We start from the raw sequence: 136440 nt of genomic DNA, 5'->3' as shown, positions 1-136440 counted from the left end.
CGGGTCTTCTTAGCACACATGGTAGCTCCACCACTGCTTACCCTTGCTGGTTGTCTTCCTACTGATCACTCCAGATTCTCCACATGTCTGAATTGCACTACTGGTGTTGCACATGCAATTTAACTCTATTTAAAAGCAATGATAACTAATATCCAGACTATAGAGAATTGTTAAAACTCAACAATGAAAGACAATTCAAAAATGAGCAAAGGACTTGGCACACATTTCTACAAAGAAGATATACAAATTACCAATAAGTACATGAAAAGATGCTCAATATCACTAATCATCAGGGAAATTCAAATCAAAATTACAATGATGGAAGCAACCTAGATGTCCATCAACAGTTGAATGGATAAGAAAGCTGTGGTACATATACATAATGGAATACTACCCAACTATTAAAAAGAACACATTTGAATCAGTTCTAATGAGGTGGATGAAACTGGAGCCTATTATGCAGAGTGAAGTAAGCCAGAAAGAAAAGCACCAATACAGTATAGTAATGCATGTATATAGAATTTAGAAAGATGGTAATGATGACCCTATATACAAGACAGCAAAAGAGACACAGATATAAAGAACAGACTTTTGGACTCTGTGGGAGAAGGCAAGGGTGGGATGATTTAAGAGAATAGCATTGAAACATGTATATTACCATATGTGAAATAGATCACCAGTCCAAGTTCGATGCATGAAACAGGGCACGCAAAGCCGGTGCACTGGGACAATCCTGATGGATGGGATGGGGAGGGAGGTGAGAGGGATTTTCAGGATAGGGGACATGTGTACACCCGTGGCTGATTCATGTCAATGTATGGCAAAAACCACCACAATATTGTAAAGTAATTAGCCTCCAATTAAAATAATTAATTTTTTAAAAAACTACAATAAGATACCACTTCACACTCATTAGGATGACTACTATTTAAAAGTCCCAGAAAACAAGTATTGACAAGGATATCGAAAATTAGAAATCTTGTGCACTGTTGGTGAGAATGTAAAATGGGATGTAAAATGGGACAGATATCAAAGCGATATCTGTATGTCCATGTTTATTTATAGCAGTATTGCTCATAAAAGCTAAAACATAGAAGTAACACAAGTGTCCAATGATAAGTGAATTAATAAGCAAAATATGCTAAATACATATAATAAATACCACTTAACCTTAAAAAAGAAGGTACATGGGTGAAACTTAAGGACATTATGAAAGTAAAATAAGCCAATCAGAAAAAACAAAGACTGTATCATCTCATTTATATGAGAGCAGTCAAAATTATAGGGACAGAAAGGAGCATGGTGGTTGCCAGGAGCTGGAGAGAAGAGAGGAATTGGAGTTACTATTCAGTGGACATAGAGTTTCAGTTTTATAAGATGAAGAGTTCTAGAGATGGATGGTGGTCATGGTAGCACAACATTATGAATGTATTAAAACCACAGAACTATATACTCAAAACTTGTTAAGACAGTAAATTCTATGTTAAGTGTATTTTGACACAATATAAAAATTGGGGGGGAAAAAAGGATAGTGGTACTCTAATCTACAACTCTCTATAAAGGCTAAAGCATAACTGACAATTCCAAGTGTTGGCAAGAATGTGGAGTAATTAGAACTCTCATACATTGATGATGAGAGTGCAAATTGGTACAACCACTTTAGAAGAGTATTTGGCAACATACATTAAAACTAAGTATATGCCTAGCCCATGATCCAGCAATTACACTCTTACGAAAATATCAAAGCGATATGAGTGTACATTTTCACAAAAGACATCAGCAAGAATGTTCAACTTTCCTCAAAATAGCCAAATGTTAGAAACAACCCAAATGCCATCACAGTAGGATGGATAAATGAAATGTGGTATATTCATACAATGGAATACTATACAGTGATTTTTTAAATAAAAAACTATTATTATTAGTTGTAACATGAGTGAATCTTATAAGTATTACATTAGGCAAAAAAAGCCATTATACTACTGTATAATTCCATTTATATTAGATATGAGACAGATAAAATTAATACATTGGTAGAAGTCAGAATAGTGAGAGGAGGGTACTGACTGGAAAAGCACAGGAGAGAAGCTTTTGGGGTGCTGAGACAGTATTAGATCTTGATCTAGGTGGCAACTATACAAATATGTGATGAATCTTAGAAGCATTATGGAAAAAAGTCAGACAGATAAGTCTACATAGGCTATGATTTCACTTATACATTTTGGAAAGGGCGAAACTACAGGGATACAAACAGATCAGTGGTTTCCAGGAACTTAAGGTGGAAGGAGGTGACTGACTTGCAAAGGGACACAAAGGAACTTTGGGGGTTGATGGAAATAGCCTATATCTTAACAATGGTGGTGCTACATGACAGAATAAAGCTATCAAATTTCACCAAACTATATATTTTAAAGAGGTTGAATCTTCTTATAGCTGCTGAAATAACTTTCTAGGCCCAAGATGGAGCCACTCCTGCCTGGAATGCTGTGTCAGCAAACCAGAACTTAGATAACTTTTGTGTCCCTGTGACTGCTCCACTTGACCAGAAGCTTAGTGCACCGGGTCAGCCAACTCCCAAGGGCCAAGCCAACTCTTGGCCTTCTCATCCCAGACAAGGTTGACTATGTGGCCCCAGGCAATCATATATTTTCTATTTGTCTCTTCTTTGTTCTTAGTTCTTTACCCTGTTAAAGCATCCACTTTGCAGTTCTCCAAAAGGAGAATATTCACTTCTTGAACTGTTAAATAAGTTTATTTGTATAACTTGAGTTGTCTTTTTAAATTATTTTCTAACATAACTAAATTATAACTCAATACCTACTTTAAAAATATTGAACAATCTGTACACTTCAGATTAGTGCAACTTATACACTTACTATACTAAGTATATTTTATATTTCAATAAAAAATAGAAAAACTTAAAAATTCTAAGTAGAGGTTAAGTGGGTCCTAAGACCTGTGTTCTAGTCCAAACTCTGATACCAGTTTGCTGTGTCAAATACTCAAGTTGTTGCAACTGAGTAGAAACAGTATTATGTCTGAAATGAGCCCTGAGATTCACACAGGCTCACATCACCCCAGAGAGGAGAAGCGATCTGTGGTGTGCCACACAGCTACTCAGTGTGGAGCCAGAAACTAAAAACTAAGACATCTGACTCTCAAGTTCAATTCCAGTTAAAAGGATATTTTAAAAAGAAAAGAAAGAAAAGTCAAACTGATCATCTGGCACTGCATAAGCTGCACATTTTCAACCAATTGTACAGCACTGTGTCTCTGTTGGTACATATTTGCGCTCCACTTCCAAAGATACTAAGAGAAGGAATCAGAAGTTTGCAAAGTGCCTTGAGCTATTTAAGCAGCTCTACCTGAATAATCTGAGGTATCAGAGATCCTTTGATAACAGCAATTTACCATAAAATGTAGAGGATGGCAGTCCCCATTTAGGGAGCTCCAACTCAAAATCCAGTCTTGGCATATCCCCTACGTGTCCAGGGCCATCTCCAAAACTGTTCAGTCAGTCACGCAAAGTACACAAACTGCTCTACTCCTCAGAGAGTTATTTTAGGGTATAATCTAGGTTGTATGACCCTTAATCAACTCCTATGAAAATGTAATTCCTCTGCAACAAAGTCAGCTTGTTTACATACACACATACATACACATACAGATCTTAACAAATCTTACAAAGCAGCGTTCACATACCCCATAGTGTCCAACACTGTCCTAACAAAAGCACAAACCTGAATGGCCATGCCATGCTCCTCTCTAAAACGGAGACATTAAGGAAGTGCTCAATCAGTGACCCCTAGATCCCCTTTCTGTGCTCTGCTTCTACCTAGATGACCCTTTGACCTCCCACCCTTTCCTGCCACCTCTAAGGCCAGAGCACCAACTTCTAACTTCTACTCCACGCCCCCACCTTGCTCACCCCCCAATCCCTCTCAAAACAGAAAAGGCTCTAGTATCAGTTATTTACACTTTTTGACTGATTGGTTACACTTTAGCTTCAATAAGCTTTGGTGGGTATGTTAATTCAAGCAGCATTTACACTTAAACCATTTTACATTCCATTGTATAATGAAGTATGAAAGTATTTTGAACTTCTATTTAACTTCAGTAAGCAAGTAAGAAAATATTTTGGAAACATGGAAGAACTTGAGATCATACTCTGTGGACTCAGCCTTGGTAAGCCATGAGCCACATTAGAATAGCTGAGAGGCTATAGAAAGAACCCAAAGAATTTTTCCCTCACCCACTCACTCATTCACCCATTCATGCATTCAGCAAACATTTATCAAGTGTCTACCATGTACCAGGGATTGTACAAGGCACAGAGAATGATTAATAAGATGTGGTCTTTATCTTGGAGTAATTTACAAAGAAGAGTAACAGACTGGTTAAAATAATTTAATGCCCCAAAGTAGGAACTGCTCTAACAAATAAAATGCTGAAGGAGGATGATTCACTCTTCCTGGGGCAGGTTTCACAGAAGACAGACCCATGAGCTCAGCTGGAAGGAGTTTGACAGATCACAACACAGAAAGGGGGCAAAATGGGTTCCCTGAATCTTTTAGCCAAATATATTGGGGAGATGGGAGGGGAATGGTAACCTTTTTTGTGCAAGGAGCATTGAAGGCAGGAAGGGTCTCCTGCAGCCACAAACAAAGAGGACTTGGGCTGTGGCAGCAGCTGGGCCCCTTCCTTTCATCTCTAGTCACCTGACCAGGCCAGTTGATGATAAGCCAAGATGCCCTGAGTCACTCAAAGAGAAGGACACGTGCAAGGACTGTCATGCAGTTCCACACTCAAGCCACACTTATAAAAATGTGATTTCTCTATCAGGACACATCACTGAAACATAAATTTTATCCACATTCTTTAAAATAATTACTATTTGGGGGCTTCCCTGTTGGCTCAGTGGTAAAGAATGCACCTGCCAACGCAGGAGACGCGGGTTTGATCCTTGGTCCAGGAAGATCCCACATGAAACTAACAGAGCAACTAAGCCTACACACCACAACTATTGAGCCTGTGCTCCAGAGCCTGGAAGCCCCAACTACGGAGCCCACGGGCCTACAGCGCATGCTCCCCAACAACAGAAGCCACTGCAGTGAGAAGCCTGCAGACTACAACTGGAGAGCAGCCACCACTAATGAAGACCCAAACAGTCAAAAATAAATAAAATTATTTTTAAAAATAGTTACTATTTTGTTTTGCTCTATTTTGGTCCTTAGAAATTCAAAGCTTTTGTTAGAGTCAAATCTAAGTCAACAAAGAAAAATTGGTAATCAAGTAATGCCCTTGCTTCAGACTAGTTCCTTTCTGATTAGGGAGTGTTAGTCATTCAGTTGTGTTTGACCTTTTGTGACCTCATGGACTGTAGCCCACCAGGCTCCTCCGTCCATGGAATTCTCCAGGCAAGAATACCAGAATAGGTTGCCATTCCCTTTTCCAGGGGATCTTCCCAATCCAGGTCTCCTACATTGCAGGAGGATTATTTTACTGTCTGAGCCACCAGGGAAGCTCCCTTCTGGTCCCTAACTATAGCAGCTAAAAGTTTATTTCTGGGCGCTTACTGAAGACAGAGAATTCATCCCCCAATTCAAACAAAGCCAGGTACACACCCACAAGACCCAAAGCTGCCCATGCTCTCTTTGCTCAATTTCTTGGCTTGAACAAATTTCTTAGACCTTTAAACTCTCTTGTTCCAAAATTTGCAGGTGAATAGGTTGTGTCACGAAACATATTTGATGTTATCTTAGTCTGTATCTAATATTTTTGTATCACAAATATTTTTCTAGAGTTCTAAAACAGCCCTCAAACCCTTATGTTATTCCAACTCTGATAATGTAAGAATGAATATTCATTCTTTCAACATTTAGCCAACAGTGATGCAAATGATTACTTATCCCCCAAAGACCCATTCACTTTTTCTTCCATTTTAGATGGCTATGGGCACCACCCAAAGACAGCATTTTCCAGTATACTTTGCAGCTAGGTGTGGCCATGTGACTAAGTTCATCACAATAAAATGTGCCACTTACAAGTCACTTACTTTGTAGGAAATTGCTTGTCTTTCACTTTCCCTCTATTACTCTTCCTAAAAACTGAAATGTGAAGGTAACACAGCTTCAACTATGCAGGAAAGACCTAAGGAATGTAGGAACAGCACAGTGGAGGAAACCCAGCTTGTGAATGGCTTCATGAAACTAAAGCACATCAGCAGTCTGAGCTCTTATATTTTTCTGAAAATTTACATGCAAGAGAATTAAATTTAGCCACATTTAAGCCACTGTATTTTTAGATTTCTTTTTAACAGCAATTTAGCTCGACCATAGTTAATATAAACATTCATTCAATGTCCATTGAGTATTTCCTATATGACAAGAACAGTATGCTGAGGAAACATAAAGTAATGAATGGACAGAAAAGCTCTCTGGGCATAGGTCACCATGGTCTAGAAGAAGAGACATATATATGTGTGTGTGTGTGTGTGTGTGTGTGTGTGTGTGTGTGTGTGTGTGTGTGTGTGTATCCATGGGGTTGCAAAGAGATATGACTGAGACTAACACTAACTAAATATATATATTTAGTTATATATATAAATATATTTTTATTTTATTTAGATGGGCTTCCCTGGTGGCTCAGACAGTAAAGAATCTGCCTGCAATGCAGAAGACTGGGTTCAATCCCTGGATCAGGAAGATCCTCTGGAGAAGGGAATGGCAACCCATTCCAGTGGGCAGAGGAGCCTGGCAGGCTACAGTCCATTGGATCGCAAAGAGTCAGACACAACTGAGTGCCTAACACTTTCACTTTCATATTTATTAAACATATTTTTATTTATATATCTATGTTTAATATATATTTTTAGCTAAGGCCTCAAGATCTTAGGAAAAAATGGGACAACCTTGATTCCAGGTTGCAAGTCCCTGAGACAAGAAAGAGATTGGCTCTTTGTACAGAATTCAAGGCAAGTGAACAATGTGAGTAGTGTGGCATTAGAAGGAAAGGTTTTCCTAAAGAGATACCCACATATATGTATTGCTGCATAGATATATTAAATTATCTTGCTTTTAGAGTTGTTCCTAACTCTATGTTCTTTTTTTAAAGCAGGTTTTTTTTTAAACTTCCTCTGCTGCTGCTGCTGCTAAGTCGCTTCAGTCGTGTCCGACTCTGTGCGACCCCAGAGACGGCAGCCCACCTGTCCCTGTGATTCTCCAGGCAAGAACACTGGAGTGGGTTGCCATTTCCTTCTCCAATGCATGAAAGTGAAAAGTGAAAGTGAAGTTGCGCAGTCGTGTCCGACTCTTAGCGACCCCATGGACTGCAGCCTACCAGGCTCCTCCGTCCATGGGATTTTCCAGGCAGGAGTACTGGAGTGGGGTGCCATTGCCTTCTAGTCACTCACATATTCCAGCACTGGATCACCTTGAAACCATAAGAATCCTATTTTACTTGGTAGCATCCCTAGATTCTATCTATAGAATTTTCCCCAAATTAAATCCTCTTTTTCCTAAGCACACAACTTCACAAGGATCTGTTCCATCTATCTCATCCTTCATTTTCATCCTTTCTAATTCACAAAACCCTAAAAGCCCCAAGTTTATAAAATTCTGACCCTCTTCTCTTTCCATTCCCTTGGTTGTCACAGTCAAATAGGGGGCATGAAGCTTATGTTGACATTTCCCCTACGTCTTGTCTTCTCCGGCAAAGGTCATCATAAAACCTTAGCATTTGACTCAAATGACATGTTGATCACAGTCCCAACCAGAATTAAAGGCTTACTCTCAAGTTACACATTTTGGGGAGAAAAGAATGTCACCTGCAATTACTCTATAAGACTTTTACAATAAAATCCTTAAAGTTTAAATGTATAACTAAATTCTAATAAAAATATTAATTTAAAATGTTATACAACATAAATCAAGTTATATACTTCATTATGATCTGTAAACTCCTTGAAAGGAGATGGCATCTTCTCTCTAAAATTTTGCATCATCTCTGAATAAACATTTTAATTAATGAAGGAGCAGAGTCATAAGACAGGATTCAATAGAAGGTAGCAAGAAAGAAACCAGATGACAAGAGAGCAGAAATTCCATGTGGGAGGAGGGATGGAGGTCAGGGAGAGGTGAAGCCAGAGGAATTCCTGGAGCCAGGAAAGCAAAACTAGAGGTATTCTCAAGGGCACCTGCAACCAATAGGTTCTGAATCCCTCACCTCCCACAGTTATAGATGCTCAGTTAGAGACTGCAAGGGGTGCCTTTGTGTCATTCTCAAATAGAAAGAAAAAATTAGAGGATGAGAAAGAGGAAACGTAAGGAAAAGAACAATGGGATGAGTCAAGCAAGTCAGGAGAAAGAGTATATACAATGTTACTAAGAATGAATCCTCAGGAATAAGACTGCAAAGTTGAAAAATAAATGTTATTCGATTTTCTATCTGGGTGACCCCTCCTCTCAGTTTTTCCTTCTTTAAAACAGAATGGGGTATAGCTATGTTGTGGAGAGGAGTTTAGGGAGACAATCCAAGTAAAGTGCTTAGCCTAGTGCCTAGCAAAACATGAGCCATCAATACGTCTCAGCTACTCTCCTACATATAGGCTCAGCCTCAGAATAACTCCTCCAGGTGATAAGATAGGAAAGCTGTAAAATAAAATAGAAAATAAGTTCTGTTCTAAAACTCAGTTAGGTAAATTTCTGTTTTCTTGGTGGACAAACAAAGGGCCAACTTTGGCTCTTTTCATGTACTTGTTCAGATTTCACAAGGTGAAAAGGGTGTGTTAAAAGAGTCCAAAGCTGGGGAAGGAGAGAAAACGGGATTAAAAGAAGTTGCCATCTGGCCATCTTACATAGATACTCTCTAAACCATATAGTCCAACTTCCCTTCCACAATCCCAGGCCATAGGTCACAATCTCTAAAAAAATTCAAAGCACCATTATTTGCTATGTCACATGGCACAATATCAGCATTCTTCTTTATAAGCAACAGAAACTAACTATTGGTTATTTAATTGGAAAAGGGACACATGGATAGCTCAGAAAATTGCTAGGAAGACTGGAAATCAAACTTGAAAAATGGAATATTTGGCAGCCAGAGCCAGAGCTAAACATCCACATAGCCAGTCTGGTGAGACAACCACCCTCACCACAAACCCTGATGCCACCAAGCCACTAGGCCTGACTGCTGCTGGATACAATCTCCCCTACCTTCACCATGGCTATGTTGGAAATAGGAGAGGAAATGGAGAAAGTAAGGATATGGCCTTTTCTGGCTCATAGTGAAAAATTCCCTAAACATAAAAGGTTCACATGCTGGCCAATCCTACTTTAAAAAAAAGGGAGGAGGGGGAGGAAGGAAAAGGAAGAAAAATATCTTATATAATAAGTAATGATACTTTCATTGTTTTACCTAAACATCAAATAAAAATTATATCACGTAAACACAGATGTTTATGATATAACATAAGAGAGGAAAAGTGGGCTTCCCTGATAGCTCAGTTGGTAAAGAATCCACCTGCAATGCAGGAGACCTGGGTTTGATCCCTGGGTTGGGAAGATCCCCTGGAGAAGGGAATACTCACTCCAATATTCTGGCCTGGAGAATCCCATGGGGTTGCAAAGAGTCGGACATGACTGAGTGACTTTCACTTCACTTCACTTCAAGAGGGGGAAAAGAATTCAAAATTGTGATACACAAAAATTGTCTTTAAGTAAAGTATGTGGTATGTTCAGTCGCTCAGTCGTGTCCAACTCTTTGCGGCCCTTTGGACCATCAGGCTCCGCTGTCCATGGGGATTCTCCAGGCAAGAATACTGGAGTGGGTTGCCATGCCCTCCTCCAGGGTATCTTCCCAACCCAGGGATCAAACCCAGGTCTCCTGCATTACAGGTGGATCCTTTACTGTCTGAGCCACCAGGGTAGCCCAAGTAAAGTATCAGATCAGATCAGATCAGTTGCTCAGTCATGTCCGACTCTTTGCGACCCCATGAATCCCAGCACGCTAGGCCTCTCTGTCTATCACCAACTCCCGGAGTTCACTCAGACTCATGTCCATCGAGTCAGTGATGCCATCCAGCCATCTCATCCTCTGTTGTCCCCTTCTCCTCCTACCCCCAATCCGTCCCAGCATCAGAGTCTTTTCCAATGAGTCAACTCTTCGCATGAAGTGGCCAAAGTACTGGAGTTTCAGCTTTAGCATCATTCCTTCCAAAGAAATCCCAGGACTGATCTCCTTTAGAATGGACTGGTTGGATCTCCTTGCAGTCCAAGGGACTCTCAAGAGTCTTCTCCAACACCACAGTTCAAAAGCATCAATTCTTTGGTGCTCAGCCTTCTTCACAGTCCAACTCTCACATCCATACATGACCACAGGAAAAACCATAGCCTTGACTAGATGAACCTTTGTTGGCAAAGTAATGTCTCTGCTTTTGAATATGCTATCTAGGTTGGTCATAACTTTCCTTCCAAGCAGTAAGCATCTTTTAATTTCATGGCTGAAGTCACCATCTGCAATGATTTTGGAGCCCAGAAAAATAAAGTCTGACACTGTTTCCACTGTTTCCCCATCTATTTCCCATGAAGTGGTGGGACTGGATGCCATGATCTTCATTTTCTGAATGTTGAGCTTTAAGCCAACTTTTTCACTCTCCACTTTCACCTTCATCAAGAGGCTTTTTAGTTCCTCTTCACTTTCTTCCATAAGGGTGGTGTCATCTGCATATCTGAGGTTATTGATATTTCTCCCAGCAATCTTGATTCCAGCTTGTGTTTCTTCCAGTCCAGCGTTTCTCATGATGTACTCTGCATATAAGTTACCTAAATCAAATCCCTTATGATTATACAGTGGAAGTGAGAAATAGATTTAAGAGCCTAGATCTGATAGACAGAGTGCCTGATGAGCTATGGAATGAGGTTCGTGACATTGTACAGGAGACAGGGATCAAGACCATCCCCATGGAAAAGAAATGCAAAGCAAAAATGGCTGTCTGGGGAGGCCTTACAAATAGCTGTGAAAAGAAGAGAAGTGAAAAGCAAAGGAGAAAAGGAAAGATATAAACATCTGAATGCAGAGTTCCACAGAATAGCAAGAAGAGATAATAAGAAAGCCTTCTTCAGCGATCAATGCAAAGAAATAGAGGAAAACAACAGAATGGGAAAGACTAGAGATCTCTTCAAGAAAATTAGAGATACCAAGGGAACATTTCATGCAAAGTTGGGCTCAATAAAGGACAGAAATGGTATGGACCTAACAGAAGCTGAAGATATTAAGAAGAGATGGCAAGAATACACAGAAGAACTGTACAAAAAAGATCTTCACGCCCAAGATAATCACGATGGTGTGATCACTCACCTAGAGCCAGACATCCTGGAATGTGAAGTCAAGTGGGCCTTAGAAAGCAGCACTATGAACAAAGCTAGTGGAGGTGATAGAATTCCAGTTGAGCTATTCCAGGTCCTGAAAGATGATGCTGTGAAAGTGCTGCACTCAATATGCCAGCAAATTTGGAAAACTAAGCAGTGGCCACAGGACTGGAAAAGGTCAGTTTTCATTCCAATCCCAAAGAAAGGCAATGCCAAAGAATGCTCAAACTACCGCACAATTGCACTCATCTCACACGCTAGTAAAGTAATGCTCAAATTCTCCAAGCCAGGCTTCACCAATACGTGAACCGTGAACTTCCTGATGGTCAAGCTGGTTTTAGAAAAGGCAAAGGAACCAGAGATCAAATTGCCAACATCCGCTGGATCATAGACGAAGCAAGAGAGTTCCAGAAAAACATCTAGTTCTGCTTTATTGACTATGCCAAAGCCTTTGACTGTGTGAATCACAATAAACTGTGGAAAATTCTGAAAGAGATGGGAATACCAGACCACCTGATCTGCCTCTTGAGAAATTTGTATGCAGGTCAGGAAGCAACAGTTAGAACTGGACGTGGGACAACAGACTGGTTCCAAATAGGAAAGGGAGTACGTCAAGGCTGTATATTGTCACCGTGTTTATTTAACTTATATGCAGAGTACATCATGAGAAATGCTGGACTGGAAGAAACACAAGTAAAGTATGGATGAGGTCAAACACTGAACTATAGGAAAAAGCTGTATTTGGAGGAATGTGATGGTAACTGGGTTATTTTCTTTATTAACAATTGTATCTGTATGCTATTATAGAACCATGCTATTTCTTTACTAGGCTATGAGTATTACAAGCAAATCATTGTCTTTCTGAGAGCTTTAATTCTATCAGGAATAAAACCCCAAATAGAAAATTAACTTTTCTCTATGCATGTGCATAATTCTATATATTTTAACAGAACTAAGATCATTCATAGTGTACCTGCAGGCTTATAACAATCTGACACTAGGCTTCTAAAATATAAACATCTTAAATCTGAAATTAATTTCAGTTCAGTTCAGTTCAGTCACTCGGTCGTGTCCGACTCTTTGCAACCCCATGAATCATACGCCAGGCCTCCCTGTCCATCACCAACTCCCGGAGTTCACTCAGACTCATGTCCATCGAGTCAGTGATGCCATCCAGCCATCTCATCCTCTATTGTCCCCTTCTCCTCCTGCCCCCAATCCGTCCCAGCATCAGAGTCTTTTCCAATGAGTCAACTCTTCGCATGAAGTGGCCAAAGTACTGGAGTTTCAGCTTTAGCATCATTCCTTCCAAAGAAATCCCAGGACTGATCTCCTTTAGAATGGACTGGTTGGATCTCCTTGCAGTCCAAGGGACTCTCAAGAGTCTTCTCCAACACCACAATTCAAAAGCATCAATTCTTTGGCCCTCAGCTTTCTTCACAGTCCAACTCTCACATCCATACATGACCACAGGAAAAACCATAGCCTTGACTAGACGGACCTTTGTTGGCAAAGTAATGTCTCTGCTTTTGAATATGCTATCTAGGTTGGTCATAACTTTTCTTACAAGGAGTAAGTGTCTTTTAATTTCACGGCTACAGTCACCATCTGTAGTGATCTTGGAGCCCCCCAAAATAAAGTCTGACACTGTTTCCACTGTTTCCCCATCTATTTGCCATGAAGTGATGGGACCGGATGCCATGATCTTCATTTTCTGAATGTTGAGCTTTAAGCCAACTTTTTCACTCTCACTTTCACTTTCATCAAGGGGCTTTTTAGTTCGTCTTCACTTTCTGCCATAAGGGTGGTGTCATCTGCATATCTGAGGTTATTGATATTTCTCCTGGCAATCTTGATTACAGCTTGTGCTTCCTCCAGGCCAGCATTCCTCATGATGTACTCTGCATATAAGTTAAATAAGCAGGGTGACAATATACAGCCTTGACGTACTCCTTTTCCTATTTGGAACCAGTCTGTTGTTCCATGTCCAGTTCTAACTGTTGCTTCCTGACCTGCATATAGGTTTCTCAAGAGGCAGGTCAGGTGGTCTGGTATTCCCATCTCTTTCAGAATTTTCCGGTTTATTGTGATCCACACAGTCAAAGGCTTTGGCATAGTCAATAAAGCAGAACTAGATGTTTTTCTGGAACTCTCTTGCTTTTTCCATGATCCAGCAGATGTTGGCAATTTGATCTCTGGTTCCTCTGCCTTTTCTAAAACTAGCTTGAACATCTGGAGGTTCACGGTTCATGTATTGCTGAAGCCTGCCTTGGAGAATTTTGAGCATTACTTTACAAGCGTGTGAGATGAGTGCAACTGTGCGGTAGTTTGAGCATTCTTTGGCATTGCCTTTCTTTGGGATTGGAATGAAAACTGACCTTTTCCAGTCCTGTGGCCACTGCTTAGTTTTCCAAATTTGCTGGCATATTGAGTGCAGCACTTTCACAGCATCATCTTTCAGGACCTGGAATAGCTCAACTGGAATTCTATCACCTCCACTAGCTTTGTTCATAGTGCTGCTTTCTAAGGCCCACTTGACTTCACATTCCAGGATGTCTGGCTCTAGGTGAGTGATCACACCATCGTGATTATCTTGGGCGTGAAGATCTTTTTTGTACAGTTCTTCTGTGTATTCCTGCCACCTCTTCTTAATGTCTTCTGCTTCTGTTAAGTCCATACCATTTCTATCCTTTATCAAGCCCATCTTTGCATGAAATGTTCCCTTGGTATCTCTAATTTTCTTGAAGAGATCTCTAGTCTTTCCCATTCTGTTGTTTTCCTCTATTTCTTTGCACTGATCGCTGAGGAAGTCAAAGTGAAGTCGCTCAGTCGTGTCCGACTCTTTGCAACCCATAGACTGTAGCCCACCAAACTCCTCCGTCCATGGGATTCATCAGGCAAGAATACTGGAGTGGGTTGCCATTTCCTTCTCCAGGGGATCTTCCCGACCCAGGGATCAAACCCAGGTCTCCCACATTGCAGGCAGATGCTTTAACCTCTGTGCCACCATTACATTATTACTGCCATGTGTGAGAGTAATATGAGGCTTCAACACAGGAGAATTAAAACCATGGGCTGTAAATTTCAACTTTACCCACCACTCAGTACGTAATGGTGAGAAATGTAGAGAACTTCTCTAAGCTTCAGTTTCTTGATCTGTGTGTGTGTTAGTCACTCAGTCCCACTCTTTGCAATGCCATGACTGTAGCCTGACAGGCTCCTCTGTCCATGGAATTCTCCAGGCAAGAATATGGGAGTGGGTTGCCATTGCCTTCTCCAGCAGATCTTCCCAACCCAGGGATTGAACCCTGGTCTCCTGCATTGTAGACAAATTCTTTACCATCTGAGCAACCAGGAAAGCCTGTTCTCTATCTGTAAATGGGGATAATAAAACTGATATCATGATGGCCAATAAAGACATGAAAAGATGCTCAACAAAGAGAAAGATGATAATCATAGAAAAATGATTATCTACAAAGAAGTATCTTTGTAGAAAAACTACAAAGAAGTATCTCCTCACACCAGTCAGTAGGTATATATATACCTACAAACAATAAATGCTGAAGAGGACGTGTACAAAAGGTAACCCTCTTGCACTAATGGTGGGAATGTAAATTGATAACAGCCACTATGGAGTACAGTATGGTGATTCCTTTAAAAACTAGCAATAAAACTACCACATGACCCAGCAATCCCACTACTGGGCATATACCCTGAAAAAAGCATAATTGAAAAAGGAACATATACCCCAATGTTTATAGCAGCACTATTTACAATAGCTAAGACATGGAAGCAACCTAGATATTCATCAACAGATAAATGTATAAAGAAGATATGGTACATATATACAGTAGAATATTACTCAGCTATAAAAAAGAACAAAAATTTGTCAGTCCTAGTGAGGTAGAGCCTGTTATACAGAGTGAAGTCAGAAAGGGAAAAACAAATACAGTATATTAATGCATATATATAGAATCTAGAAAAGCTTGTATTGATGTATGTATTGATGAACATATTTACAGGGAAGGAATGGAGATGCAGGTACAGACAATGGATTTGTGGACACAAAGAGGGAAGGAAAGAGTGGGGTGAATGAAGAAAGTAGCACTGACATATATACCATGTGTAAAATAGATAGCTGGTGAGAAATTGCTATATAACACAGGGAGCCCAGCCTGGCACCCCATGATGACCTAGAGGGGTGAGATGGAGGGAGGAGAGGGAAAGGAGGGAGGCTCAAGAGGGAGGGAATATATGTATAATTACTGCTGATTTCCATTGTTGTACAGCAGAAACCAACACAACATTGTAAAGCAATTTTTCTCCAATTAAAAAGAAATTTTAAAAACCCACATCACAAGGCTGTTATGAAGACTAACTTAGATATAATACAAATAAAATTCTTAGCTCAGCATCTGGTACTAAGAAAATGAATAATAAATATTAACATAAAAAGAATAAGTTGTCACAACTTGCTAAAGTCTGGATCTCTCTCATAGAAGGAGTGTATATATATTAATAAGATAATGAACTGCAAATGAAGTCCTTATGGTTCATAGGAACCAGAATGCTCTCAACTTCCATGGTGCCTGAATCAGGGAACAACCAAGGAGTTAACGAACCATCTGAGTGGCTTGGGCAGGGCAGTTAAGAAGCCTGATATTTTCTTGATTTTGTCTCTGTTTCAATAAAAAATTTCTGAAATGGATCCGCCAGTTCTTTATCCATGGGATAGGAAGGATCTGAGCAGTCACCTTTTCTGTAGGATTCTAGGAAGTAAGTAGGAAGGAAGAAACCCTCTGGCCATATATCTAGTTATCCAAACCTACTTCTTAATAACTTTGGGATCTTCAGCAATTAATTATTATTGAGATTAATTATTATAATTACAATACTTAACAGAGTAATCATTAATGTTACTAAATATATCTAGCTTGAGATTAACTTTTGCCTGCCAGTTTTAATACCCACTTAAGTACATATTAAAGATATATGTAAATATTTTTTCTTACCAGTAGCACTGCTAGCACCTTTCTGGGCCTTGGGTTCTTCACCTGAAAGTGGAAAAACCAAGTTACATGTCTAAAGGGTCGGACACGACTGAGCGACTTCACTTTCACTTTTCACTTTCATGCATTGGAGAAGGAAATGGCAGCCCACTCCAGTGTTCTTGCCTGGAGAATCCCAGGGACGGGGGAGCCTTGGTGGGCTGCCATCTGTGGGGTCGCACAGAGTCGGACACGACTGAAGCGACTTAGCAGCAGCAGCAATGTCTCTTCTTACCTTATATTCTATGATTCAAAACTAAATAACATCAGTAACATTGTAATGTTTGTAATTATGCCAAGCCCTTGCTCAGTTTTGGAAATTAGAAAAGTAAGAGGAAGTAAATTGTAGCAAATGTAGCACTTTTCTACATAGAACTCAGCCCGACTTCATGCAAATTGAGGTCTGAGAATAACTGGCTTCTAAAGATTGGCTCTCTTTAGGCTTCATAATTCATGCCTCTAAGTTCTTGTTGAATCTGGTTCCTCTTGTTATTCTCAGTCAGCAAGTGTTAAGTGGTAAGATAACAGGAGGAGTAACCCCTATGGGTGAGGATGAATTATTCTTTTCCTTTTTTCTTTAATGGAAATTGTGACTGGATTTTCAGTATATAAAATAAACAAATGCAAACTGGGGTGTGGGACATCATGCATTCAAATGTTTCCAGCTGTATGGATGTTAGCTTTCATAGCGACAGTACATCTATAATTTACATTAAATATTTTGAATTTTGTCCACATGTTAGGCATGCCACAGACATAATTTGTGAATATAAGTGGTATCTTTCCTTGCAAATAATTTCCTTAACCAATTACTGTAAGATATGAAAAAAAAAAATCTTTTATTCTTAAATCAATCCTCCCACTGACTGAATTGTTAATTTTGACCTCTCTTTAGCTTTGCTTTCATTTAAATATTTGCCATTTGGTAATTTTCCCAAGCATGTACAGCCACAGTTTGCATATACATCTGATATTAAAGTTTCCCAGCTCTCTAATTCTTTACCAGTGAGCAATCATCCATGCTAGTACCTGTATCAAACGTTGAGAATCTGATAACTCTTTGTAGAGGACTTATGTGGTTAGCTATCTGGAGAAACAATACAACAAAATGGATAAGAATTTAGGCTCTGGATTCAGTGGACAAGTCACTTAGCATCTTAGAATTTTCCATTTCCTTATCTGAAAATCAAAATAATAAAATACTTCCTTCTCAGGGCTGATTAGATGAATTATTGTCTGTAAAGTATCTGACATAGGACCTGGCTCAGGGTAACCACAAATAAACACCAGATTTACAAAAATCTGAAAAATCACATAAATTGTACAGAATAACTTACAAGTCAACAAAAACGTACATCTTATTTTCTAATTTAAGAATCTCAAAGCACAGAAACATTAAGTATCCTATCTAACCCTATACTGTGAAGGAGAAAAGAGTAAACACAGGTGTCTTGAATTCCAGTCCAGAGCACTTTCCGAAGAGACTATTTCATCATTATTAAACGTCAAGAGCCCTGCCCTCAGGAAGCTTAAGAACTCTTAGGGGGAGTCAAGACTAACATACAACTCTAGTTAGTTGTTCTATAACAAAAGATGGAGTACTAAGGTACTCAGCTGAAAGAGTGGGAAGTGGTTCAGGGAACCTTCTAGAAGCAAGGCGGGGTTTGACTCTACAACTTAATGAGAAGAAGACATTTGAGAACCCAGGATGTTTCCCTGAGCAGAGAAGTACTTGTCTCTCTAGGAACATTCACTACTGGGGAACTGTTTAGAAACTCACCACACCTGCAAACCCCCACCTCTACCCTCAAAGCATCTGAATTGAACCAGAAGGGGAATTAATATATTACTCAATTAAATACACTTTGAAAATCTGGAAAGAGGAGACAGGCCGGGAGTAAAGCCTCCCTCCGCTTTCAAATCAAAAAGGTGAAGCCTAGGCTTCCGACCTGGGTTTCTTCTCCTCGGGGAGAACGTCCTGTCCAGCACCCCAGGTGGGTTCGCTCGCGGGAGGGACACAAGGCCCTCACCTAGGCCGCGAGGAGTTAGGCGGCCGCCTGCGGCATCGTAGGCCGCAGCTCAGCCCCTGGGACTCGCTCCCAGGAGCCCAGACTCGGGGGTGCTGGCTGGGAAAGAAGGAGGAGACTGGAAGCGGGATGGTCCCTAGAGGCACTACGGGGCTCTCGGCCGCCGCAGGGGACGCGCCCCGACTCCCGCGGCGTTCACTGTCAACCCCGCGGGCGCTCGGCCGGGATCGGCAGCGCCCGCACACCCCGAGACCCGGCTGCTGGTGCCTCCTGATCCGCGTGGGTCCCGCGAGGACGCGAAAGGCAGCCGCGGCGTTCGCTCCGGATCTCAGAGCGAGAAGGCAGGGAAGCCGAGGGCGGAAAGTAGTAGTAGCCGTGATGTATGGGCTCTCTCCACCCGCCGCGGGCCCGCGGAGACCAGACGGCAACCCCCACCTCCCCCGCCTCTGCCAACCCGGTCCCCGGAGGCCAGGTCTCTGCGCCCGCGATGCTCTCCCAGAGGTTCAGGCAGCTGCTCCCTGTAAGCGCTGAAGCAAGGACCCCATTTGCTCCTCAGAATGGAAAATTCCTGTCCAAGAACATTACTGACATTGGGTGGGGGCGAGGAAAGGGTCCCTACCATCTTAAGTCATTGCTTTCTGCCTTTACGTTATGGGTCTGGGCGATTTTTCTTTTAAAAGGCAGCAGGTCGTAATTTGTGAAATGTCAAGCGCAGCTATAATGTTTCCCGACTTAAAAAGAAAAAAGCCATTCAATAATTTTTCCTTTATTTTCTGTTGCAAAGTTACTCAGTGCTTAGAAAAAAACAAAAAACACTTAAAAACCAAATAACCACCCAAACCTAAAAGGAAAACGTAAAACAATCTGATTTCTATTGATTAGCCCTGTGACTAGACGTTTTACAAACACATTTTTAACAAGAAAAATATAATGGGATGTTTTAAAATGGAGACATTTTAGATGTGTCTGGAAATGTTGGAAAAAATTGGTCTTTTCATTCATTTGAAATAAGCTAAAAACACAGTCTTTCTCGACTATTTTGCATGATATAACGGACCATAGGCTAGAGTCTACTGAGTAGCTTCGCTTGATTGATACTTGTTTTCAGTTCTGCAGCCTGAAAGGCAGCTATATTGGATAATTGGCTTTGTTTAAAATAAGGCTGTAAAACGCTAGGGATTCCAGTTCAGTCCTTCAAACACTGACAGGCATAGATGTCTCTTTGGGCAGCAAGTTCTGCTGAGATCACAAGGACCCCACTGAGGAAGGAAAGCGAGGCATGTTGTGATGCAAGGAAACTTGATGTTAATTGGTCTTAGAGTGTGTGCTTGTGTGTGTGTGTCTGTGTCTGAGTTTTAGGTTCATGAGTGAGTCCTGGAGAAAATTAAGAAATTTGGACCAGAACCGTTTAGGAGGATATGCTGTGCCACAAAACAAACAGAAACAAACAAGCACACACACACACATGCACAAAGAGTCAGGGTTAAGACACCCCCTGGAATGTTCCTGCATCTCTAAGCCCTTTCGAGTGATACCTCTTGCAATTTAAGGGAGGTTGAACTTGGGTTCAGGCAACTCCTCTTTCATTTACTCTTCCCTAGTACAGATTTAAAAACAACAAAAATATACGTATGTTGAACATTGCCTGCTCTACCTCTATTTTTTATATTTTAAGAACACGTGTGTTTAACAGCAAGTAGCCCAACATTTTGTTGTTCAAACAAGATGGCAAAAACATTCCATCTGCCATACTGGGAGATTTGTTTCAAAGATTCTGTTATCCTGATGGCCTCAAAATAAAAAACTTGACTGAGTGTGTGGTTAGTAAGCCAGAAGTAAAAAAGTTTAAACAATATCCAGCCTGAAACTAATCATATTGAATAAAATAGGAAGAAACAAAATTAGGAATTTAAAATTCAGAGCACTGACCTCAGGTGCTAAGCCACTCTGGTTTTCATTTAAGAAGTAAGAATATTGATATTATGGGCTCTGTGGCAAATCAATACACCTTTGGGTGATTTATCTCTCTGATTCATAAAATGGGAGTTTGGGTAGATGGATTTCTTTCTGTTCTGGTCACCTAGGTACAAGAATTCCTAAGACAGAACTTCTAGGTGTACTCAGAAACTCAGGCAAAAAGGTGATTATTTACAGCAGAGGGTCACCAAAGTTAGCTGTCTAGTGAGTAGCTTATCTGATAGGGGCATGCTAACTCATGTTCTTGTGTGTATTGAAAAACCATAGCATTTCTGAGAGAGGTATTATTCAGTCCCAACCAATATAAACAAAGATACTGTTCATGTACCAATTTAAAAATTTTAAAACCGAAGTGTTGCCTGTCGTTCAAAATAGTAAATTAAAGACTCAGACTCCTACTCAGACTTCAGCTGCAAGGATGATTATTCTTCAGGAAGAAACACAATCTGCAGTGACCGTTTTTCTTCACAGACGTGATCAGCCATTAGAAAAGCTTAATAAATCCCTATTTAGTATGCATTTATGCAGTGATTACATGAACTTCGACCTCTGAAGAGCTGTAGCAATTAGCTTCAGTGTCCAGCATCTTCTCCCACCATTCCCCACTGGCTTCCTTGGGTCTTCCTTTCTCATCTCAGCAGTTTGTGTGCTAGGAAACATACAGTTTTAAAGTTGACTTTCCACCTGAGGTATTTGCTTCTGCTCAAGTCACTTCCCCCTCTGTTCCCCCTACTTCTGTCTAAACAGCCATCTCAGATGGATATTGGGGCTCTGATCGTTGATATTACTCAAACGCAAATGGATTTCAATTCAATCTTGCCCTGTACTTTCGCAAAGAAGATAAACTCTAATGGCCCAAAGAGTTTCATTTCATAGCTTGTGGCATCTGAAATAAATCGGATCTCTTCTGTCAGGCTAATTTAACATTTTTTAAATATTCAGTGTAATTTATTTTAAGTGAAATGAAAGCTAGTGGCTTGGCAGAAAGCTAGAGGAGGTGGCAGGAGGGCCGCTGAAAAGCCCGTCTCCATGCGCTGCACCCTCACCCCCTGCCAAAAAAAAAGCCAGGAAGGCAGAGGAAAGTGTTTTAAGTTTCTAGTAAACACCGTTTAGCAAAAGAATAATAGGAAAGTTATCCCTTTCTCAAAGAGGGATGGAACTATAATTGTTGCCTTTAGCAGAGAGCTCAGATAAACCGCTGGGACTCATTCTAAAGTGACCCATCACTGCATTCATCTCTTCTTGAACTTTCAGTGAACCTGAGATTAAACAGGGGTGAGCAGCTAAGCAGTTTGTTGTTAGCAGCCTTTTCAACAACCCTTTCAGACTGAGTAAATATTGATCGGTTTGAATCTGATTGCCCCAGAGGAAAACACCAGGGCATCTGAATAGCCTCCAAAAGTAAACTTTCAAAGGTGAAACCGAGAACAGACTTCAGAGTCACAGCCCAATTTCAACTCAGTCCTATTTGAGGACACCCTGAATTTCTGGAGTACTTTGAATGAAGGTGAGAGAAGAGAGGAAAAGCATTTGAGAAGTGGAATTTTATACTGCGATCAGCCCAAGTCCCTAATTGAGACTCTTGTCCTTTTAAAATTTATCAGTAAAATGTTATTTTCTATGTTCTATCCTCTGTCATTTCAGTTACCATGGCTGTCATTTTTTCAAGGAGCTAACTGTGCTCTTCAGAGACCTAAACAGAAAAAGAGAGAACTTGAAATAAGATGTGTTAAGCGCCTTTGATTTAATCGATAGGGACAACTAAAAAGATACAAATGTTTTCCTCGTTGAAAGGTATATTAATGCTTCCTAAATGCATTGCTTGTTAACTGATTTATTCCATGACCTAGAGAAAGCTTGGGATGTTTTGCCATAATTCATTGTTCTCTCAGCTACATTAAAACAACCCAGCACCTTGAAGATTGGAATCTCTGGGATTCCAGTGGGTCGGCTCTGCTTTTAGATATTGAAATCTCGGCAGTGGCATGCAAATGACACTTTAACACATTAAAGTATTTCAAAACCAGCCATCTGTTTTGCTGTGTGGTCTTATACTAATAAACAAAAGATACTGTATATGGCCAGGCGGGAAATGAAAGAAAGAGTTGACTGACTTTGAAGTTCTCTTCCATCCACTTGAGTCTTTTAGAAGCAACCCCAAAACCCAGGAGCCGGGCAGGGGTGGGGGGGGGGGGCGCTCCGGGTATCGGGTGCTCTTGATATGGCCGCGGCAACCGTGCCTGCAGAGTCCAGGCTTGCTCCCTTTGACAGGGAACTACAGGAAATCTCAAGGAGGCCTGCAAATTATAAGCTTTTGTAGGATTTCTCCCCTCCCACCCCGAACCCCAACCCATCCTTTGTAAAACACCCTTCGGAAAGGAAGGAAGTCATATGGCTGTATTTGTTTGTGATGCTGTAAAATTTCTGCTCTGCTCTTGGGGCTAAACTACAGCCTCCAAAACTGTGTGAAAGTAAAGGGAACGTGGTAACAGGTCTGGGAGCAGGGTCACTTAGAACTCTTTGCTGGCTTCCTCTATTTGAGAGCAGCAGATACAAGTGTTGGTCAGAAGCAACTTGAATATTGACCAACTTCAGGGCAGCTTCCACAAATTCACCTGGAAGAACCTGTTGAACCTAGAGGAAAAAAATTTTTCTGGGTTATATGGCATGAAGTGAGAGCAGTAGACCCTTTAAAGCCATGAGGGCTGTGAAATCAAAGCTGAATCTGATGGGAATGAGATGTGTAACCCAGAAGGAATTGGGAGCTGGGGTTTAAAAAGTGACAGGAAGGAGTGGATATTGACAGGAGGAACTGGAAGAGGGATGCGGGGTTTGCTCAGTACAGACCACACTGAGTTTAAACAGTGGAATATTTTGGCACACTGACAACCCAAAAAGAAGGAAGAGGGGTGGGGTGGGGACCTCATCCACAAACAGCTTTATACTGGAGCTAATTAAATGTGAATCTCTTGGTTCACTGATGTGAGGAAAGACTGACTGAAGAGTTTCAGCTTTTGAAGGAGATTCTGTTTATATATATGTCAGCATTGAGTTGGAGGTGAAAAGGTTAGCACTTGACCCAGGAAGTATCCATGTTTGTTTCAAAAATAGATCTGCTTCATAAATTTCTTCACCATTCATTTTTTTTTTTCCATGATGAACTTTGATTATAATATAGCAACTGCTGGAAGTATCCATGTTTGTTTCAAAAATAGATCTGCTTCATAAATTTCTTCACCATTTTTTTTCCCATGATGAACTTTGATTATAATACAGCAACTGTTGCTCTTCTAGAGAAAACCAACCTATTCCATAGACAGTGTTAGGTGCAATTACACTCATAGGAGAAGCTTCAGCTACATGATGAAAAGCTTTTACTTTTTTTTCCTCAAGAAAAGGCCCACCTCTTTGAAAATACACACCACGCTTCTCCCCTTCCCCACATGAAATGAGCCAACTTTGGAGAAACCAGCAAATTGCAGCCATGCTGAAGCATATCTGAAACTTGAATATATTTATTACAGACATCTTAAGACCCGTAAACTCTGCTCTGGATCACACCACCCCGGGATCCCAGAGCTGTTCATGATTGTACAGGAAATGGGAAATATCACAAAAGGATAACTGATAGAACTCAGTGTGGTACTTCAGGAACACCAAAACATTGTGCGACATGCAAAAGACTATTCACGAATCACACAAAATATACATTCATTGTGCCATCCATCACATTAACAATTGAGCTGAAAATACATCATATCCAGCTAAGATAACTGTGGAAGGAAGAAGCTGGTTTGAATAATACTTTTAGGTCCCAGATAATCCAGCACAAATTTTAAATAGAGTGTGGCCAGAGAAACAAGAAAGGGGTGGGGATGGGGAGAGATTTAGCCCAGGAAGCAAGGTTTCTGACCCTTGTATTCTGCAGGCCTTCTTAACTCACTGAAAGAACAAACTGAGACTACCCTCTGAGGCATCTGATTGATTTTAAGTGAGAACTTTTATTCTTTAACCTATAATCACATACAAAGTTGTACCAGCTTTGAGAGTTTGCCCACCCTGTTTTAATCTAAACATTAATCTAAACATTTCTAGAAAATCTGTATAAAGATAAATCTTTCAGGACAAAGTATTTACAACCAGCAAACTCACGCACATGGAATTAAATTAAATTAAGGGATGAATTAATTGTGTAAACACGCTCGTAGAGAATCTCTTCTTCATGAGCTCTTGGACTCTCCTCTCTCTCCAGCCTACTTTCAGGGCAAAGTAGGAGAGAACTGTAAATATACAGATAGATAAAAGATGAGAGGCCTCCCTCTGATATATTTCTGCTGGCAAAGGAGACTATTTTCCAAAGGGCATCTGAAAGGAGCAGTAGGTTCAGTCGAAATCTCCTAAAAGTAGGGGTGTTAGGGGCCATCAGAAAATTGATGCTGGCACTCAAGCTGCATTAGGGAGCTAACACCCTTTTCCCCCTCCCCCCCATCAAGTCTCTCATCTAGAATTCTCTGGAAACACATTATCCCCAGCCAGGAGTTCCCCAGATAGGATCAGAAAGGAAGAGAGAGATTGTAAATGGAAAGGAAGATAAGCTAAGAATGTGCTTTGGGTAAGAAGTCCCAGCCTGAGGAGTAGCCGTGGCTGCTGAGTGGGGCTGGGGCAGCCTCAGTGGGAGGTAGGTAGAGTGTCTGAGGTAGAAGAACCCGGGGAAGGAACACAGGGCGAGGAGCTGGACTTCTCTGAGGATTCCTCAGCCTTCTCCTCACTTCCCGTCGGAGTGGCTGGAGAGATGGGCAAGAGACCCTCCTTCTCTCGCTTCTTCTGCTTCATTCGGCGGTTCTGGAACCAGATCTTCACCTGGGTCTCATTGAGCTGCAGGGAGGCGGCAATTTCCACCCTTCGGGCGCGTGTCAAGTACTTGTTAAAGTGAAACTCCTTCTCCAGCTCCGTGAGCTGCTTAGTGGTGAAGTTGGTGCGTACCGCATTGGGCTGACCCACGTAGCCATACTCTCCAATTTTCCCTGGGGGGCAATGAGAGGAAAAGGTAAAAATGTTTATAATCATATCAGATTCCCTACATGCTTCAGAGCAACCTTCAGGTAAAGGGGGAAATCAAGACTTTCTCAACCTAATCCGGGCTTGGGAGGGTAAGTGATGAGGTGTAAAGTGTTGATCTGAAGTCAACCATTAGCATGGTCAGACCGTGATTAATGGAGCCTGGAGATATTAACAGAATGCCCTCCACACACACACACACACACACACACACACACACACACACACACACACACACCCACCTACCCACTTCCTACTTCCTAAACCTCTAAAATTCATCCCCTTTGGAAACACAACAGTCCCAGATGCTCCTCTGCCCCCAAAGGACCTGGGCAATCTCTCCACATCCTATAACAGAAGTGGGAGGCCAGAACTTTTCTTAAGAAAAAAAAAAGATTAATTTTCTTTGGAAACTAAGCATACCAGCTCCTTTCAGAATCATAAAGGAGCATTCATGGAATGGCAAGACTGACCTGTTTTGGGAGGGTTTCTTTTGACTTTCATCCAGTCAAAGGTTTGTGCTGGAGAAGAGGTCTCTGACGCAGGGGAGCGACAGGCTTCTTGGTGGCTGGCGTGGAGAGGGGACAAGGAGTTATTATACGTGGCCAGGGCCAGGCTCTGGTGCTCTTGTCCATATGAGTGGTGAATGTACTGAGGCGAGCCCACCGCGCCCCCGGCATAACCCTGGTGGTGGTGGTGATGCTGGACCATGGGAGATGAGAGGTTTCCAGAGTAAACAGCGGGAGCGCACGAGGGGTACCCACCACTTACTTCTGCTTCCTGATTTAACGCGTAGGGGCTGTAAGGCGCGCCGAAGTTCTGCGCGCTGTAGCTTGGACCACAACTCGAGTGGGAGTAGGACACTCCCAGGTTCCCAGAAGTCTGATAGGTGGTCGGCTGGGGGTGGTGATGGTGGTGGTGGTGGTGGGGCGGGCTGATCTGCACCCCCCTGCCCACTAGGAAGCGGTCGTCGCTGCCACAGCTGTTGGCACTGACCGCGCACGACTGGAAAGTTGTAATTCCGTGGTCGGAGGGGTAGGCTCGCGCTGAGCAGGTCCCCGAGTCGCCACCGCTGAGGATGGGGTATTCCAGGAAGGAGCTCATTCTTGCATTGTCCATCTGTCACTGAGTGACCGGGTCCTGCGAAGTCCTGGGTGACCGTGCCAACTTTCTCACTTCCTCCATGGGGCCCGAGAAGAAAAATGATATGAATGTACAGTGCGCAAGAGGGGGGGCGGGAGGGCGGAGGGCGCTACGGGAGGGGCACGTGATTCTATCAGCCAATGGCGGAGCCTCCTGAGAAAGTTTGTTGGCTCCTGCAGTGATGGATCACCGTTTCAGTGGCATTTAAATCCCCGGCGCTCCTCAGTCTAGGTGACGCGCAGTCGCCCCCCCAGGCAGCCTGGGCGGCGGCAGCAGCAGCTGCGGCGGCCGCAGGGGCAGAAGCGGAGCGCTAAGGCGAAGGGGAGCAGAGGCTGCTTTCTGCGCGCGCCGACTCCGATCGCCCTCCCCGCTCCGGGAGGTGGGGGCTGGAAGGCATCCCCCGTCACCGCCCCCCTCTCCACCGCGCCCAGAAAGATGAATTGGCAAAAGGTGAGAAGCACGAAGGGCTCCGCGATCTCTCGGGCTGGGAATCAGTGGAGAGGAGGAGCTCGCTGGGCCGCCACCAGCACACTGGCCGAGCCCGGAAAGCCAGGAACTGAAAGGGTCGCTTTCCGGGCTCTTTCCCTTTCGTCCTTTCTATGGTGCCTTGAGAAGGGCCGAGAACGGTGGCGTAGGACATGGTTAGGCCACTAGGTCTCTAAAGTCGGGATGGAGAGGGAAGTACGCAGAGGGCTGGTTCGGAGGAACCCGAGTGGGCGTGGAGGGAACGAGGGCAAGAAAGGAAACTTCCCTTCCTCAAGGAGAGTCCTGAAGCCTCCTTTCCTCCCGCCCCCCGCTCCCCCCCCCTACACACACCTCCCCACCCTTTGGCTATTAGTGTGGCAACCGGGAGCTTCTGTAATTCAACGCCTGGGAGAGGGGGTGAGCCTTGGGAGCTAGGCTTGCTGGCCAAGGCTGGGGGTGGCCCGGCTCTTCGCCCTCCCTCTCTCCTCGCTCTCCGCCCCTTTCTCCTCCCCACTTAGCTTTGCTCCGGGAGCCCTACGGGGAGCAACTCCGCCGCTGGATTTTGAGGGGTAGGAGGAGGGGGAAGAGAGATGACGATAGCGGACGTGGCCAGCGTGGGGGCCGGGCCCTGCACTGCAGGCCATCTGCCGGCTCCCTACGAACCAGGAGCCTGCAGGCTCCCACCCGGGTCTCAAAGGGTGAGACCACAGCTCCGGCGAAGTACGATGAACTCCTCTTTCCCACCCCCACCCACCCCCGCAAAGTTTCTTGTTTTCTGGAGGGGGACGTTAGAACTGGTAGAGCTTCTTTTATCTACACCTCCCCCCCATTCAAGTGGGGGTGGGAGCTGGCAGGTGGGAGGGGCGGGGGACAGATGGCTGATGGTGGACGGGACATTCTCTTCTTCCCCAGCAACACCTCCTCCCTTTTGTAACTGACTGTGTAGTTCCTTGTGTAAACCTGCCAGTCTACCCCTAGAGAGACACGTGCAAATCTGAGCGTCATCCCAGGACAGCGTTCCTGTTCTCCATCACCTTCCTCTTACCCCGATGCCCACGGGGTCGTTAACTGCTCTTTATTATTAGGCCTCGTGTCAGCCTTTGGCTTGTAGAGAGAAAAGGCCAAAAAGAGGCAAAGAATTGATGCATTCTTAGGTAAAAGAAGTCCAGACATCATACAAGAATTTTGCAGCCAATGCTGTACAGATATTACTCTGACCATGTTCACCACATGGGGATCCAACGGATCAAATTTATCTGATCGTGTGTGGCTTTGGGGTTCCCACTCCCTTCCAGCTTTCCCTCCCCGGTTAAAAGAAGGAAATTTTGCTTGACGCAGGCACATTTCAGAGGCGTTAGCCTTTCAGGTTTCTGTGTTCTGTTCTCCACCTATACAAATTCCCTCCTAATCTGTCTCCTCAAGAGGGAAAACGGACATACATTTGACTGTGGATTCCTTCAGAAGCAAAGGCGCATTTTCCCCTAAACATTTCCTTTTGAAAGGTACTTTCCTGTGACCTGTGACCTATCCCCAATCATAGTTAAGAGGGAGGCCCGAAAAGGTCACTCCTGTCTCCCCCCCGCCCCCCCATTTCAGCACCTAGAGAACCTCATCCTGGAGAAGAGAAAAGGCAAGGAGGCCCTCCTGGAGGTGGCTTCCTTGGGAGTGCCAGGCGTCCAGCCAGGGGGGAGAGAAGGGGCTCTTGGGGGGAAGGAGACAGGACATTAGGGGGTCCAGGCTGGCTTTGCGGACGACCTGCTCTTCCAGCCAAAGCTCGTCGGTAGGTTCTGGCCCTTGCCTCACTCCTGTCCCTTTGTTGGCTTCCTCGGCCCGGGTCTGCACGACCCCCTCCACCGCAGGGCTCACACCACAAAGTCACCCCAGTCTGCAACCTCTCTCCTTCCTCTGCTAGTTCTGGGCCTCTGAGCTCCTCTCTCTCCACCTCTCTTCCTCCCTCCGGGCTTCTTTTCCCCCCTCCGGGCTTCTTTTCCCGGCCTTCGTGGGTGGAATGTTTTTCTTGGGATCACACATAAGCTTTCGCTCGCACACAAGTCCGCTGCACAGCGGCGGGCTACCGACACGCCTCCGCGCACCGCTCGGGGCAGGCAGGCTCCCGCGGCTGAGCCGACTCCGCCCAAGCTGGTCGCCCAGAGCGCCGCTCTCCCCGTGCGGCTCACAAAGGCAGCCTCCTCTGGCCTCGAGCCCGGGGGCTTTCGTAGCGCGGTTCCTTCCCCACCCCCACGAAATCCCAGGGCTCATTCCGCCGGGTAGGAGACCCGAGGTCCGTGGGGCATGTAGGCCAGCACCCCACGACTCGAGCCAAAATCTCTTAAACCACCCGTGAAGACTGGATGAAAGGCGAGCCCGGTCCCTTGCAAGCCGCTTGTTGGGCTCAAAGCGCCTTTCATGGCTGTACTAGAAAGGGAAGGAGCGAGGAAGAGACAAAACGCCGCCGAGGCCTGGAGCTGTTCATGGCATCCGCAGCTCAGCCAAGCTGCTGTTGTTTTAAAAGAGCAATAAAAATGAATTATGACTAAACGCCTTCTAACTTAATGCTTTCGGACGGGGATCCCCGGCAAATACGTAAGAGGATTTTTATTTGTGCATGTGTTCCTGCAATTGATCTCTTTGATGACATTCTCATTCATAGAAAGCGTTTGATTTATGAGTGGAGGATGAATCGCAAACAGCAGCGGCTTAGCCCTGGCCGCGGCCCGGCCGCCTGCTCCGCTCTGCTCCGCTCCGCGCCGAGGGCAGGAGACCTACCCGGGTCCTCACTCGCCTCCGCCGCTGCCAGGATTTAGGGGGCAAAAGGTGGGGGAGGTAGGCAGTAAATCCGTGGAGAAAGATCGCGATTTCCTCATAACTTCCAATCCTTTGCTATTAAGAGCCGGGTTCTTAAATCAACCCACCCCCCACACATGTTGCTTACACTCTGCGTTTTCTCACGGTAAGTAGCCATCAGAACAGAGCTCAGTAAGGGAAAAATAAACATGGGGAGACATAAGAAGGGAGAAAAAAAAAAAAACAGAACAACCCAGCAACATCCCTAGATCACATTTTATTGATATTTCATTTAAAGTGCTTTTTCTCTTTCTCTAGAAACTGGGTTAATCTATAACCTGGGGTGTAGAAACACTCCACTTTAAATCTCATCTTGCTAACTTGACTTCAAAGCTTTAATGATCCATTATTTGCCATGTAAACAGATTTAAGAATGAAATATTGATTTTTCTGACCCTGGGGGGAAAAAAAAAGAATCCTAGAATGACTGAACCAGAGGATTGGAAAGAAGCCTTTCTGAAGTGCATTTTCCAGCTAGTAACCATTGTTTTGTTTTATTTTTGTTTTTCTGTTTTAGACCTGTTTGCCTGGACCCATCAACAGCTGGGAGACTAATCAACCACACTGAAAATGTTTTGGCATTTGTGGGGGAGGGAGTTGGGATGTAGATATTTGAAACAAACATGTATAAATAAATGAATTGTTGATAACTTAGTTATTGACCTGGAGACTGGTAGCTTGTTAAAGAAACTCCATGTTCCTCCTTCCTGGAGTTGGAGGTTTCTGTAGGCACTTTATTTCTCCACTTTCAAAAGCTTGGGCTTGGCCCAACTCAGGCTGCCCAATCCTGTTTCTATTGCCAATTTAAATCTATGGCTTGAACCTCTACGTTGAAAACCTAATCCATTCCCTTAAAAAAAAAAAAAAAAAAAACAAAAAGCAAAACACACTTCTCAGAAGCCCTAACCCTTTTCTGGCTTTCCTTATTGTTGCTGTTTCTGTCTGTTGAAGACTTTGAATATGCCCATTCAATAAATATATTAAAATTGGAAAAGAAAGTGGATTGTGACCAGAATTTTATTTACCAAGTTAGACTAAAAGAGGAAAAAGAAACTGTTATGAGCCTTGAGAAAGAGGGGGAGGAAAAAAATAAGAAAGCTACTTATAGCAAAGGAGAATTTATTCTACCAAAAATACGCATGACAATGCACCCTAACGTAATACAAAAATAAAAAGAAAGTGAAGATACAATTATATGATCACTTTCTTGCAGGCCTCATATATTGCTTTCAGGAAATCACATAGAGGGTTGTTGGATTAGATTTAAAACAACTAAAACTCCAAAATAGTCTGGAGAAAAGATGACTCTGAAACTGGGTCAAGGGAATCACTAAACAGAAAAATCTTCCAACATTTAAAAGAGGGAGAGGGTAAGTCAAGAAGAAAATAAAATAAAAATTAGAATAAAGGAAGGCAAAACCACCTGGTCAAAGGGGTCTTTTTTTTTTTTTTTTTTTTTTGTGATGCTTTGTTTTGCTTTAATGTTTTTAGTAATTCAGATGCTGCAAGTCAATTGTGGTGAGTGTGTCTGTAAAAAAGTCAAAGCTGTCAGCTGAAATATCTACTGGACTGTCGAGGGAACCCGGCAAACTGGGCGAGACTGCATCTGAAAGCTGCAGGCAGGAATCTGTGGAAAAAACATTAAAGTCCTGCAAAGAGGGGACCTCGAGGGCCTCGGGACTGTCATTGTTTAGGCCAGAGCCACAGTTCTGGCCCATTGTTGACAAGCAGTTAGGAACAGTGGGTGACTGGTGCTGAAAATGTTTCAGATTTTTCTCATTGCTGGTTAAAGGCGAAACTGGGAAACTTTGGGAGTCGCCATTGTGTCCATTGGAAGCCTGCTGCTGAGAGAGGGCATTTTGCTGAAAAGTGTAACCTTCCCTCTCCAGAAGGGCCCCGGAGACGCTGAGGGCTTGCTCAAAGAGCGACTTCTCTTCCTCGTCCTCGTCCACTTTCTCAGAGTCTTCGAGGCTTTTAAATTTTCCTTCGCTGTTTTGGTTCTCCTTGCACTGGGTCTGCCTCTTGTGCTTCATCCTCCGGTTCTGAAACCACACTTTCACTTGTCTCTCAGTCAAGTCCAGCAGCGCTGCAATTTCCACCCTTCGGGGTCTGCAAAGGTACTTGTTGAAATGAAATTCTTTTTCCAGCTCTAAAAGCTGCGTGTTGGTGTAAGCAGTTCTCAGGCGCCGAGAGCCCCCGCCGCTGCCATCGGCGATTTCCAGGGATTCTGAGGAAAGGGAAACCAACAAGAGACACACGCACAGTTGGAGGTGGAGGGGTCCGAGCGGGGTTATTCCACTGGAGAATAAATATAGCAGAAAAGATCAACTGCAACAAAATGGCCGCCCCTGGATGCAGTAAAGCTATTGTGCTGCCCTTCCTGGGAGCCTAGCCTGGGGAGACCCCATCTCTTCCACCTCCATCAGATTCCTGCCTGTAGCTCCCCCCAACCTCTCCATCCGGGAGCAAACTTTATATTAGCCACACCACAATTTATAATTAATGCATCAGCTGCTTAGCTGAGCAAGAGCGATCTATCACTCTTCATTACTGTCAAAAAGCCAAACTCTAGGACAACTAGACAAGAGGAGGTCAGTTCCAACTCAAATAAATCATCCCACATTACACAAGTTAGGGAAAGTTCCCCCACCCCCTTCTTAAAAATATATATATGTCTCATTGTGGATCCCTTGTCTCCACATCAAACCCACTCCTGAGCCCACAGGGGAAGGGAAAGCAGCCAAGCATCTCTCCCTCTCCCCCTTCTCTCCCAGCCCACGCTCCCCTCCCCCATAACCGCTCTCAGGGCAACCCAGAAGGGGAAGAGGGTCCCAGGACCTGGGGCCAAGTCTTTGGACTGACCTTTGTGGCTGAGGCAGGCAGGGCCGGTGGCGGAGGCGGCCGAGGCGGGCGGCAGCACGGTTTTCTTGGCCGCCTTCTTCTCCTTCATCCAGGGGTACTCGGGCGGCTGCAGGGCGCCGGCGGGCACTGGGCTGCCGCGGCTGCCCGCGGGGCTCGGCTTGGGGCGGCCGCCAGCGCCGTGGCGAGGGTGACTGCCCGGGTTCAGGCTGGGAATGGTCTGCTCAAAAGGAGGAGGAATCAGTGTCGAGTGTGAAAGCGTCGAGGTCTTGATTGATGAACTTTGAAATGTATCAGCGACAGGGGGAAAAGATGTCAGGCACTCAGCGAGCGACGGCTGGCTATTGATAAAACCAATCTCTCGCTCAAATTCGTAATTCATGGCCTTCTCCTTGGAGCCCCCTCGGAGAAAAAGTTCCCTCTTCTGGAGGGGTTTGGGGGGGCAAGGCCCAGGAAAAAGGCGAGCGCAGAGGGGGAAAAAAATCTATCATAGAAGATCGCTGCTGGGGTGTTTTTTTTCTAATTCACTGATTACAGCCGTATGGGGACCGCGCTACTATTAAACTATTGAATTCATGGAGACAAGGTTGAAATTGGACCGAATTGGCTGTCACATGATTGCTTCTGCCCAATGACAATTTGGGCTTTAATCAAAAGAAGCCACTGTCTGTTTGATTGATCCAAAAAAGTCGGGAAGGAACGCCTCATTGGGGGCCAGCGAGGCTTTATTTACACTTTTTTCAGGGCAAAAATACATATATGTGGGTGTGGGTTGGGGATGCGTGGCAGTGCGTGAGGGCGAAGGTGCCTGCTTGCCTCCTGATCCACACGGAGGTGGTGTGTGCGCCTGGGAGTGTGTGTGAGTGTGCGAGTGCTGAGCCCCGCTGCCGGTCCCGCCGGCGGCCGCCCTCTGCCTCCCCCGCACACTCCGCGCATTGTTTGGGACTGTCGGGAAGACGCCTCGCACCTCACAAATCATTTAAGCACCTCAGTCTGACGCCTGCAGTCATTAACAAAGTAATCCATTAATCTTCAAAGTTTTGACACCCGAGGGCCACGCATCCCAGCCACACAAGTTCTGCTAAGGCAAGAGGAAGAAGCAAAGGGAGAGGGGAGATGAGACGGAGTAAGGGGCGTCGGGGACAGAAAAAGAGAAGGATTATTTAGGGGGCTCCCCCCTTTTATTTCTCTTTCCCTCCTCCGCTTTTTCTAAAACCAGTTCCTGGATCTCAGAACTGATCTGCCTCTGTTTTCCTTCCCGTCTTTCCCTCTTTTCCTCTTTTTTCCCTCTTCCGTCTTCCTCCTCCCTTTCCCCTCTGTACACCTCTCCTCCCCCCACTTCCCTCAGGCTCTCAACCCCCCCTCCCAAAGCCCAGCTCGTAGTCCGCGCCCCCCGGACCCCGGACCCCGGCCCATTGTTAGCCGGCTTTTCCACGACAGCTTCGCATCTGGCTCCAGCGGGAAGCGGAAAACGGGAGGCGGCTCTCCTGGCTTCCCGACCCTCCTGCGCCATCAACTTTTCAGGAGTGGCTCGAGAAAGATAGAAGCATGTGCCAAGCGAGACAACAACCCCAGATCCATGTGCCCAAATCCCTGTAGCCAGGGCGGCGGCCAGCCAAAGAAATGCCGCCCCGAGCAGGCGCGTGCGGCTCCTGGCATTCTGGGTTTCATACCCGTAGGGCTCGGGTGCGGTAAGTATTTCTGATTTCGAGGAAGTCTGTTGGAAGTTAGCAGCACGGAGGGAGAAAGAGCTTGCTTGTTCTTTTTTTCTTTTTCTTCTCCTTCCCTTCTTCTCATCCTTGTCGCTCTGATGGGGCTTGTTGATTCAGATGCAGTGAGTGCTCCTTGGCAGCCAGAATTGTCTCCTGAACTGTCCTGCTTCTTGGCCACCAGGAATGTTTGCACTCAGGGTCTGTTGGAAACAGCACCGCGGGTGAGAGAGGGCGACCCAAGGAGGAATTATAAAGGTTCTGTTTCTCTGTTCACTGTCTTTTTTTCCAACTCGGAGACTTGAGACCGAGCGCATCTTGGACTGTGCTGGAGGGTTCAAAAGATAACACCTTTAGATACCAAACAATAACTGCAAAAATCCACCAAGGCAGCAAAAGGGAAGGAGGCTGAGAGAGCAATCTGAAGGTATCTCTTTTCCCCCACACCGAGGATGATGATTCGCTTTTGCTTCTTTGAAATGGACCAAGTGATCAGACTCCCCCTGGCCGGCAGGCATCAGTGGCAGGAAAATAAATCATTCTGATGGCCAGGGAGACAGAGATTGTTGGGGGAGAAAAATCTACGTAGAAAACAAGAAAGGCTGACCAAGCCACAAGGACAGGACTCCATCTCTGAGGCTGGCATCAAAGAGGGCTTGGGTTGGAAATTAGATAGAAAGTGGCCTCCGTCATTGACTAGCCCAGAGCAATGCCTTACAGATAGAGAAGCTATTTTGGAAAATGTGAGGTTTTTTCAGTTTTCTTGCTTTTATTCCAAACAAAGCTCTGAAGGAAGTCTGGGTGCGATCAATCTTGCTCACCAAAAGCCTTGACAGCTTCTGGCCCTTAAGAACACATTTCAGCTTCGAGCTCTTTCCAAGATCAAATGTGGCCGAGCAAAGAGGAGAGCAGGAAACGCAAGTAAACAAGGAAAACTAGTCTTTTTAAAGATATTTTTGGCAGCAGATTTAGAGGGCTGCTTTTAGGAAAGGTGCTTTGCGGACTTTGGGATGGTGACTTTTGGCATTTGCTTTTACCAGAAAATATTGAGGAGTTTAAGGGGAGGGGGAGTGTGGAGAGGAAGCAACGCTGCCCCCATATCGCTGAGGCTTTGTCAGGGGCTGCGTGGGTGAGAGCTTTCTGCTCGCCTCAGCGGCCTTAATTCAAATACCATCTGGAAGAACCACCCCCCCCCCCAGTTTTTTTTAACCACTCAACATTGAAATCTTCCCCAAATCTATTACTTTAACTCAGGAGATATTTTAATACATATTTCTTTTTAATATCTAGAAAATGGGGGTTGAGATTGATATTTTTTCTCTGAAAGTCAAAATGAATGTCTTGACTGGCAAGATATGGGAAATCATATTGGAATCTCACTTTAAAAATCTGCCCTGAAGGAAGGTGGACACCTTCAAACCAGTTCTTCCTCAGCTAAAGGGTAGATTTTAGAAACTATAAATAGTGGTATCCCTGAAAGATTTTTTTCTTTCTGGATGGGTAGCTTTCTCTCTCTCTCTGCCTTCTCTTTCTCCCCTCCCCCCACTGTCCTGTATTCTCCCAGGTAATTTTACACACTTCTCTAAAATTATTACTTAACAGAAGACTCCCTTGTCTGCTCAGCCTACTGTATTCATATATGAACAAGCAAAAGGGTGGAAGCTACAGTCCTAACTGGAGAAAAGGCTGGTTTTCCAACTTTGCATTTCTGAGTTGTGCCATATTTCAGCAGGGATGTTGGAGTTGGGTAGAGAGCAAAATCTACTTTTTCCACATCCTAAACTCTTTTGAAAAGAAAAAAATAAAATAAATATAGCAGGAGCTCCAGGACAGATTTGGGGGAAGCACTTCTAGCAGTGAAACATCCAGCGCTTTACAGCTGCCTGGCTTTGCATCTTCCCAGTCTTTTTCTTTTCTTTTTTTAGACTTCAGGAGGTTCCCTAAAAGCAGCTCCTCCAGGCCCAGTAGGTACCCCTAAAATGGCCCCATTGCCTGTTTTGAAAGCTCATCTTCAGGAGTTTCTTAGGGGAAAGATAGAGGCCATGATGATGTATATTTTGGATTGCAAACAAAATGGCGACATTTCCCATCTCTGCCTCTGAAAGATACAATCCAGGGAGATGGGGGTTATATTTCTCACATCAGATGCTCCTGATACCCAGACACAGGTGGTTCCTCACTTTCTGCTTTGGAGGGGGCAGTTGCTGATGGGGATGCAGTTCTGAGGTTTGCGTTTTCTGATTTTGGTTTCTTCTCTGAGCAATTCTTTAATCTGAAGATGAAAGTATTTCCCTTTCCTGTGCCTGCCTTTGCCTCTGCCAGCCAGTCAGTAGGCAGCCCTCCTTAAATCCAGCAATAGAAATATAATGTTTAGCTCCTGTAGCATCAAATAAGTACTTGTAAAACTGCATTTTTATTAGAAAGATACCAATCTCCTCTCTCTCTCCCCCTCCCCCTGGGCCATAAAAGGAAAACAGGGAGGGAAGAAGGAGAGGAAATAAATCCAGAGAATGCCAAATCCTATATTCCGGGAAGAAGCCAATGCTAGGACTCAAACAGTCTATGGAAGGACTTGAGGAGGCTCCTCGGAGTTCAGCCGTTCTTTTGCTGGAGTCGTGGGTGAACCATAGTCTCTTTCGAACCGCCCCACTCCCAGGGGCGATTTTAGCTGTGATTCTTTCCTCTTGGAGCGGTAGGGAACAGCGAAGCATCCGCGGACGTTGGGTTGCTCCTAGAAAATGCATCCTCAGCGCAGCCGGTGATTCCCCGAGTTAAGGCATTGGCTGGTCCGCTTTGATCCGAGAAAGATCTTGGAGAAGACAGCCCTACCTTACTCCCTGGCGGGGCTGCCGGGTCACCTGTGCGCCCCCCTCCGCGTCTCAGCGGGGTCGCCTTTGTTCCTTCCGCACTCAGCACTCCGCCGCCTCTGCGCCCGCGGCTGGCCACGGTGGCAGCTGGGAAACGGGCAGCCCAGCGGGCTGGCAGCTCGGCGTTTCCAGAGCGGCCGCCGCCAGAAGCTCCGGCTGCCTTCCCCGAGAATTCGCCGCGCTCCCGGGCGAGCCGCTTGGCCAGGCCTCACGCCGGAGCTGGAGGGCTGCCGCGGCCTGCTCCTCCAATTCGCCTCCGCCTGGACTCCATGCAGACCCTTCTCTTTGGCCAAAGAATCTCTTCTGAACACGGATATTATTCAGAATAAACTTTATTTTTTTTGTTTTGTTTCTCAGAATGTGAGCAGCAAGGAATGTAGAACTTTCAAAACAAATCTAGCATTTTTCGCGTTTACAGATTTTTTTTTTTTTCAGTTTCGCCGGATGTTACAAACCTAAATCACTGTTTTCAAAAGCTGGATCCTCTCTGGTATTATTGCATCATTACCATCTTTATAAAGGAATTATATTTCCCTTTCGAATAAAATTTTTTTCTATGTATGCCAATACACCATTGAACAAAAGGCCCAAGAAACCTTCTGAACAATCAGGGTACAGAATTTCTTTAATATAAATACAGACGGATGGGGATAAATAATATTTAAAACTTATTCAATGCTTGCAAAAAAAATATAAATAAATCTGACTTCACCAGCATACACACACGGAAAGACGTACACTTAGTCATCCTTGTACAGGGAGCCCCTGTCTCAAAGCGCCTTTGATTTTTTCTCGCTCTTTACAAGAAGTGCAATAAAAAAAAAAAAAACTAAAAATTAATTGCTTCCCCTCGGGAGCCATAATGTACGAACAAATTCACATTGAACAACTCGGCTAGAAAATTTGTTCATATACCCTGTTTCTGATCAAAGAGTAGAGAAGGTAAAGGGTGCGAGGCCAACGGCCCAGCGAGGGGCGGGAGCAGATACATATCGCTACTGATACCAACAGCCATTCCAGCAACCAAGATTGCTACGTCACATAAACCATAAAAACGTGTTACCAAAGAAAACAAAACGGGTCGGGGGAGAGCAGGGCGGGTGGAGAAGAGAGGAAAGGGAGGTGCAGAAAGAACCTTAAAAAAAGCAAATGAAGAAAGATGGGCGGGGGGGGGGGGGGGGGGGGGAACGGGACTCTCCTGGCGCGCAGCCCCAAGCCCACCATCACAGATGGGTGAGCTTGGGGGCTTCCTGAATTCTTCCCTGAGAAGGATGGTGGGCGGTAAGGTCCGTGTAGGTTGGATGCGGTTCCCCTGGCCCGGGCCCATGATGGTGACCGCTACCCAGTGGCCCAGCACCCCCGTAGTCCATGGCAGCCGAGGCTGTGTGGGGCAGGTGAGTTAGGCCAAAGAGGGGCGGGCCAGAGTTGCTCATGGGCTCCACGTAGCTGCCCCCTACAAAGACGGGGCTTCCCTGTAAGTGTGGAGTCCCATAGCTGCCGTTGCCCTGCAGGCCATGCGCGTGTGGATCATAGTCAGGTGTGCCCCCCGCGCCCGCGCCTGCCGCCGTGTAACGTTTCTGTGGAGGCGGCGGTGCGCAGCTGGGCAGGGGCGCAGGGTAGGAGGCGGGGGGTAACCCATAGGCGCCCTGAGGGGGCTTGGAGAAAGGCGGGGGCGACTGGGGCTCGTATGGGACGCTGTTAACCAGCGAATGCATAGAGTTCAGATAACTGCCAGGGCCGGGGGGCACGGGACTGCGACTTGGGGACTGACCCCCTGATGACGTCAGCATGCCCTTGCCCTTCTGATCCTTCTTGTATTTCATGCGTCGATTCTGGAACCAGATCTTGATCTGGCGTTCAGTGAGGTTCAGCAGGTTGGCCATCTCCACCCTGCGCGGCCGGCACAGGTAGCGGTTGAAGTGAAATTCCTTCTCTAGTTCCACCAGCTGCGCGCTTGTGTAGGCCGTGCGCGCCCTCTTGGATGATGCCTGCCCAGGTGGGCTCTTGTCACCTGCGCAGCTCTCCCCTGCGAGATCAGAGGAGAGAGGAAGAGTGGCATCAGGGGCTGCCCCGCCCAGCCCCTGACCTAGCCAGGCCCCTCCTTCCTCCAGGCCCCAAAGATCCCTCCATCTATCAGGGCCCAGAAAGAGGAAGAAGGACGTAGGTACTATTTTCTGTCCTGGTAGGGAAACAGTGTCAGCAGTTTCTCACTGACTAAAGCTGCAAGTCATAAGCCTCTCCAAGGGGGCAAGGAACAGAAAAGCAGAACGCCCTGTTTGCATTCCTACACTGTGTTTCCCTTCTGGAGCTATTCAGTTTCTGGTTCATCTCCTGATCCTTTGCCCTATCAGACTACAAGCTCTGCGTGGGCAGGTCTCATTCTGTTTATTCCCTTTACAGTAACTGGAATGTGGGGCACCTAATATACACTCAATAAACCTTCCCTCCATCACTATCTCACTGAAGGATTGGACAGTTGCCTCCACTGGCCTCTTATTTACTCTGTCCAGTAAAGAGGACTGGAGTGGAAGCTCCAATCTGGAAGGCTTTCTCTGGCCAAAGAAGGAGATCCCATTGAAAAGAAATCCCGTTTCTGGTGGGGAGGCCCAGGCATCTGGTGCTGGATGCCATTAATTAGGGTTCTTCATGTCACCAAGCAGCATGCCCCAGCTATGCCCACTAATCCTGACCCTCCTTTTCTCCCTGCTCCCCACCCACCCCCCCTCCCCCTGCCCTGCCCCATTCCTGGCTCCGGATGGCTCCAGATGCTCAGGTTCAGAACAGAGCTCTAGCAACTGGAGAAGGCAGTGGCATAGGAAACCAAGATGCTGGGAAGCACAAGACCCAGAGCCTGTCCTGGAATCTGGTTCCAGGAGGACCATGTGGTTCCCATTAAGATGACAAGGCTGAATCCCCTCCCCCAGGAAATCCCTGGCGACCTTCATTGTACTAAGTCTGAGCAGGGCCTTCCCAGAGGTAAGGCAGCCACTCCATCTGCTGGAGCAAAAATTAAAAATAGGTTCTGATTATAGGCAGACCATTGATTCTGACTTGGAGGCCTGCTTTTATTCTGCCACATTTCCTTGTGGGGTAGGTACCACCGTTTCATTAGAAATAAGGAGCTGTGCTAAAAAGAGAAACAGTGGTGCCCATGTCTGTTCTGCCCAAAGGTCCTAACTCTACAAGCAGGTATTCCAAAGTCACTAGGGCCCACTTGTTCTTAGATCCAGAAAGACTCATCAAGTCTCCCTCTAGGGTTTCCCAGGCACACAGAGTCCAATCATTTCCCTAGTTGCAAAGACTCTGGAAACCTTTGAGGGTTGGGGGAAGGAGGAGCAGTGAATTGTGGAAATATTCCAGTGCTCCCAGACCCCGCTGGCTGTGGCTGGAGGTGGTTTGGGGGGCTGGAAGCCAGGATGGAGGGCCCTCTTGCGCAAGGCACCTCTTTACCTGAGCTGGAGCCGCTGGTTTTCTGCTTTGTGTTTTGCCGAGACTCTTTCATCCAGGGGAAGATTTGTTTGGCCACGGTGGGCGAGTTGAGGAGGGGGCTCTTGGCTGCACTGGCGGGGGTGGGGTTGCTGCTGCCATTCTGAGGTGGGGAGACTGAAGAGGGGGGCGGGGGCGCGGCAGGGGTGGGTGCAGGGGGCTGCGGCGGGGCTGGAGGCTGCGGTGGGGCAGGGGGCGCAGCCTGAGGTGGCGGTGGGGCCAGGGGCGGCTCGCCAAGAACCGGAGGCTGGCTGGGCGGACCGCTCAGGGTGCGCAGACAGGCCTCGCTCAGCTCGTGCGCCTTGGGGTGGCTCCCGGCATTTGCAGGCGACTGGAGTGAACAGGCGGGTCGGTGGTACTCGCCATCGGCGCCCAACGCTGTGGATGCCGGGTACGGCTGCTGATTGGCATTATAACCGAACCCGTTGGCTGCCTGGTAAGGGTAGCCACCGTAGATCGCCGAACTGTCGTAGTAGGTCGCTTTTTGCATCGCGTTGTTTCACGATCTTGATCGCACGCTCTGACAGAGGCTTGACACCCGTGAGGGCGCACATTGGCACGCCCCCGCGGTCACGTGACGCTCCGCAGCCAATGGCCGCCCCGCGCAGACCTGGGGGGCGAGAATCGCAGCGCCGTGAGGGCTCCGCGCAAATCCATCTTACTCTCAATAGCTAAGTGACATGAAAGCCATAAAAGAAAAAGTGGTCAGCAATATTTAGCAGCACGACTTGGCCCCGGGCGCAGAGAGCCGCGCTATAAAAAGCCGCTGGAATTTACTGGCAGCTACAAATATTTGCTTAACTTGCGTCTGGAGTTGGGGGGTTTTCCAGGGAGAGAGGAGGAGAGAAAGAGGTCGGGAAGCCGGGGCTGGAGTTCAAAAGGAGAAAGGCCTGATGGGCTAGAAAAGAACAGGATTCGAATCCCTTATTTTCCAGGGAAGAAGAAACTTGGGGTCTCCCCTCCTTGCATTCCTCCCTTCTGGAGATCATGGGGAGGGGCAAAGGAGAGTTTGGGTCACCAACGTTTCCTCCAGTATTTTCTTTAAGATTAATATATGCCAAAAGAACCCATGACGCGGGGTGACTTCCCATCCAGGCCCTTCTTGGACCTTTCAGCACCCAAGAGAGGTACGCACAATATCTTTTCAGGCAATAGCCCGACTGGACCCTTGTTGATTTCAGAAGCTGAGCTTGTTAGACAGTTAATCTACCCTTGTGTAAGGATATGACCCACCTCCTCCTAATGAGACCTCTGTGGTCAAGAAGGGGAGAGAAAACGGTGGCTGGAACATTCCGGGTGGGAAAAGACAGACAACAAGACCCTCTCCAAAAAGTAAAACTCAAATCTTGAACAGTTCTTTACTCCTCCCTCTCCCTATTTCTCAGGCAGGTCCCAGCAAGCCACTCCCACCTCTTTCCCCCTGTTACAGAAGTCCCCAGACCCTCCTGCCTTGGACTTTCTGAGGTCCTGTTATTCAGGACAACTATCAAATTCTACCTGTTAAAACATGATGGATTAGAGAAAAAAAAAAAAACATCAGGAACCTGAAAAACCAGTGTCATCTCCATGACCACCGCTTGAACTCTCCTTCCAACTTAACGATAATAGGTTCTGTCTTAGAAACTGCTATGTAATTTGATGTATGGGGGTCATTTGGCTCCGGACGAGGGATGGAAGCACAAGCCATAAAATCCTGCCAGAGTTCTCTGATCTTTGTGTGCTGTTATTGTTGTTATGTGCTACTTGGCCTATTTACCTGCTTCAGAAATACAAAGTAAAGGACAAACCTGGAAAGTTAAAAAGCAACTGAAAGCCTTCTTAATCCCTTTTCATTTAGAAAGCATGTTGTAAAAGTGAAATCTGTTTTATGTTTTCACCTTTGCATGGTCAACCTCTAGCTCTCAGCTCAGAAAACTTTCATGTGAGTTCATATAGTCACCCCCACCACCACCACGCAATCAGAATGTTAGTCTCTGACCATTTAAGAAAATTACAATAACAAATTCATGAAGAAAAGGGTTTACACTTCATACCTCAACTATGTGTATTTGTGCCCTGGAGTTATTAAAGATTTCCAGAAATAGCAGACCCTTTGTTAACTAGAAAAAAATTAGTGTAATAAGCATCTACCAGTGAATGATTATAATTTTGGTTTTAATAATAGACTCTTTTGGATTTCATTATTAAACCAACAATCTGACCACCATCTGGAAAACAGGCACAATTAATTTTCCAGAACCAAAATTAAAAATTACAGCATCCCTTATCCGGAGTTATTGTATGTGATCTTGAGCCTGTACGGTTTCTCTTTTGGAAATAGATAGGAAGCTACAGATCCCATGATCAAAAGTAAATAAAGGATAAAATAAAATTTAAAACAGAATAGCAATTTAATGTCTCTGTTTCCTGTTCTTTCACTGAAAATAGTTCCAATTACATTTGGCAGTGTTAATGTCTGCCATTATAAATTTTTAAGATACTGGGCTTGTATCTTTGTAAAATAAAACGTCAGGTTAAGAAAATTACTCCAGACACTTGAACAGAAAGATATTAGATAAAACAAAATTAAGCTGATCTTGAACATGCAATATTTCAAGTGACTTGCTAATCCATTATCAGAGGCTACACCCGCCTGCGGCTTACTTAAGTCTTTTCATCAAGTTATGCATTGCCTTGTAAAATAATTTAAAATACCTTTAAACCTCTAAGAGCAAACAACAAACTCCATAATCTCAAAATGTGAACTCACCCACCAAAGCCCTTCCTATTGTTTGAGGCCCACCTTGGGGCCCACACAATCCACAAACCTCCTCTCTACCCCAACCCAGCCCCCAAAGTTTGCAACCTGGTAAAGAAGTTGGAGATTTGCCAGCCAGGAAACTTTGCTTGGCACCCCCAAGCAAAGGTTGGGGATGGGAGGAGATTCCTCTGAAAAGCTCCGTTTCTGGAGAATAACCCCCAGGTGCAAGAACTGAAACAGAGTTGAGGCTAAACTGACTGCAGGAAGCAAGCCCTATTGTCTCTCTGGAAGATCTGCCCAAATTCAACCTCCTTCCTTCAGACACCGCTCTCTTTTTCCACTCCCGCCCCTTCCTCGGCCTGCCCTCACCCCGAGTTCAAACGGGAACGGCGGGTAAGAGACCCCGCGTCCCCTCGCCCACCCCTTCCTCTCCTTCCTAACCCCGAAAAGTTCAGGCTGGGCTTGGGAGAGGGAAGAGGTGGGGGCGGGGATGGGAAAGCGGCCTGAACTCGAAGTGTAAGGGTATCAGTCACTGCCGGGAAGGAAGCTCCGGCTTGTGAACTCTTCTTGAACCGAGATTTAAGTCTGCAGCCATAAATCACCGAGACGTAAACTCCACCATTCAGCGCTGAGAGCGGCCGGTTGGAGCCCTGCTTACCTTAACTTCTGACGAGCTCGGGCTCGGGCGCAGGCTCGGGCTCCGGCCCCCGGCCCGGCTCGGCGGCCCGGCCGGGTCCCCTCGGCGCGGGATGGGCACCGACCCTCAGCATCGGCCGAGACGGCGGGCGGGAGGGAGACCCTGAGGCCCGGACGTCGCGGTGCAGAGCTTGGCCGCCTCGCTGCTCCGGCACGGCTAGCCCAGGGCGGACTGGGGCGGCTCGGACCCCCCCTCCCACCCACCCCACCCACCCTCCCCTCCCCCACACCCCCGCCCCCTGCCCTTCCCGAGGGCAGCAGCCGCGGCCCGGAGATAAGCGCTAGCGCGGCGCGGGGCTCTGCCTGGGCTAGTGGCACCGACTTGGGTATGTTTCTTATGAATATTACACGCGGAGCAGCGTCTGGTCGGGGGGTGCGGTGGGGGTGCTGGGGGCGGGCGGGAAGGGAGGCCGAGGTGGCCGGGTTGGGGGGGAGGACGCCGCCGGCGTGGGGGATGGGGCGGAGGCGAGCGAGAGGGGGAGCTCGGCGGCAGCGGGGGGGGGGAGGGCAGTCTCCCCCCAACCCCCAACGCCCTCCCTCTCCCCGCTCCTAAGCGTCACTAAAGTCCAGGAAAATTATGCTAATGAGGACAAACGGCTCTCACAAAGGGGCTCTCTTCCTGGGCTCTATTTCTTTGGAATCCGTTTGAGAAACTACCTTACCCCATGCTCTGAACATTTCCAGTTGCGGGGCAGAGAACCAGGAGAAGCGAGTTCCCCAGACTTTGGGCAGTTTACCTCACCTGCCACCCCCAAGCTGAGAACCTCAAAGCCAGTCTCTAGGGGCTGGGACAGGGCCTCCTTTCTTGGGAGTCCTCCCCCAGAGCCAACTGGGCTTTCTGGTTATATTTTTTCAGGTGGAAATCCTTGAAATCCTGGCGGCCGGGAGGGAGGTAGCCTGGGGGAGATACGGTTTGTCCAGGCAGTAAAACGGGCCGCTCTGGGCTCAGGTACACACAAAGGTGTTAGAATTCTAGGTGTCCAACCCTTCTGTACCCATTTCACAGTACAAACACGCGGCTCACTCTCGGGCTAAGACACCTCTGACCCCAATAGGAAACCGCGTCTATATTTTCTGCCCTAATTAGTGGCAGATAGGGACGCTGAGCAGAGGAAAGGCCCAATATGCCCAGCGATTTTGCCAAAACTTTAAGGAGGATAGTCTTTCTCCCTCCTAATGCCTCCCTCAACTTTCCAGATTCGGAAGTGAACTCTGTCAGGATATGTGTGTGGCAAAAGAGAAATGGAGCATTCGTGCAATTCCAAGGTGTCAACGGCCGGTCCTTCTCAAAGGAAGGTGTTAAAAATATAAGTAGTATGTTTAAACTGTCAGGGAGCCAAAGTGTCACCTTAGAGCAAAAACAAAGCCAAGGGAAAAGGGAGAAATCAAAAAGCACTCCGGGCCAGGGTGGCCTCATGCATACCAATGGTTTTTGTCATTTATGGCTGGGCAAGATTTATGACTCGGCGCCCCAAAGCTGTAAACAGAGCACAAAACAGCAAACACTTGCTCCTTATGGCATACTGCTGCAGCGCGACTTGAAAGGGGGAGCGAGGCAGCGTAGGAGGCAAGAGCCGGCCGCAAAAATCCGCTCGGCGGCATTTTCTCTTCAAACCGGCTGGGTCGGATGTAGCATTTGAAGAAAGAAGGCGTGGGTCAATAATCAACCCGCACTTTCTCCTCCAAACTGCTGACGCGACTCGCCGCCTTCTCAGCTAAGCCAGCTGCCGGGAAGGCCCGCTCTCCGTGAGAACCTGCCAGGGGAGGGGACGGCCCGGGGCGCCGAGGTGAGGGCTGGGGGACCCGGGACGCATACCTTTCCGCCGGCGCCCAGAGAGGCCGGGAGCCGCCGAGCAGGGAGCCCAGGGAAAGATAGGGCGGGAGCTTGGGCCAGGACCTCCTCTGGGCAGCGGGCAGAAGTGGGGCTCGGACCTCAAGACTAGGGTCTGGCGACCTGGCACGCAGATTGCTGGGGCCCAGGCCTCTCTGCTAAAATCCAAAGGACTGATCTTTGGAGCCAGATGGGTGAATTGATTAAAAATAATAATGTATAATAGCTGAAGGATTTTTGTTTGTTACTGCTTTTTTAAAAGGAAAATATCGCCTGTCGATTTCAGCCCCTACCCAAGCGCCCTAAGTAAATCCCGCAGCCATTCACCCGGCTCCACCAAAACCACTGAGGTTCTCTCTGGGGAGAGGACCCCTTGGCTCCCCCAGTACTCTTAAGCCCTGTTCCCTGCCCCCATCTCTCACCCATGAAGACTAGAAGAAAACATATTTTCAGCACTAGAAGAGTGTCTGGAACATCAGAAGTGCCCTGGTGCCTTTCTATCCTTTACAGAAGTATCTTTATGAACTTATCTGTGAGAGCCTGTGGGTGGCTGTGCAGCCAGGGAGGAAGGTGGGGAATAACTGTTGGCTACAAAAGGCACAGAAATCCCAGGTTGGGGAAGAAAATCAATGAGGAAATAAGCTTGCTTCTGAGGGTGAGGTTGGCATTTTGAGGGTAAAGGGGGAGACTAGCCTTTATTTTTTTAATGGCTATAGTTCAGCTATGATGGAGTGGCTTTGGCTCTTTCCATGTGGGAAAAACCAACCAGTTCTCTATAAATACCTCTACTGGCTTCTGTCTGTGTACACTTTTATACAGAACCAGCTCGGTAGTCCATCCTTAGATATTTATTCCACTTGCTGGCACTGAAGCGACAATAAAAAGATGCATTTAACAAACCTCTATTCCTTCTCTCATTCTTTCTAGTGAAACTATATTATTTATGAGTCTTTAACTGGGTCAAAAATGCGCCAGAACTGGGTCATAAATCATATGAAATGCTGACAAGTAATTGAACAGCAATTAAAGCTTACATTTTATTTCCAAGGGGTGTTTTAGAGCACTTGAAACGGCCTCAGTTAAACACGGTTAGTGCCTGGGCCAGTAGCGGGGAGGGCTGAAGCAGCCCTTCTGTCTGGGGAAGTAAATCTCACTCAAGTAGGGGAAATCTGATTTGATTTCTTTTTTTTTTTTCCCCCAGTGCGGAAAGTTTTGGGGTTTTTTTGTTTGTTTGTTTGTTTTTAAGTCAGGACACAGATCCGATTCCCAGCTCCTTTGTAGGCATCCCTTTTCTCTGCTACAAGAACTTCAGCAGAGGAAAGTGAAATTTCCCTCACCTTTTTAGGGAGTTTCCATCCTTCCTATGGGGTCCCTAAAGCCCAATTAGCTCGGGCTTTCCCAGTAATTTGGAAGCTATTTAACTCTCATCTGCCCCCATTCTGACTACAGCACCGCTCCTGGGACTCTGAAGATGTCTGCCTCTGCTTTCTGCAGACTTTGCTTTCAGACTTCCCTCCAGCCCAGGGCACACCGGCCAGTTCTCCAACTCTCCTAGCCGGCTGGGGGTGAAACAGGGGGCGCCCCAGCCTTGTGTCTTACGAAGCTCAGCTAGCTCCAGCTCCCTCCTTTCTCTGTCTCCTGAATGTTAGAACAACAGAGCTTCTGGGCATTCAGCATGCTTGCCCCCAGCCCAAGCCTCTCCTAGATTTGAGCTGTCCTTCTCCACCCCTGTTCAGGCAAAGGGTACTCGGGCAAACAATGGCTAGTCCTCAGGGTCTGGCTCCTTCAGTCTGGCAAGTGGGAAAGCGTGTGCAACCACCTAACACTGAACAAAGTGGCCCGAAGCATCATCAATAAAATGGCAGCGCATCTGGACACTCATTGATTTCTCTCCCCCAGCTGCTCTGGCTGTCCAGGTCAGCCTTCACCCTCCATCCTAGCCAGCAAACACGGCTAAACGGAGCAATTCCCCTTCTCCTTCACTCAGCCCCCACCCTCTCCAGGCAGTTCCATCCAGCAAGCTGTGAGCTGCGCTCGGGCCACCTTGGCTGGAGCCGGCAGTGCTCCAACACTCGCATCCGCCAGGGGCTCAGCTTCTGGGACTCAATTCCCGCTGCAGTGGACAAAGCCACTCGAGTGTTGGAGGCCACCAGGCCCACCTAGTAGCCCCCAAATGCTCTTTCCTTTACACCCCCCAACACTTGCCAGGGAATTAAATGCAGTCTGAGGCGCCACTGGGGATCTTTCAAATGCTTTCGATTCTAAGGAAGAAACAAAGGAAGAGAGGCGCTGAGGGTCCTGTCCATGAACCAGGGTCTCCTCGCCTGACCTTTGTCTCTCTCACAGCCATAACTCACTCCAGATATGAACAATCAACAGAAATACCTTAAAATAAATTCCATTCTCCCGGTGTGGCCTGGAGTCCCATCGGCTAGCTCGCCCAGAACCGCTCCATGAGCGCTGAAAACTGCAACCCGCTAGGAGAGCACTCTCCGGAGAAGGGGAAGAAGGAGGAGGTGGGTGCGTGGGGGTGGGGGAAAGCTCTCGCTCTGTAGAGAATCTAGAAAACGTAATCACAGGCAAAGCCCGTCTGGGTCTCCGCTCCAAATGCCACAATAATGCGCTGTATTATGTGCTCACGTGGTCATACGTCAACTTAAATCCTTTTATTTGAAATAGGGAATCACTGAAGGAACTACGTTTCCAATCAGAACATTTAGCTTTCAGGGAGGTGAACTGGGGGACCTTGACCAGCAATGGGGAAGTTTTATCCAGGACAGTAGGACACTGGGGCATCTCCCCCCATCCCAACACTCATCACACAAGGCCACTTAGCTCCACTTACATTTCTGTACACATGAGTCAGCACAAGGGAAGAGCAATTCTGTCCCCATTCTCACAGTCTGAAGAACTTTCCTTATAGTCTCCCACTTACACACAAGCTGAACCCAAAACACCCAAGCACTCCAGTCTCCCCTGGCCAACTGGCCAGTATATCAAAAGGCAAAAGGTGCTGGCCCTGTTTCCAGAAGAAAACCCAGTACTAACTGGCCTCTTCAGTGGACTCCCTAATGGCCTGCCATTGTATGGAGTTTGCTCACACCCACACCATACACCACAGTCACTGGAGAAACCCAAAAGGCCCATAATTACCTGACAAAAGGCCGAAGCACCTCCTCCAAGTCCAGCTGGTTTTGATAGGAGCCCCCTACAAGAGAGATGCTTGGCTCTAGAGTGGTGGGTCAGGGTTGCAAAATCTGGAGGGACCAAGTGTCCAGGCCAAATCTGCACTTACACATTTCCTTAGTGCATAGCTGAGTGATACATGAAATTACAGGCTTCTAATGATGAAAAATGTAAGGGGAAATGATCTAATTGTCGCTGCAAGAGAGGGGAAAAAAAAAAGAACCAATGTTTGCTGGCATCCCTTGAAATAACCTACAAGACAACCTAAGACCCTTTCTGCAGACAAGTGTGTCCACTCTCCTCAAAGACAACTCTGTGTCCACCATCAGAAACTGAACGGGACCAACTCTGCTCATGAGGAACCTGGCATTCCCCCTCCTCATCCCACTCCAACTCCTGCCTTCTGCTTGGGGGCTCTGTCCACTGACTTCAACAGTTCACGTTTTCAGAAGCCATCTAAAAACTCCCTCTTTTCAGGTCTTTGTTTCTAACTTGGGGAATGCTCTGAGGTGGTAAGATCCTCATGCCATATTCTTTTGTTCCTTGAGAGTGGGTCTTCAGCTGGCTATGACTCTCTAAGCATGAGGGCTCACTTGTAGCAGCTGCAGAAAGCTGTGCATGGTTCTTTCCCTCCCCTTCTCCCCTGCAGAGGGACAGAAGGCGCCTGGTGAGAAAATAAGGCCCTCAGCAGAGGCCTGGTCATGGGGGTGTCCAAATGAGAAGGGCAATAAAAAAGGAGGAGGCCTAATTCCTTGGAAGTAAGTCCCGGCCTAAGCTGGATAAAGTTCTGTCTATGGGATAGCTAGGAGAGAACCCCTATGTGAACCTTCCCAGCTCTGACCTAAGTCACAGGCTACAAAGTGAGAACCCAAATCGAAAACCAGCTTCTCTCAGGTTTGGGGGGTAGGGGTCAGGCCCAAAGGCTCTTTTCAAAAGCACTCTCTGGTTTCCCAAGGACTCAGACAACTAATACACTGGCCTCTGCTCCCCTTACCCCATCCATCCATATAATTTCACCCTGAGCTCTCCAGATAGCCTGGCAAACTCCCTTCCTTGCCAACTAAAGTTTCTGCATAGGCTTCAACTCAAAAATGAGAAGAGGCCCCCTTTAGAACTCTCAGAGCAGTCTGGAGCAAACCGAAATTCCGAGGCGATAAATCAATGAGAGAAGTCTTTGGTCCTGCTTCAGAGAAATGCCTTAACGCCAGAAAGGCCCAGCAGCATCTCAGCTTCAGCTAGGAGCCTCTATACCTCTATTAACAGCCCAGTTAATGCTTCAACTGCTGTTTAACAATTAACATTAACGACTTGGAGTGGGATGGGGTGATTGGGTGGGATGTGAAGGGAAAAATCTGAACAAGTCAAAGGAAGTTTCACTTTTGAAGTGAAAATGGCTTCCCTAAGAGAGATCTTGGTCTGGCCAAGCCCCCAGGGAACCAGCAGCTGAGAGTCCTCCTTCACCACTCTGAAACCCACTTTCCTGAAGCAAGGCTATGGGCCTTTTATGGTTCCGTTTTGTTCCAGAGAACAAGAATAGAGATGCTCAAGTATCTAGGCGCAGGTTGGGAAACCCAGCTGCCAGTTCCCCCTTTACTGACTCCTCCACTCAACCTGGCCAGGGCTCGGACACAAGCCCTAGATCCATGCAATGGAGCCAAAATAGCACAAAGTTGTCTTAGAAGGAGCAAGTGACCAAGGATACAGAGCTTTAGTCAATATTTGCAAGGCTGTTGGCAGATTAGCTATATCTGTATTCAAACACTGTAATCTGATTTCTCCGTCAAAAATACACTTAACATTTTTCTCCCTTTACTTAACTGTAGTGGTTTTTTCTATTCAGTGTCAGGTAAGGCCCTTAGCCCACTGTGTGTGTGGGGGGGGGGGAGGTTGGGGGGGCAGGTTATAGATCATTATTTAACATGAGATATTTCCTGTGGGTGCAACTACAGTACAAATGGGCTCCAAGTTCTCTTGGATGTGTATTATCATTTTATACCCCTGGCCACAGACCTCTGCAACTGTTTACACATGCGGTGGTTCTGTTATGTTCTGAAATGCAAATCCTAAGTACATCTGAGTTACAAATTCCTGAAATGCTCTATCTATACTTGGGATAAATAAACATACAGTAGCTGAGAAAGTACCAGCTTTACTATTACTCTGTTTACTTCCTATCTGATAAAGTAATAATTGTATCCAGAACACCTTATCAGCCCTAGAGCATCAGTGAATAGTGTTTCAATTAATTAACAACCTGATATCTATTGTAGGAGCAGATTTTAGGGAAGACTGAGGCCTAGGGAATAGAAGATTTTAAAAAAACTCAGCAAACTTTTAAAAATAAATAATTCCTAAAAGAACAAAGCAAATCCACTCCTTCATCCCACGCTTTTGAAAGCTATTCCAGCGGCCCCTCCCCCAAATAGGCACGAAATTTATGGATCTTTTACAAGGTAATAAACCACAGTAACTACCTCCCTGCATCCCAAACTAAGAGAACAAATTAAGCCAGAACTTGGAAAGAATTTTAAAGAGTTTTCTCTTGTTCTAAATAGGAAAAGAAAACGACGAGACACAGAAAACCCGTGCTTTTCCCACAGGAAGATCAGTGGATCAGTCCGGCTAAAGAAACCGAGAAGCCCAGCTGCCAACGATGGTCTACACATTTGAAATACAGCAACTTCCCTCTTGCCAAGGAAAGGCAAGACGATAGGAGAAACTACAAGGCGTCGAGGCACGTTTTCTGCGCGCAGACCTGAGGCTGACCACAACGGCTGAACTCCCAGGCTCCGCAGGCGCCGTGAACAGTCCACAAGGAGAGCGGCCCACGCGGCTACCGCCGCGCCCGTGGCCTCTACTAGTAGGCTTTGGCCCTGCTGTTCCGTGGAGCGGTTCGGTTCGTCTGAGGCATGCCCGAAGAAACACACACGCCCTTCTGAGCCCCCCACTCGCCCCCGCCCCCGACGAACACACATCTTTGGTTTCTGCAACCGCCCCTCCTGCACGAAGCCGGTCTGGGGTAGAGCTTTGTCGCCGAAGCCCTCGCTGGCAGGGCGCGCAGCTGAGGGGAACTCCTCAGAAGTTATATATTGACCAGCACCTCTTTCAATACTGACCAGCTAGCTGCAAGGGGTGGCAGCTGCCAGGGAAAGTAAACTTCTTCACCGGTGCGAGGGCCGGCGCGGTGAAGAGTTGGGACGCAGCGCTTACCTCGAAAGATGTCCAAGGCTGAAGCCGAGAGTGTCTCTAGCTCCGGGCGCTCAGGGACTCCCCGTTTCCGGCATCCGGCGGCTCTGCGGACAAACAAACAGCAGAGGGTGAAGGGCGGCCGCGGAAGAAAGGACTTGGAGGAGCAGAGTTGGAGGCGCCGGCGATGCGGGTGCCCGGGTAGCCCCCGGGGTGACGCGGACTCGGAAGAGTCGCCAGGACACTCGCCCATGTGGCGCACTCATTGCTCGAAAGGTTCCGGTCTACAAATGGCCTGAAGGTGGTGATTTATTTTTGTAAAATAAATACATACTCCATCTCCGCACCCACACTTTTTTTTTTTCTTTCTTTCTTTTTATGGCGGGGGTGGGGGGTCGGGGGCGGGGGTGCAGGCGGAGGAAGACGGGAAGGTGGAAGAGGCTTTCTGTTGGTGCCCTCCCTCTGCTGCAAGAGCTGCTCTCACACCTCAACTTGGGAGTGTGAATGCACGCTTTATTTTCTTCTGCTAACAAAGGGAAGCCTTGCCTGGGAGCATTCAATCACCGGCTCTCCTGAAACCTCACTAATAGTGTTCATTTTTGTTTGGCGCGAAATCAGACTCCGGCTCAGTCCATGGGCCAGGGGCAGTTTTGGAAGGTTTTGTCTTCTGGTTCATTCAAGCCCTGGGGCGTCCTCTCTCTCGGCCCCAGTGGGCTGGCGGGATCACCACAGCACCCAGTCCCTCTGAGTAGGCTAGCTATGGTTGCTGGAAGTGGGGGAAGTTGGGGAGGATGCAGGTATTAGACAATACCCCATCTGGGGACCCTATCCAGCCTCCCTTTACACAGCAGCGGCCAGTCCCTCCAGGCCCTAATTCTGTTGCTGCCGCCTCCCTCCAGATATTTGCAGCCCTCTCTTGCTCTCTAACTGGCAAATGGTCAGCCAGCTTTTGGGGGATAGGGTGAAGACACTGAGGAGGGGCAAAGAATCCTCCTGGGTGCTGGGTCCCTGGCTTAGAGAAGTTCTCTGCTGGGCTGGGACTCAGGTCCAGTTGCTTCCACAGCCCTGTTCCTGTTAGCCTGCCCAAATCAGCCCCAGTGGCTGTCCTGCATCCATGCAATCCTGCTAAGAGTGCCAAAAGGGGCTACCAAATAGCCCACAAGTCCCCTGACCCTCAGGCTTCATGGACCCCTAACACACTGAACAAGTGGATGCACACCAGCCCTTAACTGCTCTCTGCCACCACCTCGACCTGCAGCCCCCAGTGTCCATCAAGCACTTGGAACTCCGAATCCATGCTGGGCCCCTTTCCTCTATTCAAACTTGTCCTCTGTGTCCCCAAAGGGAGTGCCCCCTGGCCTTGCGGACAGTGGCCTGACCCTAAGCAAGGTGGGGCTTAGCTACCCTGCAGTTGCCACTCAACATAGTCCCAGAAAGATCCACTATGCCACCATCCACCGCCACCCACCCACCCACCCACCCCCTGACTCTTAGGAGCATTGTAATTGTTATGGTTATTATTATTGTTGCTGTTTCCTTATCCCCAAGTCAAATATTCATGGCTGCAGTTCCACCATAAATCGTTCAGACTAATGAGTCACAAAGAGACGCTGCCCAGGTCTCTCCCCTGCAATGGCTGCCGCTGCCGCTGCCGCTGCGGCCTCTCTCTCCGGCGTTTTTGGCGCTCGCTTGCTCCCTCGCTCGCCGGGCGCGGGTGATTTATGAACACCGGGAAAATTGAACAAAGCCGCGCGCCCGTCCTGTGGTATCTCTGCAGCCTTCCCCAGTGTGAATCAGAACATTACCAACTGTCTGAGCATCAGTCCCACTTCATCACGAAAGCCAAGATGTGACCGCAGAAATCCCGAACCCGAACTCACGTTTCCCCGGTCGCGCCGCGCTCCCCAAACTCGCAGAAACCCTACGGAAAAAGCCCACGACCCAGCGTGGGTCGGCCAGCTCCGGGTCCTGCCCGCTGACGGCCTCTCTCCACCCCTCCTGAAGCAGTTAAAAAGCTTTTGGATATAAATCTGAGGGTGTGTGTTTTTAAAAATCAAATAGGAAGTTGGGGGACTCACTTCTGAGATTCATTCCTAGTGAGGCCCTGACGACTCCGATCCATTCCTGACGATCCACATTAATTATTTAATGAGTCACGTGACCACAAAGATTACAATTTCAATATCTCCCTGGAACAGGCACTACACCTTTATCTGCTGCAACCAGGGTCCTTGTTTGGCTTTTTTAGTTCCCAGGCCTCCAGAACCCAGACGCCATTGACAGGCTCCGAGGCAGCAATCACCTACAGAAATCTCAGGGCTAGCATATTAGAAATAGTCATTCCAGGACTAGGAGAATTGTGGACAGTCAGATGCCCTGACATCCGTTCCCTCCTGAGTCCAGAGGTCAACCCACCTGTCTTAGCACACTGGCTACAGCAGTTTGGTTATATAATTTCCCCAACTGCTTTGGTGGCTCATCAGGCAAGAAGCCACCCTTGTTCCCTGGCCCCTGGACACCTGAGGCCCTCCCCTCAGTTTCAAGTGAAGCCCAGAAGCACATGTCTATTCCAGGCAGAAGAGGCTTCTGCAGAGAAAAGATGTCTGTACACTCACCCCATCCAAGATGAGACCCAAGACTCTATTCAAGCTACATACTGATTAACATAAAGAACATAAACGGGAAGCATTCAGCTGCCTCAGTTTCCTTATTGGTAAACTGAGAAGACTAAACCAAAATGGCATCCATATCTCTTTCGCCTTGGACATTCTTTCAATCAAGGAATCTCTTTTGGCCCCAGGAATCAATCATAGAGCGAGTAGGGCTGGCCTGAAAGTAGTAGGGCTGGCCTGAAAGTGGGGATAGGGGAGAGTGGTTACTCCTGGAGTTTGGGACCTTGGGAAGAAGAGATGCCAGAGTTCCAAGACTGAAGTTTCAGGCTAAAATGCTTCACAGCAGCCCCTGCAGCCTCACTGCTACTGTCAAGGAGTCAGAACACACTCTCTTCCTCCTCCTTCCCAGCCCATACTCTTTGAGAGAGGAAGCAGAATTATTCTCAGGCTGGTGTATAGTACAGAGAAGGGGCAACAGGAGCAGCTGTTGGGAAAGGTGAGACTGAGTTCTTCCATACCGGACCACAACTAGGGATGCAGAGACTAAGGAAGTACAAAGAACCAACTCACCCACACCGGAAGTCCTAGGTTTCTGTTTGCTACATAGATTCTTTGGGGTTTTCTTTCTTTCCATTTCAAAGAACCATTGATCTGTTTCTATGTTGAAAGGGTGGTAGGACAGGCAGTGGTGAGAAAAGCAGCACAGTTTGGAAGCTCAAGGTATGGAAAGGGATAGAGGGAGAGAGAGTGATACCCGCTCCAAGGGGAGGAGGCTGAGAGGTGGGGGGAATGTGGGCATCCTGGGACAGCTAAATATAAAGTCAGAGATGCTGTCTGGAGGGCCCACTCACCATATATCTAGGTAATCTTCCCAGGAGCTCCATCCTGGGTATTAAGTACTCTACTATGCCTGTCACAGTTGAATTCCTGCTGTAATAAAACACCGGGTATATTGTAGATTTCAGCAAAACTAGGAAAGAGAGCCTGCAAAGTGCCATTTTTCTTCAGGGGGGGATAGTGTTAAGTACTTAATTCAAACTGTGACCATTAAAGTGTCTCCAATCCGATTTAGGTTGATTTCAGATGTTGACAAAACTTTTATCTTTGGAGTCATGCATAGTGTGGCTCTGTGACTAAAACTGATGAGTGTGTGTTAGAGGGAAGAAGGGGGAAAGAGAAAAAGAAGAAGGGACCATGTTTAAGGGTCATTTTGGTAGGAAACTTACAGAGCTTACACAAAATACTGTCTTTAAAGGTCAAGGGTTTGTGGGGCCCATAGGGTTCACGTAAAAAAAAAAAAAAAAACAATTAATGAGATAGAAAATTTGTCCTCTGGGTGAACTCTTATGGTTGCCCTAGCAAGGGGCAGACAATGCAGGATTTTGAAACACAAAGTGAGATTTTCTAAGCTGTTATAACAAGCTCCCTTAAAGACCAAATCTGAAGCAGGTAAATCACTTGAAAAAATGAAATAATCATTTGGATCATTGTGGGTAATTTTGGCTTTGTAAACCTTACCAATACCTTAATAATCAAGACAGCTTGGGCAAAAACTGACATTCCGTCAGGGAATATTAGAAAAACAATCTTGATCTTCTCTCTTTTCTCGGATAGATTAAGAAAATCTCCTTCCACCCCCAAACAAGTGCCTCCATATGAAGTTAATGAATGCCCCCATATCCCTCCTTTCCTACCAAGGAGAAATATAAGAATTTACCTTAAATGATGATAATCTGCCAATTGAGGTTTTGCAGCTCGACACTCAATTTCCACCAAGAGGCTAGGCATTTTTTGAGCAGACAGCCAAGATGCTGAGTCTTTGCCCGAGACCACATTATTTGCAAGAAGATCCCTTGCTTCTCCACAGACTTTTCCCAGAGAATGCCTTTCAGAATTGCTGTTGAATTACAAAGAAGTATTTATTGTATGAGGTGATTAATGATTCCTGGGAAAATTGCTATTTTCAGCATGATTTAATTTCGTTTTACAAGTGCATGTAGTAGGGGGAGGGTTAATAAGTTTTTGCGGCAGTTGCAGGGCTTCCAGAGCTCCCTGGCACCCGTTCACTGTTCACACCTTATAAAATGCACTTTATGCCAGGTTTGGCCTGACTTGGGAAGGAATATATTTGTTTGCTCCTGAATTTTCTTGGGGAGAGGAGGAGGCCCCTCAGAGACTGGTGTCCACTTTCCTCTAAGATCTGGTTTGTTCCCAGGTAGAAAACGGATCACCCTTGCCTCTGGCACACAGACCAGTTGAGGAGGAAGGTCTAACAGCACTGACCACTGGCTACGTGTAGTTAGCCTCTGATGGGGAAATGCGGTTACAACTCCTTTGATACTGCAGAGGTGGGTGAGACCCCTTTCCCATCTCTGCTAAAATTATTACATGAACTAAAAACCATACTCATTCAAGGTCAGGTGATAGTTCTTATATTCTGGGACTAGGGGCTGTTGGTTTTCTCAGTCTTGTTGGAGATACTCCCTTCAGTGACAATGAAGTTAAATCCTCTTTGCTAATTTGTAAATGAGTAAGCAGATACTAGGGCTATGAAGATTGAGAAGTGGGGTTTGATTTCAGCCTTTTGAATCTAGATCTCTAGGTTGCACAGTGCGATCTGGTGATATTTAAGGAAGATGTCCCTGGTTCAGAGTTTGGCTTTCTTCCAACACTTAATACTCCCAGATCTACCTTGGTTATGGTGTCATTATGCTTAAGGTGTCATTATTCTTTCCTCCCAAGAAACTTTGGAGGGTATACCAGAAAAATTCAGTTTATTTTTAAAGGTCTTGCTTGGAAAAAAAAAAAAGAAGAAGAAATGAAAAAACAAACAAAAATCCCAAGTTGCAGTTAGTGAAGGGAACCTTAAAAACGGCCAAGCGACAAAAAGCAATCTCAACTCTTTGCACGAACTATTTTTTATCTCCAGGGAAACAGGCAGATTAAGTGTGAAGGTGCAATAAATACCAAAGGGACCACTTCTTTCCAAGTGTGCTCAGAGTTCAGCATGTAGAACAGCTGCAGAAACTCGTGGGCCCGCAGCACTGCATGGTTTCACCTTTCATTGCAGAGAAGGACACGTTTCTATGCCTTACAGAGACTTGAAGCTTGAAAGCCTGGCCAAGTTTGGGAAGAAGAGGAGCCCTCTCAGAGCTCAAGAGCTTTCCTGCTCTTTGGAACTTTTCCCACAGTGGGTCAAACTTGACAAGAGTTCAGCTCAAGTTGAACAAATTATGTGAGCAGTCAGTCCAAGTGAATGCAACCCAAACCATCTACAGGATTTTTACACGAAAGGTCAACCATTTCAATTCAGAGAACTTTTCTTTAATTAAAAGTAGGAAACACACAAATATGTCTTAGAAATTTGTTTTTTAAACAGAGTTTATTCTTAGCACATGGCTTTCTACAGAGCCACACCACAATTTATACAGCTGCACATGGGACTAAATGCACTCTCCCTTCCAAGATTGTGCCTCAGAATTAGACAATATCTCCATAACAATATTTTAAATAAATGAAAGGAAGGGAAACCAACATGTGTCACATCTACCATCAAGGTCTATACATTTTTGAGAATTAAATAATCTTGTGAGGTCCACAGTGGCTACTCATTTATTCAGTTCAGTACAAGCTTTTATGAGCTGCCTTAAGGAGGGAGGGGAAGGGAAGGAATGTAGGAAAAGGGTCTGTTTTCTTCTGCTTGCAACAAATGTACATGTTCCCAGTCAACATGAGTTGTGTGACTGGCTTCAGCCATCTCAAAAGTATTTAATGCCAAGTGGTCCTTCTCAGGTACCCAAACCTGGCAGCCTTGTCCAGGCCAGCAGGTTGTTCCACCAGCCAGCATCCTGGTCATTGTCTTCTCTTCAGTGGCAAGCAGTTCACACACTTTCTTACCCGCAAAACATCTTCGTTTTATCATCCTTTTCTCCAAGTTGAGTTTTGTTTGGGGGGTCTGTTGTAGTCCAGATGGGGACGGGTGGATGGGAAAAGGGGCAGAAGAGAGGAGAAAAGCAGGTGAGGGACAGAACTGGTCTGGAGCTCTGGAACATTACATTGAGGAAGGAGTGAGCGCGGAGGCGCCCTGGTGGGGTTGAGGATGCAGATGCGGGCTCTGAGTTTGTGGTTTTCCTGGTGGGCCTGCTGAAGCCGAGCCGGAGTTGGAGGATCGCATCTTAGTGTTGGGCAGTTTATGATCTTTCTTCCACTTCATCCTTCGGTTCTGAAACCAGATCTTGACCTGGCGCTCAGACAAGCAGAGCGTGTGGGCGATCTCGATGCGGCGACGCCGGGTCAGGTAGCGGTTAAAGTGGAACTCTTTCTCCAGCTCCAAGACCTGCTGCCGGGTGTAGGCGGTTCGGGAGCGCTTGGGCTCCCCTCCATTATAACTGGGGTTGACTGAAAGCCCATAACCCCGAAGGAGAAAGCCAAGGAGGAGGGAGTGGAGGAGAGGGAAAGGAGGAGGAAAAAGAAGGTGGGGTGGGGAAGAGCAATTGGACATCATCATTATATAATAACCTGACACCAAGTTCACGCAAGATACATAAAACGGCAAAGAAAATGTTTCACAGGCTATTGACAACGGGAAACACCCGAGAGCCATAAAGAATAGTGCTGGGCATTGGGGCTGAAGAAAAGCTTCAAAGACACATGGCCTGAAGCCTCTGCCAGGGCAATTAAATTTATGGGGGCTATAATTACTGCCCTAACAGTTTGTCGTCTCGTAAATCTCCAGATAAAGGGACCCCGGGTACAAAAGGGTTCTCACACTGGAATCAGGCGGCTGGCTGGCGCTCACACACCCACATCCCACTGTAGCTTGGGCCAGTTGAGTGCTCCCCTCCCGAGGCCCTCTTCCCCTAGGGGCCTCTCCCCCGATCCCCGCCCCGACCCTGGAACCCGGCTCAGCCCCAGCCCACCCTTCCGCGCCTCCCCAGCGGCGCCACGTACCGGCGCTGACATGGATCTTCTTCATCCAGGGGTACACCACGGGCTCCTTGCCCTTCAGGCCCGGCGGGCTCTTGTCAGCCAGGAGCAGCGGGCACGCGGGGGCGCTACCCCCTGACGGGACGCCCGGGGTGGCTGGAGCAGCCTCGCAGCGCCGCTGGGGCGCAGGGGCCGCCGCACGATGCTGCGGGGGAGGAGGCGGCAGGACGTGGCTCGCGTGCAGGCCGTGCGCAGGAGCCTTGGCGTGCGCCGGGGGCTGCTCGGGCTGTGGCGGCTGCCCCGGGCTGGCGCCACCGCGGTAGCCATAGGGGTAGGCGGTGTCGGCCGCCCCATGCGCGGGGTAGAGCGCGGCCGCGGGATAGGAGGACTCGCGGGCGGCCCGCGGCGCGTAGTAGGAGGCTGGGGGCTCGCGACTGCCGCCCGCGTGGGAGAGCTGGGGCTGCTGCTGCGGCGGCGGCAGGTGCTGGGCCGCGGGCGCTGGGGGCTGCTGATAGCCGGGGCCCCCGCCCGGGCCGCCGTCTCCGCCGCCCGGGCCGCTGTGCTGCGCGTACTCCTCGAAGGGAGGGAACTTGGGCTCGATGTAGTTGGAGTTTATCAAAAACGAGCTCATGGTCATTAATTTGTGAAGTGCAAAAATACTAATTTTTCTCGCGTTGTCGTTTTTCTGGGCTCGCCGAGGCCCCTCCCCCTCCTGCCTCGTTTCCCATCCCCCCTTCCTCCTCTCCCTTCCCCTCCCCCGCTGTCAAGCACCCACCCCTCCCCCTCCCTCCGCCGCCGACGCCACCGAAGTTCGCGCCGCTCCTCCCCCCCGCGCGCGCGCGCGCGCGCCCTCTGTCCCGGCCGGCGCGCATCCCGCCCCGTACCTCCACGTGACCCGCCCCCGCCAATGTGCGCGCCGCGCGCGCGGACCCGGATCAGGAAGCGCGCGGACGGGTGATGGATACTGCTGTCCCACTTCAGCCGAAAGGAGGGAGCTGGTGCTTTGGTCCTCCAACCCCCCAACTTTGAGTCCCGCTGGCAATTCGGGGCCCACAGGCTTCTAGTTCTCTCGCATGCCGGGACCGAGCCTACGCCTGCCCTGGTCTAGGCCTCGGGGCAGGCATGCGGCCGCGGCCCAGCGCTGACCTCGGGCCCCAGCCTAGCTTGGTTTGGAGTCCTCCAGAGTTCGAGGCCGCCTAGGGGAGGGAATGGCGTGGGGACCAAGGCGAGGGGGGTGGTATTCCGTTTTTCATCCTGGCCCCGGAATAAAACGAATGGAGCCAACAGACCGGTTTTCTCACCAACTGATTCCTTCCTCACATCGTGCTCACCGCATCCGCGCCCGTTGTACCTTGTTTGAGAAGTCAGGCAGGAGCCAAAAAGGGTGGGTGGGTAAGCAGCTGAAGGAAATCGGCCCCTAGATTTGAAACAAGACTATTCCAGTACAACCGGATGAGCTTTTTTTTTTTTTCCTTTTAGAAGCAGAATTGATTTGGTTATTTCCTAAGAAAAACAAGAATTTCCTAATAGCGTCTCATTTGATGGAAGTGTCGATTCAGAATTAAATATGCTCGAATGTAGTAGGTGCGATTGTGAGAGAGAGAGTGGCCCAAGGGTGGGGATAGATAGAAGCGACGATGTCTTCACAAAATCCACCATTGAGACCACCAATTTCCTACTTCAGAACAATCTCCAAGCAAAAACAAGCTAAGGATAGCATAGGCATTGTGCCGACAGGTTTTTTCCCGCTAAGAATTTTGTTTTGTCTTCGGGTGTTGCTTTTCCAGGCTGTATCTGACGTTAAAGTTATATTTAAAGATAATCTATAATTTCTGAATTGCTGAAAATTAGCATATTAACGATGTCAGTAGCTCTGGAAAGTGGAGAGAGAGGGCTGTTGCCTGCCATTTGGTAATTGAAATTTGATGGGTAAACTAATTACGCCATTATTAACAAATAAATTACTTATTAATTCCACCTAATGTTGATCTTTGAAGTAAATACTGATGCCTTACTCGCAGTATATACTTTCCCTTTCCTTTTCTGAGTAATAGTTCTGAGTAATAGACACACCTAGATCCTCTTTTCAACCTAGATTAAAGCAGTGCAAAGTACCATAGTCACCATTCTAAAAATACTTTCATACTGGCATGCAAAGCAAGTATTTTTCAGCTGGTGCACCTTAGTTGATTTTTCAAAGAGCAATATAAACAGCCTTCTCACAACAGTCTGGAACGCAGACAAGGAAAGTTACAGCCTAAGCCTGGAGACACTTAAAAAGGAATCTCAATTCTATTTTCATTTATATGGGTTACTCATATGAGTTACTAAATGCTGGAATATATCCATTTGATGGATAGTCTTTAATGCCTAGCCACATAAAGCCTATTATATGGGACTAATCTTTAAACTAACTTAGGGAAAGAGGTTTAAAAGGGGACCATGTTAGCTTTCTAGCTGCAGTCATCCTGAAGTGGTACAAAGAGGTTTTCCACATTTGAAGAGAGTTGTCCATCGACATGGGCATCCTAAAAAATTTTTACAAATGAAACCTAAGCCACAGACAGAAATCAACACTGAGTGTAATCTTGAGACATCCTCTTTAGACTCAAGGGAAATATCTAGCCTGTGATAGAACTGCCTAAACCAATATCTCTGGACTGCAAGGAAAAATAATATATACATATGTATACTATATAACATGAATAATATATACATACATAAAGTAATTAGCAAAACTGCTCACTAAGCTTCAGGGAAGAAAAAACCTGACAAGGAAATGTTGACTCCCTCCTCGTGTCATCAGACTAGGGTTTAACCATGTCTGTTCAATATTATTTACAGATACTAAAACACAAAATTCATGTTGTTTAGCCTCAGAACCTTCTACCCAGTTTCTATTTAAAAGTATTAAGGAGGCTCAGGCACTGTTTTGTATATGGTTAACCTAAACGAGTTAACTGTGCCTGTGTTTCGTGTGGCTCTATTCCTTTAGGAAGATGGGCTTACACAGAATCCCCCCAAGGCCTGTAACTTGTCTCTGTGGTTCCTATCATAAACACAAACGGAGCCAGGACCACCAAGTGTTATCTCGCACACCGACATTTTGACATTTTACTGCAAGATTTATGGCTGTAATAAACAATCTCAGTACCTTTTTTGATCCTTCCACAATCTCTCTTTGCAAGCCATAGCATCATTCCACTGAATGAAATAATCTTTTGAAAAAACAAACAAACAGAAAAATCTCTTGCTTTCACATGAGATTCAAGACACCAACATAAAGCCAGGAAGAAACTAACTCAATTAATAAATAAACTGAAGTTTACCGGCAGAATCTTGCCCAGAAAAAGATGGGATGCCCTGAAATCAAGCCGAGTGGGAGCATACTAATCTTCACACACCAACTGGCTCCAGTCCCAAGCACGGTGAAAGCGTTATCCTTTTCTTGGGAAACTGGTAAGCATATTTCCTCATTTCCATGTGCAAGGATAACATATATTCCTAACGAAAGCTTTCTTAAAATCCCATTAAGTGAAATAACTTTTCATCATGTCCTCAAATCCCAAATGGAGAAGGAAAGCAAAGGGAGTCCCAGGGAGAAGGGAGGGTGAGAGGGAGTCAGTGTTTTGCTGCTTAGTTTGAATTTGATTTGAATTATTTTGAATATATTTGGAACAGCCTTCCCTCTTGAATGCAACCCTGTCCCAAGTTTCAAAGTGACCGAACAGTGACACCGTGTGCATTTTGTTTCTTATTAATCTTACACATTGACAGTCTTTGTTAAATCACAAGGCGCGCCCTTCACCAGCCGACATTTTCATATTTGTTAGACGCGCTGACCTGAAGTTCACCTCGGCCTTGGACTTTGCGCTTCTAAAAGGTCTATACAGTGCCTTTTAGAGAGCAGGGTGCTTTGCCCAGGTCACTCCTTCTCAGGGAAAATCAAGGCGGGAGCGGGGGTGGGGAGGAAGCAAAGGAAATGTAAACGTTATGGAATGTATTGACTGTATTTGTCCTTTGTTCTCTAGAGCTAGAGTCCCTCAGACTGACTGTTCGCTATCTGAAGCACGTCTCTGGAGCGTTCAGGAGTACTGAATTTCAGAATGCCTGATGGTGGCATTTGAGGGCTCCCCCCACCCCCCACCTATACTCGATAGGATTTTGGAGAAGCAATACTTTATCAGCCATTTGATAATCAATTGTTTTGGGGGTAATTTCCTTAACAGTAGTTTATACTAATGAACACAACCCAGGCGTAAGGCATATGAAACTCATATTTGGATTAGATATCAATTTTAAGCAGGGTTGTGCCAGAGGCCTAAAGATTAAAATCGTCCAAATTAAAAAAAGTAAGCACTCTAAATGTGATAAGTTCTGCAGGTACCTTTTCTTTGACTTGAAAAACTAGCTAAGAGGTGTCTGTGATTTTTTGAAGCTGACATGTTCCTAAGGTGTGGAACGTTTTTAACCAATAACAAGGTTTTCTCTAAGAGACACATAACTGTCTTTGTGAGGAATACAGGGGGTTTCTGCTTTCTTCATCTCACTGGCCCAGATGTGGTGAAGTGTTCGCTGCTGTAACAGCAGTCACCACAGTTGTTCCCTTTCCTCTGTTCTCATCTGGCACACCCCCATTTGGCTTCAAGCTCTTGGCCAGAGTGAAAACTTTACACATTGCACAGTGGAAACAATCTGACTACTTCCAGGAAGGCAGTGTTTGGGAAATATTTGCTTTATACCACTGAAGTTACCTGGCACCAGCAAATCCAATCAACCAGATTATAGTGGGATGATCTTAAATGTCCCTGCAAAGATCTATATTCTGAGTAGTTGAATTAGCTTATCTCCAAAGTTAAAAGAAAAACCTAGGGAAAAAAATTTCATCTTTCTCTTCTGTTTCCCTTCATAGATTACTTGAAGATCAATACATAGAAAAGGAAACCATGTCCCCCAGAAAATAGATGCTAATGGCACCAGCACTTAAGGTTAATATAGGTGCATGAAAAATAAAATATTGTTTAGCTCTCCAGCTGCAACGCACACACGAGGCATGGTTCCAGTTGGCTTCCCTCACACACTATTCCCTTTCTTTCCTATTCTCCCGCCCTCCCTCCTTAGCTTGCTTCCCCCCTCCTTAGCTTTTATTCCAAATGTATTTTTAAGGAGTATTTTCTGGAGAACAGAAGTCTGTCACAGTGGTCTCATGAAGCGATCTGGCATTTGTGGATTCCACCTTCCAAATGGCATATTATTTACAGTTTATTCACCCATAAATTGTAGCATTTCTCTTCCGTTCAGTGTAGGGTTAACAATAAGCATAAAGAAAAACGTTTGACGACAGGAATATTTTCCTGGTACCAATAAGCATTTTCTCATTGGTGGGGAGGTAGAGGGTTTCCACTTCCTTTCTCCCCTTCCCTTAGCATTTAGTGAGTGGAAGTTTCAGAAAAAAAGCATTCTGTGCTTGAAAATGGCAAAGGATACATTTTGTAATCAGTGCCTGTGTTTGCCCTTGTTTTCACACACTTTTTAGGGATCATTATAGGTACTAAAAAGGAAAAAAAATTAGCCCATCAACATGACAGTTTTCAAAGAGAGGAAGTTTCCTTCTCCATTCTTTTCCCTCTGAAGGTATGATGGAACATTGGCAACTTCCTACATAATTTTTTTAAAGGTCCACTGAGTTTTCAGCTTTTTTGTTTTGAGACAAACCCACAGATTCCTGGATTCTCCAGCATCTAAGTGTTGGTGTTTCAATAATCTATGCCTATTTACCTGCTGCTATTCCCTTAGAATGGGAGTGATAATTCAAGATGAAATACAGCACGTATTACTCTTGAAAAGAGGAATTTTCTATCCTTTCCTTCGTAATTGAGGTCATTCAACCACTAGGGTTCACCTGGAGTCCATACCGTGATACACGCGTCACTCCGAGCCATTTTATCTTTTGTGCTGATAGTCAAGATCGCAGCTCTAACATTGACATCAAACTCTGTCTGGACAGATGACTAAGAGTGCTGCACAACGTAAACTTTTGACCCTCAACTTTTTGACCTGCTGTTACAACCACAAAGATACACAAATCTATGCCTCTTCTTTCAAGGGGAAGCGCCCCCACAACCGGAGGAGCCCAGGGACGCCCTGCTTCTGCCACTGCCTTTTGGAATAAGAGAGCGAATTGGATATTTTTGTGTGTTTTTAACTGTATTTCCTGTCGAATCAGCCTCCTGCCTCCTTTTGTCATCACTTAAATAGGAATGAGATTATTTTAAAATCACTCATCATTTCATTTACTAGGAAAATTTGGAGCAGAAGACTTTTTCGAGGGGACCCTCGCAAAAAGTGAAAGAAAAAAGAAGATGGGGAGAAAACAGGCAATGGAAGCTGGAGACTTTTCCTTTATTTAAAAATAAAGACGCAGCCCTAATTGTTGGGAGAGCTGGCCCAGGCAGGAGAGTTGACTGTGAACTTGTACTAAAGCGTGCTCTGCTGGCGATTCCTAGGGTGTGCAGATTTATCTTCTCTGCATTTACTTAACCCGGCAGTGAACTGCACGGGCATCATTTGTTAGGCGATGACAGACTTCACCTCCAGCAAGGGCTGCTTCACAAAATCGCAATAATTACCCAATAACCTTCATAACAAATATTATTATTGAAAAGACTGGTTTGTGGGGAGGGGAACTGGTGGGGGAAAGGCAGCTTTCTTTGCAGGAAAAACACCAAATAAAACAGACCTAGGCAGACCTTCCAGTCCTGGGGTTTCGAATGGCTAGGACTGTGGCTCCCCTCTCCTATGTGGGTGGGAGCCTAGGCAGACCCCCTCAGCCCAGTCTGGAAGCCCCGTGTATAGTTTTGTCATTGTCTTGAAAAACGTTCTGCCTTAGAAGCCAAAGGTATGGCGCCCACAATGTTCTGCACTCTCCATGGTGGGCAAACCTCAGACAGACTCCAGAGTGAAGGTGGGAGAGAGGCTTTGAAGGGCACCTTTTAAGCTAAAAGAATTGTTTTCCTCTTTAATAGCCTATCTTTTAGGATGTAATTTGCTCTCCCTCATTAATTGTTTGGATATAATACTCTTCACATCTCAACAACTGAACATGACTCCGTTTCTAGTAGAAATTTCTGTGTTGTTCTCTCAGAACGCCAACAATGAAGCAGGGGGAAAGAGTTGGGGAGGGGGAGGAATCTTGGCATAATGTTGTGAAATTAGACCATGGAAACCCTAACAAACCCCTAAGTAAGTGTGACCAGAAGCTTCCTATTATATTTATACTTCAGGAAATATTGTCTCTTCAGCCTGTAGAAACAAATGGGCCCCGGCACATTTCGGATGCCTTCTCCTTTTACAAGGCTAGGATCACAGACAGACACTGCAGCCGATGGGCTGAGACTAGATGTCTTCATAAAGCCCTCAGTGTGACAGAGATTTTTTTTCTTAGGTAAGTTCCTCTGCAAAAACAACCCCAAAAGAATGCACAAGAAAAAAACAACTTTATCTACAAAACAAGCAGATAACCAGCCATCCTCTTTATGATGCTTCCTATGAAAATAGGAAGAAAAAAAATTCCTCCAATACCGCTCACATAGGTCTGACTGGATGCTGTATTTTTTAAAGTCGTTTAACCCCATGTGCGTTGGCCTGCTCTCTTAAACTCTAAAGTTTTATGATAATTACAATAGACAGAATTAAGCAAGCTGACAATATTTATAGCCCATATATTTTTTTAATGCATGGGAAAGATTCCCCCATATTGTGTGATACTGGTCCAGAGCCTTTCTGCCCATTCCCACATCCCAGGGTGGGATGTGATCACGGAAGTGGTATGAACACTTCTCCAGGCAAGTTACCTAAATGAACCTGTCAGGAGCACTATCCCTCTTTTTTCTGCCACTAGTTTTAGTCACCAAGAAATCACTCATGCAGGATCACCAAATGAGTAACCAAAGTAAAACCTTAACCCAGTGTTTTCCATTAAAGAACCTGAAACTCACAGCAGCAGAACAAAGACACCAGAATTCTCACAAACACATAATATAATAAAAGACAACCCAAATAAAGTTAATATCCTGGTTCTGACTAAGATACAGACCCATCTTCCTAAGTGCTTAACTATCAATGCTCACTTTAATAGATTACATGAAAAGACTTCAGAGATTCGCCTTCCCACTACTCAAAAGGAGTGGGACCTGTGGGAGGGTTTCAGTTTTTCAAAAAACTTCTGAGGTTTTGCTTTCTGGACCTCTGAGTTTGGGGACATCTGTTGGACTTAGGTTGAGTGAAAGTGGCCTCTGCACAATAAAATTTGTGGAAATTCCAAATTACACATTAAATGTTTCCACTTGAAGGACTTTACTTTACAGTCAGCACTTGCAGAAAATTTCCCTAAGGAGAAAAGCATTTGGAGACAGAAGATCCCAATTTCTGTTTCATTTCTGGACTGGGGGATTTGGCTTAGTTCTTCATCCAGGATGGGGAAAATCTGCTAAATCCCTTGTGGGTACCCATTCAGAGAAAGGACCCAAGACAGGCCACAGGGTCCCCAGTCATGTCTTTGCCACTGAAGAATGTAGGGGGTTGGGTCCAGAAAGGGTGGCTGAGACCAAGCTGCAACTGTACCCAGGAAAAATTTATCTCACCCATTGGTGCAATATTGGGAACTGTTTTGGAAACCATAGATTATGTAAATTTCCTGGGATCAAACAGAAAGAGCAGCTAACAAAAGAAAGGCGGAAGTCTCCTACTGACAAACGACCAATTTCTCCCCTAAAGTACCCTTTATGATGTGTGAGGAAAAACAACCTAATGGCTCTAGGGGCTTTTAAGTTGGGCCTTGAAGACACTTCGATTTCCCCCCAAACTTCAGGGCACAGTTTGCAACAGAGAGTTTGCCTGTATATTGAGGGGGAATAAATTTCTCTAATCTTAAGTGTTATCTAGGGAGATGGCTAAGTTGCCTTTTGAGGGTCCCGTGCCTGGATGGTTTAATTCTGCAGAGGAGGAGAGGAAAAGGAAAGAAGAGAGGGCGAAGAAAGGCACGGCGGAAGAAAAGAAAGCTCTGTAACTCCTTTCATTTAGACTGGGGATTCAAAGACTAAAGTTAAATCCGGCCATAAAGTTTATTGCTTCAGACTCACAGGCGGGTGAGAACAATCTCACCGAAATAAAAAGAACGTGCAGGCAAACAAGGTTCAGGGCCTCATCCCGGGTTGCGGGGGGGGGGGGGGGGCGGGGGGAGATACTGAGCCCTCCCCTCAGGTGGGGACCTGTGGTCCCCAGGGTCCCGCGGGTGCCCGCGGCCTGGACTCGGCCTGGCAACCCTGGGGCCCAGCCTGGAGGTGTGCCCCCGCCCCCGGCCCCTGCCACGCTCGGGCTCTACCGAGCCGGCCTGCGACTCGGCCCTGAAGGCCGTCGCCTCGATTCAATGCTGCCAAATGACCCCGGCCCGCGAAGACGTATTGCCACAGCCCCGTAAGGAATCCCGCCAGAGTCCTCCTCGGCCCTGCTCGGCCTTTTCTTTCAAACTCCCGAGCGCGCCCGGGCGCAGCGCGGCCTCGGCGCCCGCGGCCCGCGCCCCCCCGGGTCTCCCAGCCCCCACCCAGGGCTCCGCAGACCCCGTAGAGCCCGGCCCGCCAGTCCCGGGATGGGGGCGACTCTGCCCAGTCTCTACATGCAGGCCCACTCACACACAAAAATCATCTTTTTGCACGCCGGCGAGAGCAGCGGAAGTCATTAACATCCGCGCTGGTGCAGCAATTAAAGTTAGGCCTGGGGATGCGGCGCGGCCACAGGCGCCTTGCACCGTGGTGCCTCCGAAGCTAGCTCCTGGCTCTCCTCATTTGAGCCGAGGGAAAGTCTGCTCTCCCCTTCGGAATTCTGAGGCAACCCCAGAGTTAACTGAACCAGAGAGAGAAAGAAAGATGGAGAAAGAAAGTTTTCAGAGTACAAATAAACTTGAAAGCGCTCAGGGGAAGAGCTTACCTTAACTCGGAGGTAGCCATTTTTCAGAGAGTTTTGAGAACTTGTGATGTGGACACTTCTGGACCTAAAATTGACAATTTGAATGACCAGGCGGCACACGTAGCCTGCAAAAGAGTCAAATGGAGTCCAGCGTCAGTGAGATTATATGTTATGTGGTATATAATGTTGGATGTCAACTCCCCAAAACCATAAAACTTACTTTAATGGCCCCACGTGACGTTTTATAGCCAGTGAGCCGATCTGTCTGTGCTATGGATGATTTTACGATCTAATTCATAGACAAAACCCTATTCATTTGGCACCCAAATGTCATATAGCCGGAACTGAGGCTTATAAAGTTTACTGTTTTATAACTTTTAAAAGGAAAGACGGCATCAGTGTAAGCAGTCGGTAAATGTGCAAATCTCTAGTTGCTGCTTTAGCTGCTCTGAGGAGTTTCCCACTCAAGCTAGGATGGGGTAAGTACCTTCCATTTGTAGCAAATTAATTGTAGCAAAAGAAGCCAACTGGGTTCAGGAGGGTGAGGAGTGGGAAAGGGTGCCTGGGTGGTTTAGGGGTAAAGGGCCACAACTTGACACAGCAGCCTTTTCAGCAAGTGGAGGCCTAGGATGGCCTTCAGAGAGAGGCAGCAACTGTGTGGGCCCCTGAGGGCCGCTAACAAAGCCCTGGGTTTTTTCTCCTTTTTCTTTTCTTTTTTTTTGTACCCAGCCGGTTAACTTGGTTTCCTCAGAAATGGGCAGGTTAAACTCAGGCTTTGCAAGCACCTAAGGCTTTTCTACCTCCTGCCCTGAACTCTGCTGTGTCAGAGCTAGGGAGGCCGCGGGTCAGGCTGCTGATTTGAGGTCCTTCTTGCACAAGCAGGCTGCTCAGGTAGCCACAGACTCACTGCCTCCCCGCATCAAACAGACAGAAGAGCAGAAAGAGCCGCTTGCTATTTGGCACAAACCAGACCAAGAGAACTTACAATAGAAAGTTTATTTTTTGTTTCCAGTCAGTATTTTTTTCCTTAAAAACAAATACCAAAAAAAAAAAAAAAAAGCTGATCACAGTTTGCTTAAACAGCCAGACTTGGACAATATTTGTAACTTTGTTCACAAAAACATACATCACTGAAGCTGCGCTTATAAGAGCCACTTCCAGAGTTCGTGCAAAGGGTCCTACAAAGGCACGCAGGGACACACCGCTCAGAGTCACAGTTTTCGTCACAGAGTCACTAGTCACTACACGTCGAACAAGTTAAGTTGTGTCTCATCAAGTCACCTCTACAACAGCATTAATTACACAAGGAATATAGGTAGTTTGAATAAAAATATCTTTAACAGCTTGGAGCTATTGAGACAGGGACACTTCCACTCACATGCACAGTTAAACAACGAGTGCGACACACAACATTGGCACTAAACGAGGTCGAAGGGGACTTTTTGTGTGTTTTTTTCTCTTTTCTTTTTTGTTATAGTTACTTCAAGTAACACAGCTTGCTTCATATAAATAAGTTAAAACATCTATTTTTTTTTTTCAAGACAAAGCCATTCAGGACAAAGAGATGAACAGAAAGCATATCTACTTATACAGGCGCTATAATGGCAATAAACAGGCTCATGATTAAAAGATGAATTAGAGCAACGAGAACAGGGCTTCTTCACAGAAGGAACACAAGGGAATTTCAGAAAGTCACCTTAGTACTGACACTACGCGGGATCCGCTAATACTGCTCAGTACTTTAAACGCTCAAATACTCAGGGGCGGAAGGCCCCTCCCGCCGCCGCCATGCTCATGCTTTTCAGCTTATTATCTTTTTTCCACTTCATTCTCCGGTTTTGGAACCAGATTTTAATTTGTCTCTCCGAGAGGCAAAGAGCATGTGCTATTTCAATCCTTCTTCGGCGGGTCAGGTAGCGGTTGAAGTGGAACTCCTTCTCCAGCTCCAGGGTCTGGTAGCGCGTGTAGGCCGTTCGGGCCCTTTTGCCTTCCGGGCCGCCTATGTTGTCTGCAACAGAAAAGTCAGGGGTTTAGCCACCCACTCCTCAGCCTCTGGCTACCAAAAAGTCTGCCAGCTGGAACTGCCAGGGTCCTGGACAGGGAACAGGGGAAAAATGCTCAACAAGTCCTCCCTCCTCGCCCGCCCACCCACCCACCCCTCCCGAATTTCCTTCCCTCTTCCTTCCTAGAGAGAAAACAATAAGGTTTGGACTCTGGGAACAATCGGCCCATCCGAGGTTGAAGCCGCTCCCCGGAGGATCGCCCGGCTTTCCCCCGTCCCTCTCCTGCCCTTTGGACCTGCCTCTGGCGTCCCGAGGCAGGGCACAGCCCTCTCAGGCTGCCCGACACTCAGACACCCACCAAAGCAAGGCCCTTTTCTGAGCGCCCAAGTGGCCTCCAGGTCACCCTCAAAGTTCCAGCCCCGCGAGGCGCCTCCTGTTCCAGCCTGCACGCTTGGGGCGCCTGCTTTCTTTTTTTTTTTTTTCCCCACCCCCCTTCTTCTTCCCTTTCCTTTCTTGCTCTTCCTCCTGCGCCCAAACTTCAGCATCTCGCCAGCTCTCGCCTCGATGATGCCCCCCACCAAGCCCCTTTTCGGGGACTCTAATTAGTAACGCTGTTTCCCCAGCGTAGCCCTCCTCATAAATTATCCGCCCTGACAAGCCCGATTCACGGCTCCTACTGCCATCCTCTACCCCTCTGCTCCCTGCTCGACTGGCCTGACCCGTCAGTGCGTTCTGAGGCGCTGGGGTTCGATATGTTTTTGTTTTTCCTTTTCCCCCTCTTTCAACGTCTAAACTTGCCTGGCCAACGGCCCCTCTCCCCCCAACCCCCAATTCGTGAGCGCCCAGCGCTTCAAAGAGAAGGAGAAAGAAGGAAGGCAGGGGAAGGAGAACGGCGGGGAGAGGCTCCACCGGGTTGGGAGAGGGGAAACCAGGAGAGAGACCGGGAGAGAGAGGGCGGTAAAGGAGATGGGAGGGGGACCGAGAGTCGCACCCCCGCGGCTGGATTTAGGAAAAGGCTGGCTTTACCATGACTTATGTGCAGCTTGCGCATCCAGGGGTAGATCTGGGGTTGGGCGGGCGGCGCCGGGCTCGGCTCGCTCTGCGCGCTCGCCTGCTCGCTGCTGGCGGGGGCGTCCTCCTCGGCTCCGGACGCCGTGCCAACCCCCTCTCTGCTGCTGATGTGGGTGCTGCCGGCGTTGGCCGAGGCGCCGCTGGAGTTGCCCAGGGAGTTTTTCCCGCCGTGGTGGCTGTCGCTGCCGGGCGAAGGGGCCACGGCGGAGCAGGGTAGCGGGTCGGGCGGAGGCGAGTGCGTGGACGTGGCCGGCTGGCTGTACCTGGGCTCGGCGGGCGCCGCGCTGGCGCCGGCCGCGTAGCTGCGGGCGCGCTCCCCGGAGCCAAAGTGGCCGGAGCCCGAGCGGCCGACGCTGAGATCCATGCCATTGTAGCCGTAGCCGTACCTGCCGGAGTGCATGCTCGCCGAGTCCCTGAATTGCTCGCTCACGGAACTATGATCTCCATAATTATGCAACTGGTAGTCCGGGCCATTTGGATAGCGACCGCAAAATGAGTTTACAAAATAAGAGCTCATTTGTTTTTTGATATGTGTGCTTGATTTGTGGCTCGCGGTCGTTTGTGCGTCTATAGCACCCTTGCACAATTTATGATGAATTATGGAAATGACTGGGACATGTACTTGGTTCCCTCCTACGTAGGCACCCAAATATGGGGTACGACTTCGAATCACGTGCTTTTGTTGTCCAGTCGTAAATCCTGCCTGATGACCTCTAGAGGTAAACTCGTGCACTAATGGGGGAGTTGGGTGGAGGCGAGAGGGGTGGCGCGCGCGCCCCAGGCGCGTGCCCGCCGCCCGCCGCCCGCCGCCGTCGTTCAGTCGGACTCGAGCGCCACCCGCTGGAGGCAGAGCGCATCGCTCCGCTTCCGACCCGGGGCTGCGAGGGCCGGGGTCGAATTGAGGTTACAGCCCATTATGGCAAAATTATTGCATTTCCCTCGCAGTTCCATTAGGATGTACCAATTGTGAGGCCGTCAGCTGCCGATCGCGTGCCCGGCGAGGATGCAGAGGACTGGGGGAAGATGGTGACTTGAATTTTATTTACAACAACTTTATTTCCCCGCTGTGTAGCCCCTCTTATTTTTGTGGCGAGATTGGGGTCGGTTCTGCCCATCGTGCCGACAGCTCTGAAATTTGAAAATACAGATATCACCTTCGGGGAAGGGAGGGAGGCCATTTAGCCAATTGGAGAAATAAATCCTACCCGCAGCAGCAGTTACAATTATGGCTCTGTTTTTTCGAGCGCGTGAGGGGCAGTGTCCCTGCCGCTCTTAAATGACAGGCGTCTATTAAAGATAGCTTTTGTGTAGTGTTTCTCCGAGGCGAGGTCAAATTCCATACACTTTTATAACCAGAGTCGATTTTTCTTGCGTGTAAATATGGTTCTCCTGTCATTAGTTTGCTATTTGATTTGCTTTGAGTATCCAGCTTGGAGAATCTTCACCACCCAGTCCCTTTCCTCCAGCCAACCCGGCCCCAAGTCGAAGGGTTCTCCGTGAACCCAGAGAGTGGGCCCAGGCTCCTCACAGCCACAGAAGCTGTTTGGGGCTGGGGATACGTGGGTCGAATTATTAGGGTCTTGCTTAGACCTCCAGGAGTAAAATGAGGGCGCTAATGAAAGCATTTTGTGGCAGTGCCTAGTACCTCCGTGGTTATCTTTCTGGGTTCTGAAAGACGAAAGTAAATCACAAATATAGCCTAAAGGCGAGGCAGGGGAGTCTCCCCGATGGAGGCCAAGCATCTCAGGCACCCCTGGCACGTTTGAAAAACAGGACTCTCGCTGCTCCCATGGCTCTGGGCCGTCTCCTTAGGTTCTGAAAGCTGCTGTGGTGGCAGCGCCGGCGCTATCGGAGGTGGGGAGCCGGAATCCGGAGCTCAGAGCCTTCGGGGAGCCCAGTCGCTTCCTGGGCTGTGAAGTTCCATCCGTGCCCAGGTTGGCTCGGCTGGGCTGAGGCTGTTTCTTTTCCACGGACGGTTGCGCGCAGGGCCGAGACACAAGGCTCTCTCCGTCTCCCTTTGTTCCTCGCGCGTCTTCCTGTCTGGGGACGGCCTGGAAGGCCACGGCAGAGCTGGGGCCCCAGACTTTAGGCCCCCTCTTCCCAGTGGTCGGGGTTGATTTAGTGATCAAGATCTCTGGGACTTGGCGAGGAACTGAGGCGGAAACGCCCAGACACCAAAACGGGCTCGGTCCCCGGGTTCTTTCCTCTCCAGCAAACCTGCGACCCGAGCTCAGGGACGTGCAGAGGCGCTAACAACAAGAGCCCGGGACGGATTCGGGGCGGGCCCGGAGATCCGGATCCGGCTTGGGCAGCCTGGGAGATCGGGACTGTGTGTGCAGTGCGCCTCGTTCTACCGCTGGGATTGGCTGTGTGGGATTTTTTTTTTTTTTTTTCCTTGTAAGAAATAAATGCTCAGGCGTTTGCAAAGCGCCGGGCTCCCCTGAAGCTTCGAAAGCCCCCCGGGTGAGAGCAGGCGGGAAGAAAGTTGGGGAGCAGGCGAAGGCAAGGGGGCAAAGCCAAGGGAGGTTGCGGCGCGGGCCTGGTCCTGCCCAGGCGTCTATTCGCCTGCCTTTGCCTCAGCGTCCTCCCCGCTGGGTTGTGTGGAATTGATGAGTTTATTTTCCTTTTTCCACTTCATGCGGCGGTTCTGGAACCAGATCTTGATCTGGCGCTCGGTGAGGCAGAGCGCGTTGGCTATTTCGATGCGGCGGCGCCGCGTCAGGTAGCGGTTGAAGTGGAACTCCTTCTCCAGCTCCAGCGTCTGGTAGCGCGTGTAGGTCTGGCGGCCTCGGCGCCCGTGACTCCCATACACAGCACCTGCGAGCAGAAATGGCCGGACGCCAGTAAGCCAGGATCCAGGCACCCTGACCAGTCAGCCCTGAGCCCCACGCTCTGGCCTCGGGGCTGGAAACCACCCGCCTCTCCCACTATGTCTGGGGCCGAAAGCGGACTGGATAGGAGAAGATTATTTCATACCAAGCGAGATATTTTCCACCTAAAACGACTTAGGGTGGGAAATGATTGTTTTTGCAAAATCTGCTCAGTAAAAATATTACAAGAAAAAAGAATAGAACAGCATTCTTAAATCCGGGCACCTGAGCCTGTTTTGTGAGGGTACAGTGTGTGTGTCTGGAAATGATGGGTATGGAACCCTGTGAGTAGGGTACACACTCCGAATTCACACACTGACCTCTGTGGAGTTATTACTGTGGTCAGCACTTCAGGACACAATATACTTTTTGGAAATTTTTAAATGGTCAGCCCTCTTAGATCTTCGCAAATGCCTTCCCATTGTATGGCCCTTCTGAGAAAAGCAGAGCTCTTGAAAACACAAATGACTTTTAAAGCAAAAGACTGTAAGTTCTAAAATCCGCATTAGGCTCCTTCCTTCTCCAAGAATTCCCTGTGGAGTTTTGGAAATCAGGGGCAAAGAGATGGAGATATGGGCCATCTGGGGCTTCTAGAATGTAGGGCTGTGATGGGCTATCTATTCTGATGCCAAAAAGACCCATGGGTTGGGGGCTCCCCCCAAGTTGGGTGTGTGAGACTCAGGCAGGGCCTCAGAAGGAGGCAGAAGTTGGCTGTGAGTGAGCAGTTGAGTGGAGGGGGGAGGAGGGGAGGGAGGAGAGAGCGGAAAAATCCTGAGGCCGGGGATGTGGCCCTCCAAGGCTTTGGGGAGACACTGCAAGGGGCCAAATGAGGGCCTCTTTCTAGATGGGTTTCTGAAGGGCAGAAAGGTGAGGAGACAGCGAGGGAAAGAGGCGTTCTCAGGACGGGTGCAGAAGGCCATCAGGACTAGGGAACTGAGCAGGGTATTACCAGGGTGCAGGGTGGGCAGGCGCACTCTCCCATCCAGCCTTGCTCTCTCTTCAGATTGTCCCTGTCACTGGGTTTCACACAGCGTGGAGTGACCCCCCCCCCCACGCTCCCCTAAGGTGTCACCTTACATGGGCACTTGGGCCCTGCCTTCACTCTTTCACAGCCTGATTGTCCCATTGGGAATGGGTTGGGTTTTTTATTTAAAAAAAAAAAAAAAAACCTCTTTTTTTAAAAACCAAAGAAACTTTGTTTATTCTTTCCTCCCTTCTTTCTATGTCCTCTTTCTACTGTCTCCTCCTTCCTTCCTTCTTTCCCTGCCTCCTTCCCCCTCTCCCTCCACACTCTTTGAGGGGCTGCAGGGAAACACCTTACCCGCGCAGGAGTTCATCCGCTGCATCCAGGGGTAAACAGGGCTCGTGTACTTCCGGTCGGTGCCTTCGTCATGGAGGGCTTTGCCCGGCACGCTGCTGCTGTCGGGTTTGTACTGCTGCTCGGGAGAAAAGTGCAGGTAGTCCCCGGGGCCCCTCTGTTTGCCACTGCCCGAGGGCGAGGCGCCACTGAGGTCCTTATCAGAATAGAAACATGAGGCCCCGTACTCGTAGGATGCCCGGTTGCAGGCCAGGACCGAGTTGGACTGTTGGTAGAAACAAGGTGAGGTGTACGTCTTGTCCGGGAGGCTCGACGCCCCGTACGAGGCCGGGAAGGGCCTTAGCGCGTCATAGCCGGCCGGATAGAGGGGCAGCTGGCCCAAGAAGGAGTCCTGGCCGCTGGGCAGGCTCCCGGGGAAAGTGGGATTCACAAAATAGGAACTCATTTGCGCGCCCCTCTGCAGGACTGTGATTTGTTGTGTATTAGTACATCTGGCTATAACTATTAGTAGTCATCGAACTGGTTTGTTTCTGGATGGCCGAACGCCAAAAGCGACAGCAGCAAATCGCACCAGCTGACGCGGCGGCGGCCAATGGGAGCGAACGCCGGAGCCCGCTCCCCGGGGACCGCGGCGACCGAGGCAGCAAAGTTACAAACAGCCCCCAGTCCGCCCGCCCGCCCGCCCGGCAGATTGATGGGCGCGCACAACCAACCCGCCCGGCTCTCTCCCCCAACGCTGGCGGCGGGCACAGCCCGGGCAGGGGCGTGCGGATCGGCCCGTGGTAGGGGCATTGGTGTCCCGGCGGCCGCAAAGGCCCCAACAGGCCCGCTCTTTGCTCCTTCCCTTTTGCCTTGTTGGATTTTGCTGGTTTTTCTCTCCAAACAGGAAACCTGACAGCCCCGCGCCGGGAGGGGCGGTGACAAGGATGGCTCTACTCCGGCGGGCCTGCCCTACCGGCAGGGCCCTGAGTTTGCCCCTCCCCCTGCACTCCTCTCCCCGTGGGTGCGGGTTACCGAGATGGAGAAGGGATCTGAGAAACCAGGCCTTCGCCCCAGTTCTTCTCTCCTATGCCTTAGGAATCGGTGCATCATCTCCTTCTCTCTTTCCCCACTCCCACCAAGGGCCTGGGCCTCACCACCAAAGGGAAAGGCTCACCTCGAGCCAACCAGGACTAGGATCAGGCTAGTCTCTTCCCCTGCCGGCCCCCTACTCCCACGTACAACATGTCTCCTTTGCATCTCCAGAGGCCTCCTTACAATGGCCAGCTATTGCCTGGCCTCAAAGCGCGCGCACACACACACACACACACACACACACACACACACACACACAAGCTGTGAGCCCCGCTCTGGGTGCCTCTGAACCCAGGAACGCAGAGGCTGGAAACCACTGGTTTCAACGAGAAAGGAATCTACAGAGGAATAGCTGTGAGACTGAGTTCCAAAGCCAGCCCTAGGACCTGCTCCCCTCTCGTGCTCCGGGGTGGGTGGCAGAGATGAGACAGGTCCAGATGTGGAATCTCTGCCCTCATTTCAGAGATGCTAGTGACCCAGGGTGCCTGGCTCAACCCAGCAGAGAGGGCAGCTCTGCTGGCCCAAGGTGGTGGCAATAACGAATGTGATTGGTTTCTGGGCCACCTGTCCAAAGGGCACTGTCCTGGGATATCCCCTTTTCCTGCCTTTTCTGGGACTTTGGGGGAACCTGCCACCCACTGTGCTCCAGAACCAGAAACAGTTGTCTCTTCAGGTCCAGAAATTATCTGAATTGCGTTCACCACAGTCGCAGGCCTGGCCTTCCCCAGACAGGACATGAAAAGCCTGTCCTGGGCTGTGCTCTCTTGCCTGAGAGCTGTGCCTTCAAGATAGTTGACTTTTACAGTGCATAGATCAATCTCATTTTGTAAAATGTGGTATCATTCCAGTGGCATTTTTACAACTGTATTTGTTAGGCTTGTAAAACCCTTGAATTAGCTTTAAAGTCCTCAATTCTGTGCAGCTTGAAGAAAGACTTATTTATATGATTTAGTTGAATTTCCGGAGGGTGTTTATAAGATCTGTAAAACTGGTGAATGCAGGCCGATGGGGTTCAGAACTTGGGGGGGTGGTAAGGGCCCCCTAGGAATCTGGCAACGACTTCCTTAATCTCTTTCTTGCTTTTCAATTTTTTCCCCTCACTTCCACCAAGGAAAAAAATTTGAGAAAAGACTGGGCTCTGATTGGCCTCCCCAGAGACTATGGTGCATCCCTGAAATCAGCTGCTGCCCACTGAATGGGGGCTGCACCCAGATGCCTTCTGCCTGCGCCCCAATCAATTGAACCTGGGAAAGTTTCTCTGTTGCATATATAAATAAGGGCCTGGTAGGACAGGATATAATTTTAACTTGCCCTCAAATTTCTTTAGGAAAAGGATCTGATAGGTGAAAATTAAAACTCGAGAGTTGAAATTTAAAAAAAAAAGCTGTGTTAGAAGAAAACGTTTGAGTTGTTCTTTAAACAACGCCATCAGATGACAGTGATTTCAAGCAAGTTATTAAGATGAAAATAATCATTTGGAGATGTTGATAAATGTTTATATTTATAATGTCTGCTTTATTCCTCTAGGTTCCACATAGTGTTGGGGCTGGGAGCAATTTACTACTATTATTAGTATCTGTTATGGTTTGACCTGGATTCTCGATCTAATCATTGTCTCGGTCAACAAAATATTTGATCTGTCAACTAACAGCAAAACAGCGTATTTCTAGCTTCTATAGGCACTAAGATGGCAAAAATATATTACACTGAAATCTCTAGATGTTAGCCAAGGCTAGTACATATCATGTTGGCAGCTGCCCAATTTATTTCTCCAACCAGCATTAGCTGCATATATATATAGAGAGAGAGAGAGAGAGCGCGCGCCCGAGAGCGCTCCTTTCAGGCAAGAATAGAAGCCCCAGACGCTGGAGGGAGCCTCTCCTAGGAAGGTGAGAATGGCCACCAGGGCTCTTTCCTCGGTCAAAGCCACACAGAAAACCCACTTACCTTTCAGCTGCTTTTCAAGGCGGACGGGATGGTGAGCAGAGCCTCACATTTCGCCCTTTTCCTGGGCTGCCCACTGAGCTCCTCGACCTCCGCGGGTGTGGAGGGAGGCCTGCTGTCGTGCGGGGGGGCTCCTTCGGGGCCCCCGAGTCCACTGGACTCGCTGGCCCAGGCCAGAGCCCATAGCACACAGGTGCGGCCTCTGCCTGTCACAGGCCCTCGCGTGGAGCCAAAGCCCGCCTTCCTTGCCATAGCCAGTCAGGCCTGCAGGCCCCAGGACTACGAGTGATAGCTCCAATTTCTAAATCCCAAAGCGGGCGCGTTTCCCGAAACCAGCGTGCACCCCTGGGGCGCCTTGGAACGCGCAGTTTGGAGAGAAGCAGCCATGACGTGCCAGGCGGCCTGTGCGACCAGTCTCCATGGTTGCTGGGTGGGAGCAGGACCCGAGTCTAGTCAGGCGTCCAGCTCCCGTCAAGGGCGGTCAAGGCGGGGGAGGTTCCCGGCCAGTCAGGCCCTGGGAGGCCGCCCTTCAGGTCCTCCCTCGCCCCCCTCTCCTAGGGTTGCTTGGAAATCTCTGAGGGGCCCGCGCAGCAGTCGCGCCAGGCTGCACGACGCGGGACTGCTATTGGCGTCGGTTCCGGAGATGGCCACAGCGTGGCAGCAGCGAGCGCCCGGCACGGTCGCAATAAATTATCTGCCCGCGGCAGCCGCAGTCGGGCAACCCACGGCCCCGCGATGCAAATACGCCGCTTTATCCGCCCCAGCGCGTCCCGCCCCACCCCCGGCGCGAGTGGAAGTCCCCAAGGTCCACAGACCCTTCTCAAGTATCGAATGCATACCAAGGCATTATCTTAAGGTGGGGAAAACAATAACCACCAAAATCAAACAAACAAACAAAAAGAACTCGGGCCCAGAACCACAGGGTCATTTCGCTGTCCCAGGAAGCTACCGGGACAAATCTGGCCGAGGTTCACCTAGGCCAAGTCAGCTCTGCGCCACGGGGCTCCTTCAAGCCCACGCCCGCCGCACCCTCCGCGCCTCATCCCAGGCGGCTGCACAGTCCTCTCCCAGCTCTCTCTGGAGATGGGGAGCGCCGTCGCCAGTCAGCCCGCTGCGCCGAGGTGGTTGGGGGTGGGAGGGTCCCCCTATCGCCCAGACTCGGTTTGTGTCCTTCCTTCAACCTTAGCTGCGGCCCCTGCCACTCACAATAACACCACTACATCCTCTGCACCGAAACTTCCCGCCAAGCAACACCCAACAATTAACCCCATCCTCTCCTTCAACACAGAATTCCACCCCCGAACCTGTTCCCTCTCCCCGCGCGCTCCTGACATCTCTCTCATCGGAAAACCACGCGAAGCGAAGCAGGCACTCAGCAGAGGACTCTGGCTGAATTAGTAAGTTTTTGGTTTTTTGCTTATTCTACCTTTACTCTCTAGAAACCGCTTCCCAAGGAATAGAAGATACTATGATAAAAACTCCTGTCGATGAATTCACTTTGCCTTCCTCTCTTACCATCTTCCCACCTCGGGAACTGTCTCCAGTTATTGGGGGGATTCAATCCGGCCAATTGGGTCATGAATGAAAAAAATCCAAACCCGGGAGGCTGTCGGGGAACGCAGGGTGCAGGGTCATTTCCTTTTGGGGGCTCTGCGAGGTCGCTGGGGAATGGGAGAGAGAAGCCCTCAGCTGCTGCTGCCCCGTGCCAGGGAGCTATGGCATGGAAGGAAGGAGGGCACCGACTGCCAAGGTGAGCACGCGCGGGAAAGGAGAGGGAGGGGTGTGTGTGTGTGTGTGTGTGTGTGTGTGTGTGTGATGGGGGGTGCGTGTGTGATCAGGTGAGTGGGTGGGAGAGGGTTAGGTCTGCCCCCTTTCAGCGCCACCCTGGGGTGCCCTCCCCCAATGCCGCCGGCGCCCGCTGCCTTCTCACCACCTTTGCTCCTATCTCCCCACGTGTCTCACCTTCAGATGGCGGTTCCCAGAAGCTCCAGTCCCTCTGACAGCTGTCGCTTGGGCAGCCCGGGGAGACGAATTGTCCTTCGTGGTGCTAGAGGACGCAGGAAATTAGCCAGGTTGCGAGTTGCAAAGCGACCGCCGCGGCGCCGGGAACTGGGCACACCCCACCTCCAGCGGGAGCGGCCGGGCCGGGCCGGGCCGGGGCCTCGTCTCGCTCGCCATCGCTGGACAAAGCACAGCCGAGCCTGGCTGGAAGGCTGAGCTCCGAAGCAGGCAGGACGGAGCGGAGCAAAAGAATGCGGCTCTATTCTCGCAAGGGAAATTATAAAAAAGTTCATGTTCACGGTTCCCATCCACATGACCGACAGCGGCCAATGGAAGGGCCGAACAACTCATAAAGTTGTATTGCAAAGTTGTAAATTTTCATAAACAACAACGGATTTATGACCCTTTCCCCATCACTAAGAGGAGGCAGCTCCTACACCGGCGCCATCTTACCACCGAGGCGGCCCCGAGTTGGGGCCGCAGGTTTTACAGACCCAGTTGTGCCGGGGTTTATTAAAAGAGTAATAAGAAGCCGGTCCAACCCAAGCAGGAGACGGGAGTCGAGGTCTTCGCCTGCGAGCTGCCACTGTTCTGCGCTGTCCCCACCGCCCCTCGCCCCTTCCCCAGCTCCTCATTTTTCCGCATCCAGACGCCCTTGCCAGGGTTTCGCAGCGGGGTCTGCGGCCAGTGCCCCTTCTACCCCTTAGCTTCAGTGCTGGGTTCTGGGGCCACCTCGCTTTTCCTGAATGTGGGGCTGGGGGCGGCATCAGAGGCCCTGAATCTTGCGTCCTTTCCCGGGCCGGGTTCAGGGCTCCTGGGGAATTCGGAAACAGTCGCAGGACGATATACCTTTTGGAACCCACTCTATAACCTTAGAGGAAAGGGTGGAATCCATGGAGGGTTTGGGGGAGGTTCATAGAATAGACTATAATGTATCAGTCGAAGATTTCCGTTTTCAAGGGATCTGGAAGATGTTTGTATACACACCCAAACCAGACAAAAATCTCCACACAGAGAAATGTACATGTACAATTATGGACACACAGAAATGTGTGCACACAATTATGGACACAGAAATACATACAATTGTGGACTCACAAAAATAGACACACAAAGAGGTACACACACACCTATATAAATCTCCATAGCGATCCACGCAAAAAGGGATTCAACAGGCATATACACTAATACATGGCAACCAGCACTTGAACCCTATCCCTCCTTCCATTTTTGCTGTCCCAAAGCCCCTTTGGCCATACAGACCTAGCCAGGGCTTGCTCTCCAGACATGCTTCACCCTCTCTTCCCCAGCACACTGCAACTCCCAGATAAGGCAGTCCACAGTTCTTTGTCATCAAGCATCTTTATTTTTCTGTTACATAAAACACTGTTAACTGGGCAAGACGGAAAGTGTAGGAAAATGTACCTTCCCGTTCCTGGAAGCCCAGGCTAGAGCTGAGAGGGATGAGGGGGGACACAGGACAACACAGGAGATGAAGAGCGCTGGCGAGGGCATCAGTCCCCTCACCAGCTATAGAGTTAGCTCAAGACAACACACCATGCTACAAAGCCACCCCATTAACACATCCTTCCCAAGTCAGGACATTGCCTTACAAATGAGCTCCAAGACTATATAAATGACCAAAAAAAAAAAAAAAAATCGTGTTCAAATATACAATATTTGCCATTGTAGGAAAAGTCAGGATACACATATTCAACATGGCTGGACAGTGGGACACAGGGGCCAGGGGAGGGGCAGGGAGGCTGGGAGCATCTCTGTGGTCCTACTAAGCAGAAGCGAACCCAGAGGCCCAGGCAGCTAGCTTGGGAATGCTCCAGAAGGAGGGGATGATGGGCCTGAACATGAGGTGCCCAGACCAAAGAAGGAGGGATTCTAGATTGTAGCACTTAGAATGCTTTGGAATAAATATATTATTTTTCCATTTAAATAGAAGCCAATGCCCTGGTCCCCGGATCCCAGCGCATTCTCAGCGCAGCCTCAGGGACCCCAAAGGCTACTAGCCGGAAGCAGCAGAGGCCTGGCCGAGGAGGGGGGAGGGTTCGGCACTAGGTAGCAGGCGAGCCAGCGAGCACAAAATAGGTAGTTTGGGGCGAGTAGGTAGTACTGAGAATCAGGTCCTTGCCGGTTCCGGGGGAGGTGCTGGGGGTCTGACAGTGTTGGGACACTTCTGGGCTTCCTGGGAGTGGAGGCCCTCTGGGGCTGGGCCCTTAGGTAGTTTGGGAGTGCCTCTCCCGGAGGAGGCCTGTGCTAGGTAGTATTTTAACCGTGCCAGCGCAGAGCTGGTCGGCCTGGGGTTGGGGGTGTCTGTTGGGGGTCCTCAGAGGCAGAGGGGATCCCCAACGGGACCCAGTCTGGTGACTGCTCGGTCAAAAAAAAATTGGGAGCTGGAGTGGGTAATGGGGTAGATTGGGTGCAGGTTGGGGAGTAGGGTTTTTTTTTTTTACATTTTCTTTTTATTTTTTTTTTTCACTTTTGTAAATAAAATCAGTCTCTAAAGACGCTTTCCAAACTGTCTGGGGCAGCCGGGCCTCATTCCTCCTCCTCCTCGTCGTCGTCCTCGTCCTCCTCGTCGTCGTCCTCGTCGTCGGCCTTGTCAGCGGCAGCGGCGGCGGCGGCGGCTGCAGAGGCGGCGGGCGCGGCACCCTCGGGGGCGCCGGAAGCGGCCGGACTCTCCTCCTTATGTTCTTTCTTCCACTTCATGCGGCGGTTCTGGAACCAGATCTTGATCTGGCGCTCGGTGAGGCAGAGCGCATGGGCGATCTCGATGCGGCGGCGCCGCGTCAGGTAGCGGTTGAAGTGGAACTCCTTCTCCAGCTCCAGCGTCTGGTAGCGCGTGTAGGTCTGGCGGCCCCGCTTTCGGTCCGGCCCTGCGAGCAGACACATGGACACATGGACACACGGACAGACAAGCCGACAGGGACACAGGCCAGGGCATCAACCCGGCTGCCATTCAGAAGCGCGCACCTCAATCCGGGCCCTGACCCAGGTCCGAGTCCCCCTCCGCCCTGCGCCCCCAACCTGAGCTGGGGGAGGAGCGGGAGTGTTAGCGGAAGACACCGACTGCGGTGCCAGACGCGCAGGCAGCTCTGTGAGGGGGGAAGGCGCAGAATCCCAACTTTACAACTGCTCTTTCCAGCCGGCTAGGCTTCCACAATGTCCTGCTTCCCCCTGACAAAGGCAAATTGTAAATATAGAGTGTGGGCAAGTGGGAGACGCTGCGCTTTTGCCATTCAAAGGCGAGCCAGCCGCTTCCCCGCCTAGCTAGGCAAGTGGGAGACCCTCTCCGGCGGCCCTCACTCCAAGGGCGCCTTTCCTCCCCAGCAGCCCGCGCCCCCATCCCCAGACCTTCCTAGGGCACTGGGCTCTCTGTCTCCACTCCCACCCATCCGTCCCTCCCTGCCTTTAAATGGCCCCTGGCACAGGGGCGCATAAGGGACCCAAAAGCGTTTGGCTCTCCCTGCTTTTGAGAAGAAAAGCCAGGCTGAAAGGAAAAGGAGGAGGGAGAGAGAAGAAAGGGAGGGAGAAAGAGAAGACGAGAATAGCGAACAAACCAACTTAATGTTGAGATACCAAGGCAAATAGAGTTAAATAAATTTACGAGGATCGAACCCATTAATTGGGCCATAAAAAGTTTTATGAGCCTCATTTACATACAATGCTAGGAGCTCTCCTTGCTATGGCGCCTCGGCTCTAATTAAAACCAGAAAGGCAGCGCCGCCAGGAGTCAAGGGGCCGCCGGCTCGCAGCCGCCTCGTTCCGCGCTCCGCTCCCCCAGCCCGGCGCTCCCAGCTCCCAGTCCGCCCGCCCACCCGGCCCGCCTAGCGGCTGCGCCTACCTGAAGACCGCATCCAGGGGTAAATGCGGAAATTGGCCTCGGCCGAGCCGTGCAGCGCGCCTTCGTCTGCCTTGTCGCAGGCGCCTTTGGCGAGGTCACTGCAGAGCCCCGGGATGTTTTGGTCGTAAGAGGCACAGGGCAGGTTGCCGTAGGCGTCGGCACCCAGGCCGTAGCCAGACGCGAAGGGGTTCTGATAGAGGGGGCTGTTGACATTGTACAAGCCCGGTACAGTCGAAGGGAAGGCGCCGGCGGCCGCCCCATAGCCGCTTCTCTGCGAGTTGGGCGCAAAGGAGCAAGAAGTCGGCTCGGCATTTTGGAACAGAGAAGCCCCCGCCGTATATTTGCTAAAAAGCGCGTTCACATAATACGAAGAACTCATAATTTTGACCTGTGATTTGTTGTCCGGCAGCTTTCAGTGTCGGTTTTACGAGGTAGCGTGATATATGATAACATTACACCCCCAGATTTACACCAAACCCCATTTTCTTTTGGACGGAGCTCGCCGCAGCACGTGACCGCCCACATGACCGCCTCCGCCAATCTCAGCCGCCCTCACAGGTGGTCTCGCTCGGCTGGGCCCGCGGCAGCCTAGAATGGAAGGGAAAGAGGTTCAAATATGTGGCCAACGAATCTGTTCGCGCCCGGCCGGCCTGGCGCATCCCGCGGGAAAAGGACTCCCAAGGCACTGCGTGGAGGCTCCGCTCGCCGCCAGCCCGGACCCCTGGCCGGCAGAGGCCGCGTGGAACCGGCCGGGCGCAGTCCCTTCCTTGCTTATTCCCGGACGCTAAACCAAGCTGGCGGGTCCTCCCTGCCCCTCGTTTCTGCCCACTCACCCAACCCAGGGAAGGTCTCTGCGCTCCCAAGTACCGGCCCTCTACTCGGTGGCCAAGCGGACAAGTTTCAGCTCTGGGCAAATCGACTCTTTGCCTACGTTCCCCGTCCCAAGTCCAGTGGGCCAGAGGCCGAATTAGACTCCGATCCAGATGGGGCCGATCCAGATGGGGCCAACGCAGCGTCGCTTTCTGCTGCAGCAAGAAGGCCACCGCTGACTGGAACCATGTGGTTGGAATAAAGTCAAGGTCTCCCAGCTTCCTTTCTTTAATCGGCGGCGCACTGTTTATCCGCCTAAAGGAAACAGTGAAATATTTATCTATTAATGAGCCTCATTTGCCAGTAGATTTATTAACGTGAGGTTTCCCTCCCTCCTCCCGAACACCGCTGGCCTGTCAGGCTCTGTGCGTTCTCTCCTGGGCACCTGGCTGGCCTCTAGCAGCCGAAGACATGCGTGGACACTCTTTTGTCCTCCCTGCAACTCTTGGTTCCTCTTCGCTCAGACGGAACCAAATCTCTTTCCTCCAGCTTGTTGGGACCTCAGGCCCACACCTTTCCAGGTGCCAATGTTACTATAAGGTTTCTGGTAACCTTCACTGGGGACATTCCTGGGCCTCGGCTACCTTCTCTTGGGCCTGGATGCCTGGGAGCCAAACATGCTTTAGAGCCAATTTGAAGAGAAGAGAGGCCCCAGGGGCCTGGGGACCACAACCCCTACGTTTCTCCATTTCTTTTGGAGACCCCCAAACAAAAGAGGAGACCCCCCCTCCCCTTTCAGACCTTTTCCAAAAGGCCACCCAGCTCTGGCAGCTTCACCTTTCCAAGGACTAGCTTTACTTTTCCAAGACTGAAGCACAAAGTAGTCTCACTCACTCCCACCCAGGGCCCCCACTCTAAGACCTTACTTTCCCAAGCTTCCAATCTCTGGGGCAGGGTTGGAGCACCCTAGAGGGTGGTGGGGCGACCCTTCCCCTATATGCCTCATAAACTGCCCAGACAGCGATGGAAGCCCAGCGGCTGGGTCAGTACGCCTTTTACTGCTCAGCTCGATTGCACACCATAAACCCGACCTCACAATGGAATTGCCCCGGAAATTCTCCTCTGAGTTATAGAGTTTGATTCCTTGTGTACAAAGCACTTCCCATCACTTTCAGAGGGTTCGGGCCATCCCGTTCACCGCACGCTCTCAGGGGGTTCCAGAAGCACAAAAGGTGGCAGGAGGGTTCATGCTTGGATGAAAACGGAGTCCCAGCTCTGGCCTAGTGGACGGCCTGAGGCATAGGTGGGGCAGTGGGGGCTGTCTGAGCAGGTGGGTGCCTGGTGGTTCCCCCTGGGGGCGCAGGGGCCATGGTGTGGCAATATCCAGGGATGCCCTTTATGGAGGACCAGGGTGACAGTGTGTCCCCGTTGGGGAATGGAGGGGGTAAGACTGGTAGGAATGAAAAAAACAACTATTCCAAATAACATTACTTTCTGGCAGGAAATAAAAACCTAAGAAAATTAAAGAAAGACCAAACAAACAAAAAGGCTAGGAGATCAAAGAAGCGGAATTAGACAGCTTTAGACCAATAAATTGTTCCTCGGGTGACACAGAGCAAGATGCAAAGAGAAAGACCGGCTCTGCCGCCGCCGTCTGTCTAGACTCCGGGGGCTGGAGCAGCCAACAGCTATGGCGTTTGTAGTAGAACCTGCCCTAGTGGGGCGACCCGACAGACCAAGGGGGAGCGATTTCTGGGAGCACAGGAAAGGGCCCGTTCCCAGCCAAGGGGTCTGGGAGCCCGTGCCACAAGCTCATCCCTGCCCGAGTTTTGTCGGGAGTAGGTCCAAGCCGTCCTGGCAGAACGCACTGATCCTCCTCCTGGGCCAAAGAGGATCCAGATACTGCCAGCAAGGCTTCAGTCCTTTTGAGCCCAAGTCAGCGAACCCGGCCGAGCCCTACGGGTGCTGAAACCTCTCTTTCGTTTCTGAGCTTCTCTCTCCTCTCTTGCCTTCTGCAGCGGGGTTTTAAAACGTAAAAGCCAGACAACACCAGGCTTTCAAATATGGCCTCTTTAAACGCGTGTTCTTGAGCCTCCGGTTTTCTATTTATTTGGCCAAACAGACACATGCGCTGGATTAAATGTGATAATATTCATACAAATACTCGTTGACGCTCAACCTGAAGCAGGCCACGTGAAGGCGGGTTTCTTATCAGCCGAGTGGTCTTTAGATAAAGACTTTTTCCTAGGGCTCTCCTGGAGCTGGGGTCCTACCTACCTAGCAAAGTGTTTCCCTTGCTTCTCTTTACCAAAAAGTCCTCGATATTGAAATCCAGCTAAGAAGGTAAACCCAGCTCTGGGGCGGTGAGTGGAGCCTGCCAGGAGTCGGGCGGCTGAAGATTTGCTTCTATAAACGTTGCCACACGCACCCCGCGCTCGGGTTGCGCGCCTCTTATGCACCCAATGCTCAGTCTTCCATCGCAACTCGAACAGCGACTCATCCCTGACGAGTGCAGAGGCGCTCCGGAGGACGCGGGGTCCCATCTGCGCGCCTCCCAGACACCCGCCGGCCAAGGGCAAGAGAGGCCTTACCCCGGGCAGTCCACGAGGCCTCTGAGTTCCCGACAGGCTTGCACCTACCTGGGGCCTCCGTGACCGGTAACCACCGGTCTGCTCCTTCGCCGTTTATTTAAAGTTACGTAAATCGAGCTTTGTATCTGCGGCTTGGAGACACGGCCACGGGCGACTCTTGGGGAAGCTATAAAACCTCTTTCACCAAAGGCTGTGAAATTTTATGTATTAAGTAAGGAAATATAATGAAGGCGTGTGTCTGTAATACCAACGTGTGTATATAAACAGAAAAGAGAGGGGAGAGAGACACACGGGTAGTGACGCCCAGGAGATGTCAGCCAAAAAAACGCAGTACTGGGTTTTACAGCGTGTACAGCGCCGAGATGTAGGTTGTAAACATTTTGTGGGCTTGGCGGAGATTATTACAACCCAAATAAACGCACCGCGTGGCGTATTCACAGGGCTCAGGAGTGCTTCGGAGGGGTTCCCTGTTTGCTTTTGCATTTTCCTTCTGAAACTATTCTGCACCCGGGGCTGATCCTCGAAAACGCAGGAACGCACCCGGCCTCCTCCTGTTAGGGTCTAAGGCATATACCCCCGCCCAGGGTCGAGGGTAGGCTCGAATGGGATTGGGGTTCCCTCTCTCCCCCTCCTCGCCTCTTAAGCTGGGGACGGACGCCAGAGTAGCCTTGGTGCCTCCACTACCCAGGAAATTCGGAGACGAGAGAAAGCAAGGGCGGCTTTCACCACGTGAACTCCTGTCCTGGAGCTGGGATGTAAATATAATTATTTTAAATATCATGTATTTTAGAATAACCAAAGCAGTTTCTGGTCCGGGTCCCAGGATTCCCCATCCTTCCAGACCCACACTAGACAATTACCAAGAATGCCTTTACGCCCAGTTCTCAGCCGCCTGATTGTACCGTGACGTTTTTAAGGCGGCCGAGTCCCGGGGTCCTGGCTCGCCTGCGAGTGCTGACTCTCCCTGCACCGGGACGCAGCCTTCGGGGGGTCTCTCGGGTCGCCACAGGACCCTTGGCCACTGTGTATGCCCTCTGCGCGCCCTCTGGAGGGTCACCAGGTCCACGGGCTGTAGGCCTTAGTCCTGGTGTCTGTCCGCCGGTCGGTCGCGTTCTCCGAGTGTCGTGAGGCCCCGAGGCTTGTCCCGGGGTGGGAACGGTCACCCTAGATCGGTCCCCGCGACCGCCCCGCAGCCTCGGGACAGCGGCAGCACCGCAGCCCTAGGCCCCCTGCCCAGGATGGGGAGCGGAGCGAAGAGGGCGCGACCTGTGCCGATCAGGCGAGACCCCGCCGCTTGCTTTTTTTGTTTCCCAGCGAGGCTTCTGGCCATGCGTGAGCGGCACCGAAAATATACGACAGCCGTTCGTTCAAATGTGGGGCTCCCATTCCAGAAGAGCTTGCATCAAGTCGACATCTTAGGAACTTCCCAGGGTCGCGGCGGCGGGAGATGGCGGCGCCGGTGCCTCTTGCGTGGAGCCATACTGCCATCTGCTGGCCGTGCCTTGACACTGCAGCCCAGCCCCGGCCTGAACTTCGTCAGCAGCCGCCGCGGGTCGGGGGTACCACTTTCCAAGCCGGGCAAGGGCCCATCCCCGGGGGGTCTGCACGGAGCCCGGAATCTACACTGCCGAGAGGGCAGTGCCCATAAAAAAAAGAGCTGTTTCCGCAGCTGGTTTATCGGCGGCAGACAGAGCCAACAAATGAAAGGGCTTTGGTGGAAAATCTTAATTGGGGTTGGACAGTTGTAAACCCATTAAGGGCCGAATTCCAGACAGTTCGCAGACCCGGCCTTTATGGCACACCCTCACTGCCCATTCTTTGAAGTTTCCTCTGTCTGCAACAACAGAGGGCGTCCCAACCTGGCGGCAGGGTGGGGGTGGGGGTGAGCGGACGCCCCATCCTCCGTTGTCCCCGTTTCCCTTTTCCGCGCCCAAACACAGATAACTTTGCAGAAATCGAGGGCGAGGGGCGGGGAGGCGAGAAAAGAAAAGTGGGGTAGGAGGCTGAACCCTCCGCCACATCTAGAAGGCGCTCGGGCCTCCGAAGTTGTGGCCGTTCCCCCCGCAGCCCTTTACACCCCATAAACGGTAACAGCCCTCATTTTCTTTTATGGCGCTCGGGGCTGGTCGGTTGCCTGGGCTCTGCCTCTGTCAGGACTTGTGCTTGGGAGAGGTGTTGGGGCGGGCCAGCCTGGCAGGATGAGGGGGGCGGGGTGCGGGGGCGCAGGCAAAATCCAGTCCCCTGGGAGCCGCCAACTGTCCGTGCCCGCGGCCACGTTGGGGCGACCGGGCTCCAGATTCCCTCCTGGTAGAGGCCTTAGGAGGCAGCTCTCGGTCCTGCCACCGCCTTCCCAGCTCCCCCTACCCACCCCGCCAGGGAAGATCCAGGGCCCCCTCCAGTCGCGGTGGACCCGGGTTTGGGGAATTCTTGGGGCGCCAAAACGAAAGAATGGCCATTCCCAGCCACTGGACAGCCGTAAGCGACATCCCAGACCGACCAACTTTTCTGAAGCCTCCCCGCAGTCCCGCAACCGGACACAAAGCCGGGAGCAGGGCCTCTCCGCCTCTTGTTGTTCACCCTTCCTCTGCTCGCTGCCTGCAGTCGCCAGGCAGCCGGCGGGGGAGGCAGAGCGGAGGGCCGCCTGGGTCTGGCTGCAGCAGGTTCATGCTCCCAAGCCAGAGACACAGCTGAGCTCTGTCCTTCATTTCAGCCCGTCTGCCACCCCCCAGACTACCCAGGCTCCCCTGCCCCGGAGAAGAATGTGCAAAGAGCTGACCCGCAAAAATTAGAAAAGAATCAATATATTTTATTGGCAAAAAGTTAAATATCATTTCAACACAACGATTTGGTCAGTAGGCCTTGAGGTAACTATTGCAAAATATACAGTGTGCGTTCAGCCTGATGGAAACCCCAGATTCATCAAGGATACAAATCTACAGTAGCCCAATGGCGGTTTCATAGTGTATAATTTATTATCAATAAAATTAACTCCATTACAATAAGCATTCATTTTTCCCCCAATTAAAATTAAACGTAAACCATAGGTAGTAACCATCTGCACATACGTAGTATAGCTCCAAATTTCCTCACTGTTTGGTGCAAAAACAATATTCAAGCTTGTTTACTTTTTCTTTAATATGTGGATTATATATACACAATGGACGAGATAGGTCTAGAGAGCATGTAGAAACTAAAATGTCCGCATTTCAAGAATGGAGAAAATCATGAATCTATGCATCCCAGAGAACGCTTTCTTTTTTTGTTTTAAAATTTTATGTCACTGGGAAATCCTTACAGCTAGTTTACAATCAAAGGTTAACAGCCTAGTTACACAGAAGACATATTCCACTACAGAGCTATACTCTATGCAACTGCTTTCTCCCCTCATAAACAACCTGAGTTCAAATCGAATTCTAGCTTTCACAATCACAACGGGTGCATCACCCATCACAGAAGTTTGAGTCACAAAACATAATTACCACAATAAAACACAGTATTCAAGTATCTGGGCAGATCGCTCTGCCGCACAAAGAGCAAATTAAATTAACTACACACAGTCTAAAAACTATACAGCCCGCCGTCAATAGTTGTGCATTATAAAAAGGTAGTTTTTTTTGTTTGTTTGAAGTCAGGAACAGGTAGATTTTTTTTTTTTTTTATATATACAAGCTAGCACATATAGCCATCAGCGCTAATGCCCCCGCCTTTTTTTTTTTTTTTTTTTAATCTTATAGAAAATGGAAAGCTTACAATACCTCCTCCATCAAAGTGGCAGGCCAAGGAACCAGCCTGAACAGGGTTTGCCTAGGACATGAGGCCTGGAGTTTCCAACCGCCTTTTTAGGGTGGTGGAGGCTGGGGTGGGGTGGGGTTGGGTGGGGATAGGAGAAGAGGACGGGCAATTCTTTCTCTCTAGCTCACTCTCTCTTTTCTAAATGAACTCGAGTCGCATCACTCGTCTTTTGCTCGGTCCTTGTTGATTTTCTTCATTTTCATCCTGCGGTTCTGGAACCAGATCTTGACCTGCCTCTCCGTAAGGTTGAGCAGTCGGGCCACCTCGTACCTGCGGTCCCGGGTGAGGTACATGTTGAACAGAAATTCCTTCTCTAGTTCCAGCGTTTGGTGTTTTGTATAGGGGCAGCGTTTCTTCCGCGTGGAGCGAGCGTGGAGCCAGTTGGCAGCCGGGTTACCTGCGGGTGGGGGACAGAGAGGGGGGGATTTAGGAGGTGAATAAGCACACCCACCCCCCTCCGCTGGGGGCTAGGAAAACTCCTGGGGTCTTCAGCCAAAGTGCAGGACGCTGCTGAACTGGTTAGGGAAGGCAGCCGAGCCTCGGATACAATGGAACCCTGGCAGACAGACGCAGGGACGGTCACTTACAATTGCACGCCAGAAAACCTCGGCTCCCCCCCACCCACCCCAGACCCTTCTTTCTCCTCCTCTGTCCTCCTTTCCCCTCCTCTGCTTCCTCCCACTCTCCACACGTTGTGTAAGAAGTGAAATTTACAAACAGATCTCTTTCTTGCCACACAGGAGGAAACCACGCTGCCATGTGTTCCTTAGCAAGCTTAATATTCTATTCTCCTTCTCACTGACTCTCTTTCCTTCCCACCTTTCCATCTACTCTCCCCATTCCTTATTTTGACCTCCCTGGAAGGCTGTGGGAGCTGGCCAGGCCGGTATGGCGCCCCTAGGCACCCCAAGGCCGTAGATCACTTCTCCAGTTTATTTGAATAATCTAGCACGGGGACCCTCGCGTCCCGGTCGCCTGCAGCCGCATCTTGGGCAGGGTTTACGCCGCCACTGGCTGAAGCAAGAAGTGGAGAGAATCGGCCGTCTTCCCCAGAGTCCCGGGTCAGGCTGCCCGGGCTGCAGTTGCTACCGCCGCTCCCGGACAATCTAGCCGCACAAAAGGCTTTCTCTGACGCGTTGCTTTCGAAGAATCTCGCCCAGAGTATTTCTGTCTTGGTCCCGGGCAAGCCAAGGAGAGGGTCACCAGGTCTCGGGTCGTCCCGCAGCGCCTGCCCCGCCCCCTCTCCAGGCAGCCGCCGCCTCCCCTCCCCCGAAGCCCGGCAGGCCGGCTTGTCACTGCTTTCTGGACTTGGGGGGCCCCATCCGAGGAGGCTTCCTAAACAGCAACTTCTGGCTCCCGGCCTTTGCTCAGGAGGCTCCCAGCGAAGGCGAAGGCAGGCTCCGGAGAAAGCTGGAGGGCCGGCAGATCCGGGTGGCCGGCGTGGAGGCGGTGGCCGGCCTGGAAGGAGGAGACACTTACTGGGATCGATGGGGGGCTTGTCTCCGCCGCTCTCATTCTCAGGATTGTTTTCGGAGAAGGCGCCTTCGCTGGGCTGTTTTTCTCTATCAACTGGAGGAGAACCACAAGCATAGTCAGTCAGGGACAAAGTGTGAGTGTCAAGCGTGGGACAGTCACCCCTTCTGGCCGACAGCGGTTCAGGTTTAATGCCATAAGGCCGGCTGGAGGGCAAGCCCGCGAAGGAGAGCGCGCCGGGCGTGGGCTCCAGCCAGGAGCGCATGTACCTGCCGTCCGGCGCCGCCGCCGCCACGGGCGCCTGGGGGTGCACATAGGGGTGGTGGTGATGGTGGTGATACACGGCCGCGGGCACCGCGTTGGGGCCCGCCGCGTGCACCGGGTTCCACGAGGCGCCAAACACCGCCGCCTTGGACTGGAAGCTGCAAGGGCTGAAGTCGGGGTGCTCGGCCAGCGCCGCGGCCTGCCTGGGGGGCTGGCCCAAGGCTCCCGGTGCGTAGCGGCCCGCGCCCAGCTCATCCGCGGCATCGGCGCCCAGCAGGAATGAGTCCACGTAGTAGTTGCCAAGGGCCCCGGTGGTGGCCATCGCCGTGCCCCGCGCCCGGCCGGCCCGGCCCGACCCGCGGAAATTATGAAACTGCAGATTTCATGTAACAACTTGGTGGCACCAGGGGGGGGAAGTACAGTCACCTAATAAGTTGGCGGCGCCCGCGCCCCCATTGGCCGCGCGCGTCACGTGCCCGCCCGGCAGAACAATAACGCGTAAATCACTCCGCACGCTATTAATGGCCCGGTGTTTTGCAGTCATAATTTTTATAGCAAAAGCCATATGTTTTTATGCAAAGGGATCGTGGCGCTCCGCGATCGGGTTTGTTTTAATTGTGGCCAACGAAGATTAAAAGATCAAATCTGGCCTTGCCTCTGTACTCCCTCCCCTCCCACCGCCACCACCAGACACACACTTCTTAAGCGGACTATTTTATATCACAATTAATCACGCCATCAGCAAGACGCGGGTCCCGCGCGCGAGTGCGGCCAGCAGAGCCCCTCACATAAAATTAGACAATAATTGAAGCCATAAAAAGGCAGCCAAATCGCATTCTCGCTCTACTGTATTTAAATCTATATTTATGATATTTCATAAGGAGTTATTGTTCAGAAGCCACACAGGCTGGTGGGAAGTTGGGAACGACCAACAGATTCGTTTGCCTCCTCGTGACTCGCAGCTGTAAAAATTTACGAGGACTTGGAAAGGTTAAATTAGACTGTTGTGTTTGGTTGGCGAGCTCCCTGTAAATAATCCTTGCGATCCCTAGAGATGAGAGTTTACCCGGGGCTGGTCGAGAAAAGTCAAATTCAACGCAGTATCCGTCCCAGACTGAGCCACCACCACCTCTTCCGGAGCGCGCTGGACAGGGACAGGCCACAGAGAAGGCAGCACCAACTGTGAACTCCCCTCCGGCATCTGCCCGACTGGAGCGCAGGGCGCCCGGGCAGCTCCCAAAATCGCCGCTGAGCCTCCAGCGAGGGCCCCACCGAGGAGCGGCCAGGGAGAGAGTGGCCAGTCTTCCCTGGGGCCACGGATTTGAGGACCTGATTGTGCCGCGCGCTCGGCTCCATCTCCGCGTACACGCACTACCAGCGCGCCCAGCTCGCGGTCCGCCGGAATCACTATCCACACCCCGGGCGGACCCAACAAGCGTCCCAGCCGTGTGTTCCGACCTTGGAGGCCCTAACGCTGAGCTCTGCAAGCCTCGTCGCATTCCCTGAACCCGAACTGCGAAAAAACACGAGGCAGGATCAATGAAAGGCGAGTTTGCTGGCGAAAAAGCAGCTCCGCCTAAGAGACCCCTTGGCTCTAGTAGCTGGGAAGCCGGCTCCGGAGCGGTTAGCCTCTGGTCCCCCGTATGAGTCCTTCTGGGCTCCTTCCTTTCTGACCACTATCCCGGACCCGCCTAGGTTACCCACTCGACCCTCGGCTCGGCAGTTACAAGGCCTAAAACTCGGGGTTGCAGATCAAGTCCAGGGCTAGAAATTAAAACAGGGAGGGGCACAGGGCATTGACTTTTAATCCTGTTTCTTAGCTTGGCCAAATTGAGGAAGGTATTTCTTACTCCTTAGAGTCTTTCAGAGGTAAAAGACCTCGGCCTGTATGTTAATTGGGGAAAAAAATAAAAACAAAACCTACCCCCAATCCGAACAGAAAGAGGCGACCCCTAAAAGGGGGTAATTAAATTCACGTGTGAACATTGTGCCTGCAAGAGTGTGTTTCTCATTAGCCCTCTTCCCTGGCGGCGAGGGCAGGCGGGCGGCATCGGTCGCTTCCATCTTCTGTTTTTCCTTCATCCTCCCCAACAGTTCCAGTAATCCCCCCAAACCCTGATACATCCCTGTCCCAGGCGAAAACCCGCAAATGCCAGGCTCTCCCGGAGAAAGAGGCTGCGGAGCCGCGCAGAGAGGCACCGGGTGCCCCTTCCTCTGCTCGCGCCGGAAGAGGGAAGTGGCCGACACAATGAACTCCGACGTGGCCGGTCCAGGCCGCCTCAGCCCCCTCCTCCCTAATATTTTCCTTTCCTTGTAAATTCCTCCGCCGTATCCCCACCCCCACCGCAGCCCAGGGTGTCCTAAATATCGACCCCTTAGATTTTCATTAAGAAAAATTAACTCTGGGGGAAACCTTCACTCGTAATTGTCTGCAAATAGGCTGGACACGCCTGGTGGCCTTTTCCTTTTTTTTTTTTTTTTGTGGTAACCAAAGAAGACACCAATTATTGTTAGTAATGTTTAAAATAAAACAGGCTATGTTTCTTTAAATAACCTTAGACTTTCCAAATAGAATGGCTTCTAAATAATTATCCGGCGTTGAGAATTAAGCAGTCCTTACTGGTGCCAGGAAAAGGGGGAAATCACAAAACTAAATATTATTCCTATTTAGCCACAGGTTTGGAGAGAGAATATTCAGGCTTTTGTGTTTGCTTTTATTTTGGAGGTGAAAGAGATTATGTGTGCATAAAGAAACACTAAATGGGTGTAATTACAAACTGCCTTTTCTAGCCTGAGAGTTCAAAAACCTTGGCCTCCAAAACGAATCCACTACTCAAGTCCTGAGAGGCAGAGAGGAATTGAGGCGAATGCCCTGTGACAGCCTCTCCGATAACAGGAGGGCAAGCTGGGCAGTGAAAATAGTTTCTGAGCTGCTGGAGCTGGGAAGGGAAGCACCGTTGGGTGTGCTTGAGCCTGAAGGCCCGTAGGCGTGTTGGATTCCCAGGGGTGGAAATTGTTTTCAGTTCCCGGTAATGAGAATGGCCCCTCTAGCTTCAAACCGTGGCCTACAACTTGGAACGCCAACTCAGTGTCTAGAATTTAGGCCTCCTTTCCCCTATTATTTGAAACACACTGGCACTGGAACGGTTCCCTTCTGTAGTACTGTCCCCACAAGGATGTCATATCTAACATCTTCTGACCCTGATAGAAACTACTGGCAAGCAAACAGCCAATCTTTGCCCTAGCGGGGCTCCCTTATCGCGATTAAAGCCGGAGCCTGGACCAGCAGGCCGGGAAAGCAGAGGAAGCTTTGTGGCAGTTCCCTGCGTGTTGTTCCATCGAGCCTGGCTGAGCCCAGGACTCAGCCTCATCTCCCCAATGAAGTCAGCGGAGGCCTCCTTGCCCTCGGAATGGGCACACAAAAACGACGTGAATTCCCCCCAATCAGAACGCCTAGGCTGCTGTTCAGGACCCGCGGAGTAGGAACGCCAGGCCGCCGCCATCCGGTCGTGATCATAACCGAGGCCTTGCCTGGGCCACGGCACACCAGGCCGAGATCCATAGCCCTAGACAGCCGCGCCCCTCCAGCTCTTCCTCAGCAGATTGCCACCTCTGATTGAAGGCGCATGGAAAAATAAGACACCCCCCACCCCGCTCTCCCCAAACAAGCCCTGTATCTCTCCCCCGGGTTCCTCCCAAAGGAATAGTTGGGGAGGAGACAGAAAGAAAGAAAACTGGACACAGACTGAAGGTGAAAGAAAAAAGGAAGGAGTAAACAAGAAAAAAGAGGAAGGAAGGAGGGAAGGTAAGAAAGAAGAAAGAGTCAAAGGCAACTCTTGGGAGTAGACAGAGGTTTACAGAGAGAAGGGTAAGTGACAAGGCCAGTGACCCAGCCCCTGTCAGCCCTGTCCGCTTCCTAGTTTAGGCTGAATCTCCACTGGCAAAGCGATCTTTCCTCATCTGGTGCCCCGGATTGGGCTGGAGGTGCCCCGGCCTTGCAGGAGGATGGCAGAGTCCCTGGCCAGGCGCAGGCCGGGAGCAGGAGAGAGCCAGGACAGAGGCGTGCGCCCCTGACCTTGAAAGGCCCGGGGCTCAGAATTCCTACCACGCCCCTGGCATCCGCGAAGGAGCAGGTAACCTGACTGTACCTGCTCCAGGCCAGGTAGGGGGGGGTGGAAGGGGGGATGAGGCCGGCAGCCTGGCAGAGCGTTGAGGAGGCAGGGTCCAGGCTCCTGTGCGGGATAAGCCGAGGTTGCCACCGCAGGCCTGGCACGACCAGGGGTTGGATGCCCCTCCCGGCCCGGCCCGGCCTCCGCGCGCACAGGTACCTGGAGACGATTTCAACTGAAGTAATGAAGGCAGTGTCGTGCTGTCGAGAGAAAGGTGGATCCCAACAACAGGAAACTACCTAAATCACCGACCAGTTCTGTTGCTGCCCGCTTGGCGCTGCCTCGCCCGCCGCCGCCGCCGTTACTGCCGCCGCCACCACCGCCGCCAAGTGAGAACCCTGCGATCGCGCCTGGCCCCTCGCCAACCTGCGCCCGCCGCTGCCGCTGACGCATCAAGGAGGAAGAAGCCACCGGCCCGGGTAAGGTAAACCTGGGAGAAGGAAGGTAAAGGAGAGAGGAAAATGCAAGGAGGAGAGAAAGCCAGAAGAGAGGAGGGAAAGAGCAGCGTGCGCGCTTGTTTCCCAAATCTTGCAGCTCAGCGAGCCGGCGCGGCGCCGAGCGGCGGCAGCCCAGGGCGATTCGCAAGCGCCAGGGACAGCTCGGAGCCCGGCTCCCTGTCTGGCCTCGGCCTCCCGCGCTCGCTCCCCGCCACTTGCTCTCCCCCTCTTTCCCTCCCCGCCAGCCAGCCAGCCGGGGCGCGCGCTCCCGCGCCCCCTCCCCCATGCTGTCGCGCCCCCCCCCCCCCCCCCCGCCTCCCGCGAGCAGGAAACGCGTGGCCCCGCCGAGGGCGACCAGGTGGGGGAGGCCGTGCTGGGGGCGGGAGGACCCGTGCAGCCCCGCCGCGGTCTACCTAACCGCTGCCGCGGACGCTAGTGACCCGCTGTGGGCCCATCCTGCTCCCCGGAATCCTAGGCTGGGGGTCGTCGAGGACCAAGAGACCCACGAAATAGCCAGCCTCTGCGAACCTCCCAGGGGGCTCCAGAAACAAATCCTGTTTGGCTTCCTCTGTCTATGCAGCTCCCCTCTCAACTGAAACCACTGGTCCAAGACAGCCACAATCCAGATATACTAGCAAGTCATAAAACTGAACAAAAGCCGACAAACCTTACGGCACCAGGGCTATAGGGCCCAGACAAATTACGACCGTCTAGGTAATATTTAAATAGATGCCTAAAGTAATTGCAGAGGGCGCGGGCTAGTCCTCCTGTTGTAAAAGCGGTAGACGGGATAAAGTGGAAGGTGAAGATAAGAAGTCAAAAAAAGAGGTAAAATTAAAAAGCTTCATTCCACAGCTTTTATTCTTCTATAAGAACATAAACATCTTTTTTTTCCACGCACAGCAGCATTACAATATTAATTTATTCTGATTTAAGATTAGAAGTAAATAGAACTAGAACTAACATTTATAATAATGATAGAATGCATTTGCATAAAACAAGATTGGCAATTTTTCATAATAATAGACATTTATACAGATTTGTATTTTATAGTTTTTTCTTTTTCTGCACCTACAGGTTTGACCCTTTTATGCATGTAACTTCACAGTATAAAGGAAACCCAGCAATGTCTCCCTTCTCTAGTCTATTCCGCTTGCTCCAGCCCTCCTCGGCTTCTGTGAATTTTGGAAAGAAAAGGGGGGGAAAGGGGGGGAACCTCTGCAGACTAGGGAGAATTGTGGTGTGCTTGTCTTATGTTACCAGTGGTAACAATTATTTAATGACAAAAAATGCACTAAACCTGCATGTATAAACAAAACTACATTCTATTATTTATCTACAGCCAGAAGGACATGGAAATTCAAAGTAACTGAAATAATTTAGTCCCACAATGCAAGACCTTACACAAACTGGAAGAGACGTTTCCTTCTCCTGGTCATTTCTTCTTCTTTTAAAGCTGAGCTATCTTACAGGGGAAGGAAAAATGAATCTTTCTGATTTTCTCAATTTTACCAATCAGCCAAAGTCAACCCTTTTGCCAACCTGCATGTACATTTCTGCAAGCCCTTCTCTTTGCCAAGGAAAAAAAGAGAAAAGAAACCCAGGGGCCTGTGCCCCCTGATTAAAGACAGCCCTGCACTCCAGGCAGGCAAGCCCGGTGGCGGCTCCTTGCACCATTGACCTCAGGCCAGACACCTCAGCTGCCTACAATGGGACCTCCGCCTTCCGGCTAGGTTGCTGGCCCCGCAGGAAACCAGCTGCACCCGGAGGACAGAGGCCATTTCAAGCAGTGGAACCCCGAGACAGCAAACCATCCCAGTCACCACTTGACACTTAGGACAGCATTCTCTATAGAATTTTAGCGCGATATGGCTTTTTCCCCCAGAAAAAAACAAATAAACCAGCACCAAGCAAACAGACAAAGAAACAAAAAGTCAGAACAAACCAGCCCTGCACAGATGTAACGGCCAGCGAGATGGCGAGTGTGGGAGGGAAGAATGGGGGGGCTCCCGCACAGGTGCGAGTTCCTGGGCAGAGCCGAAGACAAGAGGGAGGAGAACGGTTCTCTGGACGAAATGAACCACATTGCCTGGAGCTTCATCAGGAAAAATTAAAGTTGGCTGTGAGCTCCCGGATCCGGTTTTCTCGGTTCATTTTCTTCAGTTTCATCCTGCGGTTCTGAAACCAGATTTTAACTTGTCTGTCCGTGAGGTGGACGCTGCGGCTGATCTCTAGGCGCCGCTCTCGAGTAAGGTACATGTTGAACAGAAACTCCTTCTCCAGCTCCAGCGTCTGGTGCTTGGTGTAGGGGCAGCGCTTCTTCCGGCCGCTCTTTGCAGTGAGCCAGTTGGCTGCGTTTTCGCCTTTGGAATTGCCTGGCATTTGAGAGAATAAAGAGGGGAAGGTTAAATCGAGGCCATGCGGGCTGCACGCAGAGTGGAATTCGGGTCGTTTCTACAGTATGAGGGATGCCCTAAGTCACCCAGAGAGAGTTATCCCTCCGCCCTCCGCCCCTTTTAGTTTGCCCAGGGAGAGCAGTTCCTCCAAAAGTTATGTGTAAAATCGAGTGGGCCTCCTATCTACACCTACTCTCTTACATTTTCCTCCACTTTTCCCCCTAAACACCTGTTTTAGCACAAAGCTGCCATGCGCTTGCAGAAGGAACGGACTGGGAGGGCAGGCTGTATATCTTGAACTTAACGCCTTTTTTTTGCCTCTCGCCCCAAGGCAGACAAGCATTTCCTGCAACCCCCAGGCTGGGAGGACAGGGGTGCTCACTTGGAAGGGGGGGGGGGGCGGGTAGGCAACGTGGCTGTGTCTCACTCCAGCCCCGTGGTTACCCAAGGCCTGTTGAGGAGAGGGAGAAGGGCATAGCTGGGAGCTAGAAAAGGCACAAAAAACTGATTGGGGTCAAGGGCCCTCCCTCACGTCTCTCGAGGAGCCAGGGACGTGCAGTCTGGGCGGTTTCGAGTTCCAGGGGAAGCGAAATGACCCCTCTCTGACTCTCAGATCAGGGCCCAGGCGTCCGGGACGGATCTGCCTTTTCTTCTCCCCGCAACGAGGATTCCCGCCCCTCAAGCAAGTTTGAAAAAAGCAAGGGGGATCGTAAACTCGAACTTCGCCGGTTAATGGGCTTATTTATTGGTGCTGGCGGCTGCTTATTTTGGATGCCTTACAAACATCCGCGCTATCTGCGGGCGAGCCACTTTCCCTCCCTCCCCCTCCCCCCCGCGTGGGCCGCGCCTCGCAGGCTGGGCCCAGACTCGGTTTTGGGTGCTCTGGGGCACGGAGAAGGGCATGCACAAGAGGGGAGTTGCTCGCCGGTGTCCTCGGCTCCAGTCGGAGTGAGGGGAGGCGAGAGCAGAGAACGTCGCGGTGTGGGGCGCTAAGCCGGGACATGAATTTTTTTACTGAGTCCCCACGCCCAAATATTAAAAAAGCAAGTTCACAAGGTCAGCCTGCCTGCAGCTCGGGCCAAGGCCGGCCGGCTGCTGTGCGGACTCCTGGCTCTCTGCTCCTTCCCTTCTCTGGGTCTGCCTGTCTGCCAGCCCGCCTGATTGCGGAGCCCTTCAGCGCGCCCTGCTTACCCAGGGAGTCCTTCTCGGGCGAGGCTTTGCTGCTCTCGGAAGGGGCCGGGGAGAGCTCCTCCGCGGCCGAGGACGACGCGTGCGCCTCCTCGTCGCCCTGCGAGCCCCCGCCGCCGCCGCCACCGCAAGCCAGCGTGGGGGGCGGCGGCGAATCGAGGGCTCGCTCCTTCCGGGCTGCATCCACCGAACTGGAGGCGAGCGCGGGTGGCGGGTCGAAGCCGCGCCCCGGGGGCTGAGCCGGGAACGGGCCGGCGCCGAGCTGCGGCGCGCCGCCACCGCCGCCGCCGTAGCCCTTGGTGGTGCCATAGGCCTGAGAGAGACGGAAGTAGCCGGGCACTGGCACCCCGCTGGAGGTACCCAGGGTGCAGCCGTCGGGCGGCGGGCCCCGCGGGAAGGGGGCCAGCTCGGCAGCGGCGGACGAGCCTTTGGGGCATTTGTCAGCCGAGTCGTAGAGGCAGTAGGAGCTCTCCTCTTTGATGTTCTGCGCGAAAGAGCACGAGGTGGCCTGTGGCGGGGGCTGGGGTGGTTGCGGTGGGGGCGGCGGCTGGGGCTGCTGCGGCGGCGGCGGCCCTTCGGGCTGCTCCATACGGCACGACCGGGGCGCTTCCAGCCACAGGTCTATAGGCGCCGGCGCGTAGCCGTGCGCCCCGGGACCCAGGCCCCCGCTGCCACCACCGCCGCCCGGCGACGCCGCCTCATTGCGCTTGCCTCCCAGAGCCGGGAAGATCCCGCAGCTCTGCAGCCCATAGGGCAGGTCGGCGGCGGACGGCAGGTAGACCCCGCCGTGGGCGTAGTAGCTGCCGCCGCCGCCGCCGCCGCCCCCAGCGCCGCTGCCACCACCGCCAGCCTCGCCTCTGCCGGAGCTGATCAGCGAGTCGACCAAAAAAGAGTTCGCGGCGGGGCTCTCCGAGCATGACATTGTTGTGGGATAATTTGGCGAAGGGAGCAGATAGCCCTTTCTGGCTGACATTTCTTGTGCAAAACATGCTGAATACGATTAGCAATCCCCCCGCACCGCGGCGGGCGCCCGCAGCCAATCCTGAGCCAGAGTTTCCGCGCGACCACTCCCAGTTTGGTTTCGTAGGCGCGGGGCCGCTCTCCGAGGGCGCCCTCCGAGCCCGCGATTGATATAAATATGTAATCTGTATTGATGGGCCGCAAGACGCACACCCGATACCTCAACCCAAAGGCCAGAAGCGACGGGGGCTGCCCCAACGTGGCTGGTGGGGGGCCTGGCCCCTGGGCTCGCTCCGCCCATGCCCGGACGCGCGCCCTCCTTTGGGGTCTGTTTGAAGGGCCCCTGGGCCCCATGCAGTTAACAAGTGGGGTGTTTATGGTGCGCACCCCGGCCCTCTTTGGGGGCTCCCTGTTTTAATTTTTCGAATCAGCCACCAGACTTGGGTGCACTCTTAAAATACTAAGCGGCGGAGGCCTCAGTGCCTCAAGTTCTTCCCATTCAGCCCCAGACCCGGAGCTCTATCACAGGGTGGGGACCTAGTCCTAAAATCACCAGGATTTTCAGAGTTTCCGAAATCCAGAGGAGATTGGAAACTGGCAATCACCACTTCTTTCTAGCATCCCTCACCGAACTTCCCCCAAAATGCAGTGCCCTGGCCTCTTAGCCCCAAACCCTCCACTCCTCCTCTGCCAGTGGGTAGATCCAGTTAGGATCTTTGCCCATGGTGTGCTCACCTGGCTTGCCTTCTCTGCAGCTCCTGTTGGTGAACCTTGGTGGGCTGGCATCAGTGGGGGCGGGGGGGGGGGGAGGGGGGTTGAGGCGACTGACAGCTTTGGCTGAAAGACTTCCCCACCCTTACTCCAAGGCCAGAGCCAGGTCCAGGCACCCCACAGCCACATCACCCTTGCAGCCTCCAAGCTCATACGCCTTTGGGGGGAAGTGAAAGAAGTGTTGATCTTGAGGGTCTTTGGCTTACCCAGAGGGGAAGACCTGGAGGGGGAAACTTGGGTGGGGTAGGCCGACGAACACCTCTGCCACCCAATTCTCGAATTCTCCCTTTAGCCTTGGCATTCGCAGAGGAGGCTACAAGAACCAGTGTCACCACACTCCTGTCTCTGTCCCCTCCCCTCCTTCCCCCTCCCCTCCAAACCCACGGATGGGGCAGCCCTCACTCCCGTGGTGTGAGCATTTTAACGAGGCCCGCGGTGAGGAAATCCGTTCCCTGTGGGGCCTGGCTGGGCTTGTGGCCCAGTTATAGGCGCGTTCGGAGGCCAGGCCCTTTGCTCAACAGACACCCAGGCCTTCTCCTTCCCTGGTCGTAGGGACCGCGCTCTTGATGAACTGGAAACGGCCGGCCTAGGGTGCTACCCGCCAAGTGTGGGCCTCATACATGTCTCAGGAAACGCGACCTTTTCCGGCCGGATCCAGGGAGCCCAGGTGGTCGCTGCCTTGTCCCGGGCCTGAGGGCTAGGGCTAGAGCTCTCCAGGATGCCCCAGGCCTGCCCGCTCCGCCAGCTCCGGCCCCTGCTGCGGGCTTGACGCCGGCATCCCGAGAAGCAGACCGCTCAGGCCTCGGCGGGCGGCGGCAGGGAAAGACCCTTGCATCCCGAGTGATTTGCCAGGCACTTGGCCTTGTTCTTCCCAACACGAACCTAGTCGGAGGAGGAAGCTGAGCCTGAGAGGACCTAGAGAGAGCCTACGGGAGAGCAGGCGGCAGAGCCCCGGCGCTGGCTTCTGAGATGTAAAGCACGCAGTTGCGGTCTCTGCCGGCAGCGGCTGCTCGGCTCGGCGCGCAGCACCCGGAGGCCGCGCCACCGCTTGCGCTGCGCTCCAGCCACTTCTACCTCTGCGCCCCGCGGAGACCGGCTCCGCGGACTGGGCCTCTGGGGTGGAGAAGAGAGGAACAGAAAAAGAAAAAAGGAAAAGAGGAGAAGACAGAGGGAAAGAAAAGCGAAAGAGGTAGAAAAGGAGAGCGCTAACTCGCTGCAATTCGACAGGATCTTGAGGTGGCAGTAGCATCGCCGCCGAATCAAGTGAGGGGTCGGTGCCGAGATCAGGAAATGTCCTTCGCTCTCCATATTGCTTAAACGCCTCAAACGCACAAGGCCAAGGCAAATTTTCATCAGGCTAGGCCCATGAGGTCAACGAACTTGAGGACCAGAAGTTTGAAAGTAAGGCAGCTTAGGACCTTTCCCCAGATGAGCTTGGTCCTTACCCAGCTTGTCAGGAGAGTGAAACTGACTGGGACTGTTGTGTTCAGCAGTGCTACTGGGAAATGCCACAAAGCCAAGGACTGGCTAAGAAGGGGGCTTTGCCCCTTAGTACTGTTCATGCCTATCAGGAAATTTCTGCCCAGGCGGAAGTAGGTTCCGAGCATAGGAGAGGGTCCCTTGAGAAGAATGAGCCCCAGCAGGCAAGTGGGCCAGGACTGGGTGCTTTTTCAGTTAAACTGATGCAGAAAGCATCTTCCCAGGCCACAGGTTCAGAAGGGCCAGTGGCCACAGGAGAAAAATGCTTAAGATAGTGGAGGCTAAATAAAATAAAGTGAAAGACAATGATCTAAACTTGTCTTTCTCAATATTTTTGAAAGTTGGACCCCCTTTGGTAAATCTAAGGGCATGTTCCGACTTACCCTGTGAAAAACGCAAATCTGTGCATTCCCACAATTTGACCCAGTCATTTTCAGGGAATTCACAGACACCCCCCCCCCCTTCCGCCCCTCAAAGCCTTTTCCTTGGCCTCTCCAGAATGTTCCAAGACTCTGGGAATTCAGTAGCCCTGCCAGTTTGACTGGTAAGACAAGCTGGGTTCCGGGCCGTAGACAGCTCAGGCCCCGTCTAGTCAGAGCTCTGTAGGGTGGCCAAATGGCCTTCTAGGCTGAATGGGATCCAAGAGCATGCACGCTCCAACCAAGGTTACAAATATCAGTTTGGTGCCGTGTCTGTTATGATAAGGCCACCGCAGCTGAAGAGTAGAGAAGGTGGAAAGCCGGCTGTGAGCTCACAGACCATGGCATTGGCACTTGGGTCTTCAGAGACCTTTGGGGAGAGTTGGATGTTTCTCCCTAGCATCTTTTACCCCCTTCTAATAAGCCAAATGGGATGTTGAGTTTGTGCTGTTTCTTGCTTGGAAAAAAACCAAAACAGAATACATAAGCCAGTGTGGGATCTTCTCTCTGGCTCAGGTCTGCCACTCTCCCTCCACTGCTGAGCCGAGAGTGAGAGTGAATGGAGAGCCCATGGGTGCACCTGGGACACAGACTGGCTTGCCCCGCTGGTTTGGACAAGAAGATATCCACACAGCAGAAGCTCAAGTCAAATGCCTGCTACCTTCTCAGTTAGTCTCGGAGCTCCCAGCATCCCCGACCGCCCCCAAGGCTCCACACTCCCCAGACTGTAACACCGAGGTGTTAGCTTCCTCAATAAAATATTCCATTTATTGATCATCTCAGCTTTCCCAGGGTTCCCCACCCCCAAGAAATTAAGAAAAGCAATTCAGTGGTCGGCTTCTGGACAGTGTCTCCCTCTCACCCATTTGCCTTCTTTTTCTCTCTTTCCTCCTCTTTCCCAGCTGCCGAATTTCTCTCTTGGTGGTCAGAATGCCTTTGACCTAAAACTCTCAAGTGTCTGCCTGCTTCAACCAGGCCTGTGCAGTTGCCGGGGCCCATGTTTTATTTAGGAGTAAATATTGCTCATTTCTACCTGGTTCATTACACCCCATTCAGCTATGGAGCTGAAGTAAATGCCAGGCTAGTGAAATAAGCCCTCTGTTGAGAATTACCCTGCAGTTTACCAAATAGTGCATTCCCTCTCCTACGAGTAGGCCCTTGCAAACTACGAGAAATAATAAACTGTTATTACAAAAAAAATTCTTACAAAGAATACCAGGTACTGAGATTGAGATAGCCAGTAAACAATTCCTATCTGGAGGTTGCTCTCAGTGCTTTCTGGGCGCAGTATTATCTGATCGGCTGTGGAGTTGGAGATGCAGCCCCGGAGAGGGAAATAAATGCTACTTTGACATATTCGGCTTTAACAAAAATTCTGGACTTTTTCAATTCATGTATTTACAGCATAGTTTAAATTTTGGAAGGAGCAAAGACCTGATTCTCCCATTCGTCTTTAAGAATGTCAACATTTTCAGGGATACAGTATTTGATGTGTCTTCTTAGAATCAGTCTATCCCTAAGCAACCTGCTTAAAAGTTTTTTCTAAATCCAACCACTGAACTGGCCCTTCTCTCCTGATGGGGGAAGTGTTGGAGACTTTTTTCGTACACGCCTCACATACACCCCTCAATTGCAGTATCCTCAGTTTTGTCCATCATAAACTGCCTCTGGCCTGGAAACGATATCAGGAAAGGCTCAGGCTGCAAAGAGCACTGTCTGGGCGCCCACTTCTTGCTTTACTCTGGCAGAGTTTGAGAGACCATACTCAACAAAGACTGGTGACTGTGATCGGCAAAATTATACACTCATACACGGTAGCATCTACTTTCTCTGAGATTCTCCCCACCCCACTCACCCATGCACAGTATATTTGTAAAAAGAAAATAACCATTTCAAGAAACTAATGAAAACACACTGGAATGAAAAATTTAAATATAGAAAAAGAGGGAATTTGAGTTTGGCTTCCGAAATGTAAGTGACATGATTATTTTAAACTTGTTTTATGACAATTCTGATGGAGAGATTGTTTGATCAGAGTTTATCCTCACTGCTAGCCTTGGGGAAATGTATAGGTATTTACCAATACAATTTTTGCATGTTTGCAGAATATGCAAAATATCTCATTTTTACATATAAGAAATTGCTGCAAACCTCCAGCCAGGTTTATAGCAGTACAGTCAAAATAAGCAACACAGGTTTCTCTGGCAGCCTCAAAAATATAATGCGACTTCTCCGAATTGGCCTTTTTCGAAACAAAGATTACCTCCAGTCTGTTGGACAAACCTAGAGAACGCATCTAGTAGGAAATCAGCTACTTCCCTGACTTCTGCCCCAGGGAATAAGCCTGCCCCAGTGACCACAGTCGCTGACCACTTCATTGTTTCGAGGAGAAACTCTATTTCCCCCAGTCCCGCCATCTCCTCCCCCCGCCCCTTTTTTTAACCACCATAAGCCGGTATGCCAGCACAGCCAGGAGGATGCTCCCCATCCCTGGTTCATCCCGTTCTGAGTATTTCTACAAAATCTAAAGATCGCCTCAAGTGAAATGCTGGCGCAGGGAGTTAAAACCGTCAACTTCTCCACTGGGGCCTCCCCTGCTTTCCAACCTTAGGGAGCGATGGGAGAAGGGGGGTGGGGTGAGTTGAGCGCCTATAGCGTCACCCCCGAGCTCACACACCCAGCCACTTTCCCCAGCCCTGCTCAGATACCTGGCCCCGCTCCCGCCACAGCCAGATTGAAATTGCTAAACTTGTGGCCTCTTACCTTGACACATTTCCGAAATCACTGCCAAGGGACAGCTGGCTTCTCCGCGCCGCGACGCCTGCGAGGCCTAGAGAAGGCGCGCTGCTTTAAATTACAACACCAACCACTTCTTGAAGGTGAGCCCCCCCTTTTTTTTTGATACGGAGGAGAGCGGGACAAGTGAAATAAAGTAACGTGCTGCTCTTAGAATCAGAAGCGAACAAAGGCCAAGAATCGCGCTGGGGTTCCCCGCTCCCCGGCGGCTTTGACATTGATCGGAAGTGCGCCATCTCGTGGCGACCGAGCGCCTAGACCCGGCCCAAACTCCGGCCCGCAGCCCGGAGAGGAGAGTAGTCTCAAGGCAGAGACAAGAAGGAGAGAATGTGCCCAGCCCGCTGCTAAAGAGATCTCATTTTTACATCTAAGAAATTGCTGCAAAACCCCAGCCGGGTTTATAGCGGCGCATTCCAAATATGCAAATTGGCCGGCCCCGGACGGGTTTACGACCACATTGTCACAGCCATCGGAGGATGGGCTTTTATAGGGCTCAGAAATCAAACCCGCGCCCGCTCGCCGCCGCCCGCCCTCGAACAGTCCTCCTGGCTAGACTCTCCCTAGCAACTTGTGAGACTTTGGTTAATCTTTAACCGTCCCAAAGGAAGTCTTTCCTTAAATCCTAGGCTTCCCTGTCCGCTCCCTCCCTGCCCCGCAGGAGAGTCCTTGTTCACCTCTGTGTGTCTGTCTATCAACCTAGACATTCATCTCGGGGTCTGTCCCATTCCCATTTGAGCTTGATTTCCCCAGTCGCGCCAGTTAGACAAACACACAAACAAATAAACAAAGTGGGGGTCTGGGGCATGGGGCCTCTCTCCAAATTCCATCCCCTCTGCAGCTCTCTCTGATCCTGCCTGGGTGGCTAGGGAGAGAGAATGGGATGGGGTGGGATGGGATGGGGTGGGGTGGGGTTGGGTGGGGGGCAGTGGGGGTGGGTGGGATGGGGGTGGAGGGTGGGGTGGGGGTGGGGTGGACAAACAAAAGGCACTGGCCTTTCACCCTGCCCCTCAAGGTTATGGGTGATGTCCAAATTTAAGGCAGAAGTTCAAAGGCAGGAAACAAAGAAAACCAGCATCTTTCTTTCCCCAAAGGGAAAAGGCAGCCTCAGCTGGGAGCTGGGGAGAAAGTGCCCTTAGATACTCCTGTGAGTCTGCTCTTTGTACCCAGACCAGTCCCCCCCTTGCTGAAGGGCTCCCCAGGGCACCCTAGAGTGTTTCCACTTCAGGCCTTCTAGTCTGGAGATGAGTGAGGCCAGCCTGGGATCAGACCCATTGGCCACCTCAAGTCCCAAGACTTTCTCCCAGGGCTGGGTCAGTCTGAGGGGATGAAGCCCCATATTCCAGGCCCTGGGATACCCCATTCCTGAGACCCCACTTCCCCAAAGGACCTGGCCATTCACCTTGACTTCCTAAGCCTGGCTTCTAATGGAGTTAAACCCTGAATAAGCCACCTCCCCACCTCCTCAGGGGCCTAGTAACTTGCCTCTTTCCTAAGGGGGGTAGTGGTGTTGGGGGTGGGGGTGACATTTGGCAGTAAAAGGCGAGTAGGGAGAGGAATGTCACACCAGGACCCAATACTCAAGTTTCCACAGTCTTTATTTTCCTTGTGCCCTGTTGCCTATATACATGCTGCAACTTACGCGGTGGGCTAAAACGGAGGACAGGGCATTCATTACTCCCTTTACACGCAGAGCCACCAGACACTTCTTCACACGGGGAGGCAGAGGAGATTTAATGGGAGGGTGTCTACCTTTCTCAGCTGAGGTCCCCAGACCCTGACTGGCTGAACTACCTCAGAGTATCTCCCTAATGCTTTTCAAATATTGCAAAAAAATTAAAAAGACCATTCCCAACACCTGTCCCATCCCCTCCAATACCCCAAAGGCAATCAACTAATGGCAAAAAAAAAAAAAAAAATCAAACAAAATAGGTTATGGTTCCTTTATTTACAAGTCTTTTGAACACCATCCCTGTATGAAGCGTACATTCAAATATTTTTAGCAGTGAGTGAGTTTAACCGTGGAACACTGTAAACAGATAGAGCCTTTAAATATTCTCTTCATCATCTTTTTCCCCCCTCTACATTGCATCTTTTAAAATTCACTTTGGTTCTTGCAGGGAAATATATATATATAATATAATATTTATCTTTTAAAATAATTCCAAATCACTCTTGAGCTCTTGGAAGGTCACCGAAAGCTTCCAAGCTCAGTTCTGGGGTGGCGAAGGGCAGAGTGCGGCGTGGAAACTGGGTGTTTGGGGGACTCAAGCCCCTCATAGCTGGGGACTGCTGGCCAGGCCCACCGCTTCACTGAGCAAATCCAAGCTTGAATTAAGTGTGGCATAGACTTTGCCAAATTGCCGCACTCCACAGGCATTTCCTGCAGGGATCCGGGGGCCAGCGGCCTGGGTGCAGCCTCTGGGCTTTTTGATGTCTTCCACCTCAGGGAATGGTCTGCTCTGCCACCAGGCTTTAGGCCCAAAGTGGCAGGCCAGACGAAGACCCTCGTCGGTAGGAAAAACTAGGTGGGTTGCAGAAGGCAGTCGACTGCTAGAAGCTCGGGACTAGGACAGTTCAGTGAGTGGCTAGGAAGAGTGGAGAGCCAGTGATGCCACCTGGGATGGTAGATTAGTTTTCCCCTCAAGGATCAACAGCTCTCTCCCACCTTGCATCGACCTCTTAATCCAGTCATTTTTCACATTAGCTTTGGAAAGCAGCCCCGATCCAGACATCTAGGAATCCTCCCCTTTCCTTCTGCTCCTTTTCCCAAACTGAATTGGGTATGGCGATCTTGACACAGGGGTCCTAGAGGTGACCAGGCTTCATGTGGAGGGTCCTGGGTTGGGATCATTTTCCCTGGGGGGCCAGGAAGGGGGCCCAGTCCCTGATGGAGACCACACCCAGCCCATAGCTCTAGCAGTCTTCAAAGGTGAACCACCAGAGGCCCTAAACCATTCATTCTCGTTGATGCACAACTCTCTGAATCATTAGAAATCTTAACCACCACCGGGCAGCCTCCTTCCAGGCTGTCTCCATGTATTGCCTTTCCTCTCTTGCACATCTCCTTTCTTGAAAAGTCACCATGTGCCTTGACCTTGTCAAGGGCAAAATCTGCATATAATCTCCTGTGTATGAAGCCCCCCACCCAGGTCCTGCTGGCTGGAGCCTTTAGAGAAGCGGATTGGCCGAGTAGTACTGTAAACGGTCTCTGTTAATTTTTTTTTCCTTCATTCTTCTGTTCTGAAACCAGATTTTGACCTGACGGTCGGTGAGGTTGAGCATGCGGGATAGTTGCAGGCGTTTCTCTTTGTTGATGTACACACTGAAGAAGAACTCGCGCTCTAGCTCCCGGATCTGGTACTTGGTGTAGGGGCAGCGCTTCTTTCGGGTTCGTTGGCCACCTGTGAAGGCCGAAAGAGGCAGGGAGTGAGCCAGGTGTGACGGTTGCAATCCATCCCAGAGCCCCAAGTGAAGGGAAAGGGCTGGCCTCAGGGAATGGAAGCCCTGCCTCAAGCCCAAGCAAGGTCCCCCGACTAGGTCCCTGCCTTCAGGCTCTTACTGCCGGCTGGGGGAGAGGCTGCGGGAGGAGGCTCAGCTCCGGATAAAAGCCAGCTCCCTAGATAGGCCCCCAGGGAAGCTGCTTACTCTGCTCCGGAGCAGAAAGGAGGGTTCCTCACTGCAACAGGCGAGTTAGTGCCGCGGAAACCGCTTTCAAAGCAGCGAGTGGGGGTTGCTGGCTGCCTCCAGCCCGGCCAGACTAAACAAACAGCCGCCCGCGACCATTTCACCTTCCAGCACCTGGGCGGCCGAGTCCCGAGGCAGTAAAGGCGGCCCCAGCCCCAGACTTTACCGGCTTCGGCGGGACTCGGCCCTCGTTAACATCTGGGGGCAGCTGCCGGGTCTTTGTCAGCCTAAGTCCTGGTCATCAGCTCCTGCCTCCCCGGCCAGCCCCCTGGCTTCCGCGGGGTGGGGAGCGGGTGGCGGAAGCCCCCTACCCCGGGCCTTCCCTAAGGACCAAGGCCACCCAGCCATCCTGGTGCTCTGGCAGGGCTGGGGTGCTGTCCCCGATAGGCTGGAGGACAGAGGGGTTTCCCAGAGCTGCGGGCAGGCTCGATTTGCACCCCTTTCAATAAAACGCCACCAGAAGTAAAGAAAAAACCCGCTTTTGACAGATTGAATAACAATTGTAACATGCAGTCGGACAGAAGGCAGCACACGTAATTGCCACTGCGCCCAAGGAAAATGGCTTCCTTTGGACAAAAAGGCCAACTTTGGGTTAATTTGTTTCTTTTAATATATTGCTCGAGCTAAGCGGGCTATTTTATCTGTTAAACACGCTCCTAGAGCCATCGTTAAACAGCAATGCCTTTGAATCCCGGCCGGGACTGGAGTCCCGGCGCAACACATGGCTTTTATAAAAATCTCCGGATTACCTCGCTATCAAAGGCTCCCGAACCCTTGCAGGGAGAATTTACAGGCGCCCACCTCCGGCTCCCCAGCCCCAAGCTGGCCCCGAGCGGGGTCGAGCTGCTGGGCTTGGGAGCCGAGAAGGGAAAAAAAGGGGAAAAGGGAGGTTTTTTGTTTTTTGGGGGTTTTTTTTGTAGGCATGCCTTGGCCGGTGGGTATTTCACGGCCAATTTCAGCACTCGCCACGTGATCCCGCCTTTTATAACAAAGTTTTGTTGGGGGGAAACCTAAAGGCCCTTCATAAACCTTATATGCTTATAAAACAGCATATAAAAATTTAACAGCGGTGCTGCGCTAGATTTCCAACTCCCCCTTTCATAAAGCGCAGGGCGCGCTGCCTTTTATACGTACTGGAGCCGCCGGCCTTGTCCTCAGTGTGGCCGGAAGACGACTCGGGGCTGCTGCTGCTCTCGGGGCGCCGCCGCCGCTCCTTTTCCTCCGCCGCCGCCGCCGCCTCCCGGCAGCCGCCGGCGCCGCTGTCCGAACTTGAAGTTGCCGGCGTGCCCGTGGCCGCTGCCGCCGCCGCCGCCGCCGCCGCGGAGGTCGCCGCGGCCGCCGGGGGCCCCTTCTCGGCGCTCTTGTCCCCGGGGTAGTCGGAGGAGGCGAGGTTTTCCGGGGTGCCGTAGGCCGTCTCGAAAAACTGGTCGAAAGCCTGCGGCAGGACGCCGTTCCTGCCCACGGTGCTATAGAAATTGGACGAGACGGCGGGGGTGGGGTGGTGGTAGACGTTGGCCGAGCTCTTGGCCAGAACGTCGCCAGGCACGCCGGCCGCGCTGGGCGCCTGCAGGCAGTCTCTGTGCACGAGCTCCTCCGCGGAGTAGCAGTGGGCCAGATTGCCGCGGGGGTGCCATTTAGTGGCGGGCTCAATGGCGTATTCTCTGAAGGTCACTTCGCGCACGGGTTGGACCTGGGGCAGGTTGGAAGAGTAGGAGTATGTCATTGGGCGCGAAGACGGGGTCTGGGGTAGAAAAGAAGGGAGGCTGGAGAAATCTGGACCCGAGACGTAGTAAGTACAACTTGGCAAATACATGTTAGAGGAGCAGGGACCACGCTCATCAAAATCCATCATTGGGCTACCTTGGGCTCTCCGCAGTAGCCGAGCTTAACATGATTCTCCACTGCAGCTGCCTCTTTGAAGCGGATCCGTGAAGTAGAAATTTGGAGACGTAAGCTGACGTGGAAATCTATCCCCATCCTTAGCAGGGAGGTGCTGGTCATGTGACCCGATGTTGAAATTGACAAGCTGCGAGCGAGTCCGGTCTTTTTTTTTTTTTCCCCTTTCCTTTTTTCCCCCCCTCCCTCCCCGGCTTCCTTTCTTTGTAGCCACCTCAGGGGAAGCAACAGATCGTCACTCGGTGTTCTCACCGAAAGCACGTAATCGCCGGTGTAACTCATGTTGGCTGGGGGGCCTCCCGGCGCGCGGCGAGGCTGGGTGCTACCCCGTGCCAATTGCTTGAGCTCAGCTGCACGGTGCTGGCCCTTGAGTGCGCCGAGGGCGGTGAGAGAGCTCAACTGCCACCCACCTCTCCCTGGGTGAGGGATGCCACAGGCTGGGGGTGGCCGGGTGGGAGCTCGTCGCTGCGTGGCCCGTGCGTGGTCTTGGAATCTATCCGCCAGGAGGCTCGCGTTCGCACCTCCTTCTGCGCTGTCCCCCTCCCACAGGCTTGCTCTGGAAACCACCTCTGCCTCCGATCCTGGCTGGACCCCCTTCGGGGCCAGGGTTCGCAGCCGTGGATGTGACTGCCTCGTGGCTTGCCCGATTTGCACGGTGACTTGATTACACGCTCGCATTCATGGTCACTTCCGAAGCGCTTTAGTGCCTTCCGTCCCTAAACCGCCAACAACCAGGGCGGCTTCCCCCGCGGTTTGTCAGGGATCCGCAGGTCCCGGAAGGGCCTTCGTCTCACCCGGGATCCACCTCCCTTTCATTCTCCCTGCCGGCCTCCTCACCCCCACGCCCTGCCCTTGAAGAAACCCGCTCCTTCTCGCTGTCTGCCGGGGTTCGGAGGGACTCAACAGAGCCAGAGACGCGGGGGCTGCGCCGCTGCGCACTGATCCGCCCTCCGGGTCTTCCGGAGCTGAGGACTCGGGAAACCATGCGGTTGAGGCGAGCCTTGGGCGGCTTCACAGGCGCTGACATCCGAGGAGACTACTCCTGGGTATGCTGCACCTTTCCGGAGCCCACATCTGAGCTCCAGAGCTGCAGGGAGAGTTGGGGGCAATGAGCAGGGGGCGAGGGCCCGGGAGCCGTGGCTGAGAAAGAGGTAACGCGCCTCCTTTCCTCTGCAAAGCTTGAGGGCCAGGGATGTGCAGGGCAGAAACTCAAAAGGACCGAGGCCTTTCCTGCAACTCATCCCACGGAAGGGACACAATGCCAAAGAAAAGAGATGTCCTTCCGAAACTCCCAGCACCTTGGATGAAAAGAACGCTTTGAAAAGGCTAGGTCTGAACTAAAGATACAGAGGTCATGGCGGCTAGGATGAGTCTAGGTTTCTTGGGAAGAGGAAAGACAGAAACTTGAGATGGTGAAAACTGCTTGCCATCCTTCAGGACTGAATGAACAATATTCGGGAGAAGCAGAAGAGGAGGGCATAGAGCAGCCAGGCAGGGCCAAGAGCTGGGAGGGGCCCAGCTCTGAGGCCTCCCCACATCTATCTTCTTGGAAGGAACTGGATGCCGCTGAAGGAAAGTTGAAAAATGAAAAAGGATAACCTTTTCCCTTTCCCCATCCAGGAAATAGCTGAAGGTATTTATATATCTTGGGGAGATTTAGAGTATAAATTCTAAGATCTTTGGTATTTAAGTGTCAACATCGATTTATTTATTTATTGCTGAGCTGACTGTAACTGACTCAATAACAAATCTAATCATGTATTGCACTGGAAAAGAAATTTCTCATTATGTATTTTCTCCAAATGATGGCCACCATTGCATTTGAATACCCGCTGTAAATATCAATAATATCAGGTAATTACTCTGTAGTGGAGTAAACTAATTTATTAGCATTCATGTTTATGTGGCTCCTACCCCTCTCCTTTACAGGGGTTGCGTATCACAAATCAAACTACTGGGACACATTGGTTTAATGAACTCTTTATTCAGGATTTGCTGCAAGAACTTCCATGCCCCTTGAATCCCTGAGAGCTGAACTTAAAATTATTTGTGCATCTTCAGCTTGACATATTTGTCCACAGTGGCTTGTGCAGAGGGCAGTATCGGTGTGAGTGAGAAGCTCTGGTGGGAAAGAAGGTTGTTTGGGAAGGGTAGCTTGAGACCTCCTAAAGCCGGGAATCACAGTTGCAGGATTGCCCTGCAGCAAAAAAAAAAAACAAAAACTTCTATTTCCATCGGTGACCAACAAGGCAAAATATTTATTTCTCTACAGCATTTCTTTCTTGAAGACTGAATATAAAAGGGAGAAGGAGAGGTTTTCAAACAGCAGTGTTTAAGTCATTCCCAGGCTGATTTTGGCTCTTTCCAACTCTCTCCCAGCAGCCCACCCAGTCCCCGCCACCCCGACCCTCGAACAAAAGGAATGCTTGAGGGGTTTCAGTGACTTTGCCATAACAAAGGCGCCACCACTGCAGGGCTTGCCCCGCCCCTGGGTGAAGGCAAACAAATTCTTGCACTTGTATTAGGGCTTTTAAGACTATAATTGAGCCCGGGGGCGTCTAGGAGAACCGAAAACAGTTCTAGACAGACCTGGGGTTTTATAGCAGTGTTGGCAGTCAACTTCAGCTTGTGCCTGAGCAGACCGGCTGCGGTGGCCCGCCAGCGGGGGACGCCAGGCTATCAACCCTGGCTGCAAGCCCCTCTCCCAATTAGATCAGTTTTCCCCTTGATGCCAGGGAGGGCGGGGGGGGGGGGTCATCGCAGAAAAGTCGGTATAGGGACTTTCTCTTCCACAGAACCAGTGCCTCCCACTTTCTTGAGAGCCGAGCTGAGAGGGTGCTGGTCAGTCTGGATCCCATGGGTGTCTGCAGGAGACAATGGCGAATTCCCGAGGACAGGCAGGGGGTAGGGAAGGTGCTCTGGGAGCCGCTGGCAGAACTGAAACGGGGTGCAGGTAGGGTCTTGCAGCCTGGAAGGGGGCAAGTGGGGGCGCTGCTGTGAAGATAGTTGAGAATTAAAGCTTTTGATGCCAGAAGAAGGGAAACTGCCTGGAGCGGTGAATGCTTTTTAGTTCTGCAGCAGGGACAGGAGAGGGTGCTCAGAACCCCAATGCTGTCCACGGTTCCCAGCTTTGCCTGCTTCTGCCCCTCTGGCCTGGAATATACTCATGCTGTGAATGTTTTTTTGGGGGGAGGTGTTCGGAGGTGGGCGCAGCTCTGAGGATCAGACCAAACCTTGGGGAGGCAGAGCTTTGGGTCCTTGGTTTTAACTTTGCTCTGAGCCTAATTGACTCTTCCACTTTGCAGGAGGCCCAACAGCCAAGTTGAGCCCACCCGGCTCGAGAGAACACCCGATGGGGTATAAGTCCGCCCTGGAAGGCCAAGTGCGAGTTGTTTTTTTTTTTTTTTTTTTTTTTTGAGGAGTCCAAGATGGGCACGGCTGTGACATTGGCCCTGGAGACTGATTTCCCACGAGCTGTTCTTTCTCAGAAGCTCCACAGTGCAGGACACTCTTCAGCGTGTATTTCCTTTTATCGTCAACCCGGAGCCCCACGGCAGCTAATGTGAGAGGCCGAAAATGTTTTGGAGGAAGAAAAACAAAGGCAGGAAGTGGCGGCAGCCTGACGGTGCGTGTGTGTCTGCGGAGAAGGGAGGGAGCCATTTCAATCTCTTCTTGTTTTTCCAAACTTCAAGGTCTAGGCAGCCCTAGCAGGGCCGGCCCGTCACTCCCAGTGCAGCATTTGGAGATGGCCACCCGGACAGGAGAAGGCTGGCGCCCGAGCCAGCCTCGTCAGGCGGAAACAGCTAACGAGGCACTTTGCTCAGCAGAGCAGACCAAGTCTTTCCAAACTTCATTTGATTTGGCCCTAAAAGTCAGGGATTGGGGGATTCTGCAACGCCTCCCAGACCTTCCTCGGCAGGCGGGCTGAGTGCGTGCCTTGCTGGGGATTCTTGAGCTCTGCACTCCACTCCACGCCTCTTCCCAGGCGGGATATGGGAATAAAGTGTGTCCAGGTGCATCTACCCAGCACTGCCGCCTCCCCTTCTTCTTGCAGCCAAGGGGCCTGGGAAGCAGCTGGGTAGCCTTGGCATGGTCAGTGCGCACCAGGGCAAAGTGAGCCTTTTCACCGGAGTTATCCTGTGTGTGCATGTGTGTTGGGGGGGTGGGCAGAGAATCATTTCCAGCATAGTCATTCAAGGGAGATGAGCAGAAAGGACCATCACTTGATAGGCAGCCTAACTGTTCACTCCAAGGGAGGATAGAACTGGGGGGCAGGGAGTGCCTCCAGACTCTGGGCCTCTCATCCCTAACTGATCATGCTCCTACGTTGCCTTCTCTCTTTGGGGCTGATTTGGACTCTGGCAGTGGCTCATTGTCCCTGAATCTGAGAATGCAAAGTCTCAGCACCTGCACTGGCAGCCCCTCAGACTGCTCAGTGCATAACCCTTAAAATGAATGCCGACAGCAGACTGCCCGCTCACTCCATTTCCTCTCTAACCATCGTCTGTTTCTATCTCTCTGCGGCTCCTGCTTGCCAGTCACCTGCCCTGCCCCTTTCCAGCCAAGTCTCCCTTTCTGTGGCCTCTAGCCTCTTCTGATACTTCCCCTATGCTGAGCCAGAGCTGAGGTGCCACTGGAGGGCACTCGGTTCAGAAAACACAGGTTCTCTGGAAGCTGGTTAGGTTCCTGACTCTTCTCCCAGTTCAGGCCTCCACCAGCGGTCTGAATTGGACCTCTCACCTCCTTCTTCTGAACATTCTATTCCAAGGCCCTACCAGGCTCTTTTTCTCTCCCTTCCTCTCTCATCAACAGTCCCTTCTTCTCTTCTTGGAACTCAGCTCCTGATTTTCTAGGCCTGGCAATCTTGGATGGCAGCTGGCCAGGGAGGGGGCAAGGCCCACCTGACAGACCACAATTCACGCCCAAAGATCTCTGGTTGTTTGTGGATCACATAAGGTACCTTTTTTTTTTTTTTAGTTCTGACCTGAGCCCCTACTGTCCTCTGTTCCCAAATGTCACACCTGTTTCTAGAAAACCATAGCAATGACTGTGGCAACCCTTGCACACTGCACACAGGTGCAAGAGCCAGCTGGAGGACCCAGGATGAAAATGGCTATCAAGCCCTTCACAGGGTTGGAGGCCAGGTCCCCATTTGAGGGCTTTCTGTGTCCAAGTGGGAAATACCCTGGAGGCACATCTGTCTTCCTTGGTAAAACCCAGGAGATCTCCTAGAATTTGTTCTTCAGAAATGGTCTATTGGCAGATCATGGCCAACTTATCACATTTCAAGACACCCTCTAGAGGAGACACTGAGGCTTCAATAAAATATCAAGAGACCTCCTTCTATCACTATGGATGCGGGGGTTAATTTATCTCCTTGGCTGGGAGAGGCACCTGTTCCCCCCTCCCCCAAGCTCTTCGTCCCTTCCCTAAAGCACAGGAACAGGTAATGCCTTGAACTTGAACTTACAGTTGACTCTTTTCTGACTCACAGTTTAAATCTCCAAGGTCCTTAAACATCTGAAGAAGTCCACATCCTTCCCGTGGCTACTGAGGCATCAGGTTTAGCAGAGGGTCTCAGACAACCAAGCAATCTGGTTACTATTTAGTTTAGTGTGTCCCAAAGTGATGGGAGAAAGAGGGTTACTTCCTTTGAGAAGAACTATTTTTATTTTTATTGTTGTGCACTCATTAAAGATTTTTTTCCCCTACTGAGTGGGAACAGATGAGGGGGTGGGGGCTGAAGGGCAAAGCCCTGGTTCTCAGTGTCGGCCTTCCATTCTCCCTGCAACTTCGCCCCAAACGGGGTTTCCCCAGCCAAGTGTATCTGTAATAAAGAGGACAAAAGGCAGAGGGCAGCCCAACCCAAAGGCCAGCTCTGGTCCTGGGGTGGGGGTGGGAGCGTGTCTTAGTCTTGATCGCTGTGGCTCACAGGAAGCTCCTATACCCCAAGCTTCAGCTACCACTGAGGGAAGTTCCCCCAGGCTCTTCTGGTTCTACTCAGCCTGAATCCATGGCTCATATTCCAGGCTGGAGAAGAGCTAGCCCCTGCCTCCTCAAACTCTGCCCTAGGAGTCTCCCCCAAGGGCCCTAATACTCAGTTCTGTGATGGTACCTATTCACAGACAATCCTTCTGCCTACTGTCCCCTGAAGACCCTGCTCCACACATGCAGCCCTAGGGATAAAGCCCTGCTTTTCTATATGCTGTGAAAAAAAGACAAAATCAGTCATTTACAAGGCCTCTTTGATTCATCTGGAGCAATAAGCTCAGAGGAGGACCAGATTTAAGTGACTGACCACTAGGCCTGAAGTCATGACCTGCTGCAAGCAGGCAATGGACAGAGGGAAGGGACCCCCACCCTCCTCAGCACAGTGAAGGGATTGTGGGGGGTCGGGCTGGGAGTCAGAGAGTTTTACCTTTGGCAGAGTGCACCTCACTTCGTGGCCCATATTTTAGGCAGGAGAAGAAGCACATGCAAGTTCTCACCAAAGGCCTGCCATGTACTGAGGGGGCAGACCTGGCCTCAGGGGCCTCAGGAGAGGCTCCCAGCAGGCTCCTTGCTACCCCATCCTATTCTCCGCCCACCGGGCCTGGTGGCCCCTGCCAGGTTCCCTGTCTCTCGCAGAGGTCAGAACTCAGATCCAGCCGCATCCACTCTACTGAGCTTGCAGGTTTTGCCTCTCACCCCGGCTAGGCCTCCGCGGGCTCAGTTCTTCGGGACTCGACGGGAACAGAGCCTGGGCCACCTCTGGCTGTGCGAACTCCGCTTCAATATGGCTGGAGGCGAAGGAGTTGATCACCAGGAAAGTGCTACCTCCAGTCCGCGATCTCCGGTTATCAGAACCCGCTTGCAGCCGGCCGGTTGCGTGTCCTGTGCCTTCTCGCGGCGACCGGCCCTGGCCGTGGAGACGGCGATGGCGCGAGAGGAGAGCGCTCTCTAAGCTGACAGGAGGGGGGTTCTGAGGTTTCCAACCTCTCCCACCCAATAGCAGCCCAGACACCCACGCATGCCCCTCAACCCGGTTTCCCCCTCCATTTTGTGCATTGTCCTCAGATCCGCAGCCAGAACAAAGCCCCCAGCAGTGGTCTCTCCATCGCCTTCGCGAGCTCTTGTCCCTATCTCCCGTGAGCCAAAAGGCTCGGAGCTTAAGTCGAGCGGTCTAAGTCCAACCCCCTCCACCGCCTCCCACCCCAGCGCCCTCTTCTCTCCCTTAGCCCCAGCCGCCCTCAGCCAGAGCCAGGGTACTACTCTGCAGGCCAGTCGGACCCCTGCCCGTGCCAACCTCCCATGCGCCCCGTCCTGGCCTCGGACTGCGGGCGGCCCCGGACCTACAGCCGAGTCCAGCGCGGCCGAGGCACCCGGCGCAGTGAGGCCGAGCCTGCTTTCCGGCCCCGGGGCGGGAGACCCGAATTAGGCCGCCTGGGTCCGCAACCTGCCCGGCCCGCTCTGGGTTCCCTCGGATCCCACCCCACCCATCAGGCCGGGGCTCAGAAAGCGGAAGTATTTGGTGGAGAAAAACACGGTTTCTTTTAAGCCCGTCTCAGAACCCCTTTTAGAGCAAATGCTCCTGTCAAGTTTTATTTCCCGTTGCAAACCACCTTCCACGCTGCCAAGAATTAAGACCGGGAGAGATTAAATACCCGATTATTCTCGTGGGGAGTTAGGGGCGGGAGCGGAGAAGAGGGACCCGCACCAAGACTTTCGTTGGACTCGGTTTGTCCGCATCAAATAACGCCCAGCGAGACCCGCGAAGGCCCGCGCGGGCGGCGGTGACGTCAGCCTGCAGCTGCGGGGCGCCGCGCGGGACTGGGGGGCCTGGGCCTTGACCTCGGCTAGCGTCCCCATGCACGCCCCCTCCGGCCACTGGCCGTCTGGGAGAGGCAGGCTCTCTAAAGCTTTGCGCCTCCATTTTGAGGAGAGTGTTCCTAGCGACGCGCGGAGAATTCTGAGCCTTCTCGGCCCACGAGGGGCGCGGCATCGGGTGGCTTCCCGGGTCCGCTGCGGCGCCTCTCCCGCGCGTCCTCGGTCCCTGAGGGGTAGGGGGCGGCCCCCGCGCCACTGCGCGACTGCTCGCCAAGGTTCGCACATCCCCAAGGCCTCGCCGTGATGACCGCTTCCCGGTAGATCCAGCTCTTCGGCGGCGCGACGGAGCCAGGCAGAAATGAAATCAACTGTGGCGAGGCCTTGGCTGCTTCCACGGAGTTTTTCTGTGCCAGCCTTTTTTTTTTTCCCCTTCCCTTGAAAATCAAATTAAAAATAGCAAACACCTTTCAGACATTGGTCGGGCGCTAGGTAGATGCGCTAGGATTGAAGCAGCCGATCAGTAAGTGGGTATTTTCATAAAGAATGAAGCCGGCTGTTATTTACACGGCGGCCTGGCGGATGAAAACTTAATTATTTTGTGCGTGTCCTAAACCGAAGCATAAATCTCCCCAGGCCTCTTGGATAACGCTACATCTCTGCTTATGAAAAATGGGATGTGAGCAACTTGCTGCACATTTCTCTGATTCTCCAGGTCTTGGGCTGCTGACACACATTCGATCAACTTTAAAAGAATGCGCATAAATCAGCGAGCCCCTAGCGTCTCCTCCATAGAAGTTCGCAAATCCGGAAGGGCGCCTCTGAACCCACCCGGTCTGGGGCTTAGCAGTCCCGGGCAGGCTCCGTCTCCGCTACAAAAGAAACTCGGGAATTCGCAGACGGGAGCGAGAACCCGCACCCTCACCAAACCCTCCAAACACACTCAGCAGGATGTAATCCGCACATATATTATACGGTGAAATCTGTCATTAGCTACCCGCACACATATGTTATCATCCTCAGCTGAATTTCGCTGCCTCGCGAAGTTTCAAGAAAATATCTCAAATAGGTTGAATTTTTAAAAAGAATAATTCTCACCCTTTCTTGAAAATTTTAGTTTTCTGTTAAAAAAAGAAAACCAGTTTAAATAGATGGCTTAAGCTCTGTATCAGGCATAAATAGTAGTGAAAAGCAAAGTGGCACTTTACAATCATCCACTTAAAATACCTTAATAAATTTGACAGTATTAAGAGCAGATGGAAAGAGTAGTTTTTTTTAAGTCCCATATTTACAATTTTAAAAAATGGTAACATGACAGTCCATTACAGGATTAAAAATCATTGTTAATTTGATAGATGGAAATGGTGTGTAGCTGTTTCCATATTATAATTTCTTACTCTGAAAGGGTATCCCTTTTGGGGAAAAGAAATATACTTGAATCAGGGATTCAACAACACTATCCCAGTGTCTGGCATTATTATTCCTATATGGTGGCTGGCATCCTCCTGGATGTCTATTTTCTAAAGGTTTAGATTAATTGCTCTTTGGGTATTAGGGAACCATCACACTCCATGCTTACTTCAGGTTATCTGGTAGATCCATGATAATTTTAAGTAAAAGGTAAAAATCAACATTATCAATAACTGTTTCAGAAAAGAGAGAAAGAGAAAAACAACCTCTGAAATATCTTCTGTCATTAATTTCAAAAACTGAAGGGAGAAAAAAAAGAAAACTACTTTACCCAGAGTTCCTGCAGTGGCGATGGCTTGTGAAAAGGGTGGTATTCCTGCTGCAGAGCTGCTGTTGGCCTTCTTCCTAGGCCTGAGGCTCAGAATATTTCTTACATCTAAAGAAAAATATCCCCCATCAACAGAAGAGTCCCCTTTGGAGCTGTTCGTAAACACACAGTTTGATCCAGCTTTGAGGGGATTTTCCACCACTTTAAACATTTTGGGAGAAAGTTGTTACTTTGGCTTGGTGGCAGCTCGTTTAGAAACGGAGTGCTGTAGAACAAGATGTGGGGAGGTTGATTTGAAGCACCATTTTCATTTGTTTCCACAAGTGGAGTGAAAATCCTCAGGGCAGCAAAACTAGATTGCACTTCACAAGACCATTCCATGTGTACGTTTCAAGACCATGCTGTTTTTAGACAGCTTTAGAGATTCTTTCTATAATTCTCCATCTATAAAGGAGTTCTAAGTCTTCAGGTTGGAGAGGTTTCTGTCGGCGTCAGCCAACTTTGTTATCAACTGATATTATTTTCCATAAAATGATGAATAAGATTACTCAGTTCACAATTACTTTTGTCTTAACATAAAGATAAAATTCACCTCATCTCAAAATTTTGCATCCTAAAGATCTTGGTTCCACCAACATTTCAATGCATATATGCGCAGCATAGCATGTTTTTGACAAAAACATCACCTTATGTGTATATTAAATATAGAAACATACATATGTATTAGTTATGAGTCTACATACAGCATCCAATGTGTCATTAGGGGTCAATAAGTAGTAAATATGATTGTTATTGTCAGTATAGTTTTGATGGTGGTTGTTAATATTAAATGTATATATTTCTTCCATAAATCAAATGGCAGCTTAGAAAACATCAGTATAAGATTGCACACCACCCAGGCACAGCACTCGACGCGGAGCTATCCAGGATAACTCTCCTTCTGCATCCATATTATGGTCATTTTATAGATATGAGATCTTTAAGCTCTCCATACTGACCTCTTAAGAGGTGAGTTTCTTTGAATTTCTGAAATGTAACTCTAGAGCTCTAGAGTTAGCAAGGCATCTAAAACTTTTTATTTACCGTATAGATCCCTTACAGCTCTAGTTAGGATGGTAGACCACCTTGGAGGGTGAGGGCCAAGAAAGAAAGGTTATTTAAGAACACCTCTTAGACTGTAACAAAAATGTACAGCTTTAAAGCAGATCTGCAGAAATCTGATGCAGGGGAAGCTGCTATGAATACAAATCAAACTCGGCCATTAAAGAAAAGGAGCAAAACTTCATCATATAAGGTACATTTTGGACCTCAACACTCAAATCACCTTAAATTACACCATCTTGGGTCATCAGTAATTAACGATACTCTATCTGTACAGATTCTACAAATATATATACAAGCACACACAAGCAGTAATATGCAAATGTATACATGTATACACATATGATATATATTCACATATATACAGGCACATGTATAACTTACATATATTCAAATTTGCTCCATCTGGTGCCAAAGAAATGAGTACCAAATCTCTAAAACAAGGAGTCAAGGAGGTAAGACCTTTTGATTCCCTTGAAGCTGAAGAATTACAAGGAAGCTTGTCAACGCGAGGTGGCGCCCTTGATCTACTAATCCAGCTGAGGCCAATTCATGAGCTGTCAAAAGTCAAGGTCACAAATTGTCTTTTTTCATCAAGGTCAAGGTTTAAGGCCTTTCCTAGTCCTGTCATTTCAACAAATATCAAAACCTGCCCTTTCAGATACATGCAGACCCAACAGCAGATTTTAAAATACGACAGCCTGGGCATCACTGATACTAAACAACTGGTTTTCATTTTCCACAGGGAGCCTGGGAATTTATACTATCTCCTCCTCCTTTCTTTTCTCTTCTTTTCAGAATACCTGAAACTTTAACCTTCTTAAAGCACTTATCTAAATTTTTAGGATTTTAGTTGTGAGGGATTTCTCCCTTTGCTTAAAAAATTTGTAGCAAAAAAAAAGCTGAATAATAATAGAAAAGAATGGTCCTTGGTTTGTATAGGACAAACCACCGGCTCCTTTTCTTTCTGTGAAGTGCATGTTTAGCATAGGAAAATAATGACTATTTCCTTCAGATTTTAATGACAGTGTCTATTTTATTAACATAATTAATACCACTATATCAACTATCTACAGGTCTAAGGCTTTTTTAAACTATTATTTTTAGTAGAAATATTTGAAAAGCAGGTGCACAAATACATTTTCACAGTGTGCTGAATGTCTTTATTTACAAGATAGCATTTTATAGTGAATATGAACAAAATGAATGTGCTGGTTGAAATAACTGCTTGATTAAAAATGTGCTGTGAAGATGAACCCCTAAACTTTCTAATGCAGTCTCATAACACAAACAAACAAGGAAAAAATACTTAACAGATCAAACATATAGAATGTAAACATCTAAATGTTTTAGGGGAATGGATTTCCATTTTGAGTTTTCTAAAAATAAAAAAAAAATTATTTCTCTAGCCAATGTTTGTAAATATTGGGAAATATCAATTTACGTGAAACATTAATTGTATTCAAACCAAAGGCCACCATGTTAGGGTGGGACCTCTCAGAAGATCTGACATAAAGTGAATTCTGTGAATTATCTGATGCTTTAAATATTTTTAAATGTATCAAATCCTTTGAAAAGTAGATTATATTGGAGCAGAAAATATTGTCCAAATGTCACAAAAAAGAACTTGTCATAAGCAATTAAAAATTATTATCAGAAGGACATTCCCAACCCGGGGTTCTCCTATGGCCTCAAAGGCTCACTCCGATGGTTGTATTTACTCCCAAGACAAACGATCCTCGATCCTCAGAAGAACTTTCTCTCCCTTTGCCCCTTCATAGTAAATAGTCCAAGATCATTATTTCAGTACCTTCTTCTCCTTTCCTTTCTAAATCTATACATGACGTGTTTTGCAGAATATACAACAATGGTAGGAATTTCACTAAGATTTACCTGAGCAGTCACTTAACATGCAAAGGGGATGGTAATGGTGACCCAGAAGACAAGCAGATGTTTACAACAGCCTCTTGCATTTGTAACCAACTTTCCGATCATTGATCATTATCACATAACATAGTGTCCTAAAATACAACGGTCACATAAATACTTACAAGATTTCAGTAAAAGGGTAAACTTATCTGAAATTGCGTATTTGGGGGGCTGATGTTTGACTCTAGAGTTTGTCATTTAATGGTCTGTCGGAGTTGGCGGGAGAACTGGCAGTCTTTACCATTTCTTTAAGTTTTAAAAGAGTTGTAGATTCCACAGGAGAAAGAGATCCCCCTTAGAAAAGCAAAATGCCAGTGTCTCTCTTTCTCTTTCCCATTCTTCAATTATTATTAGCATTATAACCATTATCTGAGCAAAGCAACGAGTTCTGAAGCATTTCTTCAAGTTGCCCTTTAGCTCCACTTTTAATCCATTAACTAGTGGTCTTGAGTTTGTTGATAACTTTTTTCTCTTTGACCCTCCTGTTCTGGAACCAGATTGTAACCTGTCGCTCCGAGAGATTCGTCGTGGCTGATATCCGCCTCCGTTTGTCCTTGGTAATGAATTTGTTTGTAGCGTATTCCCGTTCGAGTTCTTTTAATTGGACTTTGGTGTAAGGGACACGCTTCTTTCTCCCCCGCCTGTAGGAGCTGGCGTCTGAAGGATGCGAGACCACGTCTGGAAGATAGGGAAGAAGGCAAGTTAAAGAGGGATCGGATCCAGGCCAGGACACAGGCGACAGCTTTCTCTGAGCCACCGCCTTGCAGTGCCTGGCTGCCTTTTGCCACCGCTGTACAATCCAGCCCTTCTGCCAAAACCTGGAGGGTCAGTGGGGAGGATGGGAAGTTCTGCACTGAAATGAAATCGCCGAAATCCAATTACTACCCCAGCCTGGGCCACTCTGCCCGCACAGCGGCGGGGCTTCGCTTGATCTCCTGGCCCAGCGGCTCAAATCTTAGCCTCCAGGCTCAGGGGACAACACTTCCATTCCTGATTCCTTTCTATGTCGCCAAAGCCCCAACACTTGATGCTTCTACACTGAAGACATTTTTGAGAGAATGAATACGGGCAATTTGATAAACCATTTCCAGGTCAATTTCCCATCCTTAAAGTCCATGTCAGGGGCTGGCGAGGGCGGAGCGCAGAGGGCGAAGGAAGCCAGCGAGGGTCCGCACGAGCTTCTTCCCAGCCATCCCTCACCCAGGGAGAGCCAGGACCAGCCCAACTCCAGGGCAGTGAGGGTAGAGCCAGCCTGCCAGGGTCGGGCTCCCAGGGGTGCAGCACCACTAGGACAGGCCAGGGAGAGAGCAGAGGGGCACGAGGGTGACCCAGGAGCGAGCGGAGGAGAAGCTGGGGCGGAACCGGAGGACCGGGGCTGAGAAGGGGGCGCCATTTACCGGGCAGAGTGGACTTCCAGAGGTGGGGAGGCTGCGCCTGCTCTTTGGGGCAGTACATTTGGCCGTTCCAGCCGTTGGGCAGCGCCCAGGGCTGGTAGCTTTCCATGGGAAGACCCAGGGGCTCGTGGCGCGACTCGCCGGGGCCCCCGAGGCCCGGCACCACCGGCATATCCAGGTAGCCAGGCACGGGCTGGTGGTGGTGGTAAGGCCCGGGTGCGTAGCCCTGGTGGTAGAAGGCGAACTCCTTAGCGCGGGAGCTGAACTCCTCGGCCGCGGGGCCGGCGGTGTCCATGTACTTGTCCGCGAAGGCAGCGGCGGCGGCGGCCGAGGCGGGCTGCGCGCACGACTTGATGGCGTTGGGGTGCGGGCCCATGCGCGCGCAAGGATAGTAGCCGCTGCCGAAATAGCCGTAGGGCAGCGCTGCGGGCCCCGACGAGCTCTGCGCCGCCGCCGAGCAGGGACTGCACTGCTTGGCGGCCTCGGCGCCTGCTGGGCCCGCGGGGCCCGGTCCTCCTGAGGACGACGCCGCCGCCGCAGCTGCTGCAGCGGCGGCGGCGGCGGCAGCGGCGGCGGCGGCCGACGGGGGCGCCTCCCCGGGCGCGCTGCTGTAGGCGGCCGCGGCGCCGGGCGCCAGGGGCGCCGGGTGCGCCATCAGGTTGCGGCACTGGTTGGCCGCGGCCGCCGCCGCCGCCGCGGCCGCCGCCGCCACCGAGAAGTTGCCCCCCGCGGCCGCAGCCGCCGGGTGGGGGAAGCCCCCGCCCCCGGCCCCAGCAGCCGCCGCCGCTGCCGCCGCCGCCGCCGCCGCCGCCGCCCCTTCCATGTTCTTGTTGAGCTCGTCGGCCACCAGGCCGCCGCCGTTGTCGTAGAGAAACATGACGGTGGGCTCGATCCAGCGGGGGTGGAGGAGCACGGAGGCTGTCATAGCATGAGCCGCATGGAGAAGACCCCAGTGGCGCTGTTTTAAAAAGCCCCCAAGAAGTGAAGAGCGCGCGGCGCGGGGCCGGGGCCCGAGCGAGGGGGGCGGATCGCGCCCCGCGGGGTCGCGCCAGGCGGCCGCCCATTGGCCCGGCCCCCCCTTCCTCCCGCTCCGCCCACGGCGTATGCAAAGCGGGCGGCTCCAAGCCCGGCTCTGCCCTGTACACTCGCCGTCCCCACCGCCGCCCGCGCCGTCCTCAGCGCCAGCGCCCGCAGCGCGGCCGCGCACCATTCACCCAGGGGAGAGGCGGGGGGTGCGGTAGGGTGGGGGCGAAGGACATGGCGGGCGGGGAGGGGAGGCAACGGCGACCTCCTCGCAGTTCGCTTTCCCTTCCCGTCTCCCAGTGGGGCTCGGAGCGGCGTACGGCGGGGAGGGGACAGGGCGAGATGTTGGGTGACGACCTGAGGCGGTGGGGACAGGTCAGGTAAATCTGCGGGCATCTGGGGACGGTAAAGTATCGCGCCGTAGACCAGGCTGGGTGTTTCCTGGGGCCTCTGGCGCCGTTTTCTTTACAGGTATCCGCACCCCTTTCTGCGGCGAGACGCCTGCACCGACACTTGCGCTTTCGGCTGTCGGCTTCGACAGCTTCGCGATTTGGCTCTTTCCGGGGAGCCGTGGTGGGGCATTTGCGGATGCGCCTGGCTCATGAGTCCCAGGACATTACACTGGAAAGCTCGGACTGCATGTAGAAGCTTTCTCCCCTTCTCTGTCCACAGTGTTGGTGGGCAATCTCCTAGACTCGCCCTTAGGCCCATAGGCTCAGGACGACCCATCACAATCACACACGGACATAAGCGCATACACAGCCAAGTGTACTTTGGTGCCACACTCACACGTTTATATGCAGACTTTGTTCCTCACTTTGTCCCAGTAGCAACTCTTCTTCCTCCAGAAGCTTTGAGATGGAGAGACCGATTTCTGAGCATCGTTTTTCAGTGCTCCCTTGTCTCCAACCAGTCTGGCCTGTCTTGGAAGGAGTTTAAGAGGAACAGGCCCCAGCTGGGTGCTGAGTTGGGACTCTCTCCTGGGGTTTAATGAGGCTTCACAGAGCCTGGGCCGGAGCTGATTCTCCAGGCACCTGGGCATTCTCTATCACACTCTGTTTTGGGACAAGAGAAAGAGACTCTTTGGGGCCATTTCACATCTCCCTCCCCAGCTTCCCCAGGTAGTACTGGGGAAGAGCACAGACTCCAGCCGGCAGAGAGGATGCCTGGCCCTCCTCTGTACATGAACCAGCTGAAGAAGCCTTTTGCCCTCTGTGCCTGGGAAATGCAGCCCTTTCCTGAGAGCACAGTGGGGTGTTGATGCTGGAAGAGCCAAGCGGCTGCCACATTTCGGTGAGAAATTCTGGGGTCCTGTGCCTTTGGGATCATATACTTCCATCTCCGATTGTGAATGTTGTGAGTTGCTCAGATACCCAGAAAGGAGACTTGCGTTCAAAGTGAAAGTGGGTGCATTGTATCGGGACATGAGGGTTGGGAAGAGTGCTGGACTCCCATCCCAGGCAGACTGGTGAGCAGCCAGGCTTGGACCTGCCTCCTGTTTCAGCTTGCAGACTCAGTCCTAAGCTCAAGGCACTGTGAACATCCCCACCCCAGTGCGCTCTCTAAAGTTTCTGGTCTTCCTGAAGTGTCCGAACCAAGGAGGCTGAGCTCCGGCTTTTATCCACCCTGATCCCCGGTTTGTCCGGACCAATGTAAGTGTTGCCCAATAAAACCTTCTATGACCCCCACTCCCTACCATACACATAGCCAGTGTGCCCTTTCCCTCCTGCCTTTTTAGTAGCTCCGGGTAAATATTGATTTGCCCCCAGTTTACCTCTTCCCTGACTTGGCCATTTGCAGCCTAAAGAACCAGCCCCTGTAGGGACTTGATTTTTGTGTTACTTTCCGGCCCGTTCACCCCCCTTCCTTCCTCCAAGTGGCATTGTAAAACTCATGATGACAAAGAGACAGGGTAGGGTTTGAGGCCCCAGTTCCCAAGGACTTGAGGGCTGTTTTACATACAGGTCAGACACGGCTGGAGGCCAAGGTCAAGTTGAAAGTTGCAGTCTAGCCATGGTGAGAACTGCCCTGCAAGCCTGGAGACTCCGTACGCTTCTCAAGGAATACCGCCCACCTCCCCTCACTCCTGATTCCTTTTTCCTTTAGAATTCCTCCTGTTTCTGGTTCCGTTTGGTTACCCAGGTTTGTTTTTGTTTTTGTTTTACTGCCTTCTCGGAGTTTTGGGGGCAGTGTTTACAGACTCTTCTTCTCTGCCTCCGCCCTGCTCTTGGCCCGAGCTTCGTGCCTCTTCTGTTTTCTAGCCAGACCCGGAAAAACGAAAACACTGCTCCGAGAGCCCCCACCAGCTGGCGCCTGTGCCAGCTCACCTCTGGTCATGGCATGGCGCAGCTGCCTGCTGGTGCACACCGCGGCCAAGGCCAGCTCCACATTCTTCCCTCACTCTCCCCAATTCGCCGGAGACCAAGCCCTGAATGCAGAGGAAGGGCCCCAGCTCCACAGACTGCCAAAGCCAACTGGGTCCCTCCTCACCAAAAATGGTGAGATAAGATTTCATTTTGTCTGCTGAGGAGCCCCAAGCAGGTTTGTCTGGGAGGGACGGCACAGAGGGGAAGACTTTGGGTTGCATCTAGAATTAGGTTTTGCTACCCAAGCTTGGTGACCCCGCTAAGGAAGGGCTTCAGGCAGGCCTGAATTATTTATTGCGCTTTGAGGTGGATCTTTAGTGATCAGGTTATGGGGATATTTTTTTTTTCTAAATATCTGTATCAACTTTTGAAAACTCTTGAGATGTGATTACTTACAGGGAGGCAGCCTGCCTGTTTCCTTCTTGTCTTAGATCTCAATCTACATGAAGTGATTTTTCTACCAGACAACTTAGTGATGTCCTGGCATGCCTTCACTGTTTTTAAAAGTCTGCAGGTCCCGTTAGATATTGAGTTATATCTAGTGGAGATGGTTTACAGAATTTGGATTAACTCTGTGAATAATTTTGGTTTTCCAGAATTTCTTCTTACTTTGAAGAAAACCTCTTTCTCTCCCTCTTCTTGTCCATTGCTGAGGGACCTAAGAGATGCATTATAAGTTCCCAGTATTGTTTCTTAGCCTCTTAGTCCTCCAGGCAGTCACTAAACCAGCTTGCTGGAAAAGGAAAGGTCGGAGGGCAGTGAAGAACTGGAGAGCCTTCTGGGAAGCAAGCACAGACTCTTTCCAATGGCAAGGTCAAGACTCCCTTGCCTGCCCAGCTCTTGGGCCAGACCCTCTGAACTGTCCCTCTGCTTTTTTTTGGGGGGGGGGCATCTACCAGGCTCAGAAATTCCTGTGGGATTGCGGGGAGATGCCTCAACTTGAATCATGGCAATGACAGTTTTTATCTTCAGACCCTTTGTAGGATAGGCTGGGAAGCCATGGCACCCATTGGGTTCTGTAAACAGCAGATTCATGGCCCATTGAGCAAGAGGGTGGCAGAGTGGAGGTGGGTTTTGCCCCGTGTTCCCTGCTTTCCTTTAGAGGGGCCCTCAGCGGGCAGCAATGGCAAGATCAGAGGCCAGCAGCTTTTGTTCCAGAAGTTGCCAGATCCTTTCTCTTACCAGCCCCTTGGCAGACATGGCTTCAGACCTTCTAGGGCAGGCTGGGGTGCCCTGAGGGGTTTTGGTTGCTCTGGAGCCGAAGAAAAATACCCTGGCTGGGTGTTATTTTGGGGGAGGTGTGATGGGGGGGACTCACTGCCAGCCTGGCCATGAAGCCCTGGGTTCCCAGGGTTGGAAGAGAAGAGGACAAAGGGAAACCCAGGTTTTAATCGAGTTTGATTTTCACTAGCAAATGAAATTTACCTGCTCTCACTTTAACTTGGAGGAGGCTGTCAGCACTGCTCTCTGGCACTATTTCTCTGCATCCATCCAGCATTAGGATAAACATTCCTGGGTTGGTTTTAAAGACACTTTGTATTTCAGGATATTCATGTGTTTCTAATGTATCCAAGCAGCTTTACGAGCTGCATTTGCAGAATATCTTAACCCTCTCTCTCCCAGGGCACGAGGGATATGGGGCTCAGAGATAATGGCAAAGGAAGAAAGACCTAGAGAATGGGAAAGGGCTGAGGAGCTGAGGCTAGCTAAGACAGAAAGAGAGAAAAGGAAAAACACTTGAACAGGACAGCACTTTCAATACTGTAGTCAACTGGACATTTTGGGATGCAGGTGAGGGACAACTTTGTTCATGGTGGGTTTTGTGGAAGCTGAACTCTTACTTAAGGAGAAAGGGTAGGTTTTCAAGAAATTTGGGCCAATGCTGGCCACTAGGCAAAGAAATAGCATGTCCTGAGTCACTTGCTCAAGCTTTAGGGTTTTTTTGTTTGTGTATTTTGTTTGTTTTTTGTATTTGACACATGAATAAGGCAGCACAAGGCCCAAGGTGATAGGAACAGTGTCTGGCTGTGGGAAGTCACTTGGCATTATGGTGACCAAACGCTAACATGGTGAAAATGGGAGGGTGTGCAAGGTCTAAGAAAATCCACAAAGACCCCTACTTTGTCTTGAAAATGCCCTCATCCTGTGAATTTTGAGGAGAGTAAGGTTTTGGAGGCAGCAGCTCTGCCTGGTGGGTTCTTTCTGGTACCAGACCTTCAAGGCCACCAGTGACCAGAGCGTCAGGAAGGACCCCACTTCCCGCACTGCCCTTTCCTAGTTCTCACAGAAAGTCCCTGAGCAGGGAGAGGGGCGCCATCCCCGTTTTAGAACAATTAGTCCCAAGTCTCCCAAGCTCCCTTGAGGACCCTCTGCACAGCGCCAGCCAGCCAGCGGCGCCCAGACTCCGCAAGATTGGTGCAAACTTGGGAGTGAAGGTGGAGTTCTCGCCTCTGAGACCCGCCGCCTTCGGGCTCAGGATGGGTGGGTGATTCCGCCAGTGGCGGTGGCCTGGGTGACGATGAGGTTGAGTGCTGCCTGCCCCCGACGCTGCCGCCGCTGCCCGGCTCTTGACTGGACCTGGAAACTCAGCCTCGGCTTAAAGGACCGAAGCCTGCGCTAGAAGCAGAGGGAACCCGGAGAAGCGCTCCTCGCAGGGAGGAAGCGCCTTCGCGCTGTCCTCAGCTGGCTGGCGGACTCCGGGACTCACGCCACCAGGGGAGTGAGCTCGCCGTCACCCTGCCGGGCCGCTGGGAGAGCGCAGAACGGCCGAGGAATCCCGGGAGGTTGCGGCGGGCGTGAAAGAGGCGAGAGATCTCCGTCCCGACGCTGTCCGTACGGCCCTGCCACAGCCCAAGAGAAGTCCCACCCGCCGGCCCCCACCCCCTTCCTCGCTCGATGCTCACTCAGGCCCCACAACAAAACAGGAAATCGGCTCTTGCGGGGGGGTGGGGGGGCTGTGGATTCATTATGTCAACAAATACACTGAAGACATTCGAACTTTTGAAGGAAACAGGGGCTTGGACAGTAAACCTGGCCCCGCGGAGCCCCCAGCTTTCTCGCCGAGAAACCGGTGCAGACGACCAGCGGCCACGCGGCCTGGGCCCGCGGGAGTTCGTTCCTCCCCAAAGACTCCCAGGTCCCTGACCCGGGATGCAAATTCTTAACGCAGTCAACTAAGGAAGGGATGAAACTCACTAGCGCGGCCAAGAGAAAGGGGAACTTAGAACAGAGAGGTGTGATCAGACTTTTACAGGCAAGTGATATGCGGTAATCATAAGGATGCGTGTGCCTCATAAGGCACTCACAGATTCACGCCATCAGTGAACACGGACATCCAATGTCCTGTGGGTGAAACACAGGCATCCTACCAAGTCCTGAGGAAGAATAGTTCACCCTGTCAGACCAGTCTGGTGACATATTTCGGGGTGGCTGGCGTCTCCCTACCTTTGCTGATTTTTCCATCCACTCACCATTCCTTTACCCGCCGCCGTTTTCCAAATACACCTGTCCCCAGGGGAAGGCAAGCCCCCGATTGGCATTTACCTGGTTTGGATGTTCTCCCCAGAAACTCCGGCTGGCTCTGGGGGCCGCGCCAAGCCAACCAAAAACGCCGACATTTCTTGTGGCTCAGCTGCTGCTCCTTTGTCCCGCTGCTCTGGCCCCGCTCGGCCCAACGCTCAGGGAAACGAAGCAGCTCAATAAAAACTTTTGATATTAGTTTTTATGGGTATTTACACTCTGTTCAGAGGAGCTGAGTACGGAAGCTCCATTAATCAGCCCCCAACCTCGGGTTTGGATGCTCAGTTTATGGGTTGAGAAAGGAAGATTGCCGGAA

At 50.1% G+C, this 136440-nt stretch overlaps 11 protein-coding genes and 4 long non-coding RNA genes across 22 annotated transcripts; 4 read left to right on the top strand and 11 right to left on the bottom strand.

Moving 5' to 3' along the window:
- Positions 1 to 23916: 23916 nt before the first annotated feature.
- On the bottom strand, positions 23917 to 26688 carry HOXA1 (homeobox A1). 2 transcript variants are annotated; one of them, XM_019958855.2, is made up of 3 exons: positions 26248 to 26688; positions 25950 to 26044; positions 25307 to 25442 (listed from the first exon to the last, which is right to left on the bottom strand). In XM_019958855.2, the coding sequence occupies exons 1-2, from the start codon at positions 26593 to 26595 to the stop codon at positions 25985 to 25987; spliced, it is 408 nt and encodes a 135-aa protein (XP_019814414.1). In that variant the 5' UTR covers positions 26596 to 26688; the 3' UTR covers positions 25307 to 25442; positions 25950 to 25984. The 2 variants fall into 2 exon arrangements, with proteins under 2 accessions (XP_019814413.1, XP_019814414.1); XM_019958854.2 differs by having other exon boundaries at positions 23917 to 25442; positions 25950 to 26688.
- A 7-nt stretch (positions 26689 to 26695) lies between these two features.
- Positions 26696 to 30807, top strand: LOC109557507 (uncharacterized). Its single transcript, XR_002180547.2, has 2 exons — positions 26696 to 27069; positions 30446 to 30807. It is a non-coding gene; the product is annotated as an uncharacterized lncRNA (long non-coding RNA).
- Positions 30808 to 30927: 120 nt separating this feature from the next.
- On the bottom strand, positions 30928 to 34113 carry HOXA2 (homeobox A2). Its single transcript, XM_019958852.2, has 2 exons — positions 32791 to 34113; positions 30928 to 32155 (listed from the first exon to the last, which is right to left on the bottom strand). Exons 1-2 carry the CDS (start codon positions 33167 to 33169, stop codon positions 31416 to 31418), a joined length of 1119 nt encoding a protein of 372 aa, XP_019814411.2. The 5' UTR covers positions 33170 to 34113; the 3' UTR covers positions 30928 to 31415.
- A 3564-nt stretch (positions 34114 to 37677) lies between these two features.
- HOXA3 (homeobox A3) lies at positions 37678 to 82330 on the bottom strand. 5 transcript variants are annotated; one of them, XM_070787908.1, is made up of 6 exons: positions 82232 to 82330; positions 70011 to 70114; positions 56818 to 56997; positions 52513 to 52595; positions 40814 to 41459; positions 37678 to 39389 (listed from the first exon to the last, which is right to left on the bottom strand). In XM_070787908.1, exons 5-6 carry the CDS (start codon positions 41337 to 41339, stop codon positions 38587 to 38589), a joined length of 1329 nt encoding a protein of 442 aa, XP_070644009.1. In that variant the 5' UTR covers positions 41340 to 41459; positions 52513 to 52595; positions 56818 to 56997; positions 70011 to 70114; positions 82232 to 82330; the 3' UTR covers positions 37678 to 38586. The 5 variants fall into 5 exon arrangements, with proteins under 5 accessions (XP_070644009.1, XP_019814408.1, XP_019814407.1 ...); XM_019958849.2 differs by lacking the exon at positions 56818 to 56997; XM_019958848.2 differs by lacking the exons at positions 70011 to 70114; positions 82232 to 82330 and adding an exon at positions 48502 to 49497 and having other exon boundaries at positions 56818 to 56852.
- On the top strand, positions 44476 to 52834 carry LOC139182724 (uncharacterized). Its single transcript, XR_011566262.1, has 2 exons — positions 44476 to 44611; positions 51858 to 52834. It is a non-coding gene; the product is annotated as an uncharacterized lncRNA (long non-coding RNA).
- On the bottom strand, positions 58464 to 60730 carry HOXA4 (homeobox A4). The gene is made up of 2 exons (XM_019958856.2): positions 60051 to 60730; positions 58464 to 59498 (listed from the first exon to the last, which is right to left on the bottom strand). Exons 1-2 carry the CDS (start codon positions 60661 to 60663, stop codon positions 59152 to 59154), a joined length of 960 nt encoding a protein of 319 aa, XP_019814415.2. The 5' UTR covers positions 60664 to 60730; the 3' UTR covers positions 58464 to 59151.
- HOXA5 (homeobox A5) lies at positions 70967 to 73582 on the bottom strand. Its single transcript, XM_019958851.2, has 2 exons — positions 73019 to 73582; positions 70967 to 71997 (listed from the first exon to the last, which is right to left on the bottom strand). Exons 1-2 carry the CDS (start codon positions 73578 to 73580, stop codon positions 71747 to 71749), a joined length of 813 nt encoding a protein of 270 aa, XP_019814410.2. The 5' UTR covers positions 73581 to 73582; the 3' UTR covers positions 70967 to 71746.
- Positions 73497 to 80279, bottom strand: HOXA6 (homeobox A6). The gene is made up of 2 exons (XM_019958858.2): positions 77255 to 80279; positions 73497 to 75880 (listed from the first exon to the last, which is right to left on the bottom strand). Exons 1-2 carry the CDS (start codon positions 77694 to 77696, stop codon positions 75621 to 75623), a joined length of 702 nt encoding a protein of 233 aa, XP_019814417.1. The 5' UTR covers positions 77697 to 80279; the 3' UTR covers positions 73497 to 75620.
- LOC139182725 (uncharacterized) lies at positions 81223 to 82669 on the top strand. Its single transcript, XR_011566263.1, has 2 exons — positions 81223 to 81666; positions 82238 to 82669. It is a non-coding gene; the product is annotated as an uncharacterized lncRNA (long non-coding RNA).
- A 944-nt stretch (positions 82670 to 83613) lies between these two features.
- On the bottom strand, positions 83614 to 90939 carry HOXA7 (homeobox A7). Its single transcript, XM_019958857.2, has 4 exons — positions 90388 to 90939; positions 86960 to 87251; positions 86127 to 86714; positions 83614 to 85158 (listed from the first exon to the last, which is right to left on the bottom strand). Exons 3-4 carry the CDS (start codon positions 86503 to 86505, stop codon positions 84821 to 84823), a joined length of 717 nt encoding a protein of 238 aa, XP_019814416.2. The 5' UTR covers positions 86506 to 86714; positions 86960 to 87251; positions 90388 to 90939; the 3' UTR covers positions 83614 to 84820.
- Positions 90940 to 92312: 1373 nt separating this feature from the next.
- HOXA9 (homeobox A9) lies at positions 92313 to 96974 on the bottom strand. The gene is made up of 2 exons (XM_019958846.2): positions 94799 to 96974; positions 92313 to 93716 (listed from the first exon to the last, which is right to left on the bottom strand). Exons 1-2 carry the CDS (start codon positions 95376 to 95378, stop codon positions 93478 to 93480), a joined length of 819 nt encoding a protein of 272 aa, XP_019814405.2. The 5' UTR covers positions 95379 to 96974; the 3' UTR covers positions 92313 to 93477.
- A 3531-nt stretch (positions 96975 to 100505) lies between these two features.
- Positions 100506 to 104984, bottom strand: HOXA10 (homeobox A10). 2 transcript variants are annotated; one of them, XM_070787906.1, is made up of 2 exons: positions 103250 to 104984; positions 100506 to 102037 (listed from the first exon to the last, which is right to left on the bottom strand). In XM_070787906.1, exons 1-2 carry the CDS (start codon positions 104217 to 104219, stop codon positions 101763 to 101765), a joined length of 1245 nt encoding a protein of 414 aa, XP_070644007.1. In that variant the 5' UTR covers positions 104220 to 104984; the 3' UTR covers positions 100506 to 101762. The 2 variants fall into 2 exon arrangements, 1 of the variants encoding a protein (XP_070644007.1); XR_011566261.1 differs by lacking the exon at positions 103250 to 104984 and adding an exon at positions 102591 to 103240 and having other exon boundaries at positions 101946 to 102037.
- Positions 104985 to 111597: 6613 nt separating this feature from the next.
- HOXA11 (homeobox A11) lies at positions 111598 to 116736 on the bottom strand. Of its 2 annotated transcripts, XM_019958845.2 has the most exons (3): positions 115216 to 116736; positions 114490 to 115045; positions 111598 to 113072 (listed from the first exon to the last, which is right to left on the bottom strand). In XM_019958845.2, exons 1-3 carry the CDS (start codon positions 115927 to 115929, stop codon positions 112840 to 112842), a joined length of 1503 nt encoding a protein of 500 aa, XP_019814404.2. In that variant the 5' UTR covers positions 115930 to 116736; the 3' UTR covers positions 111598 to 112839. The 2 variants fall into 2 exon arrangements, with proteins under 2 accessions (XP_019814404.2, XP_019814403.2); XM_019958844.2 differs by having other exon boundaries at positions 114490 to 115310.
- LOC109557494 (uncharacterized) lies at positions 115583 to 119280 on the top strand. Its single transcript, XR_011566260.1, has 2 exons — positions 115583 to 115671; positions 118557 to 119280. It is a non-coding gene; the product is annotated as an uncharacterized lncRNA (long non-coding RNA).
- Positions 119281 to 126205: 6925 nt separating this feature from the next.
- HOXA13 (homeobox A13) lies at positions 126206 to 130235 on the bottom strand. Its single transcript, XM_019959442.2, has 2 exons — positions 129220 to 130235; positions 126206 to 128500 (listed from the first exon to the last, which is right to left on the bottom strand). The coding sequence occupies exons 1-2, from the start codon at positions 130139 to 130141 to the stop codon at positions 128256 to 128258; spliced, it is 1167 nt and encodes a 388-aa protein (XP_019815001.2). The 5' UTR covers positions 130142 to 130235; the 3' UTR covers positions 126206 to 128255.
- Positions 130236 to 136440: the final 6205 nt, after the last annotated feature.

Source organism: Bos indicus, chromosome 4 (genome assembly GCF_029378745.1).
Source record: "Bos indicus isolate NIAB-ARS_2022 breed Sahiwal x Tharparkar chromosome 4, NIAB-ARS_B.indTharparkar_mat_pri_1.0, whole genome shotgun sequence".
In the NCBI taxonomy this organism is placed as follows: Eukaryota; Metazoa; Chordata; class Mammalia; order Artiodactyla; family Bovidae; genus Bos; species Bos indicus.
Note: the sequence above shows the minus strand (reverse complement) of the source record. Positions and strands in the feature narration are given on the sequence as shown.

What these genes read in the sequence shown, in the direction of transcription:
- HOXA1 (XM_019958854.2), bottom strand. Translation starts at nt 26,595, where the DNA reads ATGGACAATGCAAGAATGAGCTCCTTCCTGGAATACCCCATCCTCAGC. An exon ending in AAGAAACCCTCCCAAAACAG is followed by an intron (nt 25,443 to 25,949) that starts GTCAGTCTTGCC and finishes ATTGCCCCCCAG; the next exon opens with GGAAAATTGGAGAGTATGGC.
- HOXA2 (XM_019958852.2), bottom strand. Translation starts at nt 33,169, where the DNA reads ATGAATTACGAATTTGAGCGAGAGATTGGTTTTATCAATAGCCAGCCG. An exon ending in TGCCTGCCTCAGCCACAAAG is followed by an intron (nt 32,156 to 32,790) that starts GTCAGTCCAAAG and finishes CCCTTTCCTCAG; the next exon opens with AATCCCTGGAAATCGCCGAT.
- HOXA3 (XM_070787908.1), bottom strand. Translation starts at nt 41,339, where the DNA reads ATGCAAAAAGCGACCTACTACGACAGTTCGGCGATCTACGGTGGCTAC. An exon ending in AACCAGCGGCTCCAGCTCAG is followed by an intron (nt 39,390 to 40,813) that starts GTAAAGAGGTGC and finishes CTGATCTCGCAG; the next exon opens with GGGAGAGCTGCGCAGGTGAC.
- HOXA4 (XM_019958856.2), bottom strand. Translation starts at nt 60,663, where the DNA reads ATGACCATGAGCTCGTTTTTGATAAACTCCAACTACATCGAGCCCAAG. An exon ending in GAAGATCCATGTCAGCGCCG is followed by an intron (nt 59,499 to 60,050) that starts GTACGTGGCGCC and finishes ATGGGCTTTCAG; the next exon opens with TCAACCCCAGTTATAATGGA.
- HOXA5 (XM_019958851.2), bottom strand. Translation starts at nt 73,580, where the DNA reads ATGAGCTCTTATTTTGTAAACTCATTTTGCGGTCGCTATCCAAATGGC. An exon ending in CAAGCTGCACATAAGTCATG is followed by an intron (nt 71,998 to 73,018) that starts GTAAAGCCAGCC and finishes TTTCTGTTGCAG; the next exon opens with ACAACATAGGCGGCCCGGAA.
- HOXA6 (XM_019958858.2), bottom strand. Translation starts at nt 77,696, where the DNA reads ATGAGTTCCTATTTTGTGAATCCCACTTTCCCCGGGAGCCTGCCCAGC. An exon ending in GCGGATGAACTCCTGCGCGG is followed by an intron (nt 75,881 to 77,254) that starts GTAAGGTGTTTC and finishes TTCTGCTCGCAG; the next exon opens with GTGCTGTGTATGGGAGTCAC.
- HOXA7 (XM_019958857.2), bottom strand. Translation starts at nt 86,505, where the DNA reads ATGAGTTCTTCGTATTATGTGAACGCGCTTTTTAGCAAATATACGGCG. An exon ending in CCCCTGGATGCGGTCTTCAG is followed by an intron (nt 85,159 to 86,126) that starts GTAGGCGCAGCC and finishes GTCTGCTCGCAG; the next exon opens with GGCCGGACCGAAAGCGGGGC.
- HOXA9 (XM_019958846.2), bottom strand. Translation starts at nt 95,378, where the DNA reads ATGGCCACCACCGGGGCCCTTGGCAACTACTACGTGGACTCATTCCTG. An exon ending in CAAGCCCCCCATCGATCCCA is followed by an intron (nt 93,717 to 94,798) that starts GTAAGTGTCTCC and finishes CCCCACCCGCAG; the next exon opens with GTAACCCGGCTGCCAACTGG.
- HOXA10 (XM_070787906.1), bottom strand. Translation starts at nt 104,219, where the DNA reads ATGTCAGCCAGAAAGGGCTATCTGCTCCCTTCGCCAAATTATCCCACA. An exon ending in GCCCGAGAAGGACTCCCTGG is followed by an intron (nt 102,038 to 103,249) that starts GTAAGCAGGGCG and finishes CTCAAATGCCAG; the next exon opens with GCAATTCCAAAGGCGAAAAC.
- HOXA11 (XM_019958845.2), bottom strand. Translation starts at nt 115,929, where the DNA reads ATGCGAGCGTGTAATCAAGTCACCGTGCAAATCGGGCAAGCCACGAGG. An exon ending in GCTACTGCGGAGAGCCCAAG is followed by an intron (nt 115,046 to 115,215) that starts GTAGCCCAATGA and finishes AACCTGCCCCAG; the next exon opens with GTCCAACCCGTGCGCGAAGT. An exon ending in GGACAAGGCCGGCGGCTCCA is followed by an intron (nt 113,073 to 114,489) that starts GTACGTATAAAA and finishes CGGCCTTCACAG; the next exon opens with GTGGCCAACGAACCCGAAAG.
- HOXA13 (XM_019959442.2), bottom strand. Translation starts at nt 130,141, where the DNA reads ATGACAGCCTCCGTGCTCCTCCACCCCCGCTGGATCGAGCCCACCGTC. An exon ending in CTGGAAGTCCACTCTGCCCG is followed by an intron (nt 128,501 to 129,219) that starts GTAAATGGCGCC and finishes CCTATCTTCCAG; the next exon opens with ACGTGGTCTCGCATCCTTCA.